This window comes from Tiliqua scincoides, chromosome 14 (genome assembly GCF_035046505.1).
Source record: "Tiliqua scincoides isolate rTilSci1 chromosome 14, rTilSci1.hap2, whole genome shotgun sequence".
NCBI lineage: Eukaryota > Metazoa > Chordata > Lepidosauria > Squamata > Scincidae > Tiliqua > Tiliqua scincoides.
Window position 1 is genome coordinate 1,182,387 of NC_089834.1, and position 142,430 is coordinate 1,324,816.

Here is a 142,430-nt window from a genome sequence, read left to right on the forward strand (position 1 = left end):
CAAACCTGTTTCAGTTGAAACAGTTGCAGAAATTTCTGTCACAGGGAACAGAATTTCTGTCTGGTGCCATTGGCACCAGAGTCAGCCATGTTTGAAATCAGTGGAACTGTAGCACTGGAAAAAGAATCTCTGTTGGGAAGTGGGATAATGAACTGACTGTAGAGTCCCAGGATAGGCAGGTATGGATTTCACTCTGAGACCAGGTTTGAAGGAGTCTGTGGCTGCTGCATTCAAGCAAAATGCCAACTAGTGTCTGCTGTGATGACTGAATGTACACCAGCTTCCAATCTCAAGGTCTGTGACGGGCTGCAGAACTAGTACCTGTATATCAAAACATGGTTTGAAGCAAGTTTTCAAAACAGTTTGTGTTGTGGTCTGCACTGAGCCAACCCCAAGACCTCCTGGGATCTGAGGCCAAATGCTGCCCCCTCCAACCTGGTGATATGCCAGTGCCTGCTTCTCTTGCTGCCTGGCTCAAAAATAAAAAGGAGACAGAACAAAAGAGGAAGTGTGGAGGAGAGGAGAGTGGAGGGATAGCAGTGCTCTTCTCCACACTTTGTTCCGCCCAGTCTCTCTTCTTTTTCCAAATCTCAAGGAGTGAAGGAGGAGGAGCAGGGGAGGTGAATGGGCAGCTGAAGGTACAGTAATCCCTAGGTACCCAGGGGGATCTGTTCCTGGACCCCCCACCATGGATAATGGGGTCCACATTAAATGTTTAAACAAGTTTTTTAAAAGCTTTAAAAAGCAGTCCTTACCTTAGCACCAGAGACTGTATGGGCTACAGGGCAGTCTCTGGTGCTCCCAGAAGCCACTTCTGGGTCACGCCAAGGACAGCAACCCTCTCCCTTCACCAGTTTGCTGCCTGAGAGACCACCTCAGTCGGCCTCATGCATGGGGCCAGCCCTGGGCTTGCCATTATGTCTGAATTCACAAGCCATCAATGTCCTAGATAATGCTGCTACTTTTCCTCAAGAGGGCTGTTGCGCCATGAACTCTCAAAGCTGAGTGCCAATCAGATGGAAACTGACAACACAACAAGCCAGCCTTAAGCCCTCTTTGGCCTGCCATACTTGGGAAGCTCAAACTACAGTGTAGGTCCTTAACGATGGTTAGCACAAAAAGGCTTGCTCAGGTATCTGAATGGAGTCACTGTTTCTCTCACTTCTCAGCCAGTCATACAGCCCACGTTTAATTATACCCACCTACCAACAGCAGCCTTGCTAAGATGATGACACCGGCAGGCCAGAGAAGCCAAATTGCCTTCTCCCCTTTATTCGCGTGTGAGGAGTGAAGAAGTCGAACTCACTGGCTGGCTTGCTTCAGGAGAAGGTATTGGAGGAGGGAATGAAGACCTTTTTCTCATCCCTTTTAGTTTCTGATAACTAATGCATGACTCTCCTCCACGAAGAGGGACAAAAGACCCTTGTCTGGACAGTCATTCTGCTTCTTGCTGCTGTGTGATGCCCGCTGCTGCTCTTCACGCTGTGGTGATGCACATTCTGTAAGAGAGAAGTTTTCTCAGCTTTGTAAGTCTATCAGCATGACTCCTGCTACTGCAAGTGATTCATAGACCTAGAATACAAACCCTGCCCCCCATTTTCTTACTGTTTGATAAACCTTCACCCTTTGGGGGGGGGGGGAAAGGTATGATTTACATAATAACTAGGTATAAGTGTGTATAATACATTTTGGTCTTCCCTTTTTAGTATTTTCCTGGAGGAAAGAATAATTGCATCGTTCAGAATCAAGAAATAGTTTCTTGTTTGAACTGCAGTTTTCTGCCCCCCCCTTCCCGGCTTGTTTGTAAGCAGCCTTTGTAAAAGTTGCCTGCGGACTGTCTCCTTCCATCAGCCATGAAGCTGCCTGTTCATCTGAGGCAAGGGTTCTCGCACTGCAGAGTGGGTCTCTATAAGGAGGGAAGATCAGTGGTTGCCAAACCTTTTCGACCGGCAGTTCCCTTGACCTACTGAACCATTGGCCACAGCTCCTCATTAGGGTTACAATACTATACATTGTATAGGGTGGCAGGTTTTTCATGAGAATTCCACAGCTCCCCTGTCTGGTTTCCACGGCTCCCCAAGGATCCATGGTTCACAGTTTCGGAACCACTGGCCTAAGAGGTGAACGAGCAAGCCATGTCTCTGTCCTTCCCACTTAGTCCCTTGCAAGAAACGGTGGATTCCATTCCTTGTGTTGATTGGCAGTGCAGTGGGCCAATCAGTATCTGTGAAGGATTTTGGGAGTTGCCATGGAAGGCAGGGAGGGAAGAATTCAGATGCTGGGATTGTTCACTGGATCCCAGGCCACAAACGTGTTGACCTGAACTTGCTTTGGCTGTCTTTAGAGACAGGATAGGGGCAGCATGGACCTCTCTGTCCAAATAACTTAGCAGATCACGTTGGCAAAGGTTCTCCCATGCTAAATAACTGCAGCATCCCTTTTTGACCAACTTTGGATCTAAAGTGGAGGTACTGTACACTGTTGGAATTTACACAGGCTTGTTTTTGGGGTGTTTACTTCCAGAATGAAAGGAACTTTTTTCCAAGCACTTCTTATAGCCCCAGCAAAGGGCTTGGAGCTAGGAAGTAGAAGAAACAGGTACCTTTTCTCGCCTTCTAAATACTCGCAAGACACTGTTGCCCCAACTGTTCTCCTTGTCATAGAGCTGCAGAGCCTACTTGTGCTGAGAGGGTTTGTTGATCCCCTTACGGTCCCAGGAGCTTTCATTAACCTAAGCGGTCTTAGATGAGGCTCATTGTGAGTTCTTTTTGAGAACTGCAATTTCTTAAGGGCTTCACCTTTTTTGCCTAATCAAGTTCGAAGTTGCACCACTAGACTGTCTCATTCACCGATCCCAGTCATTGTGCTGGCATCATTTATCATTCCATGAACCACAGCTGCAAATCTTGACCTGGAAAAGCAATACTACTAGGATGACTCATGCACCAGGAGGACCTGGCCTATTTCTTTTTATTATTATTTACAAAAGATTGAAGTTTTAATCTTGAGTTGATGCTTTTTCTATATTGCACCAGGTGGTGGTTTTTGTTTTGACGTTTCTCAGGAGGGTTGTTCTGGAGACCTTCTGAAAGGGTACCCAGGCTGATATGTCTGTGCAGGCATGGAGATGTGGGAGAGATTGCATAATTAATTACACTATTCATAAACTCAAAAGTGGCATTTTTGGGCTGGAAAAAATGTGTTCACCCAGTTTAAACTGATTTCAATCCTAAAAAAGAATTACTGTGTGTGATGTGTGTATGTGTTTGTAATGAGCTATTCAACAGGAAACACGGTCTTTTAAGTTTCAGGATTTTAAGTGAAGGTGCTTTTATTTCCGACAGCACATGCCCAATCTCGTCTGATCGTGGAAGCTAAGCAGGGTCAGGCCTGGTTAGTACTTGGATGGGAGACCGCCTGGGAATACCGGGTGCTGTAGGCTTATACCATAGTCTTTCGAGACTGAAGGTTGCCAATCACATTTTGCTTTTATTTTCTCTGCTTAAAACCACCATGACTGCCTTTCAGTGTGCTGGTCTGATAGAACTGTGGAGACGGGCTGTTCCTTCTGCCTAGTCTGCCATCCACCAACAGAACGTCACAGGGCAGCTCCATACCCAGACTTAGGTACTGGAGTTTTCTCCTTCCACTGCCCCCATGACCTTGCTAAGCCACTTCACTGGGGGGAACAAGAGTCAGGGTTGCCCTGATCTCAAGCTGCCGAGTGATTTGGCCATCAGACTGATGTTCCTTCTCCAAGTTTTTTGTTGGAGTCCCTCTGTTGCTTCAGGCAGAGGAGCCTTACTACAGGGACAGGGCCATAGTCCCTTGTACAGATGTGGCCATATGATGTACTTCCAGGCAAGAGGAACTGCTTGCTTCCCAGCTGATGTTGGCAAGCACACCTGTGGTCTCGTTGTCACTTCCCCTACAGGCAGTTTCCCAAGAAGCAGATGAGATAGTTGTGGAGGGAGTTGCTCCTTCTATCACCCAGCGGGATGGGGGGATGGGAGAATTGTACCTCCAGAGGTATCTGGTGGGCAACAGGAAGAAATGGGATGCTGGCTAGATGGACATTTGTTCTGGAATAGCAAACTGCTTTTTCCATTCCCCAGATGAAACCAAAGATTAAGCAGTTCTTTTTGATCTTATCCCATTTTTGTACATTCCATTTAACGTTGTGGATGGGGGGGCAGAAACCGCTCTGTTTTGCAGGTTGCCTAAATCAGGTTGTCTGTGATTAGGCGCAGAACTCTTCTTTTGTAAGATGGGACCAACTTGACTTCTGTTCTGTTGAGCTCAGAGTCCCAAAGCTGCCCTCATCAATTTCTCCTAATTGTCAGTGTTTAAAAAAAAACATTCTACTCCCAGCATGGAAGTGGTGAACAAAAGACTAGGCACTGATGCCACCTGACTTCAGCTTTAAACTAAACAGTCTGAGGGAATCTTCTCTCCCTCTGCTCCACCATCAACCCCTCTCCTTCACATTCAGTTGAATGCCACAGTAAGGAATCTGGCACCCTACTGGTGGGTCTGTTCTTCAAAGAATTAGGGGAGTCTCCTGGTATGAGATAATTTCAGTGGGTGGGCCTCTGTGAGTCACAGGTATTACAAATCAGGGATTGGTCAAGGGCAGGTTGTGGCCTACTGGGGAATAATTTCTATGCCTTAATGCAATCACGAGCAGCTTTGGAAGGCCAATTCCCAAGAGCCTCTTGGAAACTCAGGTTTGTTAGCTGGTTTCCTCGATGCTGTGGTTTCCAAACATGGCATGAGAGTATTCCATTTCACAGCATGCTCTCAACCTATAAACCCCAAAACCTCTTGGGATGGATTAAATGAGATCTTGGGGCCTCTGAGTTCTGATGTCTTACTGTGATTTTTTTTTTATTTTTAGAGTGGCCAAGACTGCCCTGCCACCTTAACATGACACCATCCATGTGCCACATTCAGACAGTGGGCTCCTTTGACAGCCTTATGACAATTAAGGGCTCCTATGGCAGTACAGTGGACCTCTGCTTTAGGATAATGCATTCCAGAAACTTGATTGTGAAATTATTGTAAAGTAAACTCAATAATGGTCTTTTGGTAATTAGTTCCAAGGCCTCAGAAGCTGATGTTTGAGCCACAGAACTAAACTATTTTCCTCTCTTATTTAAAAGGTGCCTCCTGATTTCTTTAGGGGCCATGGTTATCAGTTTCAGTTACAATATTGTAATTCTAAAACACAAATTACAGGGCTGTATCCTTCCCTCATTACGCATAGCCATAGTGTTAAAATGTTGCTGTTGGCTGAGTTGCTACCAAATCCTTGCATTCACATAGCTGATTGGCTTTTCTATCCTTTACGGGGTCCTGTTGATGGCAATCGTGAGCCCATTGTAAAGTGAATAACTTATTGTATGGAGAAACTTTTTTTGATAAGTCAATTGTAAAGTGATTTGCTCAGAAAGCGAACCCATGGTAAAGTGGGGGTCCACTGTAGTCTCAAGTTGTGTGCCAAAACAATGGCATTCTTTCGCCAAGGACACTTGAGGAAGACCATTTTGGAAATCTTCTAGTTTGCTTTGGGGACTCTGGGTTAAGCCAGTAGGGACAGAGGAGGTGAAATGAATTTAACACATCTTCTTTATATTATTTAATCTACTCTTTGACATAGGTCAAACTACTGGGGATTTTTGTTTTAAAGGAACCCCAGTTAGGGCTGACTGGGACTGCTTATTCAGTTCCTGTGCACCGTGAAAGATCTGATGCAGAGTTAAATTTCATGCACACTATACCAGAGGTGACACGCAGCTTGGGCCTGATATCTAGACCTTTGCAATGCCTGTCAAGGGGCATAAAGGCAGTGGCTGGACAGTACTAGGCAACGTTCAACCTAAAAATCCTGGGAGAGATCCAAAGCCAGTATGACAGATTTCCTGGTTCCTTTCATGAACTTTTACAGAACAAAGGTTCTGGACTTGTAGAAGACACAAAAACTCCCTAGCCATGTGATGCAAGATCTTGGCCACATACTGTTTGGGCCTATGAATATTTGGAATACAGTGTAGTACCAGAGTAGGGGAGTGAAGAGACTCTGTTTCTTCCTTCTGTTCGCCTGTTCTCCCACATTAGTGGGTCAGACCATAAAAAGGCTTTGGAGGACACCCTCCAAAGTACACTGCTTTATTGGAAAACAGTTGGTATTATTTCAGTAGGAATGCATAGCCATTGTCTTCTCCTAAGTCACTCTTTCTATGATAAACTTTCCTGTCCGACGCTAGCCTGCCAGGCAAATTTCCTTCCCAAAAGCTTGAAATATTGAATTGATAAGAATACAAGTATCAAACTCTGCATATGACCTAGCTCATCCTTTCTGTTCCCCATCCTTAAGTACCAGGCCTCTATTCACTGACAGTTCTTCTGTGCTGCTTATCTATGCAAGTATTTTCCAATATTTAAATGTTCCCAGGTTCCAGCGCATTGTGATACTTTAGCATGATCATGGAACTGGGCACAAAACCCACCCTGGTGGGAGCTTGTTTTTACTAGTGGCTCCTACTAAGCTTCATGGGGAAAAGTAATTGGTTAGGAGAGAGCAGAACCTGCTGCAACCCAAAGAATGGGTCATTGGGTACCATTATAGCACCTAGTTCAGTGGTGTCCCTCATTTAACTTTCTTCTGTGTATGTGGAGTGATTGCCATTCACTCCTGTTGGAAGAAGTAAGGCAAGTATTTGGGGAGACCAGGAACCCTCTGTTCGCACTTAGGAACCACTGCTTCTCTGAAACCACAGGCTGGAGGTTAGAAAGAACGTCCCCTCTGTAAGAGTAGCTTAGCATTTGGGGTGGGGGAATCTCCATCACTGGTGGTCTTCAAAGAATTTTGGCAAATGTTTGCCTGGTTTCATTAAGGTGGATTCCATCCCTGAGGCTCGAGTGGAGGATCTACCAGCCATACATATCCAGGGTTGCTCCATCCATTACTCAGGGCGCACTCAGGCTTTTGATAAGGATCGTATTGGATTAAATAGGATTTTTGCTTCTGATGGGGAGGAAGAGTTGGAAACCACTTTATGGATTATGATTTTCCTATAGAATCATATTATGGATTATGGCGGGAATAGTACGATCAGTGTGACCTGCAGGCAGCACAGATCCAAGTGATCAACTTTGTTAGTCAATGATGAAGAAATGCTTTTGAGAGGAAGCTTGCTGATAACTCCTCTTTGATAATCTTCTGTGCAAGTCAGCACTTTCATTCTTGGAGGACACAGAAGACTTCTGTACTTGTAATTTATATGTATGTAGGCAAATTCACATATTTTGACAAACGGATGTCATATTTGGATCATGATGGGGGAAAGAGCCCTTCTGTTGCTTTCCATGATAATAAGGTAAGGATGCGTGCTGCATGATCATGAGATAACTGATCAAGCTGTAGCTGCAGTTATCACATGAGTAGCATAGGAACTTCTTGCCTTGAGTTGTGTCCAGAAATGGTATTACAGTCAGAGTAAGCTATAATGAATTTAGGAAATTATTAGATATGATTGTAAGTTACTGTGTGGAAAGGATGATAGCAGCTAAGGGTTTCTGACTGGATGATCTTTCCTTCTGTTGACTCAAGACTCACAGCTGAAGGGAGGGTTTCTTATTTTTTTGTTTGAAGAGCCTGGAAAACATAGTTTGATCCTGCATAATTTGATCCTACTTCAGCAGAGCTTCTGTGTATGAACACCAGAGAATTCCCAAGTTTTAGCGAGGGATCCCTTATTTGACACAGCTTCACTACATACATGAAATAGCAAAAGCAGCATGATCCAGCCAAAGGTTGCTCTTTTAAACCTGACAGATTACACCTGGAGAGTTAAGCACAGGAAACAGCCTTATATAGAGTGAGACCCCCAATACATCTAGCTCAGTGCCATCAGCACAGGCCAGCAGCAGCTCTCCAGGATTTCAGGCAGGGAGGACCCCCGTCACTGCTTTCTTAGAGATGCTGCCAGTGATTGCATTTGAGATCTTCTGCAGCTGCTCTGGAAATTTATTCTCTCCCACTGAAATTAATAGAACTTAAAAGTGCTTCACTTGTCTGATTCATACCCAGTGTTCCTGCTATTTTACACACATACTTACCCTGAGATGGAAAAAATTAAGCTTCCTAAATACTGTTGGGCTTCTGAACCATGTAAGCCATTGGTTCTCAGACTGTGGGTCTGTGGCCCAGCAGCTGGTCAGCACCCAATGTTTGGTGGTTCACAAAACTGACAGGGTAAATTAGGCTCTGTTCATCAAGGGTTAAACAAACTGCTACTTGGGGGAGCACTGTTGCCCAATCACCTTTAGAGCCACAGAGACTTGAGCGGCTAGTAAAATGAAATTTTTTTAGTGGGTTCCCCCAATGCTAAACAGTTTGAGATCCACTGAATTGTAAACTATTAACATTTACTCAAAATAGTTGTATACCACTTTGCAGCAGAAAGCAGTTCACAAAGTGCTTTATATACTAAAATAAGATCTGAGGTTACTATACATTTAGCGATTACCTTGGATCTTCACAAAAGCTAGGCCCTCAATAATGTGTTTCACTTGGCAATGCATCATTCAGCAATATCAACGCAGGCGTGATTCCATATACAGGTGTGCAACACTTAATGACGGGAATACATTCTCCAGTCCCTGTTGTTACGCAATTAGGTCATTAAGTGAACATTCAGTCAGACTCTCTTTGCCAGATACTAGCAGGCTGAACAGGCACAAGTAGAGATAGCTTGCCTCTTCTTTGCATTAAGAGCCTCTTTGTTGTGTGAACAGACACACTGCTGCAGGCTATGGGAGACATGATTACCTCATTAAAGAGCATCTTTGTTGTGCTTTGACCACCGTCATATATGCAGTTTGTGGTTAAGTGGGCGGTTGTAAAGCAGCACACACCTGTAGATGAAATGCATACAAAACAGTAAAAACAGAATGAAAATGAGTTATTGCATAGTACAGCTGAAGTTGTCAAGGTGAACTAAGGTGAGTTGCTGAGTAGGTTCACTATCAACTATGCCTCCTTGTTCTGTAGGTTTGCATTTTTAAGTGAGAAAGACTTCTCTTGCCTACGTAACCTTCGTAACTTTTCTTTCTATTGTTGTGAGCATTTATAATCCATGTTGAATTCAGAGGAAAGCAGATGAATAAACTATTTATTTAAATATAAATGCAATTAAATTATCTAGTTAGTGCTGGCATCTTCAGCAGTGGGGAGGGGAGTGTTGGTTCACTGTTGGTGGATCATCTTGGTTTTCCACCACAAAGCTAATATTTGTTGATACTGTTGAAAATGCTGCCATGATTTGTTTTGTCGTTCTTGCCACAATACCCCATGATGCTCTGATTCAGAAAAGCAGCGGAGGAATTCTAAAGAGGTGCTGAGCACTTGGAACTGCAGGAGAAAACTGTTTATGTTTTCCATTGCTTTTGTCTGTCAGGAACAGGTCTAAAAAGAAGCGGCAACAGAGGAATTGTGAAAAGAATTGTCTTTTTTTGTTTTTACTTGATGGAAATTTTAAAAGGGATTGAAAATTCTGTATTTGGAAGCAAAGAAATCCAAGGCATTTGTAGCCCTTGTTTGTACACAACGTTAAATAAATTTCTTCTGCATCTGTATTTAATGGACTTGGCTGGTTTTATTAATAAGCTGTACCTAGAAAATATCAAACATGTTCTGGTGGAGACACGGCTTATAATTGACTCCAAAGTGTGGTCTTGAATCCCAGAAATTGTAGGTGTTGTGTAAAGAAGGGACTGCTCTAAACATGTGCAGAATGCAATTTCTTCACCACGAAGGACTGCTTCTTGTGGGATTACAGTTCACCAGAATTTACTACAATAGTCCCCTATTTAAGTACAGGTTAAGTTCTGGAGTTCTGTAACCTAAGCTGAAACATTCAAAATTGTGAGCAACTTTCTGTGGTGGATGAAAGAAGTATAGAGCTATTTATTTCCATAAACAATTCGTCTATAAAATAGATCATAATTCACTCCTTAGTGAATGTACACTCTGTGGCAACTGCTTTTCTGTTTAATGAACAAGTATTAAGGATGTGGTAGCTCAGCTCAGCTAAACCGCTGAGTTGACGAGCCTGTTGACTGCAAGGTGGGAAGTTCAAATCTGCGTGGAGGGGTGAGCTCCTGTTGCTTGTCCCAGCTCCTGCCAATCTAGCAGTTGGAAAGCATGTAAAAATGTGAGAAGATAAATAGGTACCAAAGCTTAGGCGTTTTGTCATGGAAACTGTCTACAGACAACACCGGCTCTTCAGCTCAGAAACGAAGATGATTACCGCCCCTGGAGTTGGACTAGGCTTAACTGGGGGGGGGGGGGAACCTTTACCTTTAATGTACAAAATGGACCTTAGATGGGGGGGCTACATTTATATTAGTTGCATTTTACAACTGTGTTACATTGTACAAGAAGTTGCAGTTTGCATTTGTATTAGTTAGAGAGGAATGTGAGTACTGTACTGGCCCTCCTTTGCACCCCCCACCCAAAAAAAACAGGGAGATACAAAATACATATGAAGGAAGGGACTACATGTACAGAATATTTTGTCTTTCCAGAATTTCTCCTCAAGATGGAGTTTCACTTTTTTCATATTTGTACCCTGCTTTTTTCTTTTAAAGAAACCCGCAGAAAAATAAAATAAAAGGGGTTCTGTATCCCGAGCCACCACACAGATCCTACTGTGCTGGGACTGCAAGAGTCACGCAGCAAAAATTTTTCACTCTTGCTTATGTGGTAGACAGGAATCCTGCTGGCAAACTGGTGCTCCCCAGAGCAAGCAGATGTGGACAGTATTTGTGACAGCTGTGTACACATTGGAGAGACCTGATTGGTCTGTTGGGATGAGTCCCTGCTGTTGGTCCACAACCATTTAAAGACACAGCAAATATTTATGCAGTTCTGGCCACAGCAATTGTTTGCTGTTTTAAAGATGGAGCTTCACACAACAAAGAAAAACAGATTTTGGAATCCCCTGCAATTTCTACTACTTTAGAGTCACAATCCACTGGAACTCAACTGCTGACAGCCTATTGTTCTGTTTGCATAGAAGGCGTTGTATGACTGTTAAATTTGAATGGCGGTAAGTGCTCTTAGATTATCTAAGACTACCTCTACCTCAGAGCCCAATTTAATCTTCCTGCAGTACAAGATACTTTTTGAAATGAGGCACTGGGAATTTACATTGTGGGTCAGCCAGTGCAGGCTACATATTCGTGTACTGATCTTTACATGTCCTGGGTTGAGCATCCATACAAAATACAACTGTTGGCACATGTTTGGAGGACACCTGAAGCAGCAGTGAAAGAACAGGTCAGATAACCTGGCCGATAGCTCATCATCTCTCCTTTAATGGACCATATCATTGAAAGGCAATCCTCATACTGTATCCGAAATAAAAACAGCCAATGATGCAAGCTCATAACATTCTGTGATGAGCCAAGATCACCACCAACCTCCATCTGGTTCAGGAACTGATAAATGCCACTGGAGCTTGTGGGTGGTTTGGGCACATAAGCAGGAAACACTTTCTAAGCCATCTTCCTGAAGCATATCCAAATTGTGAGGCACAAGGAGGCAGGTGCCTTTCAAAGTCCTGCTTGCTTCCCAAAGTCATTATTTTTATGGGCAGATGTAAACACTGACCTTAGGGGAGACCAGCCTGATCTCTGTCCACAACATTGCTGGCTCATAAGAAAGCTTACCAGCTTGCTTGTTTGCACAGATGTATGGTAGTGGTTTGACATATTGGGAGGCTTGATATAAAAAGACAAATGGCCAATTCCCTTCCAGTTTCACAAAAGAGTCCTTTCCTTAAAGCAGTGCTTATTCCCCTCAGGTGAAAGTAGATATCTGGGACTGGAGGCAGACAGCTGTTTCTAAATGAACTGACAATTTTAAGATGCAGAACTTTGCATGGGACTTTGTATATTTTTGCCCCATGGTGACTAGAAGTAGACATATTGCAAGTTCCTGCAATAATATCAAGGATAAAACCTGCTTACTTGTATGGGGGATGAAGGCACCTAACACAAGCAGTGATCCCTCCTTCATGAAAATTTAAATAGCAGCAGCATGCTCAAGAGACCTTCCATACCAGTGGTTCTCAAACTTTTTTCTCAATAGGACTCACTTTTTAGAATGACAATCTGTTGGGACTCACTGGAAGTGATGTCATGGCCAGAAGTGACATCATCAAGTAGGAAAATTTTTAGCACCCCCCATACGACAAAATTAACAGCCCAATTCTATGCATGTCTACTCAAAAGTAAGTTCTATTAGAGTCAATTGGGCTTACTCCCAGGAAAGTGTGGATAGGATTGGGCTGTTAATCAAGTAAAGAACGCTCCTAACTGTCCCAGGGCCCAATCCTATTCCATTTTCCAGTGTTAGTGCAGCCATGCCAATGGAACGTGCACTGCATCCTGTTGTGGGGAGGCAATCACAGAGGCCTCCTCAAGGTATGGGAACATTTGTTCCCTTACTTAGGGGCTGCATTGCAGCTGCACCAGTGCTGGAAAGTTGGATAGGACTGGGCCCTCAAGCAGTCGCTGATCTGTTTTAAAACATTTCCCCAAATATTACAAAGGCCGCAATCCTATCCACACTTACCCAGGAGTATGCCCCATTGACTATCATTATTAAAAGCATAGTAACCTTTTAAAAATACAGATCTGTAACATTTCCCCAAACGCAGTCACATACCATGTGAGCATCAAGTCCAATACATTAAAAATAAAATACACATTGAAATGAATGGGAACCCACCTGAAATTGGCTCACAACCCACCTAGTGGGTCCTGATTAACAGTTTGAGAAACACTGCTCCACACCATCTATCAACGTCCTCTCAGTTCGTTAATAAGCTGTAGCTGTTGGGATCTGGCATCCCAAAATGGTATTGTGACCATGCTACCCTCTACTGCCAATTGGGCTTTTTATGCATTGTTGCTGCAGTACACTATGACTGCAATATGATTGGAACAAAGCAGAAAGCTCACCTGTTTTGTAGTGGGGCATTGGGGTGGGAAGCTGGCTCCTTTCGGAAACACTGAAAGTTCATTCATCTTGGGCAGGGGTGTCCAAGCTTTTTGGCAGGAGGGCCACATCATCTCTCTGACACTGTGTCGGGGTCAGGAAAAAAGAATTAATTTACATTTAAAATTTGAATAAATTTACATAAATAAGTTTATTAGAGAGAGAACAAATATGAATGAATGAAGGTCTTACAATAGCTCAAGGCCTATAAAAGTTCTTGCACAAAGCAAGGCCAGCCTTTCCTTCGCTGCCACCGCTGCACTGCAGATGTGAAACAGCAAGTAGTGGAGGGAGCCCTCATTCCACAGCTCAGGTGAGAGGCTGAACAGTCATCCTCATGCTGAGAGCAGTTGCGTTGGGCCAGCACGGGCTCCAGCAAGTCTCCAGAGGCTCATTGGAGACTAGGGACTCTCCACGGGCTGGATTGGGAGCCCCTGAGGGCCACAAGTAGCCCCCAGACCAGGGTTTGGGCATCCCTGATCTTGGGTGTACTGAAAGAAGATGGGTGAGAGGAAATGGATAAAGTCAATAGATTATTCCATAAGGACATCAGAAGAACCCTGCAGAATCAGGCTCAGCCAGGGCCAACCCAATCCAGTTTCCTGCATCTCACAGTGGCTCATTGGATGCCTCAGGGAGCACACAAGAGAACAAGATCCCTGCACCCTGTTGCCACTCTCTTGATTTGGCATTCAGAGACAGGCTCCCTCTAAAATTCAGGCTGCACCCTGGTCATCATGGCTTGTAACCTGGGATGAAATTTTCCTCAATCAATCCAATCTACTTTGTATCCAAACTACTTTGTATTCAATCTACTTTTCAAAGCATCTAGGGCAGGTGCCACCCCCACACCCTGTGGCAAGGAGTTCCAAAGATTAACCCCATGAGTTAACCCATACCGGTAATTACATGCTGGGTGATGATACATTTCTTCCTTTCCTCTCTAACTCTCCTGCCAGTTAATCTGAATGGACATCCGCCTGGTTCTGGTGTTGTTTGTTGTGCAATTTCAACATTTTGGCAAATCAAAATCATTTTAAGATTAAGAGCTAGTTTTAATTTTAACATTGAAATGAATGAATTTGTGGCACAATCCTGTGTGTGCCCCCTCAGGAGAAAGGCTGCAATCCTTATCCACCCTTACCTAAGCCTCATTGACTCTAATGGGACTTGATTCTGAGTAGACATGCATAGGATTGGGCTCTAAGGCTGCAATCCTAACCCATTTTCTAGCACTGACATAAGGGAACAACATTGAGGAGGCCACCACGAGTGCCACCCAACTGCAGGATGCAGCACATGCCCCACTGGCACAGCTATGCCAGTGCTGGAAAGTGGGTTAGGATTGTGTCCTAAGTCTCATGAAGTGCAGTGGGACTCACTCCTGAGTAAATATGTTTAGGGTTACACCAGGGATGTGTGGTGGGGGGGGGCAGGTGAGGCAGAAAAGCACCACCCTGCTGTGTGAAACACCCACAACCCACATGGGTTGTGGCTACTTGGGTGCCTCACACAGAGGGGCAGCACTTTTTGAAGGACTCTGGTGGGGAGGCTCTGCCTCACCTGCCCCCCACCACACACCCCTGGTGTAACCTTATCCAAGTTTTATCCAGAAACTTGTCCAATCCCTTTAAAGGCATCCAGGCCAGATGTCACCAAATCCTGCAGCAAGAAGTTCCACAGACCGACCACACACTGAGTAAAGAAATATTTTCTTTTGTCTGTCCTAACCCTCCCAGCACTCAATTTTAGTGGATGTCCCCTGGTTCTGGTATTATTTGAGAGTGTAAAGAGCATCTCCCTATCCACTCTGTTCATCCCTTGCATAATTTTGTATGTCTCAATCTCGTCCCCCCTCAGGCGTCTCTTTTCTAGGCTGAAGAGGCCCAAACGCCGTAGCCTTTCCTCATAAGGAAGGTGCCCCAGCCCAGCAATCATCTTAGTCGCTCTCTTTTGCACCTTTTCCATTTCCACTATGTCTTTTTTGAGATCTGGCGACCAGAACTGGACGCAATACTCCAGGTGTGCCCTTACCATAGATTTGTACAACGGCATTATATTAGCCGTTTTGTTCTCAATACCTTTTCTAATGATCCCAAGCATAGAATTGGCCTTCTTCACTGCCGCCGCACATTGGGTCGACACTTTCATCGACCTGTCCACCACCACCCCAAGATCTCTCTCCTGATCTATCACAGACAGCTCAGAACCCATCAGCCTATATGTGAAGTTGTGATTTTTTGCCCCAATGTGCATGACTTTACACTTACTGACATTGAAGCGCATCTGCCATTTTGCTGCCCATTCTGCCAGTCTGGAGAGATCCTTCTGGAGCTCCTCACAATCACTTCTGGTCTTTACCACTCGGAAAAGTTTGGTGTCGTCTGCAAACTTAGCCACTTCACTGCTCAACCCTGTCTCCAGGTCATTTATGAAGAGGTTGAAAAGCTCCGGTCCCAGGACAGATCCTTGAGGCACACCGCTTTTCACCTCTCTCCATTGTGAAAATTGCCCATTGACACCCACTCTCTGCTTCCTGGCCTCCAACCAGTTCTCAATCCACGAGAGGACCTGTCCTCTAATTCCCTGACTGTGGAGTTTTTTCAGTAGCCTTTGGTGAGGGACCATGTCAAACGCCTTCTGAAAGTCCAGATATATAATGTCCACGGGTTCTCCCGCATCCACATGCCTGTTGACCTTTTCAAAGAATTCTATAAGGTTCGTGAGGCAAGACTTACCCTTACAGAAGCCATGCTGACTCTCCCTCAGCAAGGCCTGTTCATCTCTGTGTTTTGAGATCCTATCTTTGATGAGGCATTCCACCATCTTACCCGGTATGGATGTTAGGCTGACCGGCCTATAGTTTCCCGGGTCCCCCCTCTTTCCCTTTTTAAAAATAGGCGTGACATTTGCTATCCTCCAATCTTCTGGCACCGTGGCCGTTTTGAGGGACAAGTTGCATACCTTAGTCAAGAGGTCTGCAACTTCATTCTTCAATTCCTTAATAACCCTTGGGTGGATGTCATCAGGGCCCGGTGACTTATTGATCTTTAATTTATCAATGAGGTCTGAAACATCTTCTCTTTTAACCTCTATCTGACTTAATTCCTGGGTCGGTCAGCGGTATCCGTCCATTAGAGTCAATAATAATAATATTAACATAATAATATAATAACATCCCAGGGAAGTGTGGAGGGGATGGGAGCCTCAGGCCCCATCCTCTGCATGTCTACTCAGAAGTAAGCCCTAGGAGTTAATGGGGCTTACTCCCAGGGAAGCACGGACTGCAGTCCCCAGCACAGCCCATCTCCCCTCAGCCTGAGGCGGCGCCTCCCGTTTCCCGCTTTTTCTGTCCTCGGAGGGAGGGCAGCGGGGCGGCGCATGCGCAGAGCGAGAGCCCTGCCGGAGCCGCTCCAGAGCCCCGCCCCCAGCGCTCCGGATCCGGCGCCTGCGCAGTTCCGCGCCGCGACGTTCGGCGCCTGCGCAGTATGGCCCCTGGCGCTGGCTGAGGAGCGGAGGGGGCGCTCGCTCCGGTTGTCGTCGTCGTCGACGTTGCGGGCCCGGAGGTGTCTCTCTCGGCCGGGAGCGCGGCGCTGCTGTCCGGTGAGGCTCGGGGGGCGGGACTGGACGCGGCGACCCGAGCCGGGCTTGGTGGAGTCCCGCCTCGCGAGGGGAGGCCAGCCCTCGCAGGCTGCCCTGGCGGGGGGGGGGCGGGTCGTTCCACCTGTGGAACTCCTTGCCTCAGGAGGTGGCGGTACCAGTCTGGCCCGGGAGAGGGCTGCTGCGGAGGGTCGTGGACGACACTCCTTTCCCCGACGTGGCTCACCTGTGGAACTCCTTGCCACTGGAGGTGCTGGTGGCAGGCAGAGTCTGGCCTGGGAGGCTCACGCAGCCCCCCTGCTTGGGGCGGCGTTGAAGGACTGCTTCAGTCACTGTCCTGATTTAACAGGTTTCTACCTCATGCTGCAGGGTCGTGCAGAGGCTGTGGAGGCAGGTGAGGCTGAGTCTCCCCACCTGAGCCCTTCAGAAAGCGAAGTGCCTGGGTGAGGGTTCTTCAGCACCTCCCACAGCAGTGGCGTTGCTGCTTTTCGAAGGGCTCCGGTGGGCCTCCCCACCCACCACCTCATGTGTGGGAGTTGCACACCTCACACAGCAGCGGAGCTTTTGGAAGGACTGCATTGGGGAGGCTCAGCCTCACCTGCCTGCCCACCCACCATACCCTGCACACCTCACACGCTTCTCAAAGGACTCCAGTAGGGAGGTTCCACCTCCCCAACCACCACACCTCATACAGCAGTGGCACTTTTCAAAATTCTCTGATGGGGAGGCTCTGCCTCCCCTGCCTCCCCACCCACTGCACATCCCTGTGCTTTTTGAAAAACTCCGTCTCTGCCTCACGTACCTTTCCACCCACCACATCTTATACACCTCACACATGGTGTTTACACACCTCACACGGCAGCAGCTCTTTTCAAAGGACTGCTGTGTGGAGGCTCTGCCTCATCTACCTCCCCACTCACCACACCTTGCACACCTCACGTGCAATACTTCCATACCTCACACGGCCGCAGTGCTTTTCAAATGACTTCAGTGGGGAGGGTCTGCCTCACCTGCCTTCCCACCCACTGCACATCCCTATGTATACACTACAGCAGTGTTTCTCAAACTGTGGGCCAGAACCCACTAGGTGGGTCGTGAGCCAATTCCAGGTGGGTCCCCATTCATTTCAATATTTATTTTTAATATATCAGACTTGATGCTACCACAATATGTGACTGCATTTGAGGAAGTGTTACAGACCTGTATTTTTAATAGCCTACTATGTATATGCTTTAAATGATGGTAGTAAATGGGACTTACTCCTGGGTAAGTGTGGGTAGGAGTGCAACCTAGGATTGTTAAAAAATTTTCTGCTTGATGATGTCACTTCTAGTGGGTCCCAACAGATTCTCATTCTAAAAATTTGGTCCTGGTGCTAATTGTTTGAGAACCACTGAGCTACAGGGATAAAATGTGGGCTGGGCAGAAATGGGTTTAAAAATAAAACTATGGTGGGTCATATAAAACATTTCTTTTCCCAGCATGTAACCAATCTGTGGAACTCCTTGCCACAGGATGTGATGGTGGTGGCATCTGGCCTGGATAGGCTCTGGGTTACTATGGGGAGTTGTGGAAAACATTTCTTTTCCCAGTGTGTAACTAATATTACACAGATGAGTTGCCACAGGATGTGGTGTCAGTGCTTGAAAGCCTAGATGTCTTCAGAAAAGGATGTTGGACAGATTGATGGTGGGTAGAGTCCGTCTTGGATGGCAAACTAGGACAACTGTATGTAACTTCCTTCTTTTAGAAATAGGGTGGCCTCAGTGTTGTTCCGGAGGAATGGAAGACCATTCCTTTGAAGTAAGGCTGTAGCTCCGTAACCGGGAGAGCCGGAACAGACCAAAGAAATATTTCTTTTCTGAGCTGCTCGTTTCTGGAGGAAGATCCGTATAAATATGGGAGAAATAAAAATGAATAAATATGAAGCTGGACCTTTAGTCCCAACTCACTGAGGACTCTCTGGATTGGTCTGAACTGCTGACCCCTCTCCAGCTCTTTTTACTTACTTTGTCCGCTTTTTATTGTTTTCCAATGGAAACTTGTAAGCCGCTGTGGGCATTTGCCTTGGCAAAGGAAAAATGGGATATAAGTTTCTTAAATATTTGGCAGTGGCTTTCCAGGGGCCTGGGGCAGAGAAGCATCTTTCCCATCGAAGGCTACACTGTCTTTTTAACTGGAGGCTATACAGAGCTTGGGGCATTCTTTGGCTGTGTAGTTGCCTACTGAATTTCACCATTGTTCCATAGAGATTGCACAGCACTACTTCAGAGTGCTTTGTGTACATTTACCTATGTTGGTGATCTGCACAGCAGCCCTGTAAAGTAAGCCAGTAATATGACTTTCACATTTGTTGGGGACGAACTAAGGCTATGAGAGAGTAGCTGACTGAAGGTCACCCAGCGAGTTCACGGCTGAAGTCAGACTCAGCTAAGATCATGAGCTGAGGAGGCCTTGCCAAAACTACAGATCGGTCTAGGCCTGGGGTCGGCAACCTGCCATTCTGGAGCCGCAAGCGGCTCTTTGAGCCTTCGGCTGCAGCTCTGTGCGGGGCCAACCCGTCCAGGGGGAGGGGCTTGCCCCTCCCACGACGCAGCCACCGCTCACCAGCCTGAGCATACGGGCTGCAGCTGTGCCCCATAGGAGAGGGCACGAACGGCTGGCGGAGCGAGCCCCCGCCGCCGCACGTTCCTCCGCCGAGAGCGAGCCCCCGCCGCACGTTCCGAGCCACAGCCCAAGCACACGGGCTGCAGCTGCGCCCCATTGGAGAGGGCGCGAACGACTGGCGGAGCGAGCCCCCGCCGCCGCACGTTCCCTCCTGCCGGAGCCGCAGCCCGAGCCTGTGCATGTCTCCTCAGAAGTAAGTCCCATTGAACACCCTGATGATCCCCCCTTCCCACAAGCAGCCCTGACCCCAGGGAGCCAAGGCAAAAGCAAGCAATGGAATGCTGCTACTCTCTCCTCCTCCCAAGCTCAGAGCACAATCCTGTGTGTTTCTCCTCAGAAGTAAGTCCTATTGAACACCCTGATGACCCTGATGACCCCCCCTTCCCACAAGCAGCCCTGACCCCAGGGAGCCAAGGCAAAAGCAAGCAATTGAATGCAGCTGCTCTCTCCTCCTCCCAAGCTCAGAGCACAATCCTGTGTGTGTCTCCTCAGAAGTAAGTCCCATTGTGCTTGCTCCCAGGAAAGTGTGCACAGGATTACAGCCTTCAAATTCCCCACTCAGCACCCCCCCCTCACTCACTCACACTCTCACTGCTCCATTTCCTTCACTTGGAAACTTGAAAGGGGTTTGGAGACCCCTGCACCAGATGGTATTCTGTATATGTTTGAATACTGTATGTGTAACATACTGTATGTGTAGCACCAAAGCATATTTCATGGTTGTGAAGTAATCACTGTTAGTATGCCTTTTATTTTATGCAGTTTTGAACTCTTAGCTTGTTTGTTCAGGAGCACTTTTGTGAACAGTGTTAAGTAGTACTAAGTGGTCTTGTTCAGAGGTAGTATTGTGTGGAAAGGCATTTACAGAAGTACAGAAGTAAATGACAGTAAAGAATGACAGTATCCTTCACAAGCAGTTCACCTGTGCACAATCTAAAACAGTTGTTCTCCAACTGTGGGTCTGGACCTGATTTTTAGTGGGACCTCTAAGAGGGGAGCGTATTATATAACTGGGACCTATAAGAGGGGAGTGCAAACTATATATGCAGTGTTATCTTCATTTTAGAAGTCAAAAGGGTTTTGTGGCTCCCAAGGTTTCCTTTTTTCTGGAAAACGGGTCCAAATGGCTCTTTGCGTGTTTAAGGTTGCCGACCCCTGGTCTAGGCTAGCATCCTGTGTTGGACTAGACTAGAGAAAGTGGCCTACAAAATGCTCCAAGAGTCTTGCAAGCAGTGGCTGCCCCCCTCCTGTTTCTCCTTGTCATCTGTCAGTCAGGGACATGTTGCCTTCAAACATTGCAGTCACAACAAAGTTCTGATGAACTGCCTTGCAGGAGAATTGCTTTTCATCCTGCAGCATTCACAAAAGTTCAGACAACTCTGTTTCTCATTAGGGTGTCTCTTAATTTTGGATTGATGACTCTTGTTCAGAACCGTTTTGCTGCCCTGCCTCTCGGGGTCAGTTGCTGTGTGGATTTAGTTGCTGAGGTCCAGCCAGATTGACTTGAGCTGTGCCCCATACCTTTTGTTTTATTTAGTTGCTTACAAAATGACTTCTAAATATTATAGGAAACTCATGATGGTGTATAATGTTCACCTGCAGTAGAGTGGCAGGAAACAAGTGTGTGCTTTACTTCCAGTTAGGTTGTTGTCTCCCTCTTTACCTCAAATTTTGAAGAAGGCATATAAAGAAGACATGGTATTGACCTTTAAAGCCCTTCACAGTTTGGGTCAGTTACCTGAGGAACTGCCTTCTTCCATACATTCTGGTGCACTCTCTTAGATCTTCTGAGCTGGCTCTCCTTTGAGTGCCACCTTCATCCCATGCTAGAGGGATGGCTGTTGGGGGGTAAGCCTTCTCTGTAGTGGAGCCACAACTAAACTGCCCCCTCCCTTGTGATCTTTTGGCAAGGGCTCAAAATGATTTTGTTCCATCTTGATTTGTGTGATGTGACGTTTGTTTGCCCCCTGTCCCTCTGTAGCAGACATTTGGTTATAAATAGCTACCCTCCTCCAATTGGTTGTGTTCTCTTATTGTGATATTATTGTTTATATATATTTAGTCTGAATTGTAAACTGGCCGGGGCATAGGAAAGTCAGAATAAAAATATTTTAAATAAATAAATAATAAAGCAACAAAAAATTAAACAGCAGAAGTACATACAGGTGGGCAAAGAAGGGTGTCATAGACGGGGGGAGTTTTGCCCAAGAATGGAAGATGCTATATGTGAACAGGTCTATCTGAAATTGTGCTCAATATGCAGATATCCATTGCTAACTGGATAAAGGGGGCACCTTTTTAAAGTGGTGGCTCTCCTATATTTAGTGGAGGGGGAGCTGCTGTCTCTGTTCAAGCCAGCAGATAGCCTTTCCTAGTAGCCTTTGCTGCTATCTCCCTTTTATCTCATTTTGAGATTGTGAGTGAGTCCCTTTGGAACAGGGACCCAGATTCGTCGCCCCCTTCATTTTGCTCTGTAAAGCTGCTGCATGAACGTTTTTGGAGAGTGAAAAATAGTATATAGATATTCATATCAATAATAGCGTACACCTCCGTTTGTTGACTACGTAACAAACCTGGGCATTGGAATTGAGACTGTCAGACTGTCCCTTGGTCTTACACATGACCTGACCTGCCTGTCCACACTTATCTTTGTTACAGTGCGTGTTTCTACAGTGCAAAGAAATAAGTCCTCCTTTGTTGAATGGAACGTACTCCTTGTAAGCATACGTAGGATTGCAACTTTGGAATCAAGTTGCGGTATCAATTAGTGGTAGCCTTAAGATGGGAGGAGTTTGTTTCTGAGTGTGCTAGGTGCAAAAAAGATCTCATTGTACCAAAGGCTGCTGGCTGCTGCTGTGGCTCCTTTTGAAAAGGTAAGAGCAGAAACAAAGAAAAACGTGGTAGCCTTGGAGTGTTATATAGACTTTTGTGATCTCCGGGTACATAGTCAAATTCCTTTTTGGGTGGTGGAAGGCTGCCCTTTTCTAGGCTCCCCTTCCATTTGGTATTCTTTGTGTTACACAACCTCTGTTGCATTTTAGGACCCATACAAACTGCTGAATAGGCACTGGGGCTTTTTATCATGCCTGGGAAACCAGTGTGGTACCAACTCCCCACCTTGTTCAGGTTCTTTCTATGGCTCCTCCCCCCCATGTTTTGAGAGGTGCAGGTAGCCTTTGTTCCTGCTTGGCTGGATAGTAGTACCAATCCAGGTTGGTCTTTTCATGATAGCTTGAAGACCAGCTAAATGAAAGTCAGTTCCTGAACAGCACCATAAGAAACAGATGTTTCTCCTGTTGCTAACTACTTGTGAGTTCTTATCTTGCGCATTTTAGATGTCCTGGAGGAATTTTCTAATGTCTGTTTTGTATGGTCTTTCCCCTCATCATTTTATATAGAATGCTTAATGACATAAGTGGTGCTTAAACTGTGGAGGTGTGGCCCACCAGTCAGTCATGACCCAAGTTTTGGTGGTTCCTAAAACTGACAGGGTAGATTAGGCTATGTGCATAAAGGGTTAAACAACCTGCTACTTGGGGGAGGGGATACCCAATCACCATTATAGCCCCAAAGGATTATAGCCAGGAAAGTGTACCTTTTTCTTAGGTGGGTCCCTATGCTAAAAAGGTTGAGAACCATTGTTTTATGCTCTTTCTTCAAAGATTTCCTGAAAGACCTTGGGAATACTCATGAACTTCTTAACACCTTGAATGAGTTGGTGACAGTTTCCTTTGTTCTGCAAAGGGGGCTCATGAGGGTTCAACTAAATCTGCTGTTGCATCCAGAACTGCTCCTGGGCAGTCATCTCCTTCTTAAGCTTTCTGAGATGCTGCCATCCTCCACTGTTTTGGTCACTGTGTTCTGCCAGCTCAGGGCAGATTGGTTTTTTGTATTTTAGGGGAACTATTTTGTCTACCCCTCAAAAATAAGAAGCAGCTTGTTGTTCGTATTGTAGGTTCAAGTATACCTGTTGTCTGAGGGTCAAGAACAGGTGTGTTTTCTGGGGTATCCCAGGGTCTGGCTGAGGTGCTGTGCTCTGGATAGCAGTGGTCGCTGTGCTTCTGGTAGATGGCACCTTTTACATGGCTGAGGCACAGCTGTAATGCGGATCCAGTAAATCTGACTGAAATGCGGACTGATCCTTTTTCATGCATCCCAAGTTATAAAGATGTAACTGGCATCTCTTGGATATTGGAGGAGTTCAACATTGCTAAGGAAGCATTGTTTTGAGGAGGAGTGGCTGGAGAATGTGTATCCACAGCTTTTCAGTAGAATGAAAGAAAAAGAAAATTCGTCAACACTCAAAGCAACATAAGAACATAAGAACATAAGAACAGCCCCACTGGATCAGGCCATAGGCCCATCTAGTCCAGCTTCCTGTATCTCACAGCGGCCCACCAAATGCCCCAAATGCCCCAAAAGCAAGAAGATGTGAGCCCCTTTGGAGCAGGGAACCAGTCTTTTAAAAAGACAGATGAAGCACCAGCAGACATCTTGAGACCTCCTGACTCCTGAAGTGGCATCCTAAATGCATATGTCCCCTTCCTTACCCAGCGTTATGCCAGCCTCTGTTTTTCCCACTCCTTAGTGGTCCAGCTCAGCACGTTTTTTCTTTCTAGATTTCCTCTTCCTCTTGCCCCCCTTGTCCTTTTCTAATCCTTGGGAGGATGGGCAATGGAAGCAAGTAGGTAAACAGAGATGGACTGCTGCCTGAGACAACTGCTTCAGTCAGCCTTGCAGATGAACCAGCCCTGCACTCTTGGGGTGAACAGGGACAGTTGCACTCCCTTCTGCCTAAAGGTGCCTTTTGGCAATTTTCCACTGCTGGGGTTATAGCTAAGAGAAGTTACCTGTGACTGTATTGACATTTTGTGGGACTGAGATGGTCCAGCTGTTGGCCTGACTCCAAACTGGGAGTAATGATGGGTAAAGACACATGAGCACCCAATAGTAAATAGGCCATGATATTTCTGGGTGATTATATTTCTGATGGTTTGTAGTTTATCTGGTATATTCAAGTTTTGAGGCAGTTGTTACAGAGAAGACTGAGAAACTGTCATGTGAATTGGTTCCTTTATGATTGGGTATACAGGTTGAGACTAATTATTCGTGTGGGTTCATGCGCTCAAGTGGATGGCAAAAAACAAAGTTTCTTTGCTCCAGTGATTTAAAAACAGCCTTGCTGACCTTTTGACTCTAAGATAAGAGTCATTAAGAAGACAATCCATCAACCAGTCCTCCTCCAAGAGCTTAGAAAGCCTCACTGAACCCCTCCCTTCACCAATGCAAAGCGATCACCTTTCTTTCATGTGCTCAGGGGAAAGGGAGGGTTCTGCTGGAGAGAGAAGGATTGATGGATTGTCAGCCAGCTGCCCTCCCTCTCTCATTAAGGAGGCTATTGTAATCAGTTTTTTAAACTGATTTTAAAGGGATGCATTTTTCCCCTTCTCCAGGGATCAGCACGTTCCTTCTCATTTGCAGGGGCCATTCCTGTTGAGTCGAATCCGTGTATAAATAGACTGGACCTGTAGAGGCATTCAGTGGTGCAGACTGTAAGGTCATATGTGGAGTTCCCTACTTTCTGAATAGTTTGTCCCCTTCTCTGAGGGTGTCTTGGTGGCGTATGAAAACCTATCTCTATCTCCCTGATTCTGCATGATCCCTTCTCTTTTTAGTTTTCTGTTTGACTGATTGCTGCTTTTTCACTGTTATCAAATTTTGTTGCTGTATTGTGTATTAACTTTCTGTTTTTAATTATGATGTAAGTTTCTTTGGACACCTCCATTGGATGGAGAAGGGCAGGATAAATTTAAAGAGAAAGAGAATAATAAATGTATTTGGGACTACATACTGTATGCATTTTGTCTTTCTGAGTCTTGGCCTATGGCAGTGGTATTCAAACTGGGGCGTCGCGACACCCCAGCCTGTGGGTCCTGACCTCTGCCTCCTTAAGGGGCAGGGGCAGCTGCAGATTGCACCGCTCAGGGGGGCTGCAGGGGCTTGGGTGCACTTGCCCAAGCGTCCTGCAGCCTCCCCGGGGTGCAGAGAGCCCTGTGCAACCTTTGGCAGGGCTTCCCAGGTCAGGAAAAGTGAAAGCGGAGCGATTGTGTCCCGCTCCGCAAAACCGGAAGCGGAGCATGATCGCTCCGCTTTCCCTTCTGAAGGGGCTGCAGGGACTGGGATGCACTCACCAGTCCCTGCAGCAGCCATCCCTGTGTGCGGGGCACTCTGCGCGAGCGCCTGCAGGGCTCCCCAGGTCAGGGAAAGGGAGAGTGGGGCGATCGCGATCCTGGGGATCGTGTCACTGCCTTCCCCCTGCCCCTGCTGCCTCCCCCCCCCCGCCCCCACAAAGACTTACTGCAGGTTTCAAACTCCTGGAGAGTTTGAAAACCGCAGGCCTATGGCCTTGAAATGATGGTAGGAACTCTGGGGTGGGGGTAATGGGAAGTATAAGACAAAGAAAACCCCACATGCATCCTGACTGCAGGTTCATCCTTTTGTTGCTTTATGTAAAGTGAATTCAAAACCTTCGTGTAATTGGTACTTGAAGGAGAACAAAAGGGAGTTGGTTTCCAGAACTACTAGATTCCATTTGCCACCTACTCCTTTTCTGGCACAATTAGCACTTCCCAGTGCCACGTTATTACGTAGCAAACTAGTAATAAGCATCCTTTATTCGTAAACTAATTTACCTGCTCCACCTCCTTTGGCTGTCATGAGTAAAGCATCATTTGTATGCATCTTGATACTTGTATAAGTATGAAAAGGTGCCACTTGTTTTTGCATCACAATCAAACATTTAAAAAAAGAATTATAGTACTGACTCAGAAAGGGGGAGAAGAGATAAACAGCAGGCACTAGAAGTGGGGAATGTAACATCAAATTAAGGAAAAGCATGCAGACAGCTTGCTGTCATCTCATATTGCCATTCCAAGGTACTGTAACTTGATAAAGATGATTACTTTATCTCCATATCACTGTGAGAGAGACTCTGAGTCTTAACTTGAGTACCAGATTCTTCAGGTTTGTTCATATCAGCGTCTAGAGCAGAAGTTCTCAGTCTTTATTACTGTGGGCTTTTCAGGTTTATGGACCTTCTGGAATGTGACTTAAAGGGAAGGCAACTTGGGAAGAACAAGCAAAACCTTGTGGGCCAATGACATGCTCCTTCCTAAGTGAGTGACCTTGAGACAGAGCCCTGTAGAAATGGAAAGTTACACCACAGGCCCCAGTGAACATTATAATCCAGGAGGCATGGGGGTATGTATAGATGGCTAGGTCCTTTTTAAAAAACAAAAAAATTAAATTTAAATTGTACATGTTTTTAAAAAGGTCTGCTATGGAGCTTGAAAACCAGAACAATTATCTGAAATTTTTAAATAGATTGTTCATGTATGGTAATTTTCCAGAAAGTTTAATAGGCTAACATACGTTTTGGGTGGTTATTATTAGGAATATTTATGTACCACTTTTCAACAAACAGGAGTTCACAAAGAGGTTTACATAGCAAAGTAAATCAATAAATGATTCCCTGTTTCCAAAGCCTCACAATCTTTAAAAAAAAAAAAGATGCAGAAGAGGCAACAGCCACTGAAAAAGATGCCATGCTGGGCGAAGCAGGACAGTTTCTCTTCCCCCGCTAAATATAAGAGGGCACCACTTTTAAAGGGGCATCCTTGCCCAGTTAGCAGGATAAGTAAATGTGAAGGGAATGCACATCTGCTTAATTGAAATAAAGTTGTTGTTCTGTTTTAAATGCTATAAAAATGCCCCTAAACTTTCCTTGTCATTTTGGGATTGCCTAGTTCATCATCACAATCCTGTAAAAATCTCCTGAGGATTTGGGTGTACACCTGGTGGAATTTTTCATACCATTTCCTCTTGGACACCAACTGCTTTTGAAACTCCACTCACTTTCCAGAGTTGCTTGGGGCATGTGCTGCTGCTTTTTAAAAATACAACACCATCGAGCCTTGTTCTTTGAGCCTCCTGCTTTTGATCTTGAACATTGTGTTTCCTGGACCTGAAAGCATTCTGCAGCTTCAAGTACTGTGTAGTATATAACCTTATTTGTTATTATCATTAGCCACCTCCTAATGAAAATGATGGTCAAACTATTGGTTTTGTGGGGTGGAATCACACCCTGTAAGCATATTAGGATCTTAATCTTTACAGCAAAACTTCAAAATTCAAGAAGGAAGTTTTCTTAGCTGCCTGAAAATCATGTTCCAAAATACTTTAAACCAAAACAATTGGCGTTCTTAAGATATTTTGGCTTGCATTAAATACTAATTAAAAGCAGATTTATGGCTTTTGCTAGAACATTCTTTAAAAGATGTGCAGTGCAGTTTTTTTAGTAGAATTTGAATATGCTTGCTTATATAAGACTGTGCTGATCCGTAGAAAATGTGACTGAAAGAATGACCTTTCTAAGCCAAAATGTTGTATGTATTATTCTGGACAATTTTTGGCCCAATCCTGTGCCCAATTTTCTTAGAAGTACATCCACTGTTTTCAGTAAAGTTTACTTCCAAGTAAGTGTGTACTGGATGGCAGCCGTAGTCTAGGGATTTGGTGGGTTAAATAAAATATATGATTTATTCAGTACACTTCTTCACTACTTGCAGAGACAATTTATCTTGGAATAATCTTTCTTGTATATATTGAATGAGCTGATTCTGAGATCTAGTTAGTGGTCTGGGAACCTGCAGAGTTTCCACATGCTGCAGAGTTGCTGAGTCTAAGCAGATGTGGACCTGGAAACTGATTCCTAAACAGCCTTGAGCAGAGGCATATCCAGGCATGTGCAAGTAGGCACGTGCCCGGGAAACACTGAAGGGACTAGAAGGAATGGGGGGTGGCTGGATTGTGGGGCTGCTACCACAACCTCTTTTTTCAGCAACCCTGCAGTCTGGCTACCGCCCCCATTCCTTCTCTATTGGAGCCTCTCATTGTGCCTTCAAAGGAGAAGGAATGGGGGGAGTGGCCGGATCGCAGGGCTGCCACCAGTGCCTCTTGGAAGTGGAACCCGGAAATGACATCACTGCCCCAGGCACCTTTGTCTCTAGCGAAGGCTCAGGACTTGAGGACTGGTCTCCTTGTAGACGCCATAATTGATGCCAATCTCATAACGTAATTAAATTTAATAATGCTGCTGAAATTTCCCAATACTTTGGGGTTAAAGCTGTGGTTTTCAAACTCTCAGGGAGTTTGAGGACCACAGTAAGTCCTTGCAGGGGAGGGGAGGGAGGCAGCAGGGGCGGGGGGAAGGCTGCGGTTTTGCAGAAGTGGAGGATAATCGCTCCACGTTCACTTTTGGAACGTTGGGGAGCCCTGCAGTCGCTCACGCAGGGCTCTCTGCACCCCCAACAAGCTGCTGCAGGGACTGGTGAGTATATCCCAGTCCCTGCAGCCCCCCTTAGTGACGCTATCCTGGGGATCACGTCACTACCTTCCCTCTGCCCCTTAAGGGGTCAGAGGCCAGGGCTGTCAGGCTGGGGCGTTGTGATGTCCCAGTTTGAATAGCTCTGGGTTAAAGCCTTCTTAGCTGAAGTCACAGCTGTGTTAGCTGAAGTGTGTTTGACATGAATAATTTTTAAACCAATGTTACATGTTTACAATGGAAAATGACTTTGCTGTGGGTGCCTGTGCCTTCAGAGGCACAACAGGCATCTTATAGGAGCAGGGCCTTTTTGGTGGCAGCACCGCTGACCTTGTGAAATTTCCCCTTACTGGAGACCTTTTTGGCCACTACCCTGCAGTCCTTCAGTAGATATGTAAAGACCTGACTTTTTCATTCAGCTTTTTGGGAGAAGATGATTAGCAGAGATATAAAAGCTTCCCTTCAGCACCTGGGAACCTATTGTGTTCATAAGTTGGGGGGCTTCTGTATTTAACTTCCACTTCGCAATTGTGGTGTTTAGTTTTGTCTTACACTGCCTTTTTAATTCGTCTGGGGTTTTTTTTTGGGGGGGGGGGTGTTAATTGTTTTATCTCCCTGGGAGCTACCTCATTTTTCCCTGATTTGCAAGATAGCATTTAAAAATAGGATTATTTTATGAGTGCCCATGCAAGTAAATATTTTAGACAGAAACTTTTGTCTGAAAGCAGGCATCTTGTTGAAGACTAGGGGCTGCTATAGATCTTTTTCTGTTTGAAGAGACAAAATCATTTTTTTCCAGGGGTTCAGGCACTTCCTTCCTGGAAGATATCCTTATAGCATAAAATAAATGTTCTTTGTTTTATGCTGCACCATGTGTTACATGCCGTATTCTGCAGCGCCCATCTGTGTGCAGAGTTTAGGCCTGCACAGCCTTTGTAAACATGTAGGCTCGATTGTTTGCTTTTCTGTGCTGACATTGTCACTGTAGGAGGATTTGCGTGGCTTTCTCAAGAGCACAAAGCAGAGAATTGTCAGACAAAAAGACTTGAAATGTAACAGGATTTGTCATGTTTTAAAATTACTTTTTGTATCCCATCCTCTTTCTGTAATTTATTAAATTAAAATGCTCACAATAGGAGTGTCCCAAGAAGTTTACTTTCAACACTTATGTATAAAGGCAAAACTTGGTATCCACTGTACCACTCTTACAAACTTGGAGCCCAATCCCATGCATGTCTACTCAGAAGCAAGTCCCATTTCAGTCAGTGGGGCTTACTCCTAGGTAAGCATGAACAGGATCACAGCCTGAGAGCCCAGTTCTATTCAACTCTCCTGTACTGGTGCAGCTGTGCCAAAGGGTGTGTATGTGTGTGCTGCATCCTTTGGGGCACAGTCATGGAGGCCTCCTCGAGGTAAGAAAACTTTTGTTCCCTTACCTTAGGGCTGCATTGTGACTGCTGTGGCGCTGGAAATGTGGATAGGATTGGACCTTTATGTTACAAGCACAATTTCCTGAAACAAAGTTCATCAATATAATAGTGCAGTGGTTCTCACACATTTAGCACCAGGACCCACTTTTTAGAATGAGAATATGTCACCCACCGGAAGTGATGTCGTGACCGGAAGTGACATCATCAGGCAGAAAGATTTTTAACAAACCTAGGCTGGAATCCTACCCACACTTACCCAGGAGTAAGTCCCATTGACTGTCATTGTTAAATGAATATACATAGTAGCTTGTTAAAAGTACAGGTCTGTAACTTTTCCCCAAAATGCAGTCACATACCATGGGAGCATCATCTAATATATTAAAAATAAAATATTGAAATGAATGGGGACCCACCTGAAATTGGCTCGCAACCCACCAAGTGGGTCCCAACCCATAGTTTGAGAAACACTGTTAAATAGTGGTTTCATGCTTTGTTCTTTGAATTTGTAAGTGTTTCAGGCAGTTAGAGTTCTGTGACGTTCCAATCTTCATGCAAACTGTGAAAATTCTCAGTTTTCATTTCTATCCAGTACATTTGCAGCTTGGGTTCTGCTGTGGACATCAAAGCTTCGAACCCTGACAAAGGAAGGCATCAGTCTTATTGGCCTTAATGGTCTTGATGGTGCTTCAGGTTGTGAGCAAGTGTTCCTTAACAATGGCTGATAGGGAGAATTCGCTCGGGGATGAGATTCTAGGACTGAACATGACCAGCTCCCAATCCCTTAATCTTGTCACTGCTGGCCCTGTTATAGCCTGCACCAGCTGTTGGGCATCTTGCTTGGAATGTTCTCCTGCAACACCTTGTTGAAGTTTTGTGGAAACAGCCTCATTCTTTTGCCAGTATAGTTTTATCCATAGTGGTCTGGCTGTGCTTCATTGCTAAATCTACAACAAATGGTGATTTGCATTCATCAGGGCAGGGAAAGTGTTTTCAGGGAAAGTGCCACATCCATTGGGCACTTCCACTTTCCCACATCCAAAGGGAAAGAGGGGGGACCCGAGAAACTATAGGCCGGTCAGCCTAACATCCATACCGGGTAAGATGGTGGAATGCCTCATCAAAGATAGGATCTCAAAACACATAGACGAACAGGCCTTGCTGAGGGAGAGTCAGCATGGCTTCTGTAAGGGTAAGTCTTGCCTCACGAACCTTATAGAATTCTTTGAAAAGGTCAACAGGCATGTGGATGCAGGAGAACCCGTGGACATTCTATATCTGGACTTTCAGAAGGCGTTTGACACGGTCCCTCACCAAAGGCTACTGAAAAAACTCCACAGTCAGGAAATTAGAGGACAGGTCCTCTCGTGGATTGAGAACTGGTTGGAGGCCAGGAAGCAGAGAGTGGGTGTCAATGGGCAATTTTCACAATGGAGAGAGGTGAAAAGCGGTGTGCCCCAAGGATCTGTCCTGGGACCGGTGCTTTTCAACCTCTTCATAAATGACCTGGAGACAGGGCTGAGCAGTGAAGTGGCTAAGTTTGCAGACGACACCAAACTTTTCCGAGTGGTAAAGACCAGAAGTGATTGTGAGGAGCTCCAGAGGATCTCTCCAGACTGGCAGAATGGGCAGCAAAATGGCAGATGCGCTTCAATGTCAGTAAGTGTAAAGTCATGCACATTGGGGCAAAAAATCAAAACTTTAGATATAGGCTGATGGGTTCTGAGCTGTCTGTGACAGATCAGGAGAGAGATCTTGGGGTGGTGGTGGACAGGTCGATGAAAGTGTCGACCCAATGTGCGGCAGCAGTGAAGAAGGCCAATTCTATGCTTGGGATCATTAGGAAGGGTATTGAGAACAAAACGGCTAGTATTATAATGCCGTTGTACAAATCGATGGTAAGGCCACACCTGGAGTATTGCGTCCAGTTCTGGTCGCCGCATCTCAAAAAAGACATAGTGGAAATGGAAAAGGTGCAAAAGAGAGCGACTAAAATGATTACGGGGCTGGGGCACCTTCCTTATGAGGAAAGGCTACGGCGTTTGGGCCTCTTCAGCCTAGAAAAGAGACGCCTGAGGGGGGACATGATTGAGACATACAAAATTATGCAGGGAATGGACAGAGTGGATAGGGAGATGCTCTTTACACTCTCACATAATACCAGGACCAGGGGACATCCACTAAAATTGAGTGTTGGGCGGGTTAGGACAGACAAAAGAAAATATTTCTTTACTCAGCGTGTGGTCGGTCTGTGGAACTCCTTGCCACAGGATGTGGTGCTGGCGTCTAGCCTAGACGCCTTTAAGAGGGGATTGGACAAGTTTCTGGAGGAAAAATCCATTACGGGGTACAAGCCATGATGCGTATGCGCAACCTCCTGGTTTTAGAGATGGGTTATGTCAGAATGCCAGATGCAAGGGAGGGCACCAGGATGAGGTCTCTTGTTATCTGGTGTGCTCCCTGGGGCATTTGGTGGGCCGCTATGAGATACAGGAAGCTGGACTAGAAGCGCCTATGGCCTGATCCAGTGGGGCTGTTCTTATGTTCATTGATGGCACTATATAGAAATAATATCTAAAGGAAAATATTATTATTATTATTATTATTATTATTATTATTATTATTATTATTAACAGTATTTATATACCACTTTTCAACAAAAAGTTCGCAAAGTGGTTTACAGAGAAAAATCAAATAACTAATGGCTCCCTGTCCCAATAGGGCTCACAATCATACAATTCCAGTATCTCTTTGATCTGAACTTGCTGAAAGCATGTTTGACTTTTTCTAATAGAAGTTATTTGCAATAATTTAATGTTCTACTAAGATTATAGTACCCAGCAGATGTCTGCCACAATTAGCATGAAGGTAGTAAAGTTATACTACTTTTTTATACTACCACTCTGTAAACAGAGTGAACAGTCTTGCTTTGACTAGTAAAATACTGTGTATGATATATAACCTTTCATACTTCTTGATACAGAAAACAACTAAATTTTTTTTTTTGAACCATTTGCATGTGTAGTTATTCTTCATTTGCACATTTCTAGGAAGTGTTCAAATCACATTGAACACAGTGGTATTTAATTCTGAATACATGTGCTTGTTTGGGCTGTTACCTGACCGAGAGATACATTTATAAATAATAAGCATTTCAGTTACGATACGACTGGAATAATCTTTCTCCTTCCTTGCCATCATCTTGTTCATCATCCACCCCTGTTGTCTTTTAGGAGTCTGAAATTAATGTCCTGCTCTGAATGTGGCTTTGTGCAGTCTTCCTTGGTATGTTGATGTTTTTCTTGTAAGAATACAATTCTGATTGCATTCCTAACACCACCAGTACAAAACCACCTTGCATTGTTTTTATTGTTGGGTGACTTGTTAAAAATTATTTTGGGATGGGATGTTATTATGGTATTTAATACTTTTTAAAAATGTATGACATTTGAAGTCCAGCCAAAATACCAGGACCAGGGGACATCCACTAAAATTGAGTGTTGGGCGGGTTAGGACAGACAAAAGAAAATATTTCTTTACTCAGCGTGTGGTCGGTCTGTGGAACTCCTTGCCACAGGATGTGGTGCTGGCGTCTAGCCTAGACGCCTTTAAGAGGGGATTGGACAAGTTTCTGGAGGAAAAATCCATTATGGGGTACAAGCCATGATGTGTATGTGCAACCTCCTGATTTTAGAAATGGGCTATATCAGAATGCCAGATGCAAAGGAGGGCACCAGGATGCAGGTCTCCTGTTATCTGGTGTGCTCCCTGGGGCATTTGGTGGGCTGCTGTGAGATACAGGAAGCTGGACTACATGGGCCTATTCCCTGATCCAGTGGGGCTGTTCTTATGTTCACTTTAAACTTGAATTTGATGAGCAGGAAGTCAATAGCTGTGTAGTTGGAAGGTGTGCTCTTTCCTCTCTCCAAATACTGTAGAAATATTTTAGCAACGTGCCTTGGCTTTGTGGCTGCCATTCTTGGCATGCAAAATGGTAACTTTCATTGAAAATGGTTGCAATGTGTGTTTCCAAGATCCATTCCAAGTAAGAATGGAAGTGTTTGAGGAGGAGAGAGTTTCAGAGCGTTACTTGTATAGATGCAGAAATCACCTCCCATTTTAAGTTTCCTAGTAGGACTGTGCTTAATCTGTCTAGCCATTCTTGCTGTTGTATGCCAGCTTCTGTATGAAATGGTGCACTTGATCCTGGCTCAGTCATACACAATTTCTTGCCACAGTTTTTTCTGATTTTCTTTGTGCGTGTGGGGGATGGGGGAACAAGCTCCATGACCTCCCAGGGTATGTACAGCTTGCACATTGGGGCAGCGTATGCTGGCGAGCACAATGTGAAAGCAGTGCATTTCCAGTACTGATGACGACTTTTGCGAGGAGGATGGGGTGACTGAAAACATGAGTGCTATTACAAGATGCATATGGAGAATTAACCCTCCCATTCCAAACCCTGCAGTTTTGGGTCAGGGCTGGAATCTTATTTCTATCTCTTTACAAGTTGAGTCAGGATCCCTTTTGTTTTGTTTTTAAAGGGGTTCCCTTAAGTTCTGTTCTCTACTGAAGAAGTGGAGTTCCCCAGAAGAGGCATCTTCAGGTAAAATCAGCTGGAAAGTAAGGACAGAGGCCCAGCATTTTCAGAGAAATCTGACACATCCGTGCTAGGCCCTGCCCTTGAGGCCCATTGGAACAGAGAAAGGGAGCCATCCACAAAACATTGAGGTGTGCGTGGGGGGAAGCACCCCCCCAATGAAGCAATATGTTATAATTTTATAAAAATCAAAATTTTGAGGATGAAGGTGTGTCCCAAGGTTAGGCCAAACACTGGCATAACTCCCCTAAAATTCCTAGTTAACAAATTACATTACATCTGGATGTGTAACACACAGCTACTGTGCAAAAGCATTTGATAATGACTTTGTTACTGCATGAATAATAAGTTAATGAGTCTGTTAATAACTGTTGTGTTGGTGGTTGGGAAATTATTGGTCTGGCCCAACTTCAACGCGGCAGGTCTGTTCCACGGCAGGCATGTCAACCACAGGCCTGTTGTGCATTATGGCAGTGCTTTTCCCATGTTGCTAGATGCGGGCGGCAGGGTCCTTTCCAGGCGAATCTCTTTCTTAGCAAATGCTGCCAGTACTCTTGTCTCTACAAGCACTTGTCTGTAATACACTTGTCTTTAGCACTGCGCCATCATATAGCAAAAGTGTGGTTTGAAGGCAGTTGGGTCATGTGTTTAGTATGGCAAGGAGGCAGGACCCCATGATTTCATGGGTTTCTGGAGGGAATTGAGGGATTCTGGGTTATCCTCACATGACTTCACTGAGCATGCTTCCATGATTCTCCTTTATGATAAAAATACCTGGGTGAGAAGAGTACAGAAGTGAGTTACACCCCTAAAGATCACCCTTGTTGCAGACCTTCATGTGTTTTGCCCTCTTTCTATATGCAGTCCACCATCACGTTGTGCTGTGGAGAACAGCCAGTCTTTAGTAGTAAATTTCCCTTTTGCTCCCTCATGTTTTATGCATTAGTTGCCCTCAAGACATCCATCCAGCTTTAAAAACACTTTGGATATCAAATGATCTTTAAATGGCTTAATTGAGGAATTGCTTATCATTAACAAAAGCAATTGCCATCACTGACTTCCTTCCTGTTCTTGGTTTTTCCTTCAGTTTTCACTACCGTAAATACAGCTACATAACCGGGTTTCTTCATCCTGAAACCCAAATATCCTTTGACTTTGACTTGTCTTGTGTGACAGCAAATGAGCCACTACTACTAGCTGGGGAAAGAGGAAAATTAATTAAATAAATATGGTTTCTCCTCTGGAGCAGGCTACAAAGGGACATATGCAAATTTAGGTGTGCTGACTTGGCTAAAAACTTACTAAAGCAACGAGTTAGCCTCGTCACTTTTCTTATTATGGTCTGCTGTTATGCTTTCTTGCTGCAATTTCACCAAATCCCCTCAGTCAGCTATTGCGGACCAACACTAGGTTAAAAGTGTAGACTTCTGAGCCACTGTGCTGGAAATAACCCCATCCTCCTTCTAATGTTTTTTAATGGTTTTCTCTTTCCAGATTTGTTTGTAAATGCATAGCAAACAGGGGGCCAAGAATGAAGAAAGCAAGCCGGAGCGTTGGCTCAGCACCCAAAGTGCCTGGGATAAATAAAATACAAGCAGTAGAAAAAGGAAAGCAAGAAAACAGTTCCACAGTGTCTGCAGTGGCAAAACTTTCGAAAGCTGGAACGACAGCCTCGCTATTGAAGGTATCATCTCATTTTTCCCCCCATAATTAGTTTTGAATTAGCACAGTGGCTGGGTCATTTAGAACGAAGCACTGGAAAAACTGGGACATGGAATTTAAATATCTCAGTGTGATCCATCTTTGTTCTAGGGTCTGAAGTGGAAAATACAGCTCTAATATTTTAAAATGTTTTTTATGTTCTGGTATTTCAGGAGCAGCAAATTCCTTGTTGTGAGTTGTAACATTGACTTTCATGAAGGCAAGACAGGATGTCATGCTGTTACATGTATTGGTAGTTTTCATCTAGTGTGCTCTGTTCAGCCTCTGTCTTGACATCTTGGTACAGCGTTTACTCTCTCAGGCTTTGGAATATGAGAAAAGGAGACAAAACCAGAGCCTACACTATTTCCAAAGGCCTGTGACTGGAAATGGACAAGAAGGAACATCATTCTTTTTAGGTGGAAGGATTTCAACCTTGTACTATGTTGTGATGGGGATGCTGGAGTTCTGTGCTGCTTCTCCATTTTGAATGAAAAATAAAAATATACATCTTCTAGAACGAAATGGTGAAAAGATTCGTGCCTGACATAACGTAGGATAGAAGTAATAGTTGATCATCAAGGACAGTGTGTATCTGTGCCTCCATTTCCTGCTGGTTCTGCTCAGCCTAGTAGGAAGCAAGAGGAGTGATCAGGAAACTGCAGTCATGTAGCCTTTGCAGACGTTGGCCACACGGCTGCTCCAGTAGCTGAGGCAGATACCCATGAATATCTGAATATGGGTCACGTTCCATGCTGGTGCAAAGATAGTGGTGTGTTGGAACGCCCTCCCTGTGCCTCCCTTGTGTATTTTAGGTGCTAGGTGAAAATGCTTTGTTAATGCAGGTTGTGTGAGGATGATTGTGTATCTGCCTGCTGTTGATGTTATCTTATCATTAAAGTAACTGCCTTTAAATCATGTTTAGTAAGGTGTGATACAAATACAGTATATTAAAGAAATAAACAAAGGTGATATTCAGAAGCTTAGTGTGGGTGTGGACATGAGTTGGCAAGGTATAATTGGTATCCCTTCACATAGGAGCTGAGCTGGATACTTGTCATGCTTCTGTAATAGTTCCCAGCTGTCACTAGCATAAGAAAATGATTCATCCCTGGGGAGGTGGGGGTTTGGCTCGCTGTGTATACCACTTTTCCCTTTTGGAGGGGATGAAGTGTGTGTCGGGCACCCTTGGGTGCAGACCTTCCAGTTATGACAGTTGGAATATTTTCCTTTTTAGGAAGCAGTTGAGATGCTTTTGTTAAGTCATAACTTGATTTCATGCTATATTAGCAGGTGGTTTGCCTTAGCTCTTTGTCATTATGTTAGCTGTGGAGTCTCAATCCAATTAAGGTTCCCTGGGTAGTCTCATTACAGGAGGATTTTTTTGATCATATTTGTAAGTGGTGCTTACAGTGGTTTGACTCTATCACATTTGCTGTCTTAAAAGGAGCTTTCTGTAGTTCAATGTTCAAAGATTTCTGCCTTTAAAAATTGTTGGACTTTACTGTATAAGGAAACTTTATAAAGAGTTGTAGCCTTTTAATGAACTTCAGCACTGATGAAGATGCTGATTTGTGTCTGTTCGTATATTTCAGTAGAATATTGATGAATTAGGATTTGTAGTGCAGCAGCTCAGGCATCAAGCAAAAACATAGTTGAAAACTGCTGTCTGGTTTTGAGTGCTCCAGTTGATATATTCACTCCATCTCTGTGATATAGCAGCCTCCAGAGGTGGAGCATTGTTCATAACTTTGGTTTGTCAAATCAGACAGCACATCCAACCATGATTGGCACAAGTTGTGGCTTGCAAGTTCACTTCAGATCATGGTTTCTGATTCTGGTTTGTTGAATGATTGCAAACCATGGTTTGTCAATTTAAATAAACTTCCTTGACTGTCATTTGGTACAATGTCTAATTGTCTTTATATGCGGGAAGAATGATCCATTCAAGAGACAGATACCATAACATTTGAGTGCTTCCAACTGCCAGTATAATTTCTATATAATCACTTTAGCTCTTGTTTTCTTGACAAGAGAGGCTCTTACTTATAAGGAAATCTGGGCTACCTGATTTGGGCATAGAAACTCCTCGGAAAGCGTAAGAGACAAAAACAACATGTACTGAAGTGATTCTAGTAAGCTCTGGTGCTGATTGGGAAGAATCAGGTTTTTTGCCTGTTGGTTATACTTCTTAAGTTGACCTTTCAGCCAGTTCATTTGAGCCTTCTCTGTGTTCTGAAAGAGTTCTGAAGTTGCTCTTGTTCCTGGTGAAATACCAGCATTCTCTCTAACCTGGAGAAACTTGTTTGTCTGGTTGTGGAGGTGGTAACCCAGGCTAGACAGAGGCAGAAAAGACGTATTTTATTTACCTAGTGTGGATGTTTACAGGCGCTTTTCTTTTCTCCTTTCTGCTTCTGAGCCTCTTGGACAGGAAACAATATGCAATTCAAGCAAGAGAGAGAGAATTGTCTCTGTACAGCTCCCTACTTGTGGGGAGAAGAGAACGCTATGTAGTTGAACATGTTTTTCTGTGGAAGGGGCTGTCGGAGGGGGAGAGAGTCCTGTGGGGTGCTACGGTTCTTCAGCATTTGAATGCCCCAGCCTGGAGTGTGACTGATGTGTTTTCAGTGTAGATTTTTCCAGGCTGAATCAGGTTCCAGTTTTGACAGCTTGACCTATTTGGCTCAATAATTGTTACTGACATGGGCATTTCTATAATTAACCTGTTTAACATACCCTTTTTTTCTAGGTGTGTTAGGAATGCAGACAATTGGCAGTCAGGTCCAACCTGCGTATTGGGCTTGCTGGGACAAGCTGTTGGTTTTGCTAGGCAAACCACAATCAGAAAGTATCAAAGGATGTGCAATTTGCTCCATTGTGGTGTTGTGAAATGTTAATTTTTTGAGTACTTAAACACCACGAGGCCTTTCCTGTGTCAGATTAAAGGCGAGTGGTTCTCAGTACAAAGCCAAATGAGAGATCATCTTAAACCTCTCTCTGCTGATAAAAGGCTACAATTACGAAGCTGGCATTGCCTGAAGGAACAAAATTACATGGGAAGAAAGAAAAATGGACTTGGGTCTTGTGGCACTTTTGCATGAGCAGAATCCACATCTGGGAACAGATGGGGCGTATTATCAGTCTTGTCACAGCCCTCTGTGCCACACGCCATGTTGTTAGAGGGGAGATGGTGTCTTCAGACCCTCAGGAGTGGATTTTTCAGGACACAAGAACCTGCAGAAAGGGGGAAGCAGGGAACTGTGTGAGTAGAACTTCACTCACAGAAGTCAGGATCCAAGCCGTTGTGCTTAGGGATTCGAAGGTCTCCAGTTAAAAGTACAGGCAGGGCCCCATATCTGTGGGGGTTCTGTTCCCTCCCCCAAGGAAATGGAAACCGTGGATAAAAGAGAAACCTATTCAAATAACAGCTCTGGGGCCCCCCCATGCCCATTACCTTAGTTTTTGTTCAGTAGCACTGGGAGAGCTGGTGTTCCTTCCTTAAAGTGACATTGTTGCTGAACTGAAGAGCGATGAGTAGGGAACCAACCTGCACACTAGAGGGAGACTAAATGAACGTTAACAGGAAGTGCTTCCTGTGAAAGTTCTAAGTAGTTTTTTTCTCCTTTATTAGTGAATAAAAATATAAACAAACACACCCAGCCCTCTTGGTAATTTGTTACCGTGGCTACATTTCCCAGTCCCTGGCAAGAGGTGGGCAACTTCGTTCTGTGCCAGCTTTAATATTTGAAAATATTCTTCAAGGGCAGCTTCTTGCTGAGTGCATTGCAGTAGTCTGAGGTTGCAAAGGCAGGGATAATGGTGGTCTGATCACTATCCTTTGCTTTGTCCCTGAGCTACAGCCCCCATTCCCATGCAGTTGCTGCTCTGGGAATGCAGAAGCAGTGCCATGTCCAGGAATAATCCCATTTAGATTTGGTGGTAAGACACCGCCAATCCACAGACAGTAAATGCATGTACATGTTACTGAGGTATCACGTATTGAATGTGAACAGGCCCTGTTTTTTTCCCAATCAACCAGCCAGATGCAATACATCAGCCATGTATTTGGTTGCCAATAACTTAGAAATGTTTGAGCTGCTTCTGCCTTTTGTGTTTCCTGCCAAATCACGTTGCTTGTCGCCCTGTCTAGACAAAGAGCAGTGACGATCTTTTAGCTGGGATGGCTGGTGGGTTCGCCATGAGCAACGGTGTCAAAGGAAAGAAGAGCACTTGTGCTGGCGTAGCACTTTCCTCTGCTGGGACCACTATGAACAGCCTGGAGAACAAGCCCAAGCCTCCCACAGGTAGGGAGGGGTTCAGCCTCGGGATGCGCCTCTTCTGCATTTTCGGGCATGAAGACCCATGCAAAGTGACGTGTTGCAAAGTGTGGAACGAGGCCACTGTGAACAAGGCATTCCCTTCTTATGGGTTTCATAGAAGAGAAATAAGATTCTATAGCCAGCTGTGTGCTTAGTCCGAACACACTTTGGTGGGCTAACTAGCCATGGGAGTGTGGCCCAAAAGCCCACCAGGCTGTCTACTTTATTGCATTTTTTGTGAACTCATTGGTGGAGTTGTTGAGCGCCAGCTCCTTGCTAAGACTTGTGCCACTTTGTGTCTAACAGTAGCCTGCAGATTCAGGTATCCTGGCAAAGTGTACAAATCTTTGTAAAGACATCCTTGTGTTTGTGTTGTAGTGGAACAGAGAATAGTACAACACTCAGTTAAGTTTTCCAGCCACTTTTAGTAGGAGAGATGTAGCTGTACAGTGGACCTGCCTTATCGGCAGGTCCACCTCCACAGATTTCACTATCGGCAGATGCTGTGGACACCGGAGTCTGCTTTTACAAACGCTTCCAAAAGCACAACTAAGTCAGAAAATAGCCTTCTATACAGTGGTGCCGCAAAACCACTCCATTTTTCAGGACTGAGGGTGGTGCTTACAGAAGCCACTTCCAGGTCGCTTGACCCCCTCCCTTGCTTCTGGCATGCCTCAGAATGAATTGCGGAGTATTTAAACATTTGTTTCCAAGTGCATAGATGAGAATATTAGATTATGTGTAAGTTGTGTAGTTGTTGTTGCAGAATCCCGGAAACTGCAGAATAGCATATCTACGTGCCAGTGCAATTGTTTTATAACCTTTATAAATGTATTGCAGGTGCGAGTAAGCGCAGCACTTCATCTGGAAACAAAGAGTCCAGCTCTTCTCGTGAGAGGATTCGGGATCGATCTCGGCCGACCCAAAGCAAAAAACTGCCCCAGGCAGGGCAGGCAAGCAATGACACCATTCTCGCAAAACGCTCCCGCAGCCGCACCAACCCTGACTCTGACGTCCGAATGAGCAAGTCCAAATCGGACAATCAGATCAGTGACAAAGCTGTCTTAGAAGCAAAAGTGAAAGATCTCCTGACATTAGCCAAAGCAAAAGATGTGGAGATCTTGCACCTCAGGAATGATCTCAGAGAGATGCGCGCTCAGCTAGGCCTTAATGATGATCACTCTGAGGGAGATGAAAAATCTGAGGAAAAAGAAATTGTTGTCATCCATCAGCCAACTGACGTAGAGTCCACACTGCTGCAGCTTCAAGAGCAAAACACTGCCATCCGGGAGGAGCTCAACCAGTTGAAAAACGAGAATCGGATGTTGAAGGACAGATTAAACGCATTGGGGTTTTCTCTGGAGCAAAGACTGGATAACTCCGAGAAGCTGTTTGGCTACCAGTCTCTGAGCCCAGAAATTGTAGCAGGAAACCACAGTGATGGTGGAGGCACCCTCACTTCCTCCGTAGAAGGTTCTGCCCCCGGTTCAATGGAAGACCTTCTGAGTCAGGATGAGAACACCTTGATGGACAATCAGCACAGTAACTCTATGGACAACTTGGACAGTGAATGCAGTGAAGTTTATCAGCCACTCACGTCCAGCGATGATGCCTTAGATGCCCCATCCTCTTCGGAGTCTGAGGGTGTGCCAAGCATTGAAAGGTCAAGGAAGGGGAGCAGTGGCAATGCCAGCGAGGTATCTGTGGCTTGTTTGACAGAACGAATACACCAGATGGAAGAGAACCAGCACAGCACCTCCGAAGAACTGCAGGCCACTCTGCAAGAACTGGCAGACCTGCAGCAAATTACTCAAGAGCTGAACAGTGAGAATGAGCGGCTTGGAGAAGAGAAGGTCATTCTCATGGAATCCTTATGCCAGCAGAGCGATAAGTTGGAGCACTTCAGTCGGCAGATAGAGTATTTCCGCTCCCTTTTAGATGAGCATCACATCTCTTATGTGATTGATGAAGACATGAAAAGTGGGCGCTACATGGAGCTGGAGCAGCGTTACATGGACCTTGCGGAGAATGCGCGTTTCGAAAGGGAACAGCTCCTTGGCGTCCAGCAGCACCTGAGCAACACTCTGAAGATGGCAGAGCAGGATAACAAGGAGGCTCAGGAGATGATTGGGGCACTGAAGGAGCGGAACCACCACATGGAGCGGATTATGGAGTCGGAACAGAAGAGCAAGACGAGTCTCGTGGCCACCTTGGATGAGTACAAAGCCACCGTGGCCAGCGACCAGATTGAGATGAACAGGCTGAAGGCTCAACTGGAGCACGAGAAGCAGAAAGTGGCTGAGCTGTACTCCATACACAACTCTGGCGACAAGTCAGACATCCAGGACTTGCTCGAGAGCGTCCGGCTTGACAAAGAGAAGGCAGAGACCTTGGCTAGCAGCCTGCAAGAGGAACTCGCTCACATGCGCAATGATGCCAATCGCCTACAGGACGCCATCGCAAAGGTAATGTTTAAAAAACATGGTTACACAGAGAAAACCCAGGTCTCCCACTTGCGTGCTCCGTGGCTTTTGGAGGAGTGTGTGGAAGTGCAGAAGGAAGGGTGTTCCGGGCGGCTAGTTTAGAAGTTTGCTAGATTGTGGTGGCAAAATAACTGGACACTTCTCTGAGGCTAAGGATGTCATCTGGTGTTTTCCTGTTAGGTCCTGGGAGATCCCATCAGTATAGCTTATTACTTATTCATTCGATCAGGGGTGTCCAAAGTTTTTGGCAGGAGGGCCACATCATTTCTCTGACACTGCGTCGGGGGCCGGGGAAAGAAAGAATTAATTTACATTTAAAATTTGAATAAATTTACATAAATTAATATATTAAAGATGAATTTATATGAATGAATGAAGGTCTTGCAATAGCTCAAGGTCTATAAAAGGCCTTGCACAAAGCAAGGCTGGCCTTTCCTTTGCTGCCGGAACTGTATCACAGACGTGAAACAGCAAGCAGTGGAGGAAGCCCTCATTCCACAGCTCATGCAAAAAGGTCAAACAGTTGCCTTTATGTTGAGAGCAGTTGTGTCGGGCCAGTGCAGGCTGCAACAAATCTCTGGAGGGCCAGAGATTCATTGGCGACTGGGGGATCTCTGAGGGCCGCATTGAGAGGCCTCGAGGGCCGCATGTGGCCCCAAGGCGGGGGTTTGGGCACCCCTGCATTAGATCAAGGGTGGGCAATCATTTTGGCAGGAGGATCACATCATCTCTCTGACACTGTGTCGGGCCAGGAAAAAGAATTAATTTACATTTCAAATTTGATTAAATTTACATAAACGAGTACATTACACGTAACATATTAATGAGTGAATTTTACTGTGCTTATTTTTAAATTAAATTATTAAAATGAGTATATTATAATACTCATGAGAACTATAATACAGGCATGTAGAAGCACATGAGAACTATGAACTGTTTGCCACACACCTCTTGCAGAGTGAAAACATATAGACCAAGCCAGATATACATGGAGACATAAGTTGTTCAGAGGCCACTGTGGGCTCCACAGTCTCCTATAGGCCAGAGGCTCATTGGAGACTGGAGATGCCCCACAGGCCAAATTGGGGGTCCCTGAGGGCCGCAAATGGCCCATGGGCTGGGTTTTGCCCACTCCTGCATTAGATGATGAGGATATTGTCAAGGTGGTTCACAGATTGTAAACAACGAAAAGTCACAACTATATCATATTAAAACAGCCGTTAAAAATGGAAAACTAAAAAGACCCAGAAGAATACAGAGGTGTTTGCATGATAGTCTCCTTAGTGAATGGTAAAAATTGCCCTGGCATAGGCTTCCTCACGAGGAAGCTGTTTGAACCAATTGCTGACCATTGCTAAAAACTGGAGACTATCCTCAATGTTTGAACCCTTCTTGGCTGACTGTCTTTGTGTCTCATCTTGCTGCAGAGCTTGGGGAAGGACTGCAGTTCAGTAGTTTTGCTAACAGCAGTTCAGGTTGAATTGTGCATTAACTGGTTTGAACACTGTTTCCCATATTGGAACAAAATATTGCATCAGACTACAAATGGATGTCTTAAATCTTTTCCATTTGGGAGGAGGGGGAAGTATCTGCATCTTCCATCTGCAGGGGGAAGTATCTTTTCCAGAGGGGAGGGGGAAGTATCTGCATTAAGTTCAATACATTTGCGTACTAAGAAAGCAAATGCAGCTAGTAGTTTTAAAATAAGATGTTAGATCTTGTATGCAGCAACATCCAATATATTTTATGGGTGGTTGAGTTACTGCACACTAGTTTTGTATGAGTTTGAGTGTCATTTTGGAACAGGTAATTAGAGAAGTAAAACATGATATTTTTTTTTAATTAAGATAGAAGATGAATATAGAGTGTTCCAAGAAGAAGCAAAGAAGCAAATTGAAGATCTGAATATAACCTTAGAAAAGCTTCGGACAGAGCTAGAGGAAAAAGAAACGGAAAGGAGTGATATGAAGGAAACCATCTTTGAACTGGAAGATGAAGTCGAGCAGCATCGAGCTGTAAAACTCCACGACAATCTCATGATATCTGACTTGGAGAGTAAGTAGTGCTGCTTTCTTTCACAGGCTGTTCCAGCTGTTTTTCTCAGGTGCGCACTGTGCCCAGGCTATAAGAAATGGCATCAGAATTGTCTGTGGTGCAAGAGAGTTTTAACACAGTTTTATAGGCATGAACAGACTGTCACCTTGTATTGCAAAACAGTATCTGGGCAACTCAAGGGTGACATCTCCTGGTGGCTTTGAAGCATAGTTTCTTTGGGATGGGTGGATTGTATAATCCACCTCAAGACACAAGGAAGCTTCCAACCGGGCCCATTGGTGCATACCGTTCTGGGGGGAGGCAGCCTTCCACATCACAGGAAACCTCTTCCTTTAGAGCAGCATTTCTCAGAATGTACTTCTAGGAACCCTGGGACCCCTGAGGCCCTTATGGCTGCCATCTGTTGTACCACTCCATACGTGTGCCAGCACTCTGGGACTCCCCAAGACCCGATGCATGCAGCAGCAAGGCTCCATGAGCCTCTGTTTAGAAGCGTAAAGGGCTCCAAAGACCAAAATTTTGAGAACTAGTACTTTAGAGAAAGACCTCTTCCTTTAGAGGGGTGACCAGCATAGCATTTTGGAGATGGGATCTAGATAGCTTCAAGCATGCATGCTTCTTGTATGATTGGATCGTCAACTGAGGCCTTGCTCTCTGAAGTACAACAAACACGCACCAGGAGCAGGGCCACAGAGGCCCACTTGGTCCCCCCTCTACACTGCTTCAGATGCTGTGTTAAAACCTGGCTCTGGCATCCTCCCTTGGGGGTGGATGAAGTTGAGTGAGGGGCTGACTGTCTAGGTGACTTTTCAGGACAATATTATCTATCCCTCCTTGTGTTTTTCTTTTGATAGCTTTTTGGGTCACTTTTGGCAAGGGAGCAGAATAGAATGTTTTAAGATAACAAAAAGAGACCAAGGCTGCAGCCTTATACACACTTTCCTGGGAGTAAATCCCATTGAACATAATGGAAATTGCTTCTGTGTGTAGGGGCATATAATTGGGGCATCTGAGATATAATTGGGGCATCTGCAGTCTGAATCTTGCCATAGTGGGTACAAGACTAAACTGTTCCCCTGGTTCAGATCTCATCTGTGCCATCAACTTCAGAGGCTACCTTAGGCAAGCCCTCACATCCACAGTACAGGGGTGATGATGTTGGCTCAGCTTACAAGGTTACTATGAGTGCCTTTCACTCTCAGAAAGTGCCCTGTTATCAGAATGCAGAGGAAGTTTTCGCTTACCTCCCTCATAGGGGTAGCACAAGGATTGCAAGATATGTGAAGTGCCTTGTCCAATTCAGTATGAAAAATGAAATATAACTTGGAGAACATTCCTTTGCCAGCACCATTTGTGCCTGGCAAAATCATTGGCAGGCAGAGAACTGAAAATGCTTCCAGTGACCGTATTTGCCAGCTGATAACTCAGGAAACATTGGGGACATGTGGCACACTTGCATATCTTCTGTTTGTCTCAGGGCCTCCTGCAAGGGCGATACCCGCAGGGGGGAGAAGTGCAGGGAGCCATACTGTCTTCCCCCTTCCCAAAGGACAGAGATAGCTGCACCCGCTGCTGCCTGTGGCAACAGCTATAGCAGAAGCGCACTCTGAATTGTGGTGATACTGTCTGGCCAGCCTTGCAGCTCTGCCTGCCTGTGGAGCTACTAATATCCATGCCCATAAAAGAGCAGATCCCTTACCTTTTGACTTTATCCTGTCCTTGCAGAACAGCTGAGTTGGGGCATGTTACTCGTGACGTATCTTAACCTCAGATCCTGAGGCCAAGAATATTCCTGTGGATTGAGTGATACTCATAGGAGAGAAATTGGGGAGAGTATTAGAGGAACCAGAGAGCTATCCCTAGGCCCAGATTGCAGAGCTCATTCCTAAAATATATTGATTTTTACCTGGAGTATCAATCACGCAGCTCCCGTGTGATTTTTAGATTTTACTCACATGTATCACAAAACACCTTCCATGTGGCTGGCCAGGTACGAGGGAAGAAGCAGTCTTACTGTGTGTAGGCACCCAGTGTGTTGTCCAACCTGGGCCTTTTGATTCAAGCGGACACTAGATGGCGCTCTTGAGGTTTCAAGGCTGGCACTTGCATACTGGGACTGGCAGCCTAAACAAATCTCCACTATTTGAGAATCAAGTCTTGAAGAGCATCTTTTGTCCTTGCAACCAAGGTACCTGATCTTTAGAAACAGCCTGATGTTTGTACTCCCACATAAATGTTGGGGCTGCAATGTATAAATGCTTGTTTGTCACACACACACCAATTTTATTTTTATGGGTGTAATATGAAATGTGACCCTGGGCCACAGGTTGGCCCAAGACAAGGATGAGATGGTGCCCTCTTCTCCCAGTACAAAAACAACAAAAAATGGTAGGTGCCTTTGTTGGTTCACAAAAATAAATATTTGCCGTTCAAAGGAAGATTAATTTAATTTATTTAATTGTATGGCAAAATGCAGCATCATTATGTAAAATGCACTGTGTGTGTAAAAGATAAACAAGCAATAAATTAAAGTTGAGTAATAAAATAATTGCCCCTTTTTATTACTTGAGTAATAAAATAATGAATAAAATTACATTATATGTTATATATGAGCAGTTATTAAGTGACTATACCTATGGCCAAATATCTAAATCATTTAAGCATTGAAAGTGTGGCTGGTTCTGGTTTTTCTTATTAGACACTGTTAAAAAGCTTCAAGACCAAAAGCATGACATGGAAAGAGAAATCAAGACCCTGCACAGACGACTCAGGGTAGGTGGTCCAGATTTTTGTGCAGCGTTGGGAGGGGGACATTTTGGATTGCGAGGTTGGTGCTGCTGGGTGAACTGCATCAGTGCTGTGAGCTTCATGCTCCCCAAATTTTCTTTGTCAAATTCTGCTCTCTTTTCAGGAGGAGTCAGCAGAGTGGCGTCAGTTCCAAGCAGATCTGCAGACTGCGGTGGTCATAGCCAATGACATCAAATCTGAGGCTCAGGAAGAGATTGGGGATCTGAAGCGCAGGCTGCACGAGGCTCAAGAAAAGAATGAAAAGCTCACCAAGGAGCTGGAAGAAATAAAATCCCGCAAGTATGTCCATGACGGAGCTTTTACGTCTTTTTTTCTAGCATTGAAGCTGTGAAAGTGATGCAATGAAAGGACTTACAATGTTTCTGTTGAAAGTATTAGTATTTATTTTGTCTTTAGCTCCCAAATGAAAAAGGGGGCAATGTAAAGGTTTTTATTATGTCATCTGTTGTATTTTTATTCTTTTGTTGTGCACTGCCTTGCGCATAGGAAAGGCGGCATATAAATTTTTTTTTTTAAAGTACAACAGAGTGAAAGACCAGTGGAGTCCGTCCCCTCATCCCCCAGCAGGCTTATAATCTAAATCATTCAAAACCTTTCTCTTAGGAGATCTGGAAAAAGAGGAATGTCCATGAAAGCCCTCCTTTTTCTTACATTCTCCCCCACCCCAAACAGAAAACAGTTGGGAAGTCCGGGCAAGCTGTAGTAGGATGGGGTGGGGCACAACATCCTGTAGCTTTAACAAGTCGTGGAATATGGTGCCTCTTCTTAAAACTGACAGTGCCTCATTGCTTTTGGAGGCAAACCGAGTGACAATCCTGGCATCAGTGGGAAAGTGCTTCTCCTGCTGGAGAGTGTCCCCTCTTGGCCTGCTTGTGGGCAGAACTGGGGAGGAAATGCCCCTGTGCTCATGCAGAGTGCTCCAGCTGTGGTGTTAGTGGCTGGGGCTGTGCTTGTCTCAGGAAGGACAGGCCACGCTCATGTATCGTGTTCCCCTCATTCATGCTTCCCTCAGTCTGAATCACTGGGAAGAGAACAAGGTTGCTAGTCTTGCAGAGACCATGCAGCTCGAACAGACCTCAGGATGTCTCCTTTGCTGGGGCAAAGTTGGAATTTGATCTTTATAGCAGTGGTTCCCAGACCGTTTAGAGGCCTTGGAGGCCTGCTGCCTGATTGATAAATGCCAAGGGGTGTGTGGTTATAATGTGACTAGTCAGCAGTGTTCCTCGCCAGTAGCAGCTTGTTTTAACCCTTTATACATATACCCTAATCTGCCCAAACAAAAATTGGGTCGTGACCTACCAGTGGGCCACTGATCTACAGTTTGGATTTCACTGCATTTCAGAAAAGTTCTGGCACTATGAATGAAACCCATGATCTTTCCCCTCCAACATCCCCCCCCATTATGAGCATTCTCCTTCCTTCTCACAAAAACGTCCAGTTTCCAACTTTCTCTGGATTTATGGCCTGTTGGAAAACCTGAGTCGTTCCTAGACCTGGTAGGAAATGGCTTCTGGCCTTGCTCCGGTTTTTAGGCAAGAAGAGGAGCGCGGCCGAGTCTACAACTACATGAATGCTGTAGAGAGAGACTTGGCTGCTCTGAGGCAAGGAATGGGCTTGAGTCGCAGGTCGTCGACTTCTTCAGAGCCAACACCCACTGTGAAGACTCTCATCAAATCCTTTGACAGTGCCTCACAAGGTAACTGGAGAACCATTGACATGCCATGGTGCTTGGCTGCACTGTTGAGTTGCCGTTGCCCTCCTCGTTCCACTTGCCCACCTGGCAGGGGGTGAATGTTCTGCCTGCCCTTGGTGTGGTTCCAGAGAGGAGGTGCTAGAGCAGCGATTTTGAATTGGTGTGCTGTGGAAGGCACTCAGGGGCGCTGCAGGAGTTTGGAGCACATCGGTTGAAAAATAGCTGAAGAACTTGTCCAGGTTATACGGCTCTGTTTCTAGGGCAATTGTCTGTGGTCACAAATGGTCTGTCTCTGCTGAAGAGTGACAGGCAATTCATTACTACAGAGAGTTGCCCTAGAAACCAAGCCGCAGTATCCAGAAGAATCTCCTAGAAGTGACCTGAGAAGGCCATAGAGCTCAGTGTGCCATGAGAGGAAAAATGTTGCTGTGCTGTGCTATACTATAGCTATGCTATATGCTTTCCATTGCCTCTTGCCGGATGTGCCTCACAGACTTGTCCCTTGGCACAGTTGGGACTCTGGGCATAGATTTTCATCTTGAGGCCAGGGTGTACGTTGTGCAATATTTAACTCCACAGGAAGGGAGGGCAGCTGTGTGGAAAAGGGAGCTTCAGAGGTGTGCTAGAAATGTTGTTTGCGTTGAGCCCAGCACACCTTGGGGGTGGGGGACTCTTCCAGGGCACTATTAAGGCAAAGCAGGTTTTGTGTATGACTCTGGACATAGGTAGGATATATATGTTTCATCCAGAGCAGCTCCTGATAGGACAGGGAGGGTTTTGGAAAGATACTGGGGTGAGACCAGTCCCAGCTGGAGAAGCTAGTGTGGTGCAGAGCTTGGAGTGTCAGACTAGGACTGGGGAGGCCTGGTCCAAAGCCGCAGAGCTCCTTGGAGGGCTTGGGCCACTCCCTATCTCTCAGCCTAACCTAAGTCATTGGATGGTTGTGAGGCTAAAAGGGAGAGGAGTGGGGAGAAGAGCATTATTTGCTGCCCTCTGAGCTCTGAGGGATTGGGAAATAGGCAAAGATTTCCATTGAAACATTTCTTGCCATTCAGAGGCTTTGAGCACATCGTGAAACTTCTTCACCTCAACCTAATCCTCATTTATGAATCTGTTTGCAAGTAAAGAAATGTTCCAAACTCTGCATCCTTAAAGGATGGCTGTTTGTAAAAAGGAACCTTTGGGTTTAGCTCGGGGAGCTCACGATTGGGTGAGGTGGAAGGACACCCTACACTCACTCAGCTGCAGCTATTTCTAGTTGTATCGCTCAGTATGACTTGCAAGCAGCAGAAGTCATGCTGGACTGAACTTGGCGGGGTGTCCCAGATGCCATTTCCAAATCTCGAGACATGTAGGTGGCTTCCAGCTGTCCTTATTCTGTGTTCACTTTGTATGAGGGTGGGAAAAGAGGTTTATTCTACAGGGGGAAACTTGTCACCGTTTGTGCTTTCTTTGATGTCGCCCTTGGTAGTTCCTAGTCCTGCTGCAGCTACAATTCCTCGTACCCCACTGAGCCCAAGCCCACTGAAGACCCCTCCGGCGGCTGCAGTCTCCCCAATGCAGGTAAGTGTGTGCTCAGTTGCTTAAAGAAACTTAGTGTAAGTTCATAGAATCATATAGAAACATAAGAGTTGGAAGTGACCTAAAAGGTCATCTAGTTCAACTCCCTATCTGTAGCAGGATATCCTCCTAGAGCATCTCCCACAGGTGCTTGTCAGTTGGTGTGTCTGGGCTTGTTCCAGCAATCAATTCTACTGTTTGAAGAAAAAGAGTGCCCCCCTATTTTGGGGGAGTTGTTTTGTTTCTCATGCTTGTATTCTGCCCTTCGTGAAAGAGCTCAGGATGACATCCTTAGGTTTTCCCTGGTTTATCACTGCAATTCCCCCTGTGAGAATTACCAGCTTGAAAAGCGACTGGCAAAGAGGACTGAATGAGCTTTGGGAAAGTAAATTCAGGTTTTGCCAGTGCAGGCTATTCACTGGCGTACCGAGGGGGGGCAAACGGGGCAAATGCCTCTGAGCCTCCCCCCACCCCCGCCAGGAGGAGCACTGTGCTGCCTCTCTGTCAGCTCCTGGGCACCAACTGAGCCACCCCTCCCCTCCCCTCCCCCTTTATAAAAGGATAGGAGACAGGCACCCTAAAGAGGCACTTACGCTCTAAGGCACCCATCTCGTCTCCTCCTATAAAGGAGGAGGGGAGGGGGGTGGTCCAATCAGTGCCAAGATGCTGCCTGGGAGGCAGCATCCAGCTGCCTCCCAGGAGCACTCCTGGGCACCCCTGCTCTGCCTCTGAGGGCATCCCTCGGGCGGAGCGGAAGCAGCGCACGCCCCCACCGACTTCAGAGGGGACGCAGCTGCTTCCCAGCTGGGTCACCCTGCTCCACCTCTGACGGCGTCCCTCAGGGGCAGAGCAGAAGCGGCACGAGCCCCCTCCGACTTCGGTCACCGCTTCCCGGCCGGGTAGCCCCGCTCCACCTCTGAGGGCGTCCCTCGGGGGCAGAGCGGAAGTGGTGTGCGCCCCCTCCAACATCAGAAGGGCCACACACCGCTTCCCAACTAGGTTGCCCTACTCCGCCGCTGAGGGCGTCCCTCAGGGGCGGAGCAGAAGTGGTACGTGCCTCCTCTGACTTTGGAGGGGACGTGCACCGCTACCCGGCTGAGTTGCCCTGCTCCGCCACTGAGGGCATCCCTCAGTGGCAGAGCAGAAGTGGCGTGCACCCCCTCTGACGTCTGAGGGGACGCACGCCACTTCCCAGCCCCCACGGAGCCTTCCATGCAGCTTACAAGTTGCGTGGAGTTCTCCACTGCAGCAGTCTGGGGCCGCTGGGAGCAGCCCCAGACCGCTGCCATGGAGACCCCTGCGGCGCAGAAGGCTCTGTGGGGGCCTCGGCTGCCTCCTCCTTTCCCCCTTGTTTTCAAAGAGGGAATGGAGGATGCAGCTGCGCAGAAGTAATTGCGATGACGATGACGTCACCGCAGTTACTTCCGGGTCACGTGCACGGGGGGCGGAGAAGGGGGGTGAAACGGGGTATGGGGGGCAGAATTTTGGGGGCTGCCCCAGGCGTGGGGACCCCCAGGAACGCCACTGAGGCTATGCACCCTGTGAGGGTGCTACGCTGGTCTGCCTGACTTCACATAACTCCCTTTACCTTGAGTCTTGAGTCCACTTGCAGAAACTTGCATCACCTGTTCAGATATCACTGCTGTGATTGCGATGAATAAGTACAGAATGTAACTAAACACGTTATGCTAACCTTCCACGCCTTCTCATCAACCCTATGAAGTAAGTAGGTCACTAACAGCACAGTTCTGTACATACCTACTCAGAAGTAAGTCCCATTGTGTTCAATGGGGGCCTTCTCCCAGGAAAGTATGCATAGTAATTTTTTTTCAGAAAGGAACTTCTCCTGAGAGTTCTGTCCATGTTGGTGCCTGTGCTGGGTTTGAAACCCACTTTTGACTAGACCAGGGGTGCCCAAACCCCGACCCGGGAGCCATTTGCGGCCCTCAGGGGCTCCCAGTTCGGCCCGCAGGGAGTCCCCAGTCTCCAATGAGCTTCTGGCTCTCCTGAGACTTGCTGGAGCCCCTGCTGGCCCAATGCAACTGCCCTCAGTGTGAAGACAACTGTTCGACCGCTCACCTGAGCTGTGGGATAAGGGCTCCCTCCACTACTTGCTGTGTTTCATGTCTGTGATGTAGCAGTGGCAACAAAGGAAAGGCTGGCCTTTCTTTGTGCAAGACCTTTTATAGACTTTGAGCTACTGCAAGACCTTCATTCATTCGTATAAGTGCCTTCTCTAATAAATCCATTTATGTAAATTTATTCAATTTTTAAATGTAAATTAATTCTTTTTTTTCCGGCCCCCGACCCAGTGTCAGAGGGATGATGTGGCCCTCCTGCCAAAATGTTTGGACACCCCTGGACTAGACCACCATGCTCCCCTCCCCCACTTGTTTAGTTGTTTGTTGCTTGTTTAGTAGTTATTGGAAGATTTCACATCTTCTCATAGCATTCCATAGCAAACTACAGTGGGCCCTCCTTATCCATGAGTCTGGCATCCACGGATTTCAGTATCCATAGGGGCTGTAACTGCAGCTGGCGGGTTTCACAGGACCTCCTATATGGCTTCCGGTCACTTCTGGGAGGCGTTCTGAGGTGCTGTGAGGCCCTTCCTCCAGATTCAATTATCTGTGGAAATTGGTACCTGTGGGGTCCCTTCAGATACCAAGGGCCCACTGTACTTGCAGTTTGGACCTTAGCAAGCTGTTGCTTTTGCCTCTAAAATGACTCTTTGTTTTCTCCCAGAGACATTCCATAAGTGGACCCATATCTGCTTCTAAACCGCTTACAACTCTGTCAGACAAAAGACCCAGCTACGCAGAAATCCCAGTGCAAGGTTTGTGTCTCTGCGGCAGCATTGTTCCAGTTACACCCGCGCAGTGCCCAGAGCTGCCTTTGGGTAATGGAATGGGAGACCAGGAAGAAATCCTGGTAGATGACAGGACTTCTCTTAAGAATGGGACTCAGTATGTGTGACAAGGTTAAAAATTGTGCGTCTTGTCTGACTTTCTTCCTTCGTTGCACAATGTGTGTGTTCTCTCACCTTTTGCCTGCTTGCACCACCTCACTCTGTGGGCAGGGAGGGGGGTGAGGGCTAGACTGACTTCTTCAAAGTCACACTCTGGAAGGAGAAGGTCTTGTGGTGAGAGTGGAATGGTGCAATTCAGCAACAAGCATGAAGGACGTAAAACTTACAGTTTAGCCAAGTAAGAACATACTTCTTGCAAGTCACTCCAGTGCTTGTGCAGCTAACAGATCCAGGACAGCAGAAACCATGACAATTAGACAATATGTCCACTTTTTGATGGTTTATCTTAAGTGACTGATAGCAGTTTGCAGCTCTAAATATTAATTGCAACCTACCTTGACAGCTTTGTTCTCAGCATGGTGTCCAGCTTTCATAGGCTTCCTGTATCAATTGTTGTTTTCCAAGCCTTTGAAATCAAAATAGTGTGCGGTGAATAACAGTCCAGAGGCTTGTGGGAGCTGCCTAGTCAGTCCCACAGGTTGCCTCTCCTGAACAGGTATGGACAGCTTCAGCCCAAACGGCAGACCCTGACAAGGCGCTTGGGCCTTGTCCTCAGACAGCAGGTCAGGTTCTCAGTCAGTGTGGGATAGCACCCCACACTGCAGTCGGGGGGAGGGCTGGGGCTCACTTGAGAGAATGCTCCTCTGTGCAATGAATATTTCCTGCAACATGGACCACAAGATGTGAGAGGGAAGACTGGACTAGAACCCTTGGCAGCAAGTGGTCTGTGTGTAGGGAATTTTTTTGTCCAAAGAAATGTTCCACCGCGTGAGTCCCCACCTCAGCTTGGAAGTGGCGCAGTCCAGGTACTGGCTTACCTCCTCACTTTCTGCTGGAGGGAATTAGTCTTTGATGTAGAGTAGAATTTTCCAAGGCAGTGGTTCTCACACATTTAGCACCAGGACCCACTTTTTAGAATGAGAATCTGTCAGGTCCCACCAGAAGCGGTCATGACCGGAAGTGACATCAACAAGCAGGAAAATTTTTCACAATTCTAGGCTACAATCCTATCCATGCTTATCTAGGAGTAAGTCCCATTTACTTTCGTTCTTAAAAGAATATACATAGTAGCTTATTAAAAGTATAGGTCTGTAGCATTTCCCCAAATGCAGTCACAAAACATGGTAGCTTCAAGTCTTCAATATTTTATTTTTAAGTATTTTATTTTAATGAATAAGGACCCACCTGAAATTGGTTTGCAACCCACCTAGTGGGTCCCAAACCACAGTTTGAGAAACATTGCTCCAAAGTGTCCCTAATGCCTGCTTGCTGTCAGGGTAGTACCCTCCATGGCCTGATTGGGGAAGAGGCTGGTCTGTATTGCTGATGGGATGTTTCGGGTGACCTGAGGGAGAACTGTGAGGTTGGCACCTGCCTCTGTTGACATGTTCTTGGCACACCAGAACTGGCAGTGAGTAGGAGTGAGGTGACCGCTTCCAACTTATAGGTTTCCCTCAGCCACTGGCTGTGTCTCTTGAAGAACCACACTAAGAAATTGCATTCTTACTAGGTCCTGTTTTGCTGAACATGTACCTATAGAGAGAAACTTGTGTTGTGGGTCTTTGAAAGTAGAAACTGTAAAAGGATGGCGTTGAGCATCTTATCCCATGAGCTGGAGTTTGTTTATTAAACAGGGTAATACTCTCAAGTTGGTTTGATTTGAGTGTCATTGAACTTGCCAATAGCGGGCTGGGGATTGAAGTCCTTGAGACCTATTCACAGGCCTGTGTTCCCCAAGGCCTTCCTGGCAGGCCTTCTGTCTTCCCCCCCTCCGGCCAGCACCATGTCATAAATTGCTTTTAGAAGTCTCTTCATTTTCAAAACCCAACAGATATGCAACATGAATGCACAGAACTGGATATCCTGGGTGCTCTTTCTTTTTCCTACTATTGCTTACCAAGGCAGGATTTTACAGCTGCTTTAACATAAAGGCAGTATCATAAGAAACCAGGCTTTTTTTACACTTGCTTGTAAACTTTTTCCTTGCACAGTGCGCTTTCTGTAAGAATGAATAGCTGTCACTCTGGGCGTAGTTCTCTGATTTAGGGGGGGGGGCAGAAGTGGGGTGGAGCTTTTCACACAGGAATGTCTCAAGAATAGCTTGCATGTGACTTGAATAGCCAGCTTCCTTTTCTACCTTGGAAAACAAGAAACTAGCACTTATGGTATAAAATGGAGTCAGGTTTGTAAGGGTGTTTCCTCTTAGACGTTCTTTGGCAATTTGGCGAGTAACTGAGCTTATTCAGCATACGGGGACAGCAGATTTTGAAACCTGCCAAGTGAATCAGTGGGACTTCTTTTCGAGACTCAGGGTCCATCTAGGACAGTATTTTTTTTTCCTGGGAAATCTTTTAAATCAGTGGCTCTTTCCCTACGTTGCCTGAAGGTGCCAGAAACGGAACCCAGGACCTTCCACTTTCAAAGCAGGGGCCACTGCGTGCCAGTCCCTGCTGCCTACTGAAATAGTTGAAGGGGTTCTGCTATACAGTGGAACACCCAGATATGGCATGACTGTCACAGGTGGCAGGAAGCAGTAGTCATGGTGCTCCAGGCAGGAGCAGGAGGGTCCTGTGGACTGGATTGTATGGCAGAGCCCGTTGTACGTTTCTGCCTCTTGCCCAGCGTGTTGGCCTGCTCTCTGCTTGAGTATAAGAAGGACACAGCCAGCTCAAGGCATGGGAGTCGGCAGGAACTGAAAATGTATTCGTTATTTATGTTTCACATTTTTAATACTGCTCTTCCTCCAAGGAGCTCAAGGTGGTGTAGATGGTTTCTCCCTTTTGTCCTCACAACAACCCTGTGAGGTGGACAAGGCTGAGGGAGAGTGACTGACCCAAGGTCACCCAGGAAGCTTCGTGTCTGAGCAGGGATTTGAACCTGGATCTTCCAGTTCCAAGTCCAGCTCCCAAACCACTACACCATCCTGGCTCTCACTGGAGTGGCCACTTCTGTGCTTTGGTCTGGGCTTGTGAACTGCACCTGTTGGAGCCTGCAGAAATGGCCCACTGCTGCTGTCTGCAGTTGCACAGGAGAACTTCACCTCCTCGTTCTGCAGAAAAAGACCTGAAACTTAACACAGGAACCAAGCCTCTCCTCTTCCTTCTCTCCCTGCAGAGCATTTGCTGAGGACATCCTCTACCAGCAGACCAGCCTCCCTGCCTCGAGTTCCTGCCATGGAAAGTGCCAAATCTATCTCTGGTAAGGATGTTCTGCCTCAGCAACAGTGGGCAGCCAGAGGGGTGATCAGGCAGCAGATGGAGGATTCTGTGCCATTGACCCTGATGGACAGCAGCAACTATGCAGGGTTTTGGGCAGCAGTCTTTCCCAGCCTTACCTGAAAGTGCTTCCAGGGAAGTTCTGTGTGCAAAGCAAGGGCTCTCCCATGGAGCTGCAGCCTTGCCCTTCTGTGTTCTTTAACTTTCCTGTGGAGGCAAGTGTGGGCTGCTAGTGGGTGTGTCTGCCTCCCTCTTCTGACACAGTCATGAGAGTGTCTGGGAATATCACAGTACAAAACAGAGTGGGAGATCTGCTCTACTGACCATGTGGCGGACCTCAGCCTCAGTCATAGATAAGACCTAAGCCAGAGGGAAGCAACCTGAGCACTTGAGGAAGTTTTTCTTTCCTTAATCCAAGGGTAAATAGCCTCTTGGTTTCTGTTGCTGTTCTTTACATATATTTACACCTGGGCAGAGGAAAATAGGAGGATTAAAAAGAACATGTTGGTCCTTGGTCTAACAGAAATGCCGACACCCAAGGCAGTAACGACTCCAACAAGAGCACTTCCTTAAGTATTATCCTGCTGTAGCACTCTTTGTCCTGGGTTGATTGGCAGCTGCTGCAACCAGTAAGAGCAGTGTGTTCTAAACAATCAGCACCAGTCTACCTGTCTCCTGTAGCTCAGTTTCGGACAGTGACATCGGTAAGATGGTTTATTAATCTGGCCCCTACTGAAGGAGCAGAAGGAGCAATCCTGGATTTTAGGCCCTGAGGAAGCACTTCTGGGGGCTTAGGAATGAATATATAGGTATGTGTCACTTAATGACAGGGATATGTTATCCAATCCCTGTTAATGTGATTCCATCATTATGAGAACATTCAACTTACTGTATTACATTCTAGTAAATGTCACTCCCTTAGAATACATAGACCAAGGATGTGAAACATAAGGCCAGCAGGCCAAATGAAGCTCTTGGAAGCAGTTTATTTGCTCCCCCCATTATAATTGCGTTCTCCCAGCATGGTAATCGGGCTCTCACATACCTTGAGAATATGATCCAGATTTGCCCATTTTATATCTGTCATTTGCAGCTCATGAGTTTCTACCTGAGAACAAAGTGCTTTTTGATGTCATTTTCTGCTTGGTGATGTCACTTTCACCCCTCAGCAGGCATCATGAATACTGACTTTGGTCCTCTGTATGAAATGAGTTTGATATCCCTGCTATAGATGCTATACCACATTCAGTCACTAGATGGGGCTAGTGTACATCCCATTATATTCAGTCCCATCTAGTAGCTGAATGCTGTATAGTCTATGTAATGGAGTGAAATTGACTACTCGAATGTAATACTGCAGGCAGTTATGGTTACAGGACTGTTGTCATAAATGCAGTTGGACCTTAATTGGAAAGTTGCAATGCGATGCACACCTGTACTGGAAGGCAAAACCACAAGTTTTACTCCTCCAGGCACTTGCTTTGCTTGAAGTGAAACAAGGGAGACATCTGGTTCAGTACAAAATGTATCATGTGCACCTGAGATCACAGAACGTGAGCATGTCTCATTCAGGACGTCTTGCATGCTGGGTCTTTGCCAAAGCACTCCTATTTGGAGCCTAAGGGAGACGGTCTCTTAGGCACCTTGTTTTCCCACCGCAGTGTCTCGACGAAGCAGCGAGGAAATAAAGAGGGACATCTCCGCTCCTGACGGTGCCACTCCAGCCTCTCTCATGGCAATGGGGACCACATCACCACAGCTATCGCTCTCGTCGTCACCCACAGCGTCCATCACCCCCACGACACGAAATCGGATCAGGTACACGTCATTACTACACTGCCTGGCCAAGGACTGTTTGCTCTTCTTACAGGAAAAATCTTGTAGCCTTGCTCGCAGGGAGATTCTTCAACCTGGCATAGGCCTTTTGGTAGATGGGAGGGGAAACAGCCTGAGAACAAGGCTGAGGAAAAATTCATTTTTTTAAGCTTTGTAGAAATCCAGTAAATATTTGTTCAGAGTGAAGACAGTGAGGCAAGACTGGGGTGACAGGAGTAAATGGCTAGTATGATTGGAAGAGCCCACAACAGTAGCTGTGGGGTGAAGAAAGTGGAATGTGCAGCTTGGCATGCCTGAAGGTGCCCTCTGACTTGTGAGCCTTTGTGGATGTGCACTTGAGTGAAAACCCAGGGCATAGAATCCTAAAGTTGGAAGAGTATCACAAGGTCATCTAGTCCAACCCCCTGCCTGTAGCAGGAAATCCTCCTGGAGCAACTGTTCTCAGACTTTTTACTGCCACGACCCATTTCTTTGGATGAGTTGGTTATGTTGCACGCTGTGGCCAACACTGTAGGTCACACACCAGTGCTGCCTGGGTGCTGCAAGACATTCTGGGTGGCTCCAAATGCCTTGCAGCTTCCAGGTAGTGCTGGCCCCATGACCCACTCAAAATTGGGTGCAATGCACTTGTTGATTGTGATCCGTAGCTGAGAACCGTTTTCCTAGAGCATCTTCAGCATGTGCCTGTTGAGCCTCTAGTTGAAGATCTCCAGTGAGAGAGAATGAGGACAAGGCGTGGTGCAGCCCAGCAAACTGCTGGCAGAGCGGCTCGTGTGGTGAAATGCAGCGGGCCCCAGGAATCTTTCTGGGACTGGTGTTTTCAGCTTGTTCATAAATGACCTGGTGACAAGGATAAGCAGAGAGGGGGCCACGTTTGCAGATGATACTAAACTTTTCCATGTGGTGGAGACCAGAAGGGATTTTGAGGCGCTCCAGAGGGATCACTCCAAACTGGGAGAATGGGCTGCAAAATGGCAGAAGTGTTTCAGGGTACGTAAGTGTAAACTTACACATTGGAGCAAAAAACCAAAACTCTGTTTGCGCCAATCCTAGCTTCCTACAACTTCGGCTGTGTGGCTTGCACCCCTGCCCAGTGACCTGCAGGAGGGCATAGGCTGAGACTGGAGGGACAATTGCGCTGCCTCACCCAGCGCTTGCTTCAGCAGGCATTATTAGCCGAGAAGAGAACTGGTGCCCTCCCTCTCCAGGAGCTGCTGCCAATTGGCCCCCTCTTCATCTCCCTCACCGTGGGTTAAACTCATTTTTCTTTGACAAAATTGGAGAGCAGCTGTTCCAAGCATGCTGCACCCAGGGGAGGAGGAGTTAAGTTAGTGGGTGGGCTTTTTGAAAATGCAGGTCCCTACTGCAGTGACTTGCATGTGGCGGGTGACTCTGTGATACTAAGAATGAGAGAGAGTACTCTGCATAAGCACCACCATTCTGCTCAGGTGCATTCAGGCTCCCCACATCGTTGCAAATGGGAGAAAGTTTTTCTAACAGTTGGAGTTGGGAAACTTGCAAAGCACAAGCATTGTTTGGCAGTGGGATTTGTTAGAGGAAAATGATGAGCTTATGAGTGGGAGGCAGCCAATTCCCTGGAATGGGGGAGTTAGGGAAAAAAAAAAAAGCAACAAAAGTTCCATGGCGAAACTGGCTACAAGCCAATCAGCTGGCCGCAACAAGGTTCCAAGGAAGGGGCAGGGAAGGAATCGGTGATGATCTTCATGATATCTCCTGAGGCGGAATTGTTTGAATTATCAATTTCTTACTGTATTTTGGATAAGATCTTATTGTATTTTGGCTGAATTTGTTCCTCCTCTTTTCCTGCCTGTCTTTGCTGTTCAGGAGCTCAGAAGGGAGGAAATTTGCAGAATCTTATTTTCTTTTTGCATCGTGCCAAAATCTTGCATAAGTTTGTGGGTATTCTTGAACACACATGCTTGGAATCTCCTGTTTGCATTCCAAGAATCTTTGCGTTCATGTTTCTGGTCCTCAAAGTTTTGACGAATGACTTGGAAGCCTATGGGCAGCATTGGGCACGGGAGTCAGGAAGTAGTGCCTAATGGTAACAGAGGTGTTTGTTTCTGGTTAGTAACATAGGATTACAGCCTAAGTCTTGCTGAACACAATTATAAGAACTTCATCCCAATTTGGGGGGGGGGTATTTGAGGTGGGGTGATGTAATGGGGAGCTGTGGCTTGAGCACCTCCCTTATGAGGAAAGGCTGCAGCATTTGAGGCTCTTCGGTCTAAAAAAGAGGCACCTGAGGCGGGACAGGATTGCAACATACAAAATTATGCAGGAGATGGATGGAGTGGATAGAGGGATGCTATTTTCCCTCACATACAACACCAAAACTAGGGGACATCCACTAAAATTGTCAGGAGAGGTAGAACAGACAAAAGAAATATTTCTTTACCCAAAATGTAATTAGTCTGTGGAACTCCTTGCCGCAGGACATGGTGATGGCACCTGGCTTGGATGCCTTTAAAGGGGGATTGGACAGATTTCTGGAGGAAAAGTCTATCACAGGTTACAAGCCAAGATTAGCTGGTCACTTATCATAAGGGTGAGGTAGGAATTCTTTTATGTCATAGAAATTGGATGTGGTTGGCAGCTTTTTTGCCTACCCCAGACTGGCAAGGGAGGGAAGATGTGTTCAGTAGGTAAAAATTGGTTACTTGTGTTTAATTGGCCCAAGTTAAACCCAAGTGCAGTTTGGTGTCTTCGTGGTGGTGGTGGGGGAATAGAATGCCAGATGCAGGGGAGTTGCAGTGACATGCATGTACAGGTGTGCCTCCTTATCTGGGGAGTTCCATTCTTGAATCCCCCACAGTTACCTGAAACCACGGATGAGGGTGAATGTTCATTCCTGTTGTCCAGGGGAACCCCCCCCCCCAGAAGTGACGTTTTTAAAGCTATTCACTTCTTTCTCTGTGAAACTGGAAGTTGCTTTTTTTTTTTTTTAGCTTTAGAGCTCCGCTCTCCTTGCCTCCAGACGAGGTGCACACCCTGGGGGAGCCCCGGACCCGATCCGCAGATAAGTGAATTCGCAGATACAGGTTCCACAGATATAGGGACACCCGGTATCTTGTTGTCTTGAGTAGTCCCTAAGTGGGTCACTGTGAGATACAGGAAGCTTGATTGGATTGGCCCTGGGCCTGATCCAGCAGGGCTCTTCTGATGTTCTTGTGTGTTCACTGTCTGGTTTCAGTGATCGTGGGTCATGCTGGGAGAGTCTCCCACTGCCTGGGGCCCTGAAGTAGCTGGCTTTGGCCTGCAGCCTTTGCAACCCACTGCTTGTGAACTGCTGGGGAGGCATTTTGGGGCTATGCTTTGGCTGGCTGCTTACATCCAGCTACTCTTCTCTCCCCCCCCCCAATGTATTCTTAGGCTGACTTCTGTCAGTGCCTGGCACAGTGCCATCCATGCACCAGGGCAGTGGGGGTACTGCCTGCACACTCAGTTCCTTACCCGCTCTTGTTTGTGCCCACCTTTTCACATTTGGGCATCTGGACGCGGTTTGTGGGTATCCTGGATCACATACAATGCATTTGATCTCCAACAGTTGCTGTTTGTGAGTGTGTGTAGTTATGGGGGCGATATATTGGAGGGGAAATATTGGGCAATATACGTATATTGGATATATTGCTGTAAACAGTCAACTCTCAGTAAGGGCCAAAATGCTCCAGTCAGCTCTCACATGCTGCCTTTTTGGTCTAAATCAGTGGTTCCCAAACAGTGAGCTTTGGAATTGTGAGCCAAGGGGAGCTGTGGAATCTTTACGGGTACCCCACCACCCTACACAACGAATAGGGTTGTAGTCCTAATGGGGAGCCGCAGCCAATGGCCCAGTAGGTCAAGAGAGTCGCCAGTCAAAAAATTTTGGGAACCACTGGTCTGAACAGTGTATGGGGAGTGCAAGATTTGCATTGAGGTCGTAGCAGGTTGGGATGGCTTCAACCGTTCCCTTGCAGTGGATGTTGATGTACCCCTTCCCCACCCCGAATTTGCTTTTTGCACAAGAAAAGGTTTTTGATCTGAAATGTAGCACAGAAGGTTAAACCCTCCCTCTGGGCCGCTGTGATCCTGGTCCAGGTTGTGCAACCCCTTTGCACTAAAAAGGACAAACACACTACAGCTAGTGAACTGACCCACATGTTGTGTAGCATGGCTCCACGTGCAGCATGATGTTTGTTGTCCCTTATTCCCTTGCCAGTTCCCTCCTCCCCAGTTCATCTGTATGTCTGGCTTCTTGGTGTGGTCATACTAAGGATTCCAGTGTCCTTTCTGGTTTTTTCTCCTTCTGTTTTCCTCTGGCATTCCTGCTTAAAGGCTCTAAATTCAGTCTGAGGACAGACTGAATTGCACATATAGCTGTCTGTTGTGGCGGTTCCACAGGTCATGGAAAACCTTCTCTGATCTTTAGTCATAACCTTGTGAAGGCATTGCCATTCACTACTTCTGAGGTCGTGTAGTTGCTGTTTAGATTTTTGTTTAAAAGATTAGTGTAAATGTAAAGGCAGCCCTGCGAGACTTTGAGGTTTCTGTGACTTTAATCGTGAAAGGAAAAGTCTCCTGGGGAGGTCAGTAAGTTAGTGTAGCACAGTTCAGTGTGCCAATGCAGAGCCATTAATTAGGCTTCAGTTTTGGAATGTGGCTGACCTAACAGACTCATTTATAAGATTGATATTTGTTGTGCACCACTTCTCATTGTGTCCACACCATTCATTTCATTTCGTTTGTTTCCGGCAACATTATTTTCAAAACAAAGCTATGAACTGTGTTCCTTACTGGCATTTGGAGACGAACTGTACTGTTCTTCACAGTTATGCCTGTTTAGTTGGGGCCGGGAGGGGGGAAAGCTTGTAGAAAAATTGGCGTCAAAACTCTCATAGGTTGTCGCTGCATAGTCCAGTATTTTCTTTCTCTTAAACTGTGTTTCTGGTTGCAAGTCTGGACACACAAGCCCAGTTTGAAATGCCCCATGTCTTCTTCAAGCCAAGCAACACAATTGTCAAACTACTGACTGATGTGGAGCTATCAGCGTCAAGCAACAGTATCAACTGAAAGGAGTTCAGAACTTTGAAACCTGCCGTGCCATTTTAAGTCTTTGCTCTGGTGTCTGGAGGACTTTAATTGAAATCACAGCAATGTCACAGTAACACTATGAATCCCATTGCCAAATATAGGCTGAATGCAGGTGGTCCTCTAAGCTATGATTTTGGAGGACGGTGAATGAATTATAGCAACCCTTGGAAATGTAAAGCTGCTGGCCTTCATTTCAGTTAACAGCTGTTTCCTGTTTCATCTAACTACAGGGAAATGGGTTTGTTCAAACCAGGATATCAGGCCACATTTTGATCCCTGTTTTCAAGCCAGGGTTATGAACTAAGTCAGCGGTTTTCAAACTCTCAGGGAGTTTGAAAACCGCTCTAAGTCCTTGTGGGGGCGGGGGAGAAGCAGCAAGGGCAGGGGGAAAGAAGCAGCGCAGTCCCCAGGATTGTGCTGCTCAGGGGGCTGCAGGGGCTTGGGTCCACTTACCTGAGCCTCCTGCAGCCTCCTGGGGGTTCGGGGAGCCCTGTGCGACCTTCTGCAGGGCTCCCCACAGCTTTGAAAGTGAAAGTGGAACGATCATGCTCCACTTTGGTTTAGTGGAAATGGAGCACGATTGCTCCACTTTCACTTCTGAAGCTGCAGGGTGCCCTGCAGAAGGTTGCACAGGGCTCCCTGCACCCCCGGGAGGCTGCAGGAGGCTCAGGTAAGTGGACCCAAGCCCCTGCAGCCCCCTGAGCAGCGCAGTCCTGGGGATCACACCACTGCCTCCTCACTTCCCCAGCCCTTCAGGGGTGAGGCCAGGGCCCACAGTCCGAAAGGCCCTGAACTAAGTGATTCTAACAAACCACAGTTTATTGTAAGTGGGAAACTGTGTAGCTCAGGGGTTCTCAAACATTTGCAACTGGTGGCTCCCTTGAACTACTGGGCCATTGGCCGTGGCTCCCCATTAGGGCTACAATCTTGTACACTGTATAGGGCATAGGGTTTTTCTTGAGGATTCCATGGCTCCCCTCACTGGGTTCTGCTGTTCTCCAGGGAGCCTTGGCTTACAGTTTGGGAACCACTGCAGTAGATAGTTAAAATCCACAACTAAAAGTTTTAAACTTCAAAGACTTGCCACAGGTTGTTCACCATCTGTAAACTAAGGTTTATGAGTGGCAGCAGGATGCAGGTCTCTTGTTGTCTGGTGTGCTCCCTGGGGCATCTGGTGGGCCACTGTGAGATGCAGGAAGCTGGGCTAGGTGTGCCTTTGGCCTGATCCAGCAGGGCTCTTCTGATGTTCTTAGTGCTGTCAGACAATCTTCTAAATTTGTTGCTTCTGTTAAACAGAACCTCTTCAGTACAGGTTGACAAGGAGTGCTTGTCACTGTTGTATGGGGAAGATAAAGTCTGCTTCAGATGTTGAAGAATTCCTTCATGTGCAGGAACAGATGTGCGCCAGTGACCACTATGCAAGTAAGGGCGCAATCCTAACCCCTTATGTCAGTGCTTTCCAACACTGTCATAGCGGTGCCAATGGGACGTGTGCTGCATCCTGCAGTTGGGTGTCACTCACGGAGGCCTCCTCAAAGTAAGGGAATGTTTCTTCTCTTACCTCAGAGCTGCACTGCCCTTATGTCAGTGCTGGAAAGCACTGACATAAGGGGTTAGGATTGTGCCCCAAGTGTCTGCTTTTTCATACAGCAGACCAAATAGCATTCATGGTGCCTGCTGAGGGCTGGCAGTGATATCACTAAAGCAGTGGTTCTCAAACTTTTTAGCACTGGGACTCACTTTTTAAAATGGTAATCTGTTGGGACCCACTGGAAGTGATGTCATTAACCTAGAAGCGATGTCATGGAAGTGATGTTTAACAATCCTAGACTGCAGTCCTATCCATACTTACCCAGGAGTAACCCCATTGACTATCGTTGTCAAAAGTATATACATAGTAGCCTGTTGAAAGTACAGGTCTGTAACATTTCCCCGAATGCAGCCACATACCATGGTAGCGTCAAGTCTAATATATTATAAATAAAATATTGAAATGAATGGGGAGCCACCTGAAATTGGCTCATGACCCATCTAGTGGGTCCTGACCCACAGTTTGAGAAACACTGCACTAAGGGATTCATTTGCTGCAAATGACAAAAACTTTGCACTTTGGCTATGTTCATCTTTCAGCTTCCAGCACTAGTAGCTGTAGAGAGGTGTGTTTTTCTCCTTCCAGCAGGCAGGTGTCACACTCCTTTTTCACCTCCTAGCACGCTCACCATGCCAGCAATCTTTCTTGTGAGCTCGGTGCTAGGAGACATGGCCACCTCCATTGCAATGATTGTATAGGGGGAAACAGGATGGCACTGCTCTAGCCACTGCACCTCTGTGGTAAATACCCCATATACACTTTTGAATTGGATTGTTTTCAGGCCGAAAAATGAATGGAGCTTTTGTCGTCCCTGTGGAGCAGATGAACATAGTGCTGTGCCCTGCCCTTGAGCTCTCCCATTCGCTCCAGCCTGGGCTGTCTGGGTCTGTTGGTTTGTGCCCAGTGGATGAACTGAGCAAGCTTCCCTGCTGCGAGGATGCGTCTGTTCAGAATTGTGTGGGTTTGTGATCCTGAGGCTGGTTGGAACCAGCAGGAGCTCCAGGTGGCTGAAGCTTTCTTCTCTTTGAGGATGGAACTCGAGTGGAGCTAGCTGCCGGAAGTGTGATCTTAAGGGTGGAAGTCGTGCCGGACGTTTTGCCCATGGACTGCCAGGCCCGGCAACTTGAGGGAGGATCGGGTGTTATGTGAGGGGCATGGCTGGCTGCTGGAGGGACCGGCTGCCCTGGGTTATCTCTTCCACCCCCACCCCACCCCCCCGTCCACTGAAGTGGGTGGAAGCAGGGAAGCCAAAGCACGATGCTGTCACATCATGTTTTCCACTATGTCCCGTGGGGGAGGGAGCTGTTCCCTGCAGCAACCCTGTAGTTTTGCTCTTTGGGCTTTGAAGAAGCTTGTCCAGCTGCAGTTAACCCTCCAGTTTGTTTTCTTTCAAGGTGACACTCCTGATCAGCCATGGAAGGCAGGGAGATACCATCAGTTTATTCTCTAAATTCAAAATAAAGTTGTTCAGCGTGGCTTAGTGTTCAGTTAGTCTGTGCTTGAAATACGTACCTCCTCCAAGAGGCGCGCCTGCCTGAGCCATGCTTCCTTTGTCAGGAGCCCCGCTCTGAGTTACTGTCCAGCTCCATCAAGAGAAGTGAGGCAGTGGTGACTGGGGAGAGGGCTTGCTCAGTTGGGCACCTCCTATATAGAAAGCACACACCCAAGCACCAGTCTTCTGCCTTTTCAATACTGGCAAAGGCTTATTGTCTGCTCAGACTTCCCAGCCTGTTTACTGGTTTTCATGGTTTTCCCTAATTTATCTTGCTTAAGCTTCTTTGCAGTTTAATGCTTGATTTAAAAGATGTTTTATTGTATTTTCTGGTGGTGTTATGGGAACCATGCCAGCAGTTTTATACTATAGTTTTATACTATATATAATAGTGTGTGTGTGTGTGTGTGTGTGTGTGTGTGTGTACTATTTATACTATAAATGTCTGATATTTATAAATATTTATGTTTATATATTTATAAATATTTATATATTTGTACCTGATATTTATAAATATCAGAAAAAATGTATAAATATCAGAAAAACAACTTGTGGCTTACTGATCTTTTTGAAAGTTCCTTCAGATTCCTCTTAAAATGCCCTCTTCCTAAGAAGTCTGCTGAAGGCTCATCTAGTCCAGCTTTCTGTATCTCATGCTGGCCCACTGGATGCCTCAGGGAATTCACAAGTTAGCTTCATTCTGGTGCCCCTCCCCTGTACCTGGCAGTCAGATATAGCCCACTTCTAGGACCAGGAGGTTGCATTTACCCTTCATGGTTTGTAACCTGTGATGGACTTTCCCTCCATAAATCTGTCCAATCCACTTCATCATCCATAAACCTTTATTGGCATTAAAAACAGTTAATAACAATAATAGCAGTAATAACAGAGCCAACACAGTGACTGTATACCAGAGAGGAAATCACGACGGGGAGATAATAGGGAAAAAACGGAAGGGGAATAAAAAGCGATATAAAGTCAGGGAGGGAATTTTAACTTAGAAACAATGGAAAGATAATCTGCTACAGCATTAGTGATAGCCGCAGAGCTATCACTTAATAGGACAGAGAAAGGATCAGCAGAAAGACCAGAGAAAGAAGATAAGATGGGGATCAGGTGTGTGTCTCGAAGGGAGTGATGGGCTGGACAGCGAAGCAGTATATGAACCACTGTGTCCGGTTCTAGAGAACAAAGAGGGCATAGTCTGCAGTCATGTGGGATCTTGGAGAATCTGCCAGAATGAACAACTGAAGGAAAGATGTTAAGTCTCGCTAACATAAACGTTCTCCTCTTAATAGGATCAATCAGCTTACTAAAATAATTAAAAGAGCGACCAAGTGAAGGGAGAAGGCCAAAAAACTGAGGAGAACAGATGGGGTTAAGATTGGAAAAGAGTTGAATGGATTCAGATTCCCAGAGTTTGGATTTAATGATTGAATGGGCCCTATGGAGATTGATGTCGGCAAGATATTTGGGGGACAAACCCAGTGATAAAAGCTTGAGATCGATAAGTTGGAACCACTTAGAGAGATACGAGTCCTTTAATAGGTCTTCCAAAAGGGACTCAGAGTGGGTGCTTAAATGTAAACAAAGCCAAAATTTAAAAGTAAGGGACCACGCGATGGTAGAAGGGAGGTGGATCCCTAATTCAAGCATGAGTGTGGATAATCTAATTAAATTGGGGGCCCCCAGAATTCACCTAAGGAAAGAGGCTGCGACTTTATCCAAATCATGGTTCGCAGCCTCTATCCAAATAGGGACACCATACAATAGTTGGGAAAGAATTTTGGTTTTGAATATATGGAGAGCAGCAGGGACGTACTGGTTGCCACTAGAATAATGAAAGCGAGCAATCGCGTTTAAGTGTAATGATGATAAAGAGATAATAGATTCCCTGTGAGGGAGCCAGCTGTGACGAAAATGAAAGGTAATCCCTAGATATTTAAAGGTTTGAGCTTGCTGAAAGGAAAGCAGGGTCAGGCCTGGTTAGTACTTGGATGGGAGACCGCCTGGGAATACTGGGTGCTGTAGGCTTATACCATAGTCTTTCGAGACTGAAGGTTGCCAACTAGTAACTACTTCCAGGCGGATGGGGCCCAGGATTTAGCGAAAACTAAAATTTTAGTTTTCTCCGAATTAATTGTTAAATCATTAGATAATCATAAAAGGAAGACAGCAAGTGACGGAGGCCCAATCTTGTAACGGATAATAGGCCTGTGTCTTCTGCCTAAAGAAGAATAGGGAGAGGAACACCATTGAGGCAGGGAACGGAATTCTGACCACTAGAAAAGTGAGGGGGTAAGTCTGCCAAAAATTAAAAAGGAGAGGGCTGAGTATACAGCCTTGGCGTACTCCTTTGTCAATGAGAATTTTGTCCGAAGTAGGACCCCGACCATCCAGCCGAACCCTACAAAAATTAGATGAGTGAAGAGGGCAGATTAGAAAAAGTAGGCGGGGATCTATCCCAAAGCTGGCCAGCTTATTCCACAACATGGCCCTATTGATGGAATCAAACGCTCCGATGAGGTCTATAAAAGCCGCGAAGAGTTTGGCGCCATGGTGGACAGAATACTTCTCGACCAGATAAGAAAGCAGAAAGGTGTGATCTACGGTAGAAGCACCAGGACAGAAACCAATTTGTTCTCTACCCGGAAGGTCTTTAGAGAGAGTCCAAGATGAGCCTAGTGAGTAAGTATTTAGCATAAAGCTTCCCAATAAAGGAAAGGAGGCTAATTGGATGATAATTTCCCGGGTGGGAAGGGTCACCCTTCTTAAAGATAGGGACAAGAGTTGAAGAAAACCAGGAACAGGGAAAAGACCAGAATGATTAATTAGGGTGAAAAGGTTAGATAGAGGTTCAAACTACCAGAGAGGGTTACTAATTAAAATTTCACGCGAAATGTCGTCGGGGCTGGGAGCTTTCCCACCACCTCGTCTGGAGTAACAGGTGGCCATTCCGGGAAATTGGGGGGGGGGGGTAACCCTCTTTTGAAGGCATCTAGGCCAGATGCCATCAACACATTCTGTGGCAAGGAGTTTCACAGGTTAATGTCATACTGGGTAAAGAACTGTTTTCGTTTGTTTGTTTTAGCTTTTTCAACACTGAATTTTACCAAATGTTTCTTGGTTCTGGTGTTGTGCGAGAGGGAAGAGAGAAGCTCCGCTCCATATTGTTGTCCACTCTGACAGGCAGGATGTGTGCCCAGCACTGTTTTTTGAGCTGGGAGGGGGAGCTTGCACAGAGCTCAAGTACTGCTGACTAGGAAGGAGTTGCCCAGTCCCAGTCAGGTGATGGAGCGATCTGTGGCAGGGGGGGGGGCTGAGAAACAGGCATTGTTGCCTGCGGAGAATTGGCTCTGGCAACTGGTGGTTTTCATGCAGCACAACTTTGTTTTGCAGGAAGGAGAAGGCTGAAGGGGCCTCTCTTACTCAAAAAGAAATCGGCAACATCTTGGAGCATTTGAATGATGTGGTTGAGCTCTAAGCACTTTTCTTTACTTGCAGAGAGGAAAGGAAAGACCCCTTGTCTGCTCTGGCCAGAGAGTACGGCGGCTCCAAGAGAAATGCGCTGCTGAAGTGGTGTCAGAAGAAAACGGAAGGCTATCAGGTACCTGCTGCTTGTTCTCTACAGAGCACAGATGCCAGAGCTCCTGCCAGGAGATCGGCGGCTTCACAGCTCACTGCATAGATCATGAACAAACTGGTGTGTGCTGTCTCTGCAGGAACACACACTCTGCAAGCCTCAAGTATTATTCATGGTTACTCAGTCACTTAACACAATATAAATGTGTTTTCCCATTCAGCAGTTTTGCCTCCCACTGAAGCAGGCTAAGGCTTCTGGCGTCTGCCTTATGCATAAGGAATTCCCAAAACACAATTGGTCAGTAATCAGGGAGGATCACTCTAGAGGGGAACTCGGAGTGCCAGTACAGCAGGGATGGGAACTCAAGGTGGGTGACTCGAGTCTGAGTCAAGACAACCAGCAGTTTCGCTGACTCGTGTGCACTCAAGTCATGTGCGTGGAAGACTCGGCAAAATGCTCATGTCAGAGGCTCCTGACTCACCCTCACTCAGTCCCTGCATTTGCAGACTCGAGTCTGCCTGTGTCTGGGTGTGCTTGCTTACTGTTTTTGCAGCATGAAAAATCTTGTGGGGCCTTCATTCATACTGGGCAAGCAACAGGGAAGTTCCAGCCAGGAGGCAGGGAAGCGTTAATGTTTTCCTTTTGCATTGGGCAGGAGCAGGCTCTTACGCCCTTCTCTAAAGGCACTGGTGATCCTTGCACAATGGATGAGCAGTCTGGTTTTTTCCTTTGGTTGAGGGAGGGCAGGAGGAAGAGTCCAAGGGGGTTCTTGCCTTGGAATTGGCTGGAGAAGCCCAGGGAAAAAGAAGGTGGGAGAGGGGGAGGTTTGTAGAAATCACGCTTTCCAGTCGCATGATTGCTGTGAGCTCTGTTGTTACTTGGGGGGAAGAAGCCCCATTGAATGACTGGCTGCAGTGGGACTACTTCTGAGTACAACTGCCAAGAATTGGGTTGTCCTGGTAAGCTTCGCAGCTGCTGTGTGTGACCCTCCTCCCTCTTGCTGCTTCTGTCCCCGCTCTCACAGTCCGTTCCACACCATCCTGCCCTGTTTGACAGATGGGATGGGGAACACGCGCACAAAACCTGGCAGCAGCTCTATTCTTCCTGCACCCAACACACGTGTCACAAAGACTCATGACTCAAGTCTTTTCGAGTTGCAAAAATGCTCCAGGTGACTCGGAAAGTGCCCCCATTCTTGAGTCGAGTTATGAGGGGGGGGGCAGAGATTTGTGACTTGACTCAAGGCAAGCCATGCTGGATTTGCCTATCCCTCAGTACAGTGGGCCCTCCTGATCCGTGGAGGCCAAACCCACGCTGCAGAGGGTCTCCAAAGACCTCCCAGATGCAATCGGAAGGCACTTCTGGTTTGCTGAGGCCTCCCTACAATTCTGAACACCTCCTGGACACAACCAGAAGTTGCCAGCGCAAACCAGAAGTGGTTTTCACGAAGACTGGGAGTCCAGAAGGCTTATGAGGAGTTCCCTACCCATGTGTGGATTTCATTATCTGCAGGTTTCAGTATTTGCATGGGGTCCTGGGATGGATCTCCCACGGATACCGGGGCTCACTGTAATTGAGTGTCCGCAAGGAAGATGGTGATGGTGTTTTTGCTGCTGCCTTTCTGCGTTGTGAGGCTGGTAAACCTGCCCAAAAGTACCTTGCAGGCTTGGCGCTTCCTTGCTGGCTAGCAGTGTTTGAAAAGCAGACCTCTGTGAACTCTGTGATTTAGTCAACTTCTATCAAAAGCCTTGGTAACCTCCAACGTGAACTCTGGGCTCTTAATCTTTTTTTGCTTTGTCAGTGGCTTGAGGCTCACAATGCAGGAGGAAGCTGGAAGAGCACGTAACAGGATAGGGGGCCATTAATAGGAAGGCTGTACAATGGGGAGGCTTGCCGTGCATAGGCCGAGAGAGCCCCCCCGCTTCCTTGGCGTCTCTGCCGTCCTCAAACGGTGCTGTATCTGAATGCCAGTCCAGCATTGTGAGGAGGCCTGCCGCTTCCCTGCTCGCTTCTGAAGGCAGGATGCTGGATTTTTCTGAATAAACCCATAAAGATCTTGGAACAGGAAAGCATCTGATGTGTCTTATCAGGGTGCTGGAGGCATCTGACCATATCCTTCCTTTGTCACAGGAGAGTGCTTTAAACCAGTGTTGTTCAACCTTAGGGTCATGACCCCAGTGGGCCCACGAAGCCTCAGTTGTGGGGTTACAGGAATGAATTCAGTTGAAGACCACTGGACTAGAGCCCTGTCAGGGAAAGGGGGATGCATCTGGAGTACCCATCCAGGGACCAAGAGATGGTGTCCCAGTCCTGCTCAGGTTCTTGGCAGTTGTGCTAAAATGGCTTTTGCGAGCGCAGGTCTTCATAGTAACTTTTTCAGCTCTCTCTGATAAGAATATTTGGTTACCATGAACAGTGCTGGAAGGATGTAAAGGGGCGAGGGTGAACAGGTAGGGTCCTGGGAGAGGGGGTGGAATTGGCAGTTGGTCCCTAGTCTCATCCTTTTTTTTATTTGGCTCGTGGCATGAATAATTTGAAGACCATTGCTTTAAACTTCCTGTATCAGGTTGTTGCCCCATCACAACTGTCCCCCTGCTCACATTGACTGACTGCCTGTTACCGATTTTCCTGGATCTCTACAGCAGTGGAAGGGAAAAGGCAGTTGGTGTGCTTCCAGTACGGCAGCCATTGTGTGCAGGACCATGTCACGCTCTTGGGTGGGCCATGCTGCTCTGCGCGATACCATGTCATGCTGTCATGTGGGCCAAGTGAGCCTGTTCTGACAGGGGGCACAGAGTCCTCGTTAGGGGGCTGGTTTGACTTTTCAGAGGGTAATGCTTTTCCTCGAATGTACTGTTTCACTTGTGGGGAGCAGCATTTTTGATTCCCCCCCCCCCGATTTCTAAACGTAAAAAACCTAGCATGTTAGGCAGAATCCTACCCTCCTCCCTCCTGAAGCTGCTTTTCTACCTGCAGGGAGTGCTTCTTTTGAAGGGAGCATTCAGATGACCATCCAAGAACAACCTTGTTGCTTAATTTTAATTCTGCTGAATGTGTTGAGTGGCTCTTAGAGTCTGGGAAGAGGGTGTTCTGTTTAGAGTTGCACTCATCATTTTAGCTTCTTGCACAGTTCTGCAGTTCCTGCATATGGGTGTTGCTTTTGTGCTGATGTGACGCTCCTGAGGAGTGTGAGACAGCTTGAGTTTCTGTTGCATCATCTCAGGTGATGGACTAGGAGTTCTCCAGTAAATGTAGCAGCTGCTTTTTTACCTAACAGTCTGTATAGCAGTGTTTCTCAGATTGTGCTGGTAGGAGCCCTGAGACCCCTACAGGGGCTCCATGAGCACACCATAAGTGGCTGCCTCCTGCCCAGTTTGCTCATCCCTCCCACCTCCCCTTTTCATGGCTCTTATTCCCCTTTGGTATTGGCTCGTTACTATTCCGCATTGGGTGCTGTGCCTCTCCATGCATGTGCTGGCATTCCAGAGCTCCCCGAGACTTTGGGCATGCTGGCAGGCCTCCCTGAGACTCGCTTTAGGGGAGTGTAAAGGGCTCTTGGAGACCAAAACACTACTGTAGAGCAACTTGCAGTAGAACAGTTTGGAGGAGAGCGAGGTGGGTGAAATGCGTGAGCGCATTGTCTCTGTGTAGTGAATTTGCTGTGTGACTTCCTCTCTCAGCATCTACAGTCTTCTTAGTAGAACAGGTATGTCCCACCTTTCCATCAGAAGACTTTTTGGGCATGTAATGTTGTCAGTTTAAAAACAACCAATTTAAATCATAATGAGACCACCCACGCATGAGCAAAAACTGAAGAGCCAGCAGGTCAGATGGAGTCATCAGTTGGTCAGAATTTCTGTTAGAACTGGGTGATGTTCTTCAGTATATGCATAACATGGAAGGCCAGAAAATGCTGAAGAGAGGCACTGTGCCCAGATAACGGTACTGTCTGGCAGTAATTCTCCTGTACAGGCCCATTCATTTCACTGGGGCATGTGCAAGAGAACCGTCCTGTCCCGTCCCTGCCTTAGATGGTGCCTGTTGTGGTGATGGAAGCACAGAAAGTGTACCAGTCTCAGCATGCAGCCTTGAATTGCATCTGCTTGTGGAGAAGCTCTATCATAACTCTTCCATTCTCACTACAAGTCCAGGAGAGCCGAAGGCCTGGAGGTGGCTCATTGCATAGCACATGGCCAAGAAGTGCTAAAGTAATGCATTTCTGATAATCTGCTATGTGGTCTGCAGTCATCTTTAGGCCTCTTCACACGCTGCTTGCCAGGAGGGACATAAGAACATAGAGAGCCCTGCTTGATCAGGCTAAAGACCCACCTAGTCCAGCTTCTTGTATCTCACAGTGGCCCACATGATGCCTCTGGGAGCACACAGGACAACAAGATGCCTGCATTCTGAGGTAGCCTACTTCTAAAACCAGGAGGTTGCAAATACCCATCGTGGCTTGTACCATAATATACATGGTGTGGACTTTTCCTCCATCAATCTGTCCCATCCCCTTTGAAAGATACTCTTCCAATGCTCAATTTCAGGGGATGTCCCTTGGTCCTGGTGCCGTGTGAGAGCGAAAAGAACATCCCTGGATCCAACTGTCTGCTTCCTGCATAATTTTGTACATCTCAGTCATATTCCCTCTTGAACCCAGCGTGGGTCCTAACCTGCATTCCCTCAAAAGGGTCCACGCTGGCTGTGGTTGTGCACTGCTCAGCAGCATTTCCAAATGCTTGGTGGTGATGTTTTGCATCTTCACTGGACTTCTGAGCTGCACAGCCACGCAGCTCGCCAGGAACAGTGGGACCAGTGAGTGTCTTGACCTATGGAGTGGTGGGTGCTGCCCGGTGCCTCTCTGGACGCCTCTCAAAATAGCAGAAAGGGCACGTGCTGCAGCCAGTCTCTTCCTTCCAGTGCATGACCTGCTAGTAGGATTTACTACAAAGAAGTCATCCTTTTCCTTGACTGTTACAATGGAAGCAGCCAGACATTTCCTGTCTGAAACAATTTCTTTCTAATGCTAAACATAGTAACAGGCGCTCAGCTTTCCCAGAGTCTTCGTGTGCAACATTATGAGCGAATGCAGTAAGTCTTACAATTGCCGAAGAAATAAAAGAGGCTGAAATTGGTCTGTCTCTAGTCCACAGGTCATGCTCTTCTTCACTCCACAAGGCAGCATTTTTAAGGACCTGCTCCGAGCAGCATTGTGTGTTTCTTTTCACGATGCATCTCATTATCTCTCATCTGTAGGGAAACGCCCATCGCAGGCCTGCTGTCTATCAAAACCACCTCCAAATGTAGCGCCATCCATCACTTCAGTTGTCCTGTGGCACCAGAGGTGAGGGGAAAGGCACACGGGTCTCTCCAGCAGGCCAGAAGAGTTAGACCATTGGGTAATTGCAGATCTGATACTGACAAGGCACTGTCTTAAACAAGGGCTCTTCATGCGAAGGGGCACATGCATCCCAAGCATTGTATTGCTCTAGAGCAGGATTGGCAGCCTCTAATAACTCTAGAGGTTAAAGCCGGGGCCTTTGAGTTTGAGGGAAGGTGGCCGTAATAGATATCTGAATACGTTTCCCTTTCAGAACCTTCTGCTTGGGGCGCAACCTAAAGGGGAAGACAAAATGACACATTTCAGGAACTGTGAAGTGTGCCCCTGACTTCACTCAAAGAGTATTCAGGATGTTCATCAGAGATCATCCCAGTCTCAGCTCTTGGATTAGTCACTGACATAACACTTCCCGTCGCAAAGGTTGCAATATAATGGGATTAATTTGGCCAAACTTGATGTGTGAGGCAGAAGGTGTGTCTGAGAATAGAAGAGCAGGATGAAATGTAGTGGTCTGTGGACAGAGGAACAGCTGATCAGCATTATCTTCACTTTAAATATCTCCCCTTCTGCACCCATAAGGCTGCGCTGCTCTTGCATCACATTTGTTGCTTTGCAATTCCAGCTTGTTGAGTGCTACGACCCGCAAAGTTCATAGAATCTTAGAGTTGGAAGGGGCCTAATATCATCTAGCCCAACCCCTGCCTGTAGCAAGAAATCCTCCTAGAGCATCTCTAGTTCTTTTATAATTTTCCTTTTGTCATTTTCAAGTTGTGTGTCATCCCACATGTCGCGGCAGATGTTTTAAAGCTTTGAACATTATAACTTGTAGAAATTTTATAACTTGTAGCACTTTAATTTTGTCTCATTGTGGCTTTGTTTTTTACTTGGTCCCCTTGGACTTGAACTCCCCTGAGACACAGAGGAGACCGTCCACACTCAAAGAGGACTGAAGAGATGTTTGTGGAGAGTCCAAACCATGAACCACCAGCTTGTGCAGCCATTGCCTATGGATCTGGCCATCGTTCCCATTGCAATAAGACTACATTTCCCAGCACTCAGTCCCCAGTGTTAGTTTTTGGTGGAATGTCATCGTTTTCCCCATTGGCACTTCCCTTAACAGGGGAAGGGATTTGACTCTGCAGGGATTTGACTCTTTCTGATGCTATTCTTGGGTGGTTCAAAATAAAGAGCAGTGGGAGCAGGGATGCTAGACTGTGAGGGGAGGGAGGAACAGCAGGCGTGGGTCTTACGGATCCCATTGCTGGCAAATAAAGGTGGCCATCCTGCTGCTGTCTCTGTGAGGGGAAACACAATATCCTACAAAGCCCAAAGTTTCCCGAACAAAATGGATATTTTTATATGTACCAAAATTGCTTTGCTGACACATGCAAGTTTTCAACTGGGAATAAAAACCACTTAGCGGCTGATCGCTAGGAAGCCTCCTGGCAAAATGTTAGCGACCTCATGCTCTCCTGTTTGAGCATCACTCAGTGGTAGATAAGACCTGAGCACTTAGTCACAGATGACTGGGCAAATTGAGCAAACACGGGGGGTGGGCTGGGAGATGTTTGCAGTGGCTCAGCATTCCTGCCATGTGCAGGAGATGGTGCTGAAATCCTCGCAGAGATGCTTGCCGAAATAGCTGTTGCCTTGAGCGGAGCCTCATCTGAATTGTGCTCACCATCCAGTAAATGTTTGCAGGTGACGTTAGCTGATGGGCATGTCCTACTTGGATGGTAAAGACCATGTAAAAATGAGGCCCTCAATGATTATGTGCCCTGCGAGGTGAGCCCGCCAGTGCAGTGGTGTTGGCAGAATGGGTCTCAAAGAGAGCTGTTCGCATGTTACACAGATGTATCCTGGCATGATTACTGTTAGGCTGTGCCAGGGCAAAGTTTAGGCACACGTTTCACTTGGTGCAGGTGCAGTCTGTGTGTACCTGGGTTATTACAGGTGGAGTGTCCCTAATCCATACTGCATGGGATGGGAAGGTGTCTGGGTTTGGGAATAATTTCATGAATATAATGAGAGATGCTTCCTCTTTTCACTGCCACCCATAAGGTTGCCTGCTGGCCTTTTGACACTGGTTAAGAAATGTCTGTACAGGTACACAGCACAGAGCGAGAACAGAACTTACAGCCTGTACCTGCACGATACATGAGAATGAGCACAAGACCTTCTACTATCCACACAACAAAAAACAAATCTTGTCCAAGACAAAAATGTCCAGGTATTGGAACAGTTGGATTTTGGATGTCTGGATAAGGGGACAGACTACCTGTAGCCCATAAAAATGAGCCCAGGCAAAGTCAGTCCCAGATCCGGTGCCTGGGGACAGTGTAAACTGTGAGCACCCCTCCTGCGTCACAGCTGGTGCAGGGAGATACACCGTCACAAGTGAACCGCAGGAGTGAATAGTGCCTGCATTTGCTGTTTAGCATCTCTTCTGTAAACACTGTAACTTGGAAAGTGTCTTAGGAGTTCTTAATCATCTCTGAGCACCTTTTGAAAGCGTCTCTTGCAGTGCCACATCTGTTTGTTGCAGTACCTTGCTTGCGCTCAGTGGGGCTGTTTGGGATCCTTTGTCTGGAAGTGTTGGCTAAGGAAGCTGAGGATGTGTGAAATGATTCCCATAGAACTCATGAGGTGAAAGCAAAGGCATTTCCTCTTGGAGGGGTGGGGGCAGTTTTCTTTTGTCCTATAAATGTGGGGCACTATCTGGCATGTTTGCATCAGGGCTTCTTTAGATCCCAAGATTTCTCACAAAGGTGAGAGGAAGGATGCCATCCTCTTGCCCCCTCCCTCACCAGTTTCACTTTCTCGGACTGGGATGGGAACAGAGTGGCACAGCCAGTTATTTTTCCTCCCAAGTTGACTCCTGCAAGATTAAACGATAGCTTCTAGTTTGCTGCTCTTGGTGTATTACTGGATGGATCAGTGGGCCAGGACTGCAAAACACCTTACACCTCCTCACTGCTTGCATCTGGAGGCTTTCTGAGGGCCAGAGAGGCTGCGTGCAGCTTCTCCAACCCTCAGAAGGCCTTAAACATCATTTCTGGTTTTTCAGAGAAAACCAGAAGGCCCTCCAGAGGCTTTAGAAGACCTTTTGAGGGTCAGAGGGACTGCATACAGCCTCTCCAGCCCTCAGAACACCTTTGGACGGAGAGGCAGCTGGCACAGGTGGCCCTCAGGGTGTCACAGGAGCACTTTGCACCCATGGACACCCCCCCCCACGGTATGCCATTCGGATGGATTTTATTTTCTCTTTGAGATGTTTACTATAAAGAAAGGGCAGAAGCAAGTCATGCTGAAAGCAGGGCAAACAGGAAAATGAGACATTGGGTCATATACAGTGCAACATGCTCCTTTGTGGCAGCTACCTGCATTTCTAGTTAGTTGCAGGTCGCCTTGACCCTTTTTCCTGGTAAGGGAAGCCCTCTAAGTTTAACTTACTGTGTGTATTGCCTGAAGGGTGTTTCTAGAAAAGCAGCAAGTGCTTGAGCATGAAGTAGCCCTGTCTCTTACCTGGCTCAGTCCTCAGAAGTAGCCGTGCTCCCCTGATACTCAGAAAGCACACTTATGGCAGTTTCCACAACCAAAAAAGCAAAGGGGTCTTGTCTCTAGCAAAACAGAACCAGCTGGTACCACTGTGTGGCCCAGTCCGAGAGGAAGGTTCAGCCTGGAAACTGGAGTGTGGCCACCCCGTGTTCAGTGCCAGCTGGAAGCTTTGCACTCAGAGTAGGGATGGGGCAGGCTGCAGGGCAAATGGGTGAGCCCAGGGGGGTCTGAAGCAAGTTCCAACAGCGCTGTATGCTGCACTTGAAGCATTCCAACTTTTTTGTCCTGGGCCTTTTCCTTCCTCCCCAGGGGAAGCCGTTGTGCTGAGTCTCCTGACGCTTTTCTCCATCTTGGTTTGCCTCAAAGATCACTCAGCTTTCTTACGGGAAGAAAAATCCAATTGGGACGAGAACAGATGGGGCATGTAAAATGTCATGTTCTCACTGTTCTTGCCTGATATGTATGTCTCTTTCCCTCACAGAACATTGACATCACGAACTTCAGCAGCAGTTGGAACGATGGCCTGGCTTTCTGTGCAGTCCTCCATACTTACCTTCCAGCCCACATTCCCTATCAAGAGCTGAACAGTCAGGACAAGGTACTGTGTGAAATTGAGTTGGGCGTAAAGCTGCAGCAGTGGCTGTTCTCCTGAGCACCGAGTCTCTTTCTCTGGTCTTTTCGTGTGTTGAGCCACACATTTGCCACTCTCTTTTTGCAGCCAAATGCAGTTTCCAGCGATAGGCTCCCCTTCCTCACTCTGAATCCTCTGGCTATATATTTAATTGGGGGTTTCCCAAACACCTGACCTTTGCGACCCACTGCATCATCCACAATGGATTTGGAGCATGCCAAGCCAAGGAGGCTGCAACATAAAATGGCGGACAACCCAGAAGTCACATCCGGGTCATGCGCGTGCTGCCTCCCCGCATCATTTTCCATATTGCACCGCATTTCCGAAACTCGATCACAGACACAAAATCGTCTCCCTCATTGCCCTGTGCCCCTTGCTCCCCTCGTTCTGAGGCTGGGAAATCGGACTTGGTCTTTGCTGTGTTCCATCTTCGCTCCCTGCAGCCCCGTTCCCTTCTGTGGCTCTGATTCCTCTGGCTCCAAACATTCTCTCTTTTCTGTGCATTACAAGAATCTCTCAGTGCACAGAAACGTGAGGCACAGCTTGGGGATGTGTAAAAATGTTACTCATTTTCCGTGGAATTTCTGTTGGCAAAAAGACATTCTTTGCAAAAAGTGAATTGGACATGAAAGGCATTAACTTATGGTATGTGTGTGTGTATGGGGGGGTACATCCATTGACTGGGTGTGCATATGTGCTTGGGTGACAATTTGGAATAAGTACTGAAAGGAGATGGGTGTAGAATGGCTTTGAAAGCGTGACATCTTTTCAGGACAAGTCCCTACAGCGGCACCAGCATTTTTTTTTTTATATGTAAATACAGCATATGTAGTATTTTTCCAAAATACAGCAGCATATTTCTTCAAAATCTTCATGACTTAACTGTGTTTTTCAGAGAAGAAATTTCACTCTGGCTTTCCAGGCAGCGGAAAGCGTCGGCATCAAATCCACGCTGGTAAGTGCCCGGGGCAGTCTGTCCAAATGTCTGTGTGAAGTTAGAGAACAGAAACACTGTCAAGCTTTCATGCTGAAATCCAGGAAGGCTCCTTGAGACTCCCCTTTGCTACTTGCTATTCAGGCTCTTCCCCATTTCTGGGCTATATGGGTTGTTCTCTCAATTAAGCCAGGCACTATCAGTGTGTAGGATGGAAGAAGCCACTTTCAGTGGAGTCAGTCCCTAAATTTAACCCCCGGGGCTCAGAAAGGAGCAGGGTGGCCAAGTTGGCAGGTGAGTTCAGACAGGGACAAGCAGCCTGGGAAAAGATCAGTCCCTTCCTGTAACCCTCAGGAGCTGTTGTCGGTCAGTGCAGGGAATCCCAACCAGAATTGCTAGGCTAGGCAGCCAGAGATTGGCATCTGCTTTTAATGCTCCTGTTCAGACAAGAGAAAAGGTAGCTGCCTCCTCTTCCCCTAGCTTTTCCCATTCCCCTGCTGACAGCTATTGGAAATAACGCCCTGGCAGTGAGTCACAGATCAGGGAGGGAGGAAGCCGAGAAAGGGCAGGGTGGTCTGCAGCAACGATCCAGGATTTCAGGCAGAGACAGGACTTTATCTGAGCTGTCTGGTGGTGCTGCCAGGATCTGGATTGGAAGGACATCTGCAGACAAGGCAGGGGTGACCGGCCCTATCCCCAAGTGGCTGAATGCTGCCTGCTTGTCTTGCAAGCTTGTCACTGTCTTCACCACTGTGTGCTCACCACAGAGGCCAGGCCTCTAGTCTCCTGTTGCGCTAAAACGTATTCCTTAACATCGGACCCTTTTGGAGCCAGGGGTGCAGACAAGGCAAATCTGTAAAAACAAATGGAAAAATATTGTGTTCCTGGCTCACTGGCGGGGCCTCTGCCCACTATTGTGTGAGTGTTCACAATGGGTTTGCTTCTGTGGTTAAAACTGGGAGAAGGTGGGGTGCCGCCCCAATGTTGACACAGGTTGACCTGGTATGAGATTGTCCTTGATCCAGAGGACTGTGTGCGGTGGTCAGGCACAGCTGTGGTTTGTGTCTCTCTTGCAAGGAGGGGGCGAAAGCTGAACACAGCTTGTCCATACCAGCCATTCACAGATGCGCGTTGTTATTGATTAATGCAATCTGCTCCTGAGCGCCGGGGTGGGAGTGGGCAGGAAGTCAGGCTCTTGTAACTCTGATTCTCCACTCCTCTTAGCAGCTGTCCAGCAGTATGCCTGGTCATGCGCTTTCTTGCGCTCTCATCAGTCAGTGCTGTTAGCCACTGTTGGAGCACATCGCGAGCCAGAGACGGTCCCAGAAACACAGCGTAACAACCACCAGTACGAGTCCCTTAAGGTCCAAATATTGCAAAAGTGTGACAACTCAGGACAGGCAGGCGTAAGCTGTGTGTGTGTGTGAGAAACTGCAGCTCCCAAACATGCCTCACTCCCCTTTCCCTGCAGGGCAAGGCAGGCCAGGCCATCTTTGGCTGTGCCACAGTCTTCTTCACAGCCAGCTGGAAGCCTGGTGGTTTAGCTGAGTGGCAGGTGCTTCCTTGGGTCTGCTGCAAGGTGGGTCCCCTTCTCTCACTGAGGCCTCTTGTCCTGTTTCCCCTTGCAGGACATCAACGAGATGGTCCGAACCGAGCGTCCTGACTGGCAGAATGTCATGCTCTACGTCACAGCAATTTACAAGTACTTTGAAACCTGAGATCAGGACAGGAAAAGAGACCGCGAGGGAGGAGGCGAACACACAGGTGGGCACAATAACCGCGGCTCGCCTCTTCTGTGTCCTCCGACCTCCGATGGAACTCTTTTAACAGACCCTCCTTCTGAGTGGCTTGGGTGAGCAAGATTTTTGTCATGCAGTGCTTGGGCAAACCCAGATGCCTGGACTAACTGGCTTGAAATATTCACCTGAGAAGCCTGAGCCTTGTCTGACCAAGTGTCCTGAAACCTATTCTTGGAGAAGATGGTGATTCTGTTGGGAAAGACAGGACTGAAGAAACCACAGGGTTTGTGTGACTGCATGAACAACAGACAATAAGAAGGAAATCTGCCAGCCTGCAGGGCCAGGACCTTTCTTCAAGTTCCTGAAATATTCCCCAAGTTTTGATGAATAATCCACTTGTGGTACCCCAGCACAGGACCCCCAAATACAGGAAAAGCTCATGATCGTAACCTAGTTATTGCCTTATGATAGATCTGCCTCCACCAAGTGCACAGTTGTTATAGGAAGTACAAGGTTTTTCTTCCTCCGACTGAAGGTGCTGTGTCATAGCTGTGCCCGCTAGACAGACAGACAAGCAAAGCCCCCTGTTCGGCATAAGGGTCTGTGTCTTAAGCCTACCTCTGTTTCACTGTAATACGGCTCCTGACTTTGTTACTGGATGACGTCCAGCATAGCACAGGCGATATCCAGCTTCCAGGAAATCGCCATATAGTAGATGAGTTGATATTTTGTACATGTTTTGTGCTTCCAGAAGAGTTTTCTTTGGCTTTCCCGGCATGCTTGGCCAACCGTGCTCTTTCCTTTGCAGGCGCTCAGACAAGGCATCGCCCGATGTGGAAAGGGTGGGAAAGATTGTTTTGATCATTGGGTAGGGTAAGCTCCTATTCAGAAACATTTGGCAGGTAGCAATAAATAGTTCCTACGCACCCCTGCAGCCTGGAAGCTGTGCCATGTCTCTTGAGCCGCTGGCTGCTGCGAGCTTCTTTGAACGGAGCTTCCTTTGCAGCCCTTGTTGAAACGAACAGGGTTTGCACAGACTACAGCGCCAGGTTTCCCATAATCTCAGTTTACGATGTGTTGAGGATGAAGGTTGCTGAAGAAAATGCAGAACTCTGCGTGCTTGACTTGTGGAGTTGAATCCACCAAGCCTGATGCTCCAGGTGGAAATGCTTTTCAAGCAAAGTGCCTTACCTGGCCCTGGGCTAAAAGAAGCTGCAGCTTGAGGGCACCGCACAGAAAAACCTGACAGCTCCAAAGGGATCTGGCTGTAGCGGGAAGAGCTGGGAAGGCTGCTGTGACTCTGCGTCAAGGCAGCCTGGATGGGAAACGGCTCAGCCACTGCTGGGGGACGTACATGTGTGTGTTCCTCCTCCTAATTCTATTGTGCTCCATAAATGTGTTTTGTTTATGAGTTGGAGAGTTTTTCACTTAACAGCCCAGCTAAGTACTAACGGTGCTTTGCCGTTCCTTTTGTGTGCCTGAAAAAGTGACACCTTGGAGCATCATAGGTGTGTGTGTGTGTGTCTGCACTCTCAAGAATGTAGCCCGGTACCAAGCCTGGCCTTGAGGGTCCAGCAGCCCAGACCCAGGTGCCAAACCATATCTCAAGGCAGGTCAGAATAAGCTCTGAAAAGTGCAGCCAGGATCTCTTTGGCAGAGCCTCTACTGCCTGTCAGTGTGTTTTGCAGTGCCTGGAATATTGCGGGACTTGCATGTGACTTGTAAATACGGCTGGTACTTTCTTCAAATGATGAGGCTGCCATGAAGGATCTGAAAGACTTCAGGCTGTGAGTGAGAAGGAAAAGATGGAAATAAATGTGCTTTTCTCAAGCTTTCCCTCTGCTTACTGAGCCCTGATATGACACTAAAACAAGCTCATCTTTGCTGGTTTATGGTCTCCGGCTGTTTTGTTACAAAGAAGGCTGCCTCAGTCTCTTGCCCATGAACCGTGAGGGTGTTTCTGCTCTGCGGTGGTGCCCCACTTTATTTATTGCATTGTAACTGAAGAATTGTCTCTTTGCAGGCAGCACCCGTCTGTCCAAACCCTACACCGACATCTTTTTGCAGACTGAGCTTTAGCAGGCAGTGCTGAGTCAAGTCTTGAGCAGGCTGTTCCTGTGTGTGAACTTGTGCTGTCCAGCCCAGTGAAGCACAGGGCACTGCTGAAGGGGAGAGCTCCGCTTGTGCAGGAAGCACAGGGGAGTTATGGGTGGCTTCCTTGCAAGGATTCTCTAGATCTTTTTATGGTGAAAGCTGAACTGCAGAGAGAGCCTGCCACAGAAACAGGCTATTTCACTGTTACTTAGAAGCACTCAAAGGGATGAGGAAAAATGGGGGAAATCCTCCTGCTCAAGAAGAGCAGATGGGCTCCAGGAAATTTTTTTTGCTCTTGGTTAGATAATTAGCCACATAACCATCTTGAGAAGGTATTATTCAATTACTTATTCACCTTTTAAAAGACCAGTTAAGTTCCATGTTGCTGTAAACAGTGTTCTTGCTATTTTTTCAGTTTGTTCTATTAAATATTTTTGAATATACAAAATAAAGACCAAACACTGTTTGGGGGTGTGTATGTCTGAACTGCATTTCTGAGGTTCCTTTTGACTCCTTACTCTGCTTGGTGGAGGGCTTTGCAATTCTCCCAGTCCTCAACCCAAAGACTTCACATTGTGGGTGATAAGTGAGTGTCTATGGAGAGCAGGTGGTATCAGGCGTTCCAGTTCTATTAATTTTGTTCAGTTTGTTGAACAAACAGTTTGTTTAATCATGCCTCGGGGTGAAAGACTTTCCGGTCAGTGCTGTGTTCATCTCAAGTGGCTCTAGGATTGTGTCTCATCTGCATAAGGCTTGTGGCTCTTGGCCCTTAGTGGAAACCTCCTTTCCTTGCTTCCTGCAATGTAATAAAGATCTAAATAACTACTTCCTCTTGTCGCCATTGAGTTTAGCGACCTTAATTCTTCTGGGCATGACCATACCCTTCCAAGGTCCCCTCTTTTCTGGAGTGGTCAGCCTTCATCAGGCAGTACTAGACTGAACACCTTCAGCTCTGGCAATGTTTGAGGGAAGGGTTTTCCAACAAGTAGCGCCTGTCACAGTATACAGCCTAGAATTCCTTCAACGTGCACGGGAAGAGGTTCCAGTTGGCACAGGATGTCGTCCTCCCCATAACCAGAATGAACTCGTGTTACGTGTGACATGTTCCTCCCCTCTGCTGGGCTGTACTCTTTGACCCACTTTCCATCATGTTCATTCTTGAGCCTTGTCCTCGGACCTGAGTAGTTCTCCCTCTCATTCCAAATTTGGGGGTATATGTGCCTCGTTGTTTAATAACTCCCCAAGATCTACTTGTACCTAAGGCAGTATGTTATATCAGGGGTGTCCAGAGTTTTTGGCAGGAGGGCCACAACTCTCTGACATTGTTAGGGGCCAGGGAAAAAAATAATTAATTTACATTTAAAATTTGAATAAATTTACATGTTTACATAAATGAATATATTAAAGATGAATGAATGAATGAAGGTCTTGCAATCGCTCATGGCCTGTTGCACAAAGCAAAGCCGGCCTTTCCTTTGCTGCCACTGCTGCATCGCAGACATGAAACAGCAAGCAGTGTAGGAAGCCCTCGTCCCACAGCTCATGCGAGAGGCCAAACAGTTGCGCTCACACTGAGAGCAGTTGCATCCGGCCAGTGTGGGCTCCAACAAACCTCCAGAGGGCCAGAGGCTCATTGGAGACTGGGGGCTCCCTGAGGGCCGCATTGAGAGGCCTCGAGGGCCACAAGTGGCCCCAGGGCCAGGGGTTTGGGCACCCCTGTTTTACATGCTAGATCTCTCCTGATCTCATGCCAGCTGCTGCCTCTGACATTCCTTGGCTTTCAGAGGAGCAGAGTAGGAGAGTGGTAGGCTAGGGGACATCAGAAACTTACCTCCACACTTCTGTTTCATTCCCTTTTTCATATCCAGGCTGCATGTGGTCCTAGCCACCATCAGTGCATGCCTGCCTGCCTGGACACCTCTGTCAGCCTAATGTGGCTCTGCCCCTCCTGGCTCCTTATGACCCACAGTGACAAATGTCCCCAGTTATATTGTTGGGGAAAATGTGGCTTCCACCTACAGGCACCCAGCTGCGAACAGAAGCTACAGAGCAAGTGTGTACTCACTATTGTGCAATAAGACAAATGTGGGCAGACTCCTCTTGAACCAGAGGCACATCCTACCCTCCAAGAGGCACAATCAAACTGAAATGGGAACATTCCTCATCCTTTTATCCCAGTGGTCTTCAATCTTTTTCATGCCACAGCCTACTAAATAAAGTATGAGATGGGGGACCCACTGTCAATCTCCCCCCCCCATCTGCCCATTCTGCCCCATAACACCAGTACTGTTCATTGTATCCAAATATTTGTATTGGAGCAGAAAAAATTACCCTGAATCCTGACACTGGCAAAAGTTATTTTAGCACAATTGCTAAGAGCCTGAGCAGCACTAGGACACCATCCCCTGATACACGAAGGGGCACACCAGATGCCTCCCGCTTTACCTGGTGGTGCTGTAGTCCAGCCATCTTCAGCCCTTTTCATTCCCACAATGTCGTGACCCCGCAATTGAGGCTTGCCAATCCCATTGGGCTCCTGACCCCAAGGCTGAAGAACAGGGCTTTATCCTGTTCAGTTGCTGCTGCAACTCCATTTCTCAAGAACGGGCTTGCAACTTCTCTCCTTGCTTCCTGTGACGTGATAAAGATCTGAATAGCTGCCTCCTCTTGCCATTGTATTGTGTGAGTTTAATTCTTCTGGCCATGACCACACCCTTCCAGATGCCCTCTTTGCTGGGATGGTCTTTCCCTCAAGCATATCCAGCCTTTGGAGACCCGGAGGTCTGATGAATGTGGAGCAGCAGTTCCATTCCCAGACATCTGTTAGCCATCAGTCTGTGGGCTGGACCTTTGGGGAAAGGCGGCTTGCAGATGCCAGAGTTGCTTTCAACTGGCTCCAGTGCCACTGAAGAAGCTCTTGCTTCACCTCTGAAGGGCCCTGCACAGAAACGCACCTGATAGTGAAAGAAGAGACTATCTAACTGAGTTGAAAGACCTGTTTGTGTGTGGTTGGCACCTCGCTCGCTGAAAGCAGTCAGACCTCTGGGCGAAGGCTTCCCAAAAGAAGGCTGTGATCTGGGGGCTTGGTGTGTACCCTTTCCTTCCTTGGACTCTGGCTCTGAAGCAAGGCTTCCCAAACTCCTCGCCTTCACAACCTACTGCGTTGTCCGCAGTGAATCCAGAGCCCACCAAGCTGAGGAGGCTGCAACCTAAAATTACAGATGACGTGGAAGTTGCCTCTGGGTCACATGTGTGCCCCTTGCATCATTTTTCACGTTGCGCCATTTCCCCCAAACTGTCATGTATGACCCAGATGCAACATCCAGGTCATCCACCGTTTTAGGTCGTGGTGTCAGCAGGCCTGTGGCCCACTGGAAACCAAGATATAGAGCTATGCAAGCCCTGCATGGCCTCATTAATACACATTGCTGTCCCTGTGCAGGTGCTCCTTCCCTGGGGGCCTTGCCTCTGGAGGCTGAAGCCTTCCAGACTAAACTCTGAAACAGCTGCTGCTCATTAATTTCTGACTTGCAAATATAGGAAGCTTTACTGACCTGCTTGCAAATATTGTACAGAGGAGGCGACAGTCCCCCATTACAGGCCTATGAAAAGTGTGGGTCAGATCCCACAAAGGCCAGCAGGGCCCACAACTCGGGCGATCTTGGTATGACTCCTTACAAGGAGGTCTGCTCCTTGCTGCTCTCAGGGCCTGCTGGAACCAAACTACATTCCCTGGTTCCAAGATGTCATGATGGAATTTGAGGAAAGACAACAGCAACAGCTTGTGTCTTGACAAACAAGATTCTTTGTTCTTGTGTGCAGGACTTGGTATTTGTCTCTGCTGAACTTCATCTTGTTGGTGTGGGCCCCACTGGTGGAACTTGTCAAGATAAATTTTGAATCCCAGTTGTCTTCCAGGGTGTTAGTTTCATATCATCTGAAGATCTTATAAGCATTCCCTGTGCCCACTTGTGCAGCTCACGCACAAAAGTGCTGAACAGCACACGGTCCAGAACAGAGCCCTGTGGCCTTCCGTGTGATAACTTCCTCCTGGGCAATTCAGAGCCAGTGCATTACGAGGGGGGCATGGGGTGTGGACTGCACTGAGTGACACCCTCGGGATGTGTGTGAGACACCATTACTGGTCAAAATTGTGAAAATCTTAGTATTTTTGAATAATACTACCATGACAAGGACTCACTTTGGCAGCAAACTTTGCCACTCTGCACCATAGGAGTACCACAAGGATGCAGATTTGAAAAAGGGGGGTCGATGACAAGCAAGTCTAAAGGGAGAAGTAAAACCAGCAACAGCCCATTCATGCCCCCCACCCCCCAGAAACAATCAGCAGGCAACCCCCCAACAGAACAGCTCAACCGTGCACATGCCTGATCTCGTCTGATCTTGGGAGCTAAGCAGGGTCAGGCCTGGCTAGTACTTGGATGGGAGACCGCCTGGGAATACCGGGTGCTGTAGGCTTATACCATAGTCTTTCGAGACTGAAGGTTGCCAACCATTTGACTCTTTCACCTTTCTTCTTCCTGGCCTCATCAAACTACCTTGTGGGTGAGCTGTGCCTGTGACTCCTCAGAGGAAGAGACTGGCCTTGCCCAGGACGCATCATCTCACCTTTTTGCCTGAAAGGTGAGTCTGGATGTTGTTGAACGTCCGTCCGTCCGTCCACCTGGTAGTCCAGCTTACCCACTAAATCTCTACAGGTGATGCTTGAGGGCAGGGTCACCCCATCTGTGCAACCAACTGAGGCAGTTGCCTCAAGTAACTGATTGGCAGGGACTGTCCACCTCCGTTCGCCTACTTGCCTCCACTGCCCCCACCACCTCCTGCTCACTGGATTAGAAACCGAAGAGGGTGGAGGAGAAGAGAATGATGGGCTAGAGCAGCAATTTTCAACCTTTTTCATCTCACAGCACACTGACAAGGTGCTAAAATTGTCAAGGCTTTTTTTTTCAAGTGACAAAGCACCCTGTGCTGTCAGTGGGGGGACTCGCATCCCCCAATGTCCCTACAATAAATGACACTCCCCCAAATTCCCGCGGCACACCTGCAGACCTTTCTACAGCTCACAGCAGTGTCCCATGGCTCACTGGTTGAAAATCCCTGGCTAGACGGTCTCTGATGCTCTAGCCCAGGGTTGTCCAAAGATTTTGGCAGGAGGGCCACATTGTCTCTCTGACACTGTGTCGGGGGCCGGGGGGGGAAATAATTAATTTACATTTCAAATTTGAATAAATTTACGTAAGTTTACATAAATGAATATATTAAAGATGAACTTACATGAATGAATGAAGGTCTTTCAATAGCTCAAGGCCTATAAAAGGCCTTGCACAAAGCAAGGCTGGCTTTTCCCTTGCTACCGCTACTGCATCACAGACGTGAAACAACAAGCAGTGGAGAGAGCCCTCGTCCCAGAGCTCATGCGAGAGGTCAAACAGCCGCCCTCACGCTGCATCGGGCCACTGTGGGCTCCAACAAATCTCTGGAGGGCCAGGGGCTCATTGGAGACTGGGGGCTCCCTGAGGGCCGCATTGAGAGGCACTGCAAGTGGCCCCAGGGCCGGGGTTTGGGCACCCCTGCTGCAGCCCAGGGGTGTCAAACATAAGGCCCGGGGCCCAGATGCGGCCAGCAGAAGCTTTTTATCCAGCCCTCAGGCTTTCAGCTGCTGAGCAGTGCTGAGGTGTTACTGCTGAAAGGGCAGCCCACATGAAAATTGGGCTCTCCCATATCTTGAAATATGATCAAGGTTTGTATATTTTCTCTTTTGCTATTTGCAGCTAATGAGTTCCTAAGTGAGGAAAAAAATGTTTATTTTTGGTTATGACCTGTTTAATGACATCGCCCCTTGCCTCATGACATCACTTCCGGCCCTCAGCAGGCATCATGAATGCTATGTGGCCCTCCGTGTGAAATGAGCTTGACAGCCCTGCTCTAGCCCGTCATTCTCCTCTCCTCCACACTTCCTCCCTCTTCCTTTACTCCTGCCAATCGGTGGATTGGAAGAGGCCGGTGGGGAGCAGGTGTCATTCCACACACCCCCTTGGAGGCCACACGATCTGCGCCTTCTTTTTTGCTGGTCCCAGAAATGGTGAGAAATGGGAAGTCCAGAAGCAGCTCTTTGGGATCCTGGTCTCCAATAATGGGGTGTCCAGCTTAGAAGCGACATGGTACAAGGTCAGGCGCCCCGTGGTCTCTGCCCGGAGCCATTTGCTTGCAGCTCCCACTCACTGCGGTGAGGTTTCTCTGCTGGGTCCTTCACACTGATGCCTCTCCCCTTCTGTCCTGTATGGTGCCCTCCAACTGCCCCCCCCCCCCCGTTGCAGAGGGAACTGGCTGGTTTGGTTGTTTCTGATACCTTACCCCCTCCCATCTTTGGCCCTTGAAGGGCTGCTTCGGGGCTCATCCAGTCTGAACGTTTCCAAGGTGTTCCAAACGTCTCCTTTTGGTTTTCCTGAATGATGTTTGGAATTGGCAGTGCGGATAAGAAGTTTTGTAGACTGCATGTCGCATGGTGCGCAAAGGCCGACCTGTGTACGCTGGAGGCCCTCTGTGCTCTCTGGGCAGTCAGAGCCAGTCCCTGCTCCCTGAAGAGAGTACGTGCGCATAGGGAATGTGTTTGCTGTATGCACACTTTGCATTTTTAATGACACCTTTCAAACACCGCTGGTGCTCACCTGAAACCTGCAGTAGCTGGAGGGGAGCGCAAAGGCCGCGTTCATGTTTCATGTACCGTCAAGGGGCCTGGCAGTGGTCGCAGCAATTTTGTGCACTAATGTGGGGAAGTATCCGCCCTCGGGCACTTGCAATGCATGTAGGGGTGCTGCAGGTTCCCTTGGGACCTTGAAGAAGGAACTGCGACCATCAGTAGGAATGCAGTCAAATGCTCAGGGCCACCTTCAAGCCAATGGGACCAGTTGCTCCCTCTTGGGCCCTGCGCTGGTGTAATCTACTCTGGTATGCCATTTTGTATTCCAGTGTGCTTAGATGCATCTGGTTCATTCAGCGCCCAAGCCTGTCAACTTTCCAGCATCAGTGCAGCACCAAGGAGGCCTCTGTGACCGCCCCCACCCGCAGCAGGGTGTATGGCGTGGCTGCATCAGTGCTGGCATGTTGGGTAGGAGTGGGCACTTTTTCAGCACGCATTTTGATTGCTTTCCATTCTACCATTGAGAGATTGACAGCCCAATCCTAGGCGCAAGTCCCCTTAGTGTCAATGAGGCTAACGTCCAGGAAAGTGTGAATAGGATTGGGCTGAAAATTTCTAGGGCCAGCCCTGCAACTCCTGGTTCGGTGAGCTCATCTGCACACAGTGCCATGCAAAGCTCAGCAGTGGCGTGGACATCCTGTGGTGATGTCCTACCCAGGGGACCCTTCTGGCTATGGGTGAGTCACAGCTTTGTGCCTCTGTGGATGGGTTATGTGGAGTGGTTCATACCAATGGACTGACTGGCCGGGGGGGGGGGGGGCTGGATTCCAGTGGATCATGATGTTGTTCCTCTTGCCATGATCCCTCCGGGCAGCCTGTTGGAGCAGTGCTGCCTCTGAAAGGGGACTGCACCTTTTTGAAGTCTGCTGGGTAGTGGTGGACTGACATTTTAGTGGCCCTGAAGCTTGAACTGCGGGGGGCGGGCCCTTGGCGCCCAGCCACGAGGTCTGGGTAACCACATTACCTTCTTCGGTGGGGTTGTTCCAGGACAGATCATCAGAAATTTCATTGGCCGTGGCAGGAACTGTGCGACTTGAGAGTATCTGTGCGGCTCTCTCCCAGTCTTTGGGACTGTTGCAACATAAGCAACAACGAATCAATTCATTTGAGTGGTGGGACTCTTGCATAAGAACATAAGAACAGCCCCACTAGATCAGGCCATAGGCCCATCTAGTTCAGCTTCCTGCATCTCACAGCCACTAAATGCCCCAGTAAGCACACCAGATAACAAGAGACCTGCATCCTGGTGCCCTCCCTTGCATCTGACATAACCCATTCTAAAATCAGGAGGTTGCACATACACAGCATGACTTGTAACCCATAATGGATTTTTCCTCCAGAAACTTGTCCAATCCCCTTTTAAAGGCATCCAGGCCAGATGCTGTCACCACATCCTGTGGCAAGGAGTTCCACAGACCAACCACATGTTGAGTAAAGAAATATTTTCTTTTGTCTGTCCTAACCCTCCCAACACTCCATTTTAGTGGATGTCCCCTGGTTCTGGTGTTATGTGAGAGTGTAAAGAGCATCTCTCTATCCACTTTATCCTTCCCATGCATAATTTTGTATGTCTCAATCTCGTCCCCCCTCAGGCGTCTTTTTTTCTAGGCTGAAGAGGCCCAAACGCCATAGCCTTTCCTCATAAGGAGGTGCCCCAGCCAAGCAATCATCTTAGTTGCTCTCTTTTGCACCTTTTCCATTTCCACTAGGTCCTTTTTGAGATGTGGCGACCAGAATTGGACACAATACTCCGGGTGTGGCCTTACCATCGATTTGTACAATGGCATTATAATATTAGCCGTTTTGTTCTCAATACCTTTTCTAATGATCCCAAGCATAGAATTGGCCTTCTTTACTGCTGAAGCATGCCTTTGGAACTGCAACAGAAGGCATCTATCTCTGGACCAGATCAGATGGAAAGCTCTTCAACCTCTCCAGAATGCGAGCAAAGTCCAAAGTCCAGCTGAAATGTCTGCGTGACTTCCTCTTTGCCGGTAGTGACTTCCTCTTTGCCGGTAGTGATGCAGCCATCATTATCCACTCTGCCAAAGATCTCCAGCAGCTCATGGATCGTTTTAGCAAGGCCTGCCAAGATTTTGGACTGATGATCAGCCTGAAGAAAACACAGGTCATGGTTCAGGATGTGGACTCACCTCCCTGCATTACAATCTCTGCGCATGAACTGGAGGTTGTCTGTGACTTTGTGTACCTTGGCTCAACGATCTCCGACACTCTTTTTCTTGATACTGAGCTAAACAAACGCATCGGTAAAGCAGCTACCACGTTTTCCAGACTCACAAAGAGAGTCTGGTCCAACAAGAAGCTGACAGAACATATCAAGATCCAGGTCTACAGAGCTTGCGTCCTGAGTACACTTCTGTACTGCAGCGAGTCATGGACTCTTCGCTCACAACAGGAGAGGGAACTGAACGCTTTCCACATGCGCTGCCTCCGACGCATTCTCGGCGTCATCTGGCAGGACAAAGTTCCAAACAACGCAGTCCTGGAACGTGCTGGAATCCCTACCATGTATGCACTGCTGAAACAGAGACGCCTGCGTTGGCTCGGTCATGTTGTGAGAATGGATGATGGCCGGATCCCAAAGGATCTCCTCTACGGAGAACTCGTGCAAGGAAAGCGCCCTACAGGTAGACCACAGCTGCGATACAAGGACATCTGCAAGAGGGATCTGAAGGCCTTAGGAGTTGACCTCAACAGGTGGGAAACCCTGGCCTCTGAGCGGCCTGCTTGGAGGCAGGCTGTGCAGCATGGCCTTTCCCAGTTTGAAGAGACACTTGGCCAATAGTCTGAGGCTAAGAGGCAAAGAAGGAAGGCCCATAGCCAGGGAGACAGACCAGGGACAGACTGCACTTGCTCCCAGTGTGGAAGGGATTGTCACTCCCGAATCGGCCTTTTCAGCCACACTAGACGCTGTTCCAGAACCACCATTCAGAGCGCGATACCATAGTCTTTCGAGACTGAAGGTTGCCAACTACTACTACTACTACTGCCGCCGCACATTGAGTCGACACTTTCATCGACCTGTCCACCACCATCCCAAGATCTCTCTCCTGATCTGTCACAGACAGCTCAGAACCCATCAGCCTATATGTGATGTTTTGATTTTTTGCCCCAATGTGCATGAATTTGCACTTACTGACATTGAAGCGCATCTGCCATTTTGCTGCCCATTCTGCCAGTCTGGAGAGATCCTTCTGGAGCTCCTCACAATCACTTCTGATCTTCACCACTCGGAAAGTTTGGTGTCGTCTGCAAACTTAGCCACTTCACTGCTCAACCCTGTCTCCAGGTCATTTATGAAGAGGTTGAAAAGCACCGGTCCCAGGACAGATCCTTGGGGCACACCGCTTTTCACCTCTCTCCATTGTGAAAATTGCCCATTGACACCCACTCTCTGCTTCCTGGCCTCCAACCAGTTCTCAATCCACGAGAGGACCTGTCCTCTAATTCCCTGACTGTGGAGTTTTTTCAGTAGCCTTTGGTGAGGGACCGTGTCAAACGCCTTCTGAAAGTCCAGATATATAATGTTCACGGGTTCTCCCGCATCCACATGCCTGTTGACCTTTTCAAAGAATTCTATAAGGTTCGTGAGGCAAGACTTACCCTTACAGAAGCCAGGCTGATTCCCCCTCAGCAAGGCCTGTTCATCTAAGTGTTTTGAGATGATGAGATCGTGTTTTGCGCATTATGATGATAAGCCTAAGCCTGCACACACTTGCTGGAGAGCAAATCCCATGACAGGTGGTGGGACTTACTTCTGAGTAAGCACCTCCAGGCTTGCACAGTCTGCCTCCCCCCCCCCCACCTGAGTATGGTTCTCCCACCGGGGCTGAGGGCAGCTTTGTTTCCTGCGAGGCAGGCCACATTTTCTGCCTGGCAGTCCTGTGGGGCCCAGGGGGCAAGAGGGGAGCAGATCCCTGCCCACCCTGCTGGAGGCAGGGGCTGGACTAGATGACCTTGGGGGTCCCCTTTCCCCTGCGATGCTGTGAGCCGGCCGGTGCTGGGAAGGGCTGAGGAGCTGCTACTTGGGGTGCCGCCCCCCGCCTCCCCGGTCCTGCCGGGCTGTGGCCGGGGCTGGGCGAGGAAGGGCGCCCTGGGACTTTTGGGGGGGGGCCCTGGGCGGCGCTGCGCGGTGGCCGGCAGGGGGCGCGCCTGTTGCGGCCCGCCTGGCCGGGGAGGGAAGCCGGGCTGGGAGGGGCTGCGGGGCGCGGCGCTGCCCGGAGAGCGCGCGAGGCAGGCGAGCAGGACGACGGCCAGGTACGTGGGGCCCTGCGGGGCTCGGGCAGGGGCTGCTGCGAGGGAGAGAGGGCGGGCGGGAGACGCTGCGCGGCGCCTGAGCGCTGAGTTCGAGTCCTGCCACTACGCCCCCTTTCCCCACGCGCTCGGGGCGAGCAGGAGAAGCGGAGAAGGGCTTGCTGGGGGGTCGCATGTTCCCCCCGAGGGAAGCTGGCATGGCTCTTCCCCCTTCCCTGGATTCTCACAACAGCCCTGCGAGGTAGGCGAGGCTGAAGGAGATGAAGTGTTTGGAACCCGGCTCCCCACCTCGCTGCCCGGGCAAGGCTGCCGCCACCTTCCCGCAGGGCGTCTGAAGGCGCAGTCCTGCCCCCCCTTCGGACATGACCTGCGTGGAAGTAGGTGGGAAACTCTCCAGAAGGACCCCCCCGGGGGGCTTCAGAGTGATGGGGGGGCTGGCTGGCTGCCTCCAGGAGTGCCACCCCCACATCGCATCTGGGGGCTGTCTGCTTCTCCCTCCAAGCCTGGGCTGGCTGCAAGTGCCAGGCAGGCAGCTGGGCTTCATTCATTGGGGTGCTGGGCGGGGAGGACACAACAAACTTTGCAAGCTGGGCAGCCCTGCAGGCAGTTCCTCTTGGGCTGCGGGCGGGGGGCTGCGGGGGGGGGGACTGTGGCCCTGGGTGAGTGTGGCAGGGAGAGTGCTGGAAAGGGACCAACAGGCAGGCTGCTGCTGAGAGGGTTGGGGGGTTGCATGGGGTCCAGGGCAGGAGTCCGACCCATCATCTCAATTGGCCTTCTAGGAAGTGGGCACTGCCCTGCCACCCTCCCTGGGTTCTTGATGGAGCTCCTCGTCCTCCTTTGCCGTGGTTTCTGTCAATGGGAAGTGTCCTTCTTCCAGCCTGCGCCTACCTCGCAGGGGCACGGTGGCCTGGCAAGTCCTCCTGGTTTCCCTGGAGTTCAGTGTGGCTGCCCGGAGGAACAGTTGGCACACTTGGTGGGGGTGGGAGGGGGATCAAGCCAGGCAGCTTGATCCTGGGAAGAATCCCGTTTTGGCAGCTTTGGCTGGGAATGTCTTGCCTCTTGGTGAGGAGCTGGTTGCCTGCGTCCTTCCGGGGGGGGGGGTGGGAGAGAGAGAGAGAGAGAGAGGTGACCACCCATGGAGATGGATGAACTGAGCGCAGGGGTACTGTGAGTACAAGTTCTGTGCTGGCTCCAGGAAGCCGGAGAAGCGCAGAACGGGCACACTGCGCTAGTTCACGGGACCCAAAACAGAGAGTCTTGTGAAGCCTTAAAGAGCAAAGGAATCTTGGGTGCTGCAAGCCCAGAGTGTGGAGCGCAACTGCGTCAGACACACCGGGCTGACCTGGGCAAGGGGAGTGAGGTCAACTGGTCTGGTTGTATGGATTAGGCAGAGGGGAAGGGGGAGGAACTGGCTGAACTCTCAGCTGCTTGGAGTCAGCAGGAGTGGAAGAAAAATGCCAAATAACCGAACCAGGAGACATCCCACTAAGTTGGAGTGTCGAGAGAATCAGAACAGGCAAAAGAAAATGGTTTGTGACCCAGCGTGTAATTAAGTGTGTAGAGCTCCTTTCCACAGGGTGTGGTGACGGTGACTGGCCTGCGTGCCTTTCAAAGGGAATTGGGCAGGCTGACGGAGGAAATGTCTGTGGGTTACAAGCCATGATGGGTAAATGCGACCTCCTGGTTTAAGAAGTAGGCCTACCTTGAATGACAGGTGCAAGGGAATGGCAACAGGATATTTAGGTCTTGTTGTCTTGATTGCTCCCTGGGGCATCTGGTGGGCCACTGTGAGATGCTGGAAGCTGGACTAGGTGGGCCTTTGGCCTCATCCTGTGGGGCTCTTCTGAGGTTCTTATGTTGATCAAGCTGTCTGTGAGTCCCAGAGGTCGAGCAGGAAAAAAATGTGTTTGAGCAGCCAGACCTCCTCCTGGTCTGGATTGAATCCCCGTTAATGCTTCAGTGCCTGCAACCACCTGCATTGCTTTTTAAGGTACAGAAAAATACCCCATCTGTGGAACTCCTTGCCACAGGATGTGATGATGGCACCCAGCCTGGATACCTTTCAAACGGGTTTGGACAGATTGATGGAGGAAAAGTCCAGCACAGGTTACAAGCCATGATGGGTATGTGCAACCTCCTGGTTTTAGAAGCCAGCTATCTCTGACATACCAGATGCAAGGGAATGGCAACCGTGTGCAGGGATCTTGTTGTCCTGTGTGCTCCCTGAGGCATCCGGTGGGACCACTGTGGGATACAGGAAGCTGGACTAGATTAGCCTCGGCCTGTCTGATCCTGCAGGGCTCTTCTTATATTCCTTTGGAGGTCTTGCGGCTGCTTTGCGCACGTGCTTTTCGGTTTGTAAATAGCTGGGGGGGGGAGGCTTTTGGGTCAGGACCACAGTGGGGACAGTCCTGCCTTCCCCCTCTGCCGGGCCATGATCTGGACTAGGGAGCCCTGTGTGCGCTGCAGAGATAAGGAGAGCAGCGGCCCACTGATGTGGCTGAAGTCACGTCCCCAGCTTGGCTCTTCAGCAAGCTGAAAAAGCAACTCTAAACAGTGTTAAAAATAGAAGTCGTTTCAGTGGTTGTCGGCCCCAAACAGCTTCCAAATGGATGGCAGTGGGAGTGATGGTGGGGCAGGGAAATGGGGTGTTCAGAGGGGTCTTAAGCCTGTTTCTCCACAAGACCCCCCTTGTGATTGGAATGAGGTGGCAGCATCAGCGTCTTCGTTCTTGCAAGTTGGTTCTCACTCTTGCCTTTTTCCAGGCCATAAATCGTTGCCTGGCAGGGGCAGTTTGGGGGCAGGTTCCTCCCCATTGTCTAGCGAGGCAGCCATTCAGCCACTGAGTGAGCAGAAAGATCCTGAAAAATGACAGCAGCCCTTGAAGTCCCAAGGAGTGTTTTTCTCGGGTAATCTGATTTCCAAGGAGCACATCTTCCTGCCCTCTTGCAGAAGCTCACGTAGCTGAGATCTGGTGGGAATGAATTAAAACTGGCCTTTGGAGGTGGGTGCGGCGGGGGGGTGGCTGTTCAGCAGTCCTTTGGACATCTGCTGCATTCCTTTGGCCGTTCAGAAGGCTCCGACGCACTTGAGCAAGCATTCTCTGTTGTCCATCCCTGATCCAAGTGGAAAAGTGGGGTCGTGTGAACCAGGCCTTGTGCAACTAGCTGGCTCGGCGTGATTGAGAGTCACCCCAGAGCATGTGCACAGATGCAGGGAGTATCGACAGTTCCCCAGACCCATGCTCTGTGCAGATTCTGCTCTGCTCTCTTTTCTAGGCAGCCAGTTGCTGTTTGGGTGCCCGTCTCTGATAGCCCCAAGTGGTCTGCTGTGGGTACCCACCAGAAACCAGCGCTCAACAGCAGGTTCCTGTCCTCCTCTTGAGAGGGAAGCAACTTGCCTTCGTTTCCTAGTGGAAAAGTGTTCTGTCTGCGCGGTGCTGTGGCACAGAAGGCGAGGTTGGGAAGAGCTGTCCATGGCTGGGAACTTGGGCCGAGCCACGATCTCTTTCTGGCTGCACAACTGTGGCCGGTCTGCCACTGGGCAGTGTCTGTTTATGGAGCTGTGGAGGCTGCTAGGAGGGTTCATTTTGGCCCACCACCACCCCACAAGCCTGGATTGGGGATTCTTGCGAGCTCTGGTTTATGCACAAGTCCTCCTTGCCAGGAGAGAGGCAACAAATCAGCAAAGGGGGGGCGTCATCGGTGACAGCAGAGCACCAGGCTTTCAGAGCACGACCTCCACCTGATTGGTGCCCATCCTAGGATCCCTTCAGTGTCGCAGGCTCTGGACCAGGTCGTCTGCCCTGTCCCTGCTGCTGCCACTGGGCTAGAGGGGCCCTTGGCCTGATCCAGCAGGGCTCTTCTTCTGTTCTTAAGGAAGTCTCTGCCAATAGGTCTGCCAGATTTGCAGGATGTCGGCAAGGGTTTCTGCCCCCCAGAGTGGCTCCCAAAAGGCTGCAGTTCTTCTGTGCCTGATCCAAGTGGTTGACTCTGGAGCCTCAGTCTTCCCCAGCTGTAAAATGGGGCTTTAGATTTACAGCTGCTGACCCAACTTGCCGTTCCTTGTGCTAACCACTTCCCCTCTTTGCATAGGGTCCAGGTTTCAGAACTAATAATTACTCATTGTTTATCATAGTCAAACAAGTGAACCTCTTGATTAGTTGGGCAGAACTCAAGTCTGAAACTGAAAGAGGCAGGAAGGACATCTTGAGGCTGAAGTTTAGCTCCAGGCTGTGCCAGAAGGTTCTAGAAACAACCATGTTTCTACACTCTCTGCCTCTGTGGTCCAGATCTGTGAAATGGGAGCGCTTCCTGGGAATCTCATCTCTGTTTGTGGTTTGCAAGGCAGAAGTGAGAAATCAGATTTGCACAAAAAGCTCTGCACACCTTTCCTTCAGACATCCTGCCGTGCAGTTCTATGTGAACCTTTATCCTTTTCTTTGAGGGTGGGCAAGAGCCCCATGGCCTGCTTGTGAGAGCTTCTCTCCAGGCTCCTTCCTCACTCCTGCAGCCGCCCCACAGCTTTCTGTAAGTCTCCAAAGACCAGGAGCTGCCCTCTTAGGACACCGTTGTTTGGGAAGTCACCTCTTGTGTACCTCCTGCGCTCCACAGTTTGGGCCTGCCCTGCAGGAACTTTGCTAGGATGTACTTGTTTGGGGGAACGCTGTGATGGGTTGTTCTCTTAGAACCCCAGGCATGGGCAGGAGATGTTTTCCTCCCCACTAAGAATGTAGAGAGCTGACTGCAACAGCTGTCATTCCAGCATCTTCCCACCTTCAAGAGTTCCTTCTGTGTGGCACGAAAACTGCAGCCTTCCTCAGTCCAGGTTGAGATGCCTCCAAACTGCATGTGGGTTCATGGCGCAGGGGACAGGAGGCTGGAATCTCTCCCCAGCGCGATCCTAGTCCAGATCCCCCCCTGCTATTTACACACACAAAAGCAAGCCTGCCTAGACCAGTGACAGGCTCTGAACGGCCCCATGTCTTGCAGGTAGCAGTTGGCAAAAGCACAAGCCTGGCACAACCAGCTGCCTGATTGTCCTTGCCCAGCCCATCTCCTCCATCTGGCAGGCTGGTGCTGGGAGCCCAAACGAGCCCTCAGCAAGCTGTCTGTCCCACCAGCACTGGCTTGGGCATGACATTTGGCTGATCTCCTGGCCTGGTGGCCAAGGTGTCATTCCCAGCAGCCACCATGGGGAGGGGAATGGGCTGTGTTGAATTTTTAATTCAACTTAAAGCTTCCTTCCATAAATGGAAGTCTTGCCCTAATGAGGAGAATAAAAAGGAACATAAACTGTGGCAAAAGAAATGTAAGAAGGTGATACTGGAGGCCAAGCGAGACTGAGGAACGCATGGCCAGCAACATTAAGGGGAATAATAAAAGCTTCTTCAAATATGTTAGAAGCAGGAAACCCGCCAGAGAAGCGGTTGGCCCTCTGGATGGTGAGGGAGGGAAAGGGGAGATAAAAGGAGACTTAGAGATGGCAGAGAAATTAAATGAGTTCTTTGCATCTGTCTTCACGACAGAAGACCTCGGGCAGATACCGCTGCCCGAACGGCCCCTCCTGACCGAGGAGTTAAGTCAGATAGAGGTTAAAAGAGAAGATGTTTCAGACCTCATTGATAAATTAAAGATCAATAAGTCACCGGGCCCTGATGGCATCCACCCAAGGGTTATTAAGGAATTGAAGAATGAAGTTGCAGATCTCTTGACTAAGGTATGCAACTTGTCCCTCAAAACGGCCATGGTGCCAGAAGATTGGAGGATAGCAAATGTCACGCCTATTTTTAAATGTCAGCCTAACATCCATACCGGGTAAGATGGTGGAATGCCTCATCAAAGATAGGATCTCAAAGCACATAGATGAATAGGCCTTGCTGAGGGAGAGTCAGCATGGCTTCTGTAAGGGTAAGTCTTGCCTCACGAACCTTATAGAATTCTTTGAAAAGGTCAACAGGCATGTGGATGCGGGAGAACCCGTGGACATTATATATCTGGACTTTCAGAAGGCATTTGACACGGTCCCTCACCAAAGGCTACTGAAAAAACTCCACAGTCAGGGAATTAGAGGACAGGTCCTCTCGTGGATTGAGAACTGGTTGGAGGCCAGGAAGCAGAGAGTGGGTGTTAATGGGCAATTTTCACAATGGAGAGAAGTGAAAAGTGGTGTGCCCCAAGGATCTGTCCTGGGACCGGTGCTTTTCAACCTCTTCATAAATGACCTGGAGACAGGGTTGAGCAGTGAAGTGGCTAAGTTTGCAGACAACACCAAACTTTTCCGAGTGGTAAAGACCAGAAGTGATTGTGAGGAGCTCCAGAAGGATCTCTCCAGACTGGCAGAATGGGCAGCAAAATGGCAGATGCGCTTCAATGTCAGTAAGTGTAAAGTCATGCACATTGGGGCAAAAAATCAAAACTTTAGATATAGGCTGATGGGTTCTGAGCTGTTTGTGACAGATCAGGAGAGAGATCTTGGGATGGTGGTGGACAGGTCGATGAAAGTGTCGACCCAATATGCGGCGGCAGTGAAGAAGGCCAATTCTATGCTTGGGATCATTAGGAAAGGTATTGAGAACAAAACGGCTAGTATTATAATGCCGTTGTACAAATCGATGGTAAGGCCACACCTGGAGTATTGTGTCCAGTTCTGGTCGCCGCATCTCAAAAAAGACATAGTGGAAATGGAAAAGGTGCAAAAGAGAGCGACTAAGATGATTACGGGGCTGGGGCACCTTCCTTATGAGGAAAGGCTATGGCGTTTGGGCCTCTTCAGCCTAGAAAAGAGACGCTTGAGGGGGGACATGATTGAGACATACAAAATTATGCATGGGAAGGATAGAGTGGATAGGGAGATGCTCTTTACACTCTCACATAATACCAGAACCAGGGGACATCCACTAAAATTGAGTGTTGGGCGGGTTAGGACAGACAAAAGAAAATATTTCTTTACTCAGCGTGTGGTCGGTCTGTGGAACTTCTTGCCACAGGATGTGGTGCTGGCGTCTAGCCTAGACGCCTTTAAAAGGGGATTGGACAAGTTTCTGGAGGAAAAATCCATTACGGGGTACAAGCCATGATGTGTAAGCACAACCTCCTGATTTTAGAAATGGGTTATGTCAGAATGCCAGATGCAAGGGAGGGCACCAGGATGAGGTCTCTTGTTATCTGGTGTGCTCCTTGGGGCATTTGGTGGGCCGCTATGAGATACAGGAAGCTGGACTAGATGGGCCTATGGCCTGATCCAGTGGGGCTGTTCTTATGTTCTTAATTGCATCCTCTTACTGGAAGCAGATGAGGGGCGGAGGCAGATGAGGAATCCCACTGGTGGGAAAGGGCCCCCTAAAGGCTGTGTGTGACTCAGCTTGGCATGGTTCCTCCTCTCCTCTGCTGCCACCCACCCTACTGCCTCTTCACCTGTTGAACTGGAGGAATCACACCCCTGGAATACCAGAACCAGGGGACATCCACTAAACTGGAGCGTCAGGAGAGGAAGAACAGACAAAAGGAAAAATTTCTGGATCAGTCCAGAGGCCCCTCTGGTTCAGCTTCCGACATCTAACAGATGCATCAGGGAGCACACAAAACAACAAGATTCCCCCATCTTGCTCAGGGGGACCCTGGGCGACTCCACGCCCAGGGCCACAACCACAATGTGCCCCCCCAGGTTGGTGCCTACCCCCCGAGGCTGGTACCCCTCCCCCCACTTACCTGGGCACTCCAGAGCCTCACACGGTGTTCCAGAGCACTGAGAAAGCCTTCTGAGCCTCCGAAGGGCCCTTAAACGGTCCTTCCAGAAAACCAGAAGTGCTGTTTCACGGGCCCTCTGGAGGCTTAGAAGACTTTCCGAGAACTCCAGGAAGCCACGTAATGCATTGTTGCCTGGCGCCATGTGGCCCCTGACTCTAGTGCCATGGACAGCACCGATCCTGTTGCCATTCCCTTACACCTGGCATTCTGAGGTGGCCTGCTTCCAGAACCAGGAGCTTGCACAGACCCATCTTGGCTTGTAACCTGTGATGGAATTTCTTCCAAAAATCGGTCCCATCTCCTTTTGAAAGCATCTAGGCTGCGTGCCATCACCATCTCCTATGGCAAGGAGTGCCACAGATTAATGGTACACCTGATAATTAATGTGCCATAGTGGGGCCTGGTGTGTGAAGCCAGCGCTGTTCCTTGGACACTGCCTCTGGAGACCTGCACCAACCCAACTTGTCTGAATCCCTGGCCCCTCTGGTAGCCTTCAGAGGACCCAGGTGTCCTGGTTGACCAGCATCAGCATCTCACGTGGGAGTCATACTGGCAGCCCACCAGAGTGCCATGTCAACTGTGATGCTGTGTGTTGTTTTCAGTTGCGCATTCCAAGGAACAGTTTTCCCAGAACTATGACCCAGCTGAGGTCCTTTAGGTGTCTTCGTAATTCCTACGACACTTTTGGGATGCCTGGTCTTTTGACATCCTTATCTTCTCTTCCCAGTGTCCTGGCAGGCTGAATAGGGACCACCCAGGGAGCTCTACAGCTCTCAGCACCACTGCTCTGGCTGTGAGTTCAAACAAGATGTCTAGGGGCTGGGAGACTTCACTGCTCTGAATTTTGCCTCTGCTGTGAACGCCCTGGGCTGACTGTGGGCAGGCCTCGATCCTCCCCATCTGCAATATGGGGATAATAACACTTATCTCACAGGCAGTGTTGCCAACTCTAGCTGAAGAATTTCTGGAGATTTTTGAGGCTGTTCCCAGCATGACACGTGTCAGAAAATTTTGGAGGTCCTGTGGAAAATCTCCAGAGTGGCTGTTAGTCATCACTTGGAGATTGGTGCCGATTGCCAGATTCTCCAGGCTGTTCCTGGAGAGTTGGCGGCCCGGCCAACTGGACGTTTTAAGGGCATAGGAGAATACTTGTGACACACTTTGCACGCTCCAAAAAGTCTACGCACAGGTGAGGCTGTTTTTGCGAGGCCGAGATGTCTCTGGACGCTTAATTTGGTGCAAACTGCAGGCAGGAGCCCTTGGCCCAACTATTTTCTTTTCTTTTATTTATTTATTTATTTAAAGGATTTTTATACCACTTTTCTGATCCTGAAAGTGGCATGCAACATAAAAATAAAGCATACCAAAAAAGAAATCTGAATAAATAGCATTAGAATATAAAGCATTAAAACTGTTAAAAAGTAAACAATGATACCAGAGCAGATCAAAACGTAAAACAGTCATAACATAAAAGCAGTGACAGGAATTATTGAAAGGGGGTCTCTAGGAAGTTCCTCCCTCCTCAAAAAGCCCAGCGAAACAGGCAGGTTTTTAAACCCTGCCAGAAGGCATGTAATGAGGGGGGGGGCTGTCCTCAAGTCTTTTGATAATTGATTCCAGAGCCATGGTGCCACAACAGAGAAGGCCCTGCAAAGGAGTCAATGGCCTAAATTGGCTGCCATTTGCTTCTGAGCCCAGTTGAAGGGACTTCAAAGTCCTGGTCTTGAATGCCTTGAGCAGCTCGTGGGACCAGGGTCTCTTTGCGCAGAAAACAACCTGCAAGGAGTTTTACCTCCTCCTTGGAAAGGCCCTATTGCACATTCCTTTTCCCAGGGAGTTGGGGCTTATGATGAGGCTTGTCCTATAGTAGTACCCTGATTTTAGCAATTGTCGCCAACAGAGGTTTGGCTGCCCGTTTTGTTGGGTGCAGTCAGAGGACAGCTTGGAATGCCTTGACTGGTGTGTGCAGGGCTAGCCTTAGGAACTGCAGAGCCCCATTGGAAACATTTATTTTTTTTGCGGGGCCCTGAGCAGGTTCACAGCCAAGGCCTGAACAATCTTAGAGATACAAACAAAATTTATTGTAGATGATATCTCTACGGTAGAATGGAAAGCAATCAAAAGATAGGCTTAAAAAGTGCATGCAAGTTAATGGACCATATGGCTCTACGCTGGTGGTTCTCAGACTGTGGGTCAGGACCCTCCAATGGGTCATGGCCTGATTTTCAATGGGTTGCAAAACTGACAAGGAAGATATATTGAGCCCTACGGAAACCAAAACAGAGCAGCCTATGCATGTTTACTCACAAGTAGGTGAACATGCCTCGGTCTGCTTTGAAGAGCAGGCCGGAGGGAATGGTTCCAATCACCAGAATGGTTCCAATCCAATGAACTTGAAGCTCAACAATTGTTCCAAAAGGTGCCCCCCCACCTTAGTAAAATGAATAAAGACAAAGTGAATTTTTTTTAGCTTTGTAAATCTAGGTGAGTCCTGATAGAGTGTTGTTTTAATAGAACAGAATCCTTTATTGGCATGTAAAACAAACAAATCTGCAACTATATACATTTGGTCAGCCAGGAAGCAAATCAACTTCTCTATTGATTGCGCAGCTGAGTGAGCTGATACAGGAAAGTTGCCACATTATCTGTTATTTCCGAAGAAGAGTCAGTTAGGAGGTAGTATTCTTGCCACATCACTGAATCCTCCTCTTGTTCTCAGTATAGGATCCAGATATCTTTGAAGGATCTCGGTGTAAAAGGGACAATATAGAATGGAGTGGAGGGTGGTCTCAATACATTCCAGCCTGCCAGGGCATCGCCTTTCAGCACGAGAGTGTTGTTTTAAAAAGTGGGTCCTGGAGCTAAAAAGTTTGGAAACCGCTGATCTAACAAATTTACTGACTTTTTGAAAATTCAGAAGAAGATCATAATACTGGCTGTTCTCTATAAAACCTGCAGTGTGGTGTTGGGTGTCCATTGCCATGTGCTGTGTGTATTTGACAAGACTAGAGCAGATTACCCTTGCGTGGGGGCCCTTAAGATCAGAAAGTTCCAGGTTCAAAGCCACAAAGCTTCCTGGGTGATTTTGGGCCAGTCAACCTTTCCTACCTTGCAGGGTTATTGTTGTGAGGACAAAAGGAGGCGAGGAACTGTTTATGCCACCCCTGAGCTGCTTGGAAGAAGGGCAGTCTATACAAATGTGAAAAATAAATAATAAAGGGGAAAAGGGGACCCGCAATGAGAGAAGGTTTTTCTCTGCAAAGTCCTGCTCAGCCATACCAGAGTACTTGTCCCGCCTTGGCCAGCAAATGGGCAGTTCCTAGCACAGACCCCACCCCTCAGCTTGCTTCTCAGAGCACCTTGTCCACCAGCTGCCTTGTTGAGTTTCTTGAAGACATTTTGTTTTCCCGGATAGAGTGTTTCAGGGAACAGCTTGTTCTATCCAAGGGATGACAAATGGCGAGAGGAGCCGTGAATGGGGCCGGGAGAAGCACACAAGGTTTTAATTAACAATGAGAATCCGGCAAGAACATCGCCCAGGGTAGCCATGAGCACATCATCCAATTAACCGAACTGGAGAAGGGAGACCAAATCCATCCCGGCCTCTGAGGATAACAGGTCCGGTCCCTGTTGATGGAGGCCGAGCCCCAGATTAGAGTAGGTTTGGGTGTTCCCGCCATGCACCCTGCGCATGGTTGTATGTTGCATCTCTGCATTGTGCTGACCCCTGTCTGAAGTGCAAACACAGCCATGTTTCAGCCTTTTTGGTATTGTGGGGGGGAGGGAGTGGCAGACTCAGTCTACTGCACTAAACCACAAACCTACTCGGCACACCTTAAAGATGTGTATTTCCGCAGAGGCTTTTGTGGACCACAGTCCATTTCACTGAGTTGATGCTTCTGCAGAAATAAGTGGGTTCATCTTTAAGGTGTGACAAGAGGGAGTCTGAGGGGGGACGTGATTGAAATGTACAACGTTATGCTTGGGATGGAGAGAGTGAACATAAGAACAGCCCCGCTGGATCAGGCCATAGGCCCATCTAGTCCAGCTTCCTGTACCTGACAGTGGCCCACCAGATGCCCCAGGGAGCACACCAGACAACAGACACAACCTGTGTCCCGGTGCCCTCCCCTGCATCTGGCAATCAGAGGCAGCCTGCCTCGAAAACCAAGAGCTTGCACATACCTACTATGACTTGTAACCCGTAATGAACTTCTCATCCAGAAATCTGTCCAATCCCCTCTTAAAGGCATCCAGGCAAAATGCCATCACTCTTCCTGTGGCAAAGAGTTCCACAAACTAATTACATGCTGGGTTAAGGAATATTTTCTTCTGTCTGTCCTAACTCTCCCAACATTCAACTTTTGTAAGAGTGGATAGAGGGATGTTCTTTTCCCTCTCACACAACTCCAGAACCAGGGGACATCCACTTAAATTTAGCATTGGGAGAGTAAAGAAATATTTCTTGATCCAGCGTGTCATTAATCTGTGGAACTCCTTGCCACAGGATGTGGTGATGGTGTCTGTCCCAGGTGCCTTTAAAAGGGGGATTGGACAAATTTCTGGAAGAAAAGCATCACAGGTTACAAGCCAGGATGGGTATGTGTCACCTCTTGGTTCTAGAAGTAGGCTGCCACAGAATGCCAGGTGCAAGGGCGTGGTGACAGGGCACAGGTCTCTTGTTGTCTTTGTGCTCCCTGGGGCATTTGGTGGGCCGCTGTGAGATACAGGAAGCTGGACTAGATGGGCCTGTGGCCTGATACAGTGGGGCTGTTCTTATGTTCTTAAACTACAATTCCCAGGAGGCCTTGCAGGTCTCTTGTTATCTGGTGCGCTCCTTGGGGCATTTGGTGGGCCACTGAGATACAGGAAGCTGGACTAGATGGGCCTGTGGCCTGATACAGTGGGGCTGTTCTTATGTTCTTAAACTACAATTCCCAGGAGGCCTTGCAGGTCTCTTATTATCTGGTGCGCTCCCTGGGGCATTTGGTGGGCCACTGTGAGATACAGGAAGCTGGACTAGGTATGCCTTTGGTCTGATCCAGCAGTGCTCTTCTGACGTTATCCGCAGAAGAAATGCCAGCTGTAGAACTGAGCTCAGTTGTGGTTTCCCAGCAGTGGGTTTTTTTTTGGGGGGGGGGGGGATAAATTAATGCGAGACTAAAAATCTTGAGTGAGAAATTTGCACCTCACCCCACCAGAGGAAAGGCACCTCCCCCCTCGCCTGCTTCACTTTAATGTTGTTCCCCAAACAAATCAGTGGACGGCAGCCAGCCTGGCCTGGAAGCAACCATCAATAACAGGTGGGGGGAGCCATAGGATTCAGGGTCCCTTCACCCAACCCTGCCACTGCCTCCTGCCAGCCTGCTGTGGGCACATGAGTCTGCTTCTATGATGTGCAAACCCAGAAGTGCTGGACTTCCAGTTGTTATTTACATGCACAAAAGGTATCCTTTACTTGTACAGTCCCTTTCAATAAAACTGGAAACCCCCCGCTCGTGGGTTTGCAACAACTGCTCAACAGAGCATGACGAGGGGTTTCTCTCCTCTCAGTGCGAGGTGGCAGCAGTAGGTGCTGCTCCTGGTGGTGCTATCTGGGCTGGGCACAACATTTCTTACTGAAAGGGTTAATCTATCACGGCCTCCCCCCCTTCACAGACTGGAAGCAGATGACCACATCACAAAACCGCTACAAATGTAAAAGGACCATCAAGATCCATTTAGCAAATGGTGCCTTTTTAACTGAGTGCTGATATGATTGAAGGCTCCGCGTGGACAACCCCAGGGGGGATTCTCAGGATGGCTTCTGGCGGGCCAGCCCAAAACCGCCTGGCGTCGGAGGCCATGTGCCGTCTGCTGCCCCCTCTTAATTTGGTGTTGCGGCCACCTCTGTCCCTCCCACTCCCCAAATTGGAAGAAGAAGTGAAAGGGGAAAGTGTGGGGGAGAAGAGCATGGTGGCCTAGCGCAGGGGTGCCAAACTAGTTTCGTACAGCAGGCCGAATAGCATTCATGGAGCCGGCTGATGGCTGGAAGTGACATCATTAAGCAGGAGGTGATGTCATTAAGCAGACAATGGCCAGAAATAAGCACTTTGTTCTTGTATAGAAACTTATTAGCGGCAAATGACAGAAGAGAAAATGTGCAAACCTTGATCGTATTTTCAAGATACAGGAGAGCCCGGTTATCACCCAGGCCGCTCGTCTGTTGTCTTATGTGCTCCCTGGGGCATTTGGTGGGCCACTGTGAGATACAGGAAGCTGGACTAGATGGGCCTATGGCCTGATCCAGTGGGGCTGTTCTTATGTTCTTAACTACAATTCCCAGGAGGCCTTGCAGGTCTCTTGTTATCAGGTGTGCTCCCTGGGGCATTTGGTGGGCCGCTGTGAGATACAGGAAGCTGGACTAGATGGGCCTATGGCCTGATCCAGCAGGGCTCTTCTGATGTTCAGTAGTGCAGCTTTTGCCAGGCGGCCCTCGTGATCACAGGGCCTCCCCAGCCCCTGGGCAGCGTCTCCCTTTCTCAGCCCTCTTGATCGGCCGCCCCCGTAGGTGTTTCTTGCCATCCGAGGCCTCCTTCTGTCTCTCCCTCCCAGAGCCTTTGCAGAAGCAGCGCTCCTGTACCAGTGGCACTGGGAGAGCCTAATTATAATAGGGGCCAGAACCAGCCCATGGGCCTTCTGTTTGACACCCCTTGGCTCGTGTATTGGAGACTCTCTTCTCCTCCAGTGTTTGTCTTCCACTTCTTCCAATCCCGGGAGTGGAAGAAGCAGCAGTCGCAGCAATGGAGGTGCCTGCTGGGGTCTCTGGCGAGAGGAGGGGGCAGCTTTCTGAATGTTCCTCTGTGTCTGTCTGTTTATGTGTGTGCTTGGGAATGTATTTTGTACTAGAAAAACCAACCAACGGTCTTGTGGCACCTGGAAGGCTTAGCCCAGGGGTGTCAACGATCACGCCAGGGGCTGGATGTGGCTCACGGAAGGTCTTTATCTGGCCTTCAAGCTCTCCCAGCATCACCGTCAGCTGCTGAGCTGTGCTGAGGTGTCACTGCTGAAAGGGCAGCCCATGTGATCATTGGGCTCTCCCATATCTTGAAAATGTGATCAAGCTTTGCGCTTTTTCTCTTCTGTCGCTTGCAGCTAGTGAGTTTCTATGGGGAAAAAAGTGCTTGTTTTTGGTCACGACCTGCTCAGTCACATCTCTTCCAGCCGTTAGCAGACACCATGGATGTTGTTCAGCCCACTGACACCCAACATGCTTGAACCCTTAGCCCATTTCTTGTGGCTGAAGCTGTCGCGGACCAGAGCCGGCTGCATCAGTTGCATCTGCGGAATGGACGGATAGAGCACCTGTTCAGGATCCAGCCTTGGGCCCCTCCTGAGCTGGGAACAGCCTGCGCCTGAAGCCTGGGCAGCTGTTCTGAGTCAGGACAGGCAGTGCTAAACCGGGTGGCCCAGTGGCCTGACTCGGTAAGGCAAACACACCTGCTCTTTCCCCGTGGAGATGAGAAAGGAAACCTCCACAGTGGCGCAGAAGGCTGTGAAGTGTTGGAGGTGGCTGCAGAACGGTGCCATTCTTGTGGTGTCTGCTGCAACAGACTGCTGTGGCTGCCTCCTCACTGGGCATCTGTGTTAGCAGTTGTCAAGAAACCCAAGGAGGGGGCTGGGGCAATGCTAGGCTGGGGGTCTCAGCCCCGACTTACCTCTTCCTGTTGGAAGTCTGACGCCTTGGCCCCAGGTGCCACATGTGATCGTGGCCCTTCTTGGCCAACCCCCAAGAGCGCTCCCTCTCCTCCTGCCCTCCTCCAAGAGGAGTCATTAGTAACGAGCCTCTGAACCAGTGAGAGCCCCAGATGCAATTATGGCCCTGAGATCAGAAGTGCATCACGAGCTAATCTCGTTTGCCTTTATTTGTGCTGCCTTCCTTCTTGATTAGTTCTGGCTGAGGCAGCCTGTGTCTCACCCGAGCTGGGCCTGCCTTTGGTGAAGCCAGGAGGAGAAATGGAAAGGGGTCCCAGCTTTCACTTTTTTTGGAGGGGGGGACACCCATAAAGGAGCTTCCCACATTCCTGCTTCCAAACAGAAGCATAGGAAGACGCAACCCCCCCCCCCAACCAGTGGGCTTGTGGCAGGTAGAGAGGGCTGGGGAAGCTCCTAGTCCTAGTCTCTTGGTCCCCAGGCCACTGCAGTAGGCACAGGGCATCCCAGACCGTGCTGGCTTCTCTGTGATCCCAAGTGGCAATTGGAAATCCCCCCACCCCCTTGTAACATGGGATGGATAGAGTGGATAGAAGGATGTTCTTTTCCCTCTCACACAACACCAGAATCAGGGAACATCCATTAAAAATGAGTGCCGGGACAGTTCGAACAGACAAAAGAAAATATTTCTTGACCCAGCAAGTCATTAATCTGTGGAACTCCTTGCCACAGGATGTGGTGATTGCACCTGAAGACCTAGAGACCTTTCAGAAGGGAATGGACAGATTTCTAGAAGAAAAGTCCACCACATGTTAAAAGCTGTGATGGGTCTGTGCAACCTCCTGATTTTAGGAGTAGGCTGTCTCAAAGGGCCACGGGCAAGTAAGTGGCAACAGGATGCAGGTCTCTTGATGTCTTGTGGCGCTCCCTGAGGCATCTGTTGGGCCACTGTGAGTTACAGGAAGCTGGACTAGTTGGGCCTTTGGCCTGATCCAACAGGGCTCTTCTGATGTACCAAAGATGTGATGTTCAGGGGGAGGGAAGTTTGCTTGTTTCTGTGCTTTAAAGCTCCATCAGGGGAAAGTTGCACAAATGTGACTCACCCTCTCTCTCTCTCTCTCTCTCTCTCTCTCTTCACAGCAGCCAGAAGTGGAGATACGCCTAACAGCTCAATGTCCTGGTCCGGCAGGCATCCCTTACAACATACGCAGACGAGAAGGACTGCAGCGAAGGCAGGAAGCCACTGAGAGAGCTGCGAAATTTCAACAGGAAACTTAATTCTCACCGAGACGGCGGGCTGCCCACACGCAGGACTTCTGCACACAGAGACAGTTGCCAGGTCTGTCCTCTCCAGCAGACCAACCCCTCCATGCTGCCCTGCCTTCTGCTTTGCCTGCACCCTCTGCGCTAGGGCTCTGAGCCAGCCAGGTTTGCAGTGAGGCCCGCTGGGAGCCTCGGGGGACTTGAGCTGCCTGCGGAGCCCCCCGCCGTGCTGCAGATATGGACAGTGGGCCGCTGGGGCTCCTTCTCAGGCTAACCTCACCACCATGCTCATGCCTGGGACGGAGGACTTCTTTCCGCACCTGCTCTACATCGCCTTCGAGCTGCTCATCGCAGTTCTGGCCATCCTGGGGAACGTGCTGGTCTGCTGGGCCGTCTACCTGAACAGCAACCTGCAGAACGTCACCAACTATTTCATGGTGTCACTGGCCGCTGCGGACATAGCGGTGGGGGTGCTGGCGATCCCCTTCGCCATCACCATCAGCACGGGCTTCTGCGCCTCCTTCTACGGCTGCCTCTTCATCGCCTGCTTCGTCCTGGTCTTGACCCAGAGCTCCATCTTCAGCCTTCTGGCCATCGCTATTGACCGGTTTATCGCCATTCGGATGCCTCTCAGGTGAGCTGCAGAACGGAGGACGGAGTCAGCCCCAAGACAGCATTTCGGGGAGTCACGCGTGGGGGGAAGGATGGCAGAAACACGGGAGGGGACCTCTGTCCCCTGGTTCTGCAAGAGGGGCCGTAGAGTGCTGGGGAGAGAGGCTGCCTGTCTCCCTGCAGGGGGGTCCCAGGCTCACTCTCTCCATGTTGGAATGTTCTTTTCCCTCTCACCGACACCAGAACTAGAGGACATCTACTCAAATCGAATGGCGGGAGAGGTAGAACAGGCAAAATGAAATCGTTCTTTGCCCAGCCTGTAATTAATCTGTGGAACTCCTAGCTTGATGGAGGGAAAGTTCATCCCAGGTTACAAGCCGTGATGAGTACGTGCAACCTCTGGGTTTTAGAATTAGGGCTGTCTCTGAGCTCCAGGTGCAAGGGAGTGGCAAGAGGATGCAGTGGTCCCTGAGGCAGCTGGAGGGCCACTGTGTGATACCGGATGCTGGGCTAGACGGGCCATGGGCCTGATCCAGTGGGGCTCTTCTAATGTTCTTACGTCCTTCTCACCATCTCTTGAACTGCCAGGCGTTACAGTCTCCCTTCCTTGATCACCAGCGTGCCTTTCCTTCTGTCCTCAGTCTATGTCTCTGCCTTTGTTCAAAAACCAAGGTTCGCCTTGCCCTTCTGGCTTCAAAAGGGGGCTCTGCGGTGGAGGAGGGGCTTGAGCCACCTTCCTCTTCTGTGTCTGCACAAGGCAAAGCAGGTGCCCAGTCACTGAGCTGGGACCCCTCCCCGCCCTTGAGAAACCAGAGGGAGGAGCTTTCTGCCCAAATGGCAGCTTCACTGTGGGGAGGGGGGGGGAGGCTGAGTGCCCTCCACATCTTGGCTCCCCTTCCCAGGTCTGAGAGAAGGAGAAAAAGTTTGCTCCCGACAGGCTCAACAGTGCACGTTTCCAGACCAAAATCTGACTTGTGGCCAATTGGCCCTTCCTGGCCCCACAGCAGTTCTGGAAAAACTGCTAAGCATTCGAAGGAGAGTCTGCTTGGACAAGGAGCAGAGGGAAGAAGAATCCCCCCCAGCCCCATCCTACAGTTGTCCTTGCTGCGATCTCTGTGCGTGTCAGTGAAAGGCCCTTGCTGGGGCCATCTGACTTTCCGTGCAGTCCTCTCTCTCTCTCAGCCTTCTCGAATGTGCGTCTCTAGGGAGTCCCTGCACGTTGGAGGGGGCAGGCAGCGGGAAAGAAGAACAGATCTCTCCAGCCGTGGGATAGCAGCTGGGCAGCCTCAAAGACCAGCCCACTTCCCGCTCTTCTGCTTAAGGGCTTTCGGCAAATCTTCCTCCACCCCACGATGAAAAATTGGGTTTTTGAACATTCAGTGAAAAGCCTGAGAGGATCTTCCAGCTCTCTCTAGAACAGAAGCAAAACAGAAATTGTGTCTGGGGAGGGAGGAATGGAAAGTGCACAGTGTGATGACTGGGGAGGGGGGATGAGTGTGTAGGTGGGGGGATGCCACATTTCCTTCATTAATGGAAAACACCTCTACCTCTAGCAAGATGCCATTAATGAAGGAAATGTGGCATCAAATGCTCAATGAGGAATATAGGATTGCAGCCTCAGGGCCCAATGCTGCCCAACTTTCTAGCAATGCAGCCCCAAGATAAGGGAACAAGTGTTCCCTTACCTTGAGGAGGCCTCCATGACTGCCGCTCCACATCGCAGGATACAATGCATGCCCCATTCAAAGGGCTGGATTTGACCTTGCTGAACACAATGGGCTTACTTCTGAGTAAGGTAAACAACACCTCTTTTAATTGCCTCCTTCAATAAACACGCCCCAGAAGGTGTGTGTGACTTGCCTGGCAGGTGCAATAAATTGAAACTGATCAGGCCGCTGGGAAATCGACCTGCTCACCTTCAGCCTGAAATTTTGCCTCCAACTGGTAAAGTGCCACTTGTGGGGGCCTGGGGAGAAGGCACACAGCTGAAGGCAGAAGAGACAAGCCAGCAGGGGAGGCTGGGGGGGGAGAGCAGGCCCAAGGGGCATTCTGGGAACAGGACATAGCCACGTCCTCCTTATAGACAGATGACTCAGGGCACAATCCTAACCAGGCCTACTCAGAAGTAAGTCCTATTTTGTTCAATGGGGCTTACTCTCAGGAAAGTGTGGTTAGGATTGCAGCCTCAGTGTCTGTGTGCACAACTACCTGCTGTTGTTTGGGTGCCTTGGGGAGGGTGAAGCCGCGTGTTGGACCAGCCCTTCCACTAAAGGCCGCCCTTGGGTGCCCACTTGACACATCCTTTTGCAGAATTCATGCACGGCATGTGAGGTGTTGAGCCAGCTGTGCCTTCGTTTCTCTGTAGGATACGCAAGGGAGGTCCCAGGCGGCAACCTGAACCATCACACTCACTTTTAATGCAAGACACTAACGCAAAGGTTCCCAAACATTTTAGCACCGGGACCCGCTTTTCAGAACGATCCTCTTATTGGGCCCACCAATAGGTCTATGAGAGGTTTATGAGACTTTGCTCATAAACCTGAGCTCAGCTCTTTGCTGGGCAATTAGCAGCTGTTTGACTTTTGAATAGCCTCAGGCCTTGCGACAGGGGCAGCTCAATCCTGTCTTTCTTTGGAACAGGCAGGCTCAATCTGAGGCAAGGGGAAACCTTTCCTCTTATCCCCGGGGAGAGCCACAGCATCCCCAATAGGTCTACTCAGATCGGCGCCACCTAAACCGATGGTGCAAATTTGAGCAACCCGGGCCACCTGGGAACGGGGCTAAGATCTAGCACAAGTGCCGGATCCTGGCCTGCCTCCTGCTCCCCACCCAACCCTGGGGGATACTCGCCCCACCTCAAAACATCTCACTCCCACCTCTTCCCCACCCCCACCCCCACGCTCCCCTAGTCCCCTGCACTGGCTGAGCTCAGCCGGCGCAAACTCACCCTACCTGGGGCCTGCACCTGCACAGGGGGACGGCACATGTCTGTGTGCTAGCCTATCTCCCCTTATGCGTTGTGAAAGTGCTTTACGGCACTCTTGCAACGACAATGGGAGTGGAAAGGAAGGAGCAGCACATACGAGGGGCCCGCCTGCTAGATCAGGCTCAAGGGGGCCCATCCCATCCAGCATCACCGGGTTCCCCACAGTGCCTCCCCAGCTATCTCTGGGAAGCCCCTATGCAGGAGAGAAAGGCAGACCCTTCCCCTCCTCCTCTCGCTTCCCTGAAACGGGGATGTGGAAGCAGGCGGACTTTGAACCTGAACACATTAGGGTGGCACTCAAGGCAGCCTGCCCCCCACCGTTGAATCCATGGGTCCTCCCATCAGGGAACTGGGATGCTGTGGCTAAGGGGACTCCAGCACAGAGAAGACTGCACCCTCATCAAACTACAGTTCCCAGGGTTGTTTGGGGGAAGCCATGAGTAGAGCTGTTCTTAAAATATTTTTATTTTTTCACAGATTATGTTTTTTTTTTCTCAAGGAGGAAAAGGCCAGTAAGCGGCACTCTGTGTTTTTATTCCAAGGGCACACTTTTTATACATTATAGTGATAAATTATAATTGCTTTAAAAGTGTCTTCAGTGAGTGATACAGATGGTATGTTGTCAACAGATGCAGCCACAGGGCCCGGTCCTATCCAATTTTCCAGCGCTGGTACAGCCTTGCCAATGGTTCATGCTCTGCATCCCATGGTGGGGGGGCAACCAGAGAGGCCTCCTCAAGGTATGGGAGCATTTGTTTCCTGACCTCTGGGCTGCATTGCGGCTGCACTGGAGTTGGAAAGTTGGATAGGATTGGACCCACAGTCCTTACCCAGGCACACACACACACATCTATTTTTAACAGATTTTATGTGTTTTGTTTTTTTTACAAAAATGAGAGGTGCAGAAAGTGGCGTTATGGGTTTTTATTTCGTGTTTTATTTCAACGTTATGTATATATACGATATCACCAAAAACATCACACCTCTAGCCATGAGCAATGGATGGGTGTAAAGCCACCTGATGCCAGTCTGTGCAGACTGGCCCATCAGCTCAGAGTGTGGCCTCTTGTCCCAGTTGCCTCTTGACAGAGAATCTTTGCTGGGTTAAGGTGGCAGCAGGTTTTTCCCCAATGATGCCCAGAGGAGTGCTGTGGGGGGGCAGCAGGTGTGCCCTGCTTTAATGGTGTTGCTCTTCCCCTCCAACTCCTCCTCCCAGGTACAACGCATTGGTGACCAGCTCCCGGGCGAAGGGCATCATTGCAATCTGCTGGGTCCTGTCCTTCATCATCGGCCTGACGCCCATGCTGGGCTGGCACAAGTACCCCTTGGGAGGGGCTGGGCCGGACCAGAACAGCAGCAAGAACTGCAGCGATCTGAAGATGGCCTGCCTCTTCGAGTCGGTGGTCACCATGGAGTACATGGTCTACTACAACTTCTTTGCCTGCGTGCTGGTCCCCCTCCTCCTGATGTTCGGCATCTACCTGAAGATCTTCATGGCTGCCCGGCGACAGCTCAAGCAGATTGAGAACAAGGTGGTCCATGGAGAGAGGTCGCGCTCCATCCTGCAGAAGGAGGTCCACGCGGCCAAGTCCTTGGCCATCATCGTCGGCCTGTTTGCCATCTGCTGGCTCCCGCTCCACATCATCAACTGCTACATCCTCTTCTGCCCGCGCTTACCCCGCCCGCCGCTCTGGCTGATGGACCTGGCCATCCTCTTGTCTCACACCAACTCTGTGGTGAACCCGCTGATCTACGCCTACCGGATCAGGGAGTTCCGGCACACGTTCCGCAAGATCATCGGGCAGCATATCCTGTGCAGGAAGGAACGGTTTGAGCACTCTGCAGCCAGCCGAAGGACTTCTGCCCACGGCGTGGAGGCCGAAAGTGCAAGCACAAGACTCAGCGAGTATGTTCTGAACTTCTACACCAGCGGGGACTTGGACAACACCCACGCTGAGAGCCCTTTGGGGAAGATCAAGGCGGAACTCGAATGGCACCAGAATGGAAATGCTTTGGACGGGGGGGCCAACGGGCACGTCCCGCACACCTGTCGAAACGGGGACCTCTTGTACACAGACCTGGAAGTGTCAGTGCTAAAAGCCTCTGACGTCTCCTGATGGACCCGAAGGGAAGGAGCCCTCCTGAAATGAAATCTTTCCCGTCCCTGTTGGCTGCCTTCCCGGCAGCAGAACAAGAGAGAGGTGTGCAGTTCGGGGACAGAAGGGCCGGGGGCCGTCCCTGACAGGAAGACACCAAGAACTGGGCTGGGAAGTGATGTCCAGGACAGGTCAGGGCTGAGGGGACGTTTCACCGGTCAAAGGCCCAAGTTGCAGGCCAGGAGCAGAAGGAAGGTCGGTGAGGACAGACACACTTCCAGACTCTGAGGAGCGCATCGCACCAGCCTTGCGCTGTCCTGTCTTTCTTGCGCTTATCAGGAGAAGGAAAAGAACTGGTGAGAAGCTGCTCCACTGGGCACGAGAGCAGCTCAGGAGGGTCTTGCTGGACTCCAGCTAGGATAACCCTTGCCTGTTTCATGGAGCTGCCTCTGGAGAGGAGTCTGTGTGAACAGTAGACCCGATAACTCTGTGATTTGTTTGTTGTTGTCTGTGTAAAATCTTGAGTGTGAAGCTTTGTGGTGTCATGTCAGTTTTTGCAGTCTCTGGCCAGTTCATTAGATTTTGGCAGGTCGGGTTGGATGCCTGCCTACCCGGTCTGCTGGCAGTAGTATCATCCCCTAGGCATGTTGTGGGCCGCTGAAAATGAATTTTTTTTAAATACATGCGGAGTAGTAGTAATAAAAAAGAAGAAATGGGAGAGAAAAATAATATGATCAGAAAAGAAAAAAATTAGTGTAAAATGCAGGAACCATATTGTGAAACAAGAAATCAGGGATTAACATCTGTTGATGAATATTTTTTTTTAAACGGTTTCCAAATTTTGCCTGGATAAATGTATGGAAATTTGGAAACTGCTGGAAATAAATTTGGCTTCCATGTTCCAGTTCATACCTCGAACGCTGCACGAAAGGTTATTGGGGCCAGCCACACTCAGGCACATTGGGGTAGTTGCCTAGGGTGCAGTGCTGGGAAGGTACAATGTGTGGGGAGCTGATGCTGCAGCCCTGGGAGCAAAAATGTGGGGCTTTTGCTGAGCCAAGAGTCACCGGGTCTGCATGTGGAACTCGGTGCTCACATTGCGGAATAAGCATGTGCCGCGGTCAGAGCACCACGGAGCGCAGCTTGGAATTAGCCCCAGAGCAACTTCTGCTAACCGGAGACTTTGCGGCGCCCTATCCAGCCAGCTTCCAGAGTCAAGCCTGTTCTCTTTCCCAGATCCCCTGGCATGTGCCCCAAACCATGCTGGGCAAACCTGTTTCGCCTCTTGCCACCCTCCAGAGGGGTGTGAGCTGAGCCAAGTTGAGCTGCCATTGACAACCCATTAATAGCACCCATTGTAAGTAACTGAGCTCAGCCAAAGCTGTGAGCAGGAGGACTGCAGGGGTGGCCGCACCGGAGGTGCCAGAACACCTGGGGGCGGGGCTTCAGGGACGTTGGCTGACCTTCCCTGGAGAAAGCTGGAGGTGTGCCTTGTGCAGTCAGGTGTGTGGGGAGGGGGCTGCAAGGAGGCACCTGCGAATCACTGTTGGAGCTCCCAGGAGTGCTGGTCTGATCCTGCACCCGTCCTTCCAAAGCCCTTGTGGTGCTCTGTTTTGTCGCACCCATGACACTTCTGTCCTTGTCTCTCCCTCCTGCTTAATAAACTATTACATTTCTGTTTTCTAGACCCCTAAAGATTATTTTAAGCAACATTTAAATTGTGCCACTTTCGCCCCGCCCCCATGCTTGTGTGCTGGTTTTGCACGAATGGAGTCCCTGCTTCTGTGGGTGTGGGTGAGCTTGATTCTCACCTGTGACAGTGAACAACTCTGCTGTGTGCTTCACCCCCCCACCCCCACCCCAGGTAAACTAGCGAATGACCTGTCTGTGAGAACGTCAGAAGAAGCCACGTGTGGGCTGCCGTCAGTCCATCACTGTGTTTCTAAAAGTGCAAGGCACAAGTGTATAACTGGCATCTGTCCACGGTTATGGTGCAGCTGAGCAGTGTTTGGTGGGCCTGAATGTGCAGCTCTCACTTGAGGATGTAGGAAGCACCTTTTGGGTGGGACGTGCCACGGCCCACCTTGTCCCACGTTTTGCCAGCAGGTGACAAGCAGGTGGCCCACTGCAAAGTAGTCCTTTCCAAGACCATGATCTCATCCCTGCTGCAGGCTCAGGGTTGCTTGAAAGGCACAACAGATGTCTGGGCCAAAACCCACTGCTTTCAAGAGCACAAGTAAACACGACACTAAAAATAACCTTCTCTGGCTAAAACAAAAACAAAAAAACAGGCTCAGGCTGACACCCAGGGAAGCAACTTTCTGGAGCTGGGAATCCAACCCTTGAGAAGGCCCTCCCTCACCCCCTCCACACTGGCCATGTCCTCCCCAGTCGCCATTTCCACAGACTTCTGCGGGGGTTGGTGGCCAGGGCCTGGATACTGCCTGCTGGGTGGCTCAGATGCCATCCTGCCAGGTACCCACCATGGCTGTCCAAAGACGACCCAGCAGGGTCACTGGAAAACATCCATGAGAAGCAGGACTTGCCCCCCGTTTTTCAGCATAAAGAGATACGACTGCAGGGGTGTGCATTGCTTTGGCTTCCCGTTTTTCTATTCCTGCCTCATGGAGAATCATGTGGGCCTCAGCAGAGGACCAGAGCGGAACCAGAGATCTGTGTGCAGAAGGTCCCTGGCAGCCTCTCCAGGCAGGGCTAGGAAAAGAGCCCTCTCTGCCCAGGAGGCAGCCCTGGCAGGCCAAGGATGGGCTGGTCTTGGGACCCCAGCTTCCACCACTTGCAGCCTGGTGGCAAAGCCCATTGGAAGGTCAGCCAGGCAGCCCATCCTGTGTGTCCACGTCTTTACCAGGCGAAGCGAAGGGGCAGCCCTCACAGTCACCTGTTGTAATAGAAAGTGCATGATCCCTGGAGGAGACGGTGTGGGGTCAACAGTGGCCCCTGGCCCTGGCAGGCAAGAGGGGGCTAACCCCAGGGCCTCAGAGCACAGTGAGTGTGCTGCACAGTGCAGCCTCTTGAAGGCAGTAGGGCCCCCAGGGATAAAAGCAGCACCTGCAGGAAGGAAAAGGGTGTGGGTAGTAGAAGGAGGAAAGCTGGAGGAAGGAGGGAAGGAAACTGAACTGATGGATTAATGGACTGAGGAACTAATGGCTGTTGGACTACTGGAAATGCTGATGGACTTACTGACTAAGGGCGCAATCCTAACCCACTTTCCAGCACTGACATAAGGACATTGCAACTCCGAGGTAAGGGAATTAACTTGGCCTTTTCTTGAGGAGGCCTCCAATGACTGCCCCCCAACTGTAGGATGCAGCACATGCCCCACTGGCACAGCTATGCCAGTGCTGGAAAGTGGGTTAGGATTGCGCCCTAGATGGGTGAATGGGCTTTGGAGACTGGAGATTAGTGTGTGGCTGCCATGCCCAAGACCTGCTGAGGACCAAGGTGTTGCTGGAGTGGCGGGAGGAGCTGCTGGCAGGAGAGGGGAGGAAGGAGGTTGAACAGGCGAGCTACCCTGGTGGTGGGGTCCAGCAGTGCTGCAGGACAGGACTAGGGCTAATGAGGGGAACGAAGGGGAGCTAATGAGCTGAAAGTGGGCACAGGTTCTCTCGGTGAAATGCCGACTGGGAATCTGGCAAAACACCTGAGGCCAAAAAAGGCCCAGAGGAAACAAGGTAAGCAGTTCCCCTACTCCTGGCACAGCTGCCCCTACTAGGAGTGGGTGGGGAGGTTTGACCCCTAGCACTTGAAGGGCCTGCGTGCCGTGTCCCTGCTCCCTCGCATCAGTGGCTGCCCCCTGCCACCGTCCCTGCCTCGTCTTCCTGCTCAGCAGGGGAGCACATCTAGGGAGGAGGGGGGCGTGCCCTGCTCTTTCCAGACCCCCTCCAGAGAGCAGGTCAAGGCGCTTGCTCTGTAGGTCAGCAGCCCTGGGATCCACACGTAGCGGGAAGTGTGGGAAAATACCAGGAGGGCTTTAGAGTGGTGGAAACGCTTGGACTCCAGGGAGCCTTCCACCGTCGGCCGCAGCGACAGTCTGTTGACTTTCCACGATCTCCTCCTGCCGCTGCCCTCCCCGACTCTCCGAAGCAATGTTTTTCCAGGGTGGTAGATCCCCCTTGATCCTTCTGGAATGACCCCCATGGGCAGGAATGCTGGCAGCCCCTTCGAAATAAATTGTTAGACCCACCACTTTGTGATGAGCATTAAGTCCAGCTGGCGCCATTGCCCTCGCAGGCTCCCTATGGCCCAGACAGACTTTCTTCTCAAGGCCCCTCTCTCCTTCATTCCCACTAGTTCCCAAACTCTGGGCTGGACCTGATTTTTGGTGGGTTGTGAAGCTGACAAGCTGATAGCCGACAAGGACAATGAATTGAGCCAGATGGAGCCAAAAACGGAGCAGCGTGTGCATGTTAACTTATGAGTAGGCCAACATGCCTTGGTCCATTTTGAAGGGCGGGCCGAGGGGAATCGCACCACCTCCAAAATGGTCTTGATCCAATGACTGCAGGTCCCGATAAATTCTCGAGGAGTCAGTTCCCCTCTCCAAGCTGACAAGGAAATGTATTCAACCCTATGGAAAGCGAAGCTGGCTTAATTTTGCTTTCTATAAGATTCAGTACATTTTTCCTTTTCAGCTTGGACAATGTGTGTTTTACTTGCAATTCGGCACCTGCCTCAGCTCTTATCAAAAGCCAGGCGAAGGGGAACGCAAGGCCACCAGAATGGTCCTGATCTGATGAATGTCGAGCTCCGCAGGCTCCAGAAGGTGGTTCCCCCGCCCACAGTAAAAAGATAAACAGAGACTTGTGTAGCTGGTAAGGCAAAATTGGTGTGTTTTTTTAAATAGGCTTGTAAAGCAAGGTGGGGCCTGGTGGAGTGTCATTTTAAAAAGGGGATCCCAGTGCTAAGGAGTTTGGGAACCCCTGCCCTGGTCAACTTGTCGCCAAGTCATTTCTCCCTTCACAACGATGCAAGAATCTGGCCCTTCCGCTTGGCTAAAATGCCAGTGCACGAGCTGGTCAGGGCTTGCCTCGCCCCCCCACCTCCTCTGGTCCTTCCAGTCTTCCATTGGCCCAGCTTGGTGGATTCTCCCCTCCCTGGAGATCTTCAAACAGCAGGTCAACAGGCTTCTGGTGGAGATACCCTAGGAGTACTGCTTACTACAGGCAGGGGGGTGGACTAGACAGCCTTGTGGATCCCTTCCAACTCTATGATTCTAATATTCTAAGTTGGGAGGAGCAGAGGCTGGCCCAGCATCAGATATAGGGGGAGTAGCATTTGGCACACCCCCTCAGGCATCCGGAGATCTTGGTTCTGCCCTGCCTCTCTCACAACACTGGGCCTGGGGCGGGAGGTCATTGCATGACATGGAGAGGCAGGAGGTCAAGACTAGGCCAGGGGATGTCCTCCTTGACACAAGGTGTCCTTCGTGGATGGATCTGACACTGGCTGAGATGGCTTCAAAGAAGTGTTGACCCACTCTGATGGAGGAATCCATCCACCTCATTAGCTACAGTCCTCAGTAGAACCTCCATGTACTGAAAAAATGTACCTGGAATGCCATTTGCTGGGGGGGAGGTGCTAACCACAGGGGAGGCCTGGTGCCTCCTCCATGCTCTGCTTGTGGGCTTCTGACTGGTGGGGTGGGGGGCAAGATGCTGTTCCCCACAGCCTAGGCTGGCCTTCCTGAGCCAGATCACCCAACCTTTATGTTCTTGTGTGGAATCTTTCCTTACCCTGAAAATCCATCTCAGAAGCAAGATGTTGGTCCTCTTGGAACTCCCACAGCCCTCTTCTATTTATGATCCATAAACAGATACCTTGCATGGGGCAGCTTAGCTAAATAAGAGGAAGAAACCCCAAGGAACTATTTATCCCTGCAGTGTCTCATCTTCTTTCCAGAAATCCCATCCCAAGCATGAATCAGGCAGGCTGATGGGAGAGGCATTTCAGTCCGGGAGAGCAGACGAGGTATTGATTTCCCAAACTGAATTAGAGAGCCTCTCAGTATGAAATCTGCCATCCCACTAATTGTCAGCCAGGGACTCCTCTTAACCAGCTAATGATGCTTTTCGAGAAGGGCTTGATTGGTTTGCTGCAGCCTGCCTCTTGGGCAGTCCATCATCTGAACTGACTAGGGTTAACCCAGGACAGGCTTGTGCCATTCTTTGGGTGGTTGTTTTTGCACACCCAATGGCTGGAGCTGGTGAAATTCAGGAATCTGGACCAGATTGGCCTGATCCAGCAGGGCTCTTCTTATGATGACACATCATATAATCACTGAGGGCCCAATCCTATCCAGTCTTCCAGTGCTGGAGCAGTAGTGCCAGTGGGGTGAGTGCTACATCCTGTGGTGGAGGGGCAGACTGGGGCCTTCTTAAGGTATGGGAACATTTGCGCCCTTTCCACAGGGCTGCATTGTGGATACACTGAAGCTGGAAAGTCAGATAGGATTGAACCCTGAGTGTCCAGAGATGGTGCCATAACACAGTCGCGATGCAGCACAGCAAGAGAAGGGGTCTGGCACAGACATTGACCCCCATCTAGGACACCATCTCCCCTACCAAACTCATGGATATCACACAACTATTGAGTCAAAAGTCCACCCAAAACATGGAAGACTCCAAATGCGTGAATTAAAAGCTGAGAAGCTGAGAAGGAGGAACTTGGATGTTCTGTGGCCCCCCAAAATCAAGGATGTCTCATGGGTAAGGAAATCTGGGTTTTGTGTCCAGATATGCACTTAGTCCATGGGAATACCGGTTTCCATGTGTGCTTTTACATGTTTGGTCTGGGCTCAGTTGGTTCTGCGGTAGGGCCAGTTCTGGAGGCCAAACTGGACAATCCAACCTGGCCGCCGTGTTCTTGGTAGATTCCTGGGCTTCCATCTGGGGCTATGTACCCTGAACGTTGCTTGTCCTGTTTCCTCTGAAAAGTGGCTCCTCTCTGGACCAGTTCTGTGTCCTCTCCGCTGCTCCTGTTTTTAGATCTGCTTCTCTGTCTTCTCTCTATTATTTTTAGGAGCACTCATGATTTGTCAGCAAAGTGAGAGGTCAAGGCCCAGGCCAGCAGGCATGTCCCAACCAAATTTGCTCCTCTTCCACAGGAAATGCTTCACTGGGGAAACGGAATAGAGCTGTCCAACATTCAGTGGGAAAGTGGGTTGGGAGTGAGAGAGGGGAGCAGTCCCCAGCCAGGTTGAGAGAAAGGGGTGTGTGTGAGTGGGTGGGGGCAATAAACAGGAACATTTTCCTGTAAGCAAAGCTCTCCCAGCAGCAGAAACGCCTGCTTTTTGGAAAGGGAATCCGGTGACATTCGTCTCCCTCTGGAGTCAGGCAAAATTCCGCTACCTGCTTGTCTTCTTCTCGAAGAGTTTTGGACAAAGGTCTGGTGGATTGCTGAGTTCTCATTCATAGCAAGCTCTGCTTTGAGAGCTGCTGGGGACGGAGGTTGGGCAACCTTGGCAGGGGCATTGAAACAGATCAGGGGGAGACGCTGTTGTGTAGAGGCAAAGTCTGAGAGCACACTTGAGGGGGGTTGTCTGCACACTCCTCACAATCACTGCACTCGTGTGCTACTCCCAGTCCTTGCAGCAAGACAGCACAGCCTGGGACACTGGTCGCTGTTATAAGGGGGCAAAAGTGAGCAGACTTGGAATGGGCACAATGTCCGTTGACACCATTGATTCCATTTCCACCCCTGGATTTTTAGCACAGATTTTCTCAGCACCTGCGTCTTGCTCATGTTTCATGTGCAGGGGTTGCGTTTGCCTCTTTCTCTTCTTTGCCACCAGGCAGTCTGGGTGGTTTGCAAATGCTGCCAAAGTGCACCCCCAGAAGTTTGCGTAGAGGCTGGTGGCAAGTCCAGACACACTGCAAGGAAGTCATGATTGCGACCCCTGTCCTTAGCGCTGCTGGCTACCTGGGACATGGCCAGCCCTGCCTGGGGGCTCCCAAGTGTCATTGTCCCCAGGTTCGTCCCTGCCTCGTTTTCCATTCTCTTGTTTTTATTAGTGTTGTTTCATTGAGAGCCAGGATGGTGTCATGGTTTGGGAGTCAAACCTGGAAGATCCAGGTTCAAGTCTCCCCACTCAGCCCAGTGACCTTGGGGTGCTCTTTCTCAGCCTCACAGGGTTGTTGTGAGAACAAAAGAAGGGAAGGAACCATGTGCCCAACCTGAGCAGGTTGCAGGAAGGGTAGATTGAAAAAGAGAAAAATAACATACATTTTGCACATGCAGACCTGGAAGCAGGTGTGTGGAGTGAGTCTGTTCGGCTGACGCCATGCAACACACCCAGCTGTTGGTGGCAGCCTAACTTTTGTTGAGGTGTATTTGCAGAAGGCCTCACCAGCTTTTTGTCTGCCCTGAACCTGGCTGTTGTCCCGGCTGGTTGTCATTGTTGGTGCTGATCGATGGTTTTATTCCATTGCTTTCATTTTCCGTCTTGTGTTACAGAACTCTGAGGCACGGGTGGCAGGTGTGGGGTGAAAATATTGCTTCTAAATAAATGATTGAGTCATGTAATGGACTGTGTGTGTCCTCAGAGCTGAGGGGGACACTTGGTCGGATTTGGAGGACAGGAAGACCTTCCACCTGGTTGTGGAGCCCCATTGAACGGAGTGGCTGACGGAAACCCAAGGCAGAGCTGTAGTTTAGGTGGAGGAAGGAAGCTCAAATCTGGGCACAGGAGGGATGACAACCAGGGCTGGATGCCAAGTCCTCCCCTGGCTCTGCCCTAGGTCAGGCAGGATCAGGGCCCATAAGAGGGGGGTGCAGGGAGTAAATTGTACCCATGCCCAGGGTCAAAAAGGGGACTGAGGAGCCAGAGGGCCCAAACATTTCCTGAGATCTTCCATTTTCCGGTCTCACCAGGGCCCATGGGCTGCTGGGGGTACTTTGTACCTGGGCCTGGGGTCAGAAAGGGGGCCTGGGAGCCCCAAAATGTCCTGGGGTCTCAGAAAATGCTTGCATATATTGTGTGAAGACTGGCAGTGGCATTTGGTGTCAGCCGACCTAATTTTATGTATCATAATTTGTAGAAATTGCGATCCAGGATCAAATGAAATTATGATCCAGTGGAGAAGGGGAGGGGCTCCTGGTACAATTTCTCTCAGAGGCCCGGGCCAGGGTGGATTATTCCAAAGAGGCTCTAGGTCTGCATCCCTGCCATGTCCACTCGGGGCTCCTCCCCACTCAAGGAGAGGGAAGCAAACTCTGAAATGGAATTGCTGTGGCATTAATTGCAGAGGGCATTTAAGGGGACATGGGCAATGCCTGAGATGTGGGGATGTGCTGGGCATGGATGCAGACCTTTGCCCTTGGATGGGAGGCGGGGGGGGGGTCACCCTGTCAGTTCCTTCAACCATAGGGCAGAGCTCCAGACCCCAAGCCCAGAGCTCCAAGACAGAGTCTCCAGGTGAGACCAGGAAGGGGGAAGCACCCTCCACCCGCCCAGCGAAGTGTGAAACAGCAGCCTCCGAGACTGGAAGTTTTTGTCCTTGAGCATCAAAAAGTAGAGCTGCAGAACAATGGGCACCTGTGAAGCCAGTGGGGAACAATGGCTGGGCTAGTCTTGGGAAAGCGGCTGCAGCAGACCTCGCCTGCGGAAGAATCCAGGCAGACCCCAGCCTGGGTCAGGCGGCTCTTTCAACTCCGAGAGGCTGGCAACCCTTAACCTTCGCCCGTTCCCTCTTCTCTCCAGGTAGGTTGCTTCTGCAGCCTTGAAACCACCTGTGCCCTTGGGGGGTGGAAGGCCTGATTCACTAGAACAGCAGTTCTCAAACTGTGGGTCCAGGGCCCACCAGTGGGTCACAACCCAATTTTAGGTGGGACGAGGAACTGACAGGGCAGATTAGGCTAAGTCCATCAAGGGTTAAACAAGCTGCTACTTGGGGGGGGGGAACACTGCTGTCCAATCACCATTATAGCCACCCCCTTTGGCATTCATCAATCAGGCAATGCCACCAGAATGGTCCCAATTAATTGAATGCAGGTCCCAAAAAACACTTGAGAAAGAAGCCCCCCCCCCGATGATCAGGAAAATGTATTGAGCCCTATGGAAGGCAAAACGGAGCTACAAATGCATGTTTACTTGTGAGTAAGAGAACAGGCCTCAGCTCTTATCGAAGGCCAGGTGATGGGGAATGCAAGGCCACCAGAATGGTCTCAATCTGATGAACGTGGAGCTCAGGTGCTAAAATGTTTGAGGACCCCTGAAGTAGCAGCATGCATGGAGACCTGATGGGCTGAAGATGCAGGAGGGGAGATTTCAGTAAGAAACCAGGAGGAAATTCTCAATGGGCAGAGCGGTTTGGCATAGGAAACAATTACTGAGGGAAGTGGAGTTTGTCCTCGCTGGAGGCCTTCAAGCAGAGGTTTGACAGGCACCTGTAACAGAAATGCGCAAGATCTCTGGAGGAGACAGGCTGTGGGGTCAACAGTGGCCCCTGGCCCTGGCAGGCAAGAGGGGGTTAACCCCAGGGCCTCAGAGCACAGTGAGTGTGCTGCACAGTGCAGCCTCTTGAAGGCAGTAGGGCCCACAGGGTTAAAAGCAGCACCTGCAGGAAGGAAAAGGGTGTGGGAAGCAGGAAGAAGAAAACTTTGAGAAGGCAGGCAAGAGCTAAATTGAAGGATTAATGTACTAGCTGATGGACGACTGGACCTGTTGACTGACCAATGGACTAGCTGGCTAATGGACAGACAGACGAATGGACTTCTGAGGATTGCTGGAACGGATACTGTTGGAACGGAGACACTGGAAACTGATGTGTGGCTGCCATGCTGCGGACCAAGGTGTTGCTATGGTGGCTGGAGAAGCCAGGAGGAAGGAGGACCTCTGCAGGTTGAACAGGTGAGCTACCCTGGTGGTGGCGTCCAGCAGTGCTGCAGTGAAGAACTGGGGCCATTGTTGGGGAAAGAAGGGAAGCTAATGAGCTGAAAGTTCTCTAAGTGAAGCTTGGACCAGGAATCTGGCAAAACAGCACCTGTGGAGATGCGCCAGGGAGATGAGAACTGACTCATCCCAACACTTGATTGGTTCCCTGCTGTGTCATCATAACACCTCATTGGCTCTCAGAACAATCAGTCTCGTGGATCAGTTTTGAGTTAAGAAAATTCACTTTTTGCGACATCAGGCAGTTGTGTTTTCTTTTTCTGGTTAATGGGCCATAAACTTTTAACAGAATACAGATAATTCACATAGTTTGCTATGATATATAACACAATGGTTTTATTCATAAATACAAATTTTCCAAAATGTTGGGCACTGCTGGTGCCACACCCCCCACCAAGAGTGTCACCTGGTGAGGTCTGAACCCCCCACATGCCCCTAAAGATGCCACTGAGTGACTGTACCTGAAGGCCTTCCCTTTACTTGGGAGAGCGGAGGAGGGGCCATTGAGGAACATGGACCTTCCTCTTGAATCCATGTCCTGTTGCTGCTGGCAGCGAATGCAGGCTGGGGTGTGCGCACTGCAGGCCCCTCTCTTGCACACATGTGCTTTCTTCCTCCCAGAAGCAGAGGTCTGAGGCGCACAGTGTGACAAAAGCCAGGCCCTCCCTTTTGCTGCAGAGTCACTTCTCCAGGTACTTTCAAGGCCCAGTGTTCTCTGGGGGCTAAAGACACTGCTTTGGAAAAGGATCAGGGCTGCTCAGGAAGCTTTTGTTTTGCATGTCACAGGCAGAGCCAGACTTAAGCCAATTAGGCCCCACCCCTAAAGGCCACCCTCACATTAGGGTAATCAACTTTATTCTTGTCAAATACACACAACAAAATTTTGCAGTGGACACTTAACGCCACACTTTATTGTTGGCAACCTTCAGTCTCGGAAGACTCTGGTATCGCGCTCTGGATGGAGGTTCTGGCACAGCATCTAGTGTGGCTGAAAAGGCCGATTCGGGAGTGACAATCCCTTCCACGCCGGGAGCAAGAGCAGTCTGTCCCTGGTCTGTCTCCCTGGCTATGGGCCTTCCTTCTTTGCCTCTTAGCCTCAGACTGTTGGCAAAGTGTCTCTTCAAACTGGGAAAGGCCATGCTGCACAGCCTGCCTCCAAGCGGGCCGCTCAGAGGCCAGGGTTTCCCACCTGTTGAGGTCCACTCCTAAGGCCTTCAGATCCCTCTTGCAGATGTCTTTGTAACGCAGCTGTGGTCTACCTGTAGGGCGCTTTCCTTGCACAAGTTCTCATAAGAACATAAGAACAGCCCCACTGGATCAGGCCATAGGCCCATCTAGTCCAGCTTCCTGTATCTCACAGCGGCCCACCAAATGCCCCAGGGAGCACACCAGATAACAAGAGACCTCATCCTGGTGCCCTCCCTTGCATCTGGCATTCTGACATAACCCATTTCTAAAATCAGGAGGTTGCGCATACACATCATGGCTTGTACCCCATAATGGATTTTTTCCTCCAGAAACTTGTCCAATCCCCTTTTAAAGGCGCCCAGGCCAGACGCCAGCACCACATCCTGTGGCAAGGAGTTCCACAGACCGACCACACGCTGAGTAAAGAAATATTTTCTTTTGTCTGTCCTAACCCGCCCAACACTCAATTTTAGTGGATGTCCCCTGGTTCTGGTATTATGTGAGAGTGTAAAGAGCATCTCCCTATCCACCCTGTCCATCCCCTGCATAATTCTCCATAGAGGAGATCCTTTGGGATCCGGCCATCATCCATTCTCACAACATGGTCGAGCCAACGCAGGCGTCTCTGTTTCAGCAATGCATACATGCTAGGGATTCCAGCTCGTTCCAGGACTGTGTTGTTTGGAATTTGTCACCACACTACGGGTTTTATATTGGACAGCAAACTTTTGAATTTTCTTCTGAATTCTTAAAAACAAGCGGTTTTGTAACTATTTTCTTTCCTTTAATTAACCTTTATCATAATAAAAGAAAAAGAGAGAAAAAAGAAAACACAATAATATGAAAATAAAAACAATCATTAAAAAATAGATTAAAAGTACAGATAAAGAAAACCTCTAATAGTGTAGCATTAGCAAAGTTGAATATTCTAATTACTTACAGCTTTATATCTTAATAATCTAAATTTGCCCCCTGATATATGTTGTATCTTCAACAGCCCTTTTCAAATTGTTATTCTGGAATCTCTGTCCTTTAAAATCTAATCTTCAAATCCACAACTCATTATCTCATGTTCTCTCTTTCATGCCCAAAGTCAACAATTGGTTTCCAGTTCTTCATAAAGATTTCTCTTTAAGATTGTCAGTTTGTCCATTTTTGCTACGTCCATAACTTTCATCCTCAATTCTTCTATCAACAGAGTATCCGCAGTTTCCCAGTATTGTGCATAAAGTATTCCAGCTGCACTTATAATATATAAAAATAAAATTGCAAATCTTTTTTCCACATATTCATCTATCATGCCCAACAAAAGACTTCAGGTTTCATTTGCACCTTTGTTCTTATAGTCAAGTGTATCTGTATCCAGTACTTTTTTGTTTTAATACATGTTCACCACATATGATAAAAAGATGTCTTCTGTTTTTTACATTTCCAACACTTGCTTGACATATTTTTGTACATCTTAGCTAACTTACTTGGTGTCACACACCAACTATAAATCATCTTATATACAACGGCGTACCTAATGATTGTGTAGCCCACTGCCAAGCTCAAAATGATGCCCCAGAAGTGATGACACAACCGGAAGTGACATCACACTCTGGCTTTTAAAAAAGTGAGAATTGGGGGGGAACCTGCCTCCTTCCTCCGGCAGCTCACCACCCACTTCCTCTGCCACCTCCTGCGGCTAGTGGCATAGTGAAGGCATCTATCTGCTACCTTGGGTCATAGATTATTTGTAGCCCTCTCTCCAAGACAAAATCAAATTTCATTAAGTAAATAAAAAAAAAGTGTGCCTCTGATTAGTTTGAGACATTGTGCTGGGGTGAAGAGGGCTGGTTATTCTTTCCCTGCTAAACATAAGAAGAGCACCACTTCAAGAATTGCATCCTTACCCTGTTAGCAGGAGTAACTGTATTATGATATATGGAAATGAGAGCTGACTCATATTAACACCTTATTGGTCCCATGCTGCATCATAATAACATGTCATTGCCTCTCAGAACAATCAGTATCATAGGTCAGTTTTGCGTTAAGCAAATCCACTTTTTGTTCCATAGGGCAGTTGTGTTTTCATTTTATGGTTAATTGGCCATACCTTTTGATAGAATGCAGATATTCCAATGAAGTTTGTTTCATTGCATTCTGCATTAAATTACCTTTCCACTGATATATAACATGATGGTATTATTCATACATATCAATTTTTTTTACAATTTTGGCCACTAGTATCAAGCTCAGCTTGTTGCCCCCCTAAAGCTTGATGCCCGGTGCAACTGCTATCCCCTGCACCCCCTTAGTTACGCCACTCCTTATATACATTTTCCTTGATGTTGACATTTAAAGTAAATTTCATATGCTTTATCCATAGTTTCTCCCATTTTCCATAGAAAGCTCATAACCCGCATTTTCAGCCCAATGAATCATACAGAGAATGTGAACCTGTTCCTCTTCCATTTCAAATTTCAACAGCAATGTATAAATCTTAGAAATTATCTGATCTTCTGATTTTAATTGTTTTCCCAAAATTGACTCCTCTTCAAATCCATGTTTTTGTCAGTTCAAAATCTTTCTGATATTTGTACAAATAAAAACCATGGACAATTAAAACCTTCTGTTATTTCTTCTCTATTACTTTGTCCCTGTGTAAAATCCAAGAGAGTTCTATGTCATAACCATTTATCTCCCTGTTAATCCAAGTGTGCTGCTTATGCTGAGTAACTATTTTCTTTTCAAAGGTCATTTAACATATTTTGTTTGCTTACTTGCAGGCTTACATGTCTGCAGCTTGATATTAAAATGTGCTTTGATCCATTTGCAGCACAAGCCTTTATGTATTTATTTACTCATTGTGTTCAATGAGGCTTACTCCCAGGAAAGCATGCATAGGATTGGTGCCTTGGTCCATTCACTCACATGCACTTTTCAAAGTGCACATTTTGATTGCTTTCCATTCTACCATACCATATTATAAAGTCTATAATGCATTTTATTTTGATCTCTAAGGGCACAATCCTAACCCCTTATGTCTGTGCTTTCCAGCACTGGCACAGCGGTGCCAATGGGACGTGTGCTGCATCCTGCAGTTGGGTGTCACTCACGGAGTCCTCCTCAATGTAAGGGAATGTTTGTTCCCTGACCTCAGAGCTGCATGACCCTTATGTCAGTGCTGGAAAGCACTGGCATAAGGGGTTAGGATTGCGCCCTCAGATTCTACAGACCTTGGCGGTGAACCTGGGGCCTTTGCAAAAATTGCTTCCAAGCAGACTCTTAAGGCTAGCCATGGGTGCTTGTTTCCAGATCACGTCAGTCAGGAAATGGCAATCAGGGGCGTTCTTTATCCCCCCGCAGTCAGTTGAGGAGTGCAAGGGTCTTTCCACACCCCAGAGACAGGCCACAGTAGACTGACACCCCCATTCCCACGCTGGTTTCCGTTGAGGTCTGTTGCTCCTGGGTGCCCCTGGAGTGCACAGCTGTGCCAATCATTGTCTTGTTGGTGCAGCAACACCACTGAAGGACTGAGCTGCAGCTCTATTCCCACTCTAAATCGCTCCTTGGCCAGGAACTCACTCGGGGGCCCGAGGCTCCCCCACTCAGCCTCAGTCTGCTGCACCTAGTACCCAGCTGCAATATGGAGATAATAATTCTGTTGTGCAGGGCGGCTGCAAAGAAAGAAAGAAAGAAAGAAAGCTCTGGGCAGATGCTGAGTGTGATAACAGCAAACCCTCAGCTTAAGAGACTTCAGAAACGAGGGATGTTTTCTTAAAACTCATTCATTAAAAACGAATCGTGCACGTTTTGTGCAGGTGCATCTCCACTGACTTTAATGCATTCAGATTTAATTAGTTTCCAGCGTTTGCAGACTCCCCTTCTTCCCCCCTAGTCCTCTCCACCAATCTGCTTCCTCAGGTGACCGTCTCAGTTGGCTGAACAAATGGGCCAAGCTCTGCCACCCTTGAATCCCTTCATAAACCTGGATAATAGAGTTTTCCTTCTGCCTTGATGGGAGGGGGGAATAGCCTGACTATTATAAAATATACAGCAACATAAAACACAGCAGAATAAATATCTGCAACACATAAAAAAACTGTACTTAGACAGAGAGGAACCCATCCTAGCCAGTGGAGTCACTAGCAAGGTTGGGGGGGGGGAATGCACCAAGTGACACGCTCGGAAGGGGTCATACCACTCCTGGCCAAAACTGTGAAAATTTTGGTATTTTCAAATAATAGTATCATGTTATAGATCTGTCAATAGGGGATTCAATGTAGAATGCAATTAAACAAATTACATGGAAATATCTGTGTTCTGTCAAAAGTTGTAGTCAAATAACCAGAAAAGGAAAACACAACTGCCTTATGTGACAAAAACTGACCAATGAGACTGATTGTTCTGAGAGCCAACAAAGTGGTGTTATGACACAGCAGGGAACCAGTCAGGTGTTAGTCTGAGTCAGCTCTCATATCCTTGCCTCACAGCTAACACTAGAACAATTAGGGCCCAATCCTGTCCTCCTCCCCAGTGCCGATGTAGCCACAATGCAGCCCTGAGGTAAGGGAACAAATGTTCCCTTCCCTTGAGGAGGCCTCTGTGACTGCCTCGCACCACAGGATGCACATTGGCTGGATCAGTGCTGGAGTCATTAGATAGGTTTGAGCCCTCATTCAGTTGTGTGAGTGTCATCAAATTTGCCACAGGTTTTTTGTGGGTTACTGATTTGTTGAGTACTGTTCTATATTAAAATATACGTAAAGATATTGTAATTTATTCTGTGTAATCTGGTATGGGAAGGGGTCCATCATGGGACTGATGCACTGAGCTCTCACACTAGATTATGCAAACCATAATGACACCTCTGCTCCTAGCCAAGGTAGTGACACAACCAGCAATGGGCTGCTGGAGTAAAGAAGTCCTTTTGGGCAATGCCCAGAAGCTGCTAAGAAGGGCCTCCCTCAGAGGCAAGGGAGTTCCATGGCATGGAGCCACCACTAAGGCAGCCCTTCCATGTGCCAGTGCCAAACCGATCTCTGGCTGCAGCTTCATGTGCAGGAATGTCTGAAGGTGGCTACCTGGCAATCGCCACAGCCAGAGTTAGTGTCAGTCCAGAGTCCTGGCTGTGCTTGAGGGTTGCTGCTCACAAGTCCTCCCATAAGGCTGGGCCATTTGGTTAAGCAACATTTGCATTTTTCAATCATCTGCTCCAGGCGGCACCATTCAAGAGGCCAACTGAGATGGTCGCCTCAGGCAGCAGACTGGCAGAGGAGACCCCACTCGGGGAATGGCACATCACCAGATGGGGGGGGGACCACAGGCTCCAGGAGGTCTGGGGCTGTCCTGCAAATGCTTGCTTTCATGTTCTTACCTTCTACATAACAAGTTCCTGTGGAACTCCTTGCCACAGGATGTGGTGATGGCATCTGGCCTAGATGCCTTTCAGAGCAGGTTGAACAGATTCATGGAGGAAAAGTTCACCACAGGGTACAAGCCATGATGGGTCTGTGCAGCCTCCTGGTTCTAGAAGTAGGCTGCCTCTGAATGCCAGGTGCCAGGGAGTGGCAGCAGGATGCAGGTCTCTTGTGGTCTTTTTTGGTCCCTGAGGCATTTGGTGGGCCACTGTGAGATGCAGGCAGCTGGGCCTTTGGCTTGATCCAGTGAGGCTCTGCTGAGGTTCTTGGGTTTTCTTTTTTGTTTGTTTTTGCATGCTACTGAATCAGCAAAACAGAGGTTTTCCGTTGTATGTCCTTATATAGTTGGAAAAAATGTGTTTTCCGATAAATAACAATGTTATTTCATCTGTTGTGTATCTCTGCAATTGCAATAAAAACACAGCTGCCTTTTAGCTTTGTGCAAACGTTTCAAGCAGGCTCCGTTAAAAGGGTGCTTAACTCTGATTTGCCACAATCAGTGCACAGATAGCTTTTCCCCTGTAGAGCCATGGGAGCTCCAGGCCTCTTGTTTTGGGCTCCCACGAAGAGAGAGTGCCAGACCCCAAAGTGTTGGGGATGCTGGGGGATTTTGAAAAGTTTGTTTACCAACCATTCATGTGCATCAGGGCTTTATTTGCCCACTGGCCGTGGATACGGTTTTAACTGGTGCCATGTGTATGTGCCTGTTCTCGCACTCGGTTGCACCAGACCTGTGTTCTGTCACCCGCACAATCGGCGCAAGTCAGCCCTTCATCCAGTGGGGTCACTTGGTTTTTTGTCAGCTGGTTCGAGAGCTCCTTGTGACACCCCCATGATGGGACCTCGTCCTGCAACAAACCATTCAGAATAAATTACTATATCAGACACGCAGCCTAAATGCGGGGTCGTCGCCAGGGTTGATGTCACTCCCATGAACATTTTTTTTTTTTACAGATAACAGGTCACTTCACTCAACCAATCAGTGACCGCCCCCCCCCCAAAATCCTATCCTATCCAACTTACCAGTGCCGATTCAGCAGCAATGCAGCCCCAAGGCAAGGGAACAAACATTCCCTTACCTGGGGATGCCTCTGTGACTGCCCCCATGATGCAGCTCCCAGTCCATTGGCATGGTTGTGTTGGTGCTGGAAAGTTGGATGGGATTGGGTCCTAAGAGTCCTGGTACGAGCACTGAGGCATGGCTTTGAGAGGTGGCAACACTAACACCTAAAAGCTGCAATCAGATGCGGCCAAGGAAAGAGGAGGAGGCAAGGCGGTTGGTTCGTGGAGAGGGGAAGCTGCAGCAAGAGCAAGTGTGGGGCTGCCCAGGCTTGAGGACTGGGGGCTTATTTAAAAACCTGGTGTGTGATGACAGCACTTCATTGGCTCTTGAAACGGTCAGTCTCATGGGTCAGTTTGAGTGAAGGAAATCCACTTTCTGTGACATAAGGAAGTTTTCTGGTGAACTGGCCATAACATTTGATACAGATAGATATACATCCGTGTCACATATAGATATAGATACAGCAACATGGTTAGTTTCATTACATTCTGCATGAACTTCCCTTTCCAGTGGTAGATAACATGATGGGATTATTCATACATACAAATTTTCCAAAATTGTGGCCACTAGGGGTGTCACCCCTCCCCCAAGGGTGTCACCCACTGTGGTCCGCACCCACACCCTCCTCCAGTGATGCCACTGTCCCACAACAGCAATAAACTGCAACAGGCTCAGCAGCACGTTTTGGAAGAAGCCTCCAAGTTGAGGGAAGAGGAGCACAAGCCCACTGTGGGGCTGATCCTTCTAGAAGGGAGGGTACCACAAGGTGAAGCGGTTGTCCAAGAGGGAGGCCCAAACATGGCAGTCCTCTGGCGCCTGCCTTCTGGAGCACCAGCTTTGCCTTGCTTTACGGTCAGGTGGTGGTGAACTGGCTTTTGCAGGCATAGCCTATACCAGCACCAAAGTGGCATCTGACGGCTTCAGTGTCAGCCTGGAGGGGTGTATTCTTCAGATCGCTGGGCCTGGAACGCTGCCCGCAAGTTTCTGGGAAATAAGCCTCTCATAAACTCCCTTATTACAGGGAGACGGTTGTAAAAAAGTCTTCAAAGCCTGGCGTGATTGTTCTCAGCTCTTCCTACCCTCAACATTTCTCTCCCCCTTGAGTCATCGGCAAAGTGAAGCTCCAGGAGTTCCTTCCTTTCTTTTTTCCCTATCCAGTTTGCATCGCCCCTCAAAGTTGAGCCTCCAACTCTGCATTCCGATAATTATGATCTGGAGTACCGAGAAGAAGCGGGCTCCGTCCTCCACCTCCTCTTTTGGAACTTGCAGAGAAGTGACGGACAAGCATGCCCTCTGCTGTTTGCAGAGCTAACGGATTATTAGTGATTAATCAATTGGGATACCGAGAGGTCCCAGGTGAATGTCTGGTTAGGCAGTGACTGGAACGGCAGGCCAAAGAGGACGCATATTTTCTCTGATAGTTTTGTGGGTGATGTCCTGGTGGACACCTGTTGCAAATGCAGCAAATCCATTAAAAATAGTAATAGTAGTCATAGTTTCACTGTGAACCAGCCCCTCTTCCAAGGAGCTCAGGGCCTGCCCCATGTCCCTGGGCAAGGGTGGCCATCCTGCCCAAAGTGAGCTTCAGGGCTGAAACAGGAACTGGAACCCTCTTTCTGGAAGCTCAGATCAGGTACAGTACTGTGGGCTTCCTCTCTCTTAAAGGCCACGGTGACTATACAGTGGGGCCTCAGTATCTGCGGAGGATCAATTCCAGGACCCCCTGTGGATACTGATTTCAGTGGATACTGGGGTCCACAGAAGGACCACCTGGACTGAACCAGAAGGCTCCTTCGGTTGTGTCTGGGAAGTCCTTGAGTCCCTCCAGATGTGGCTTGGCACCCTTTTTGAGTCAAATCCAAGGGCGCCGAACCCTGGATTCTGGAGTCTGGAGGGCTAACTGTATATACCAGGGTACCCTTTCCTTTCTTCATGGACTTGCCTGTGCAGAATCTGATGGTAAGCCTCTTGGAGTCAGGGACCTACCCCCTTCCACTTCATAAAATATTTCATGATGCACACAGATGGTGGTTACATAAATCGATGAATGTGCTGTAAAAAAATACAAGCTGCAGCCAAAGAAAGAGGAGGAGGCAACGCAGTTTGTGGAGAGGAAAAGTTGAAGTGAGAGCAAGTGTGGGGAGGGGGCAGGGCAAACGGTTAGGTCCACGTTGCAGTGAACTCCTCAGCACAAGCTTGAGGACTGGGGGCTTAAAAACAAAGACGATAGAGCAGTGTTTCTCAAACTGAGTCAGGACCCACTAGGTGGGTCATGTTGCACCTAGCTCAGCTGCCATGGAAAACACAGAGCTGAAACTACAGGGCACAGAGCTGCTGGGCAGGGCAGTCTCCTGCTGGGAGAAAGACCTGGTGCTTTGCCCTGAATAGGTGGGAGGACAGAGTGCTGGGGAGGGCTGTGTGGTGAGAGAAGGCTCCAAGCCTGCCTTCTGCTTTGATTTCCAAGCCGGACTGTTTAAATTCTGAGCTATGAAAAATAACAGCAGGGGTGCGCTGTTTAATGGGACCTTTGGCTGGTTGCATCTTAGGTCTGAAGCCTAAATGGATGATGTCACTTCTGGCCATGACATCACTTCCAGGTTAATGACATCACTTCCGCTCAGTCCTAAGAAACTGTCATTCTAAGTGGGTCCTGCTGCTGAAATGTTTGCGAACCACGCGCTAGAATGAATCCTGCCTTTGCTGCTCCGAGATTGGAAAATGTCAGATCCCAGGAAATGTCCTTTGGCTCCTGGGCCCCCTATGTGACCCTGGCCCCAGTACAATTTAGCCCCTGCATGTTCCTCTTATGGGTCCTGCTAGAGGCCATGTGCAGAGTTCCACGCAGGTGTCCTGGTGCTGCAAGAGACCAGGTGCTTGTCACGGCATCCCTGCATCTTGCTGGCAATCTGCGGTTCGTGCAAACCACCTGGGAGAGGAAACAAAGGAGGGCAGGAGCTTTCCGCTGCCGGCCAGCCATGCGTGTCCAGCCATGACCAGCGCACTTGAGCCGCTCCATCTGCCCAGCCGTGGCTGATGCGTTGATGGTACCCGAGGGAGGAAGGAAGGGCACACGGGGAGCAATGGGCTCATCAGCAGTGCAGCAGCTCTGAGGCAGGCCAGCTGCTGCTGGTGCAGTGGCTCTGCCGCTTTCCAAAAGCTGCGTGGAGAGTGCGGTGGGGGAACAGAGAGCACGCATGGGGGACGAGAAATGATTTGTAGCGCAGTAAGGAACAGCAGCATCAGACCGTGTCAGGGTGTCAGGCTCATTCATCGGGCAGAGATGACGTCCAGATGGAGTCAGTGGCCTCGGGGTTAGGCTTCTTCCTTCTTCAAAACATGTAGTGTTGTCAGGGCTGTGCATGGAGAAAGTCAGGCCCTTCTGCATATTTCCATCCCCTCTTGCTAACAGCAGGCACAGGCAGGATATGACAAGATGAGAGCGATGGGTGATTTCATCCCATTGAAACAGCAGGATGCCTCGCGGTCCTCACCTTCTTCATCTTGGACTCTGAAACTGCCCAATTCTGCCCCTATTCTCTCTGTTACCGCAGGCTGCAGAGTGCAACCAGAATGACTCCTGGGCTGGGGCGCCTCCCTTACGACGAAAGGCTACAGCATTTGGGGCCTTTTGGTCCAGGACAGGGGTGTCCAAAGCTTTGGCAGGAGGGCCACATTGTCTCTCTGACACCGTGTTGAGTGCCGGGGGGGGGGAGAATTAATTTAAATTTGAATAAATTTACATAGGTTTACATAAATGAATATATTAAAGATGAACTTATGAATGAATGAAGGTCTTGCAATAGCTCAAGGCCTATAAAAGGCCTTTCACAAGCAAAGCTGGCCTTTCCTTTGCTGCCACTACTGCATCACAGACGTGAAACAGCAAGCAGTGGAGGAAGCCCTCATCCCACAGCTCATGCGAGAGGTCAAACAGTCGCCCTCACGCTGAGAGCAGTTGCATCAGGCCAGTGTGGGCTCCAACAAACCTCCAGAGGGCCAGAGGCTCATTTTAGATGGGAGGCTCCCTGAGGGCCGCATTGAGAGGCCTCGAGGGCCGCAAGTGGCCCCAGGGCCGGGGTTTGGGCACCCCTGGTCTAGAAAGAAGGAGCCCTGGCAGGTACGGGACAGGATTCAGATTTCCAAATTTTGCAGGGGATGAACTACTAGAGGGGTGTTCTCACTGTCTTGGGTACCCTCGAAAGACAGAATAAAATTACTATAAGTAAGTAGTAAAAAAATAAATATTTCCACAGTTGGAAGTGAAATGTTAGGACTAGATCTTATAATGTGTTTTAATCCATGGCTTAAAGACTCGAGGAACATGTTAAATTACATTTTAAACTCCCCCAAGCCATGAAAGACTTAGTATGTTTATATTTGTATTTGTATTGTATTGGCAACCTTCAGTCTGGAAAGACTCTGGTATTGCTCTCTGAAAGGTGGTTCTGGCACAGCGTCTAGTGTGGCTGAAAAGGCCAATCCGGGAGTGACAATCCCTTCCACACTGGGAGCAAGTGCAGTCTGTCCCTGGTCTGTCTCCCTGGCTATGGGCCTTCCTTCTTTGCCTCTTAGCCTCAGACTGTTGGCAAAGTGTCTCTTCAAACTGGGAAAGGCCATGCTGCACAGCCTGCCTCCAAGCGGGCTGCTCAGAGGCCAGGGTTTCCCACTTGTTGAGGTCCATCCCTAAGGCCTTCAGATCCCTCTTGCAGATGTCCTTGTATCGCAGCTGTGGTCTACCTGTAGGGCGCTTTCCTTGCACGAGTTCTCCATAGAGGAGATCCTTTGGGATCCGGCCATCATCCATTCTCACGACATGACCGAGCCAACGCAGGCGTCTCTGTTTCAGCGTCTCTGTTATATATGTTTATAAATGAATAAATAAATGTTCTTTGCCATCTCCCCTAACACCAGAAGCAGGGAACATCCACTAAACTTGAGTGTCAGGAGAGTTAGAGCTGACAAAAGGAAATATTTACCTAGT

At 48.5% G+C, this 142,430-nt stretch overlaps 2 protein-coding genes across 5 annotated transcripts; both read left to right on the forward strand.

Annotated features, from left to right (window-relative positions):
* Positions 1–16,585: 16,585 nt before the first annotated feature.
* On the forward strand, positions 16,586–85,980 carry SPECC1L (sperm antigen with calponin homology and coiled-coil domains 1 like). Of its 3 annotated transcripts, none has more exons than XM_066609625.1 (16): positions 16,586–16,672; positions 36,240–36,429; positions 40,597–40,750; positions 41,606–43,230; positions 45,096–45,303; positions 48,002–48,075; positions 48,215–48,390; positions 49,644–49,807; positions 51,276–51,367; positions 54,110–54,200; positions 57,507–57,590; positions 59,269–59,425; positions 71,122–71,224; positions 80,578–80,694; positions 81,623–81,682; positions 83,290–85,980. In XM_066609625.1, exons 2-16 carry the CDS (start codon positions 36,277–36,279, stop codon positions 83,377–83,379), a joined length of 3,348 nt encoding a protein of 1,115 aa, XP_066465722.1. In that variant the 5' UTR covers positions 16,586–16,672; positions 36,240–36,276; the 3' UTR covers positions 83,380–85,980. The 3 variants fall into 3 exon arrangements, with proteins under 3 accessions (XP_066465722.1, XP_066465721.1, XP_066465719.1); XM_066609622.1 differs by lacking the exon at positions 16,586–16,672 and adding an exon at positions 34,689–34,751; XM_066609624.1 differs by lacking the exons at positions 71,122–71,224; positions 80,578–80,694; positions 81,623–81,682; positions 83,290–85,980 and adding an exon at positions 62,413–62,500 and having other exon boundaries at positions 16,590–16,672.
* A 10,492-nt stretch (positions 85,981–96,472) lies between these two features.
* Positions 96,473–120,462, forward strand: ADORA2A (adenosine A2a receptor). 2 transcript variants are annotated; one of them, XM_066609730.1, is made up of 3 exons: positions 96,473–96,493; positions 113,071–113,827; positions 118,008–120,462. In XM_066609730.1, exons 2-3 carry the CDS (start codon positions 113,478–113,480, stop codon positions 118,906–118,908), a joined length of 1,251 nt encoding a protein of 416 aa, XP_066465827.1. In that variant the 5' UTR covers positions 96,473–96,493; positions 113,071–113,477; the 3' UTR covers positions 118,909–120,462. The 2 variants fall into 2 exon arrangements, with proteins under 2 accessions (XP_066465827.1, XP_066465828.1); XM_066609731.1 differs by lacking the exon at positions 96,473–96,493 and adding an exon at positions 96,644–96,731.
* Positions 120,463–142,430: the final 21,968 nt, after the last annotated feature.

What these genes read in the sequence shown, in the direction of transcription:
- ADORA2A (XM_066609730.1), top strand. Translation starts at nt 113,478, where the DNA reads ATGCTCATGCCTGGGACGGAGGACTTCTTTCCGCACCTGCTCTACATC. An exon ending in GCCATTCGGATGCCTCTCAG is followed by an intron (nt 113,828 to 118,007) that starts GTGAGCTGCAGA and finishes TCCTCCTCCCAG; the next exon opens with GTACAACGCATTGGTGACCA.
- SPECC1L (XM_066609625.1), top strand. Translation starts at nt 36,277, where the DNA reads ATGAAGAAAGCAAGCCGGAGCGTTGGCTCAGCACCCAAAGTGCCTGGG. An exon ending in GAAGAAATAAAATCCCGCAA is followed by an intron (nt 48,391 to 49,643) that starts GTATGTCCATGA and finishes TCCGGTTTTTAG; the next exon opens with GCAAGAAGAGGAGCGCGGCC. An exon ending in AGCTGAACAGTCAGGACAAG is followed by an intron (nt 80,695 to 81,622) that starts GTACTGTGTGAA and finishes TGTGTTTTTCAG; the next exon opens with AGAAGAAATTTCACTCTGGC.